Below are 138,919 nucleotides of genomic sequence, written 5' to 3' on the forward strand. Positions count from 1 at the left end.
TTATGATTTCATTATAACTTTATACGACGAAGTAATAATTTATCTAATACGACAATATTATACAAAACATATTGATTTCATAAGGAATTATTTTATCCTATTATGGAAAAAAAAATTCTCTTTGGGCCTGTTCACATTTACTGAATTGATTGGAGCTGAACTGAACTTAAATAAATATTTTATGAGAGGGGGAAATTAGAAGCTGAACTGAATTGAAATTAAGTAAATGTGAACATGTCCTTAGTAAATTATACAATTTAAATGTTTATCTCTTTTTTTTATAATTCCTACATAAAAAAAATAAAAAAAAATAAAATAAAAAAGGTCAAAGTTGGTGCTTTCTAGATATAACTATTTTTCCGATTTACTTTTAAACAAGTACCATCAATCCATTATTGCTTCTTATTTAGAAAGAAAACATTATTGCTTGAGCCCAAGTATTTTCAAGATTAGGACATTCTCCTTCTTCTTCAATAAAACAATAATTAAGAATTCCTAAGTTTAACTATGAATACCCTCCCAGGCCCAAAACCCCTAAAACATTGGGCCATTTGGTCTACGTGGAGACTTATACATTGGACAGGGCCTACATTTGAGATAGATGACCTAGTCCAATTGTCTAAAGTACTTCTACTAGTACTATATGTTTTCCTTTTCTTGTCTTATTTAGACTCTTGATATATTTCAATGCAAATAATGCTAATAACTTATGGGAAAATAAATACGAATTACTTCAAATTTCAGCCACGTAATCACGTCCGATCTTGTTTTAGACACCTTTGGTTTTAGTTTTACTTGTATCAAATATTTAATACTACCTCGGTTAATTATTATATGCAACCATACTTAGAGATATTGTTATCACTCGGTACTTTGTAATGCTACATTAGAACATATGCAAGGTTCTAAACGAGACAATTAAAAAGAAACGAAGAGAGTACCTCTATACTCTATCATTGTATATGTGTTACCAACAATTTATGATTCCATTATACTTTCAAATAATTTTCATAAATTAATTTTACTTTTAAAAAATGACTATAACAATTAATTTTATTTTTTTTAATGCAAATGTGTTATGACAATTTTTGGCACCAGCTCTTAAGAGCTACTCTAATGGTTGTAGTGAGGGATTTGCTTGCAATTTTCAAAAGTCTCTACCTAATAGCTTGACCATTGGAGCTAAAAAATGCAATTAGCTTGGCCGAGCAAATTTGCTTGAGAAAAAATTTCCAAAATTTTTGGAGATTAATGTATTAAAATATTAAATTTGTAAAGCTAATTAAGAAAGTCAAGCTTATTTAATTAGCTAATTAGTAGCTAACCATTGGGGCACAAAATAGCTACAAAGAGGATTGATTAACTTAAAATCATATGTGGCATACAAAACTAATTTAATGATTAGCTTACCATCGAAGATGCTCTAAATCTATATAGACAGAATTGATTATCAAATTTCCAAAATACACATTTCGCATTGGTGATACAAATATAAGTTGTGGATTTAAAGAGCCACAAAGAAATTATCGTGTACACAAAATTCAATCATACATCATACATTCATACACATAATCAATCTAATCGACTATCCACACAATCGAATAGAACATAAATAAAATTGTGAAACCTATTCAATTCCCTTTCCACCAAAAAGGTCACATTTTTATTTTCCACTTAGCTCTAAACCGTATATTACAACATGTAACGTGGAAGAATTACAAACGATAAACAAAACACGAACAAACTTCACAAATACGTACTACATGTTCTTCGGCCATTCTAACGATCCTATTCTTCCAAATTTTCCTCTGTCAAATCTCTGACGTTAACAAAACAAACCCAGTTTTCCCCCTTTTTTGATCTCACAAGAATCCTGGATTTCGTTTTATCAAAAGAATAATTTTTTTCAAACAAAATAGGAATCCTGGGGTTTTTTCCCAGAAATCAGAACAAATCTGAAACTTAGAAAGATGAACATTTTAGAGAAAATGAAAGGGGTTGAAGGCAGATTTTGCGAGGAATTTTCACCTGGGTATTATGGTCTTTGCACCATTGGTGGAATGCTTAGTGCTGGAACTACCCATTTGGCCATTACTCCTCTTGATGTTCTTAAAGTTAATATGCAAGTCAGTTTTCTTCCCTAAAACCCTTCTTAAACCCTTCTTTAATTTCGCATTTTATTAGATTTTTTGTTTGTTAATTTTCTCAGCTAATATCTGGTTTTAGCTTGTACTTGTAAATTTCATGCTTATTTTTATGTTTGTTTGAATTTGGTGTGTTGACCTTGTTTGGTTTGAAACATGTTTGTTATGCAATTACTGATTTTTGGATGATTAATGTGAGTGATTTTTGGATGATTAATGTGAGTGATTTTTGATGGTCTATGTAGATTTAGTGGCTAATTAGAATATATATACTGATATACCGCTCATTTTTGCTAAAATTGTTGGATTTGCCTTTGTTAAATTGGTATCATTTGAAAAAGGGATTAGCAGTTCTCCTTAATTACTGTAATTTTTACACTAATTGTAAGAGCCAGCGATTCTTGTCAATGGGTTGATCGGGTTTGGTTTCTGATCGATTTGAGGTGATACCAAAGATATGTCAAACCAAAGTAAACCTAGTAAAATATCAAATTATGATAAATGACTAAATAACTTTGGATTATTTGGGTTTGGTTTTCTGTGTAACCTTAGTTGGGTCAGAGATTGCCAGCACTAAATACTCAAGCTTTCTAAATAATAGGTGCCATTTTACTGTGGATTCTTTGTCAAAATAACCTAAATTTGGTTCAAATTGGTAATATTATTAACGCGTGTGAAGTTTATTTCTAATTATAACTTGTTTGAACTAGTAGGTGAATCCCATTAAATATAATGGCATTTCATCAGGTTTCTCAACTCTATGGAGTGAACATGGTGCTTCTGGCCTTTGGAGAGGTTGGTCAGGGAAGTTTTTCGGATATGGGATTCAAGGCGGCTGCAAGTTTGGTCTATATGAGTACTTTAAGAAGCTCTACTCTGATGTATTAGTAGGTCAAAACAGGAGCATGATATTCTTTTTGAGTGGCGCATCTGCTCAAGTATTTGCTGATGTAGCTCTCTGCCCTTTTGAATCAATTAAAGTCCGTGTGCAAACACAAACAAATTTTGCTAAGGGTTTAGTGGATGGATTTCCTAAAGTGTACAGAGCTGAAGGCTTGTCGGGGTAGTTGTCTCAAGCTTAAGCTTGTTCTTTTGTATTACATAAGAGTAAGTGTTCTTTCTAAATAACAAAATGACAAATCTTTGTTTTTCTAATGCAGATTTTACAAAGGACTTCTTCCGCTTTGGGGACGTAATCTTCCATGTAATAATGCCTAACTTGCATTTCTCAATTGATCATTTACCTGCTTTCTTGTTTGTCAGTCCTAGAAATTCTTTGTTAATCTGGTGGGTTGAATGCTGCAGTTGAGTATCTGTAATTTCCTTAAGGTTTCAGATATAGTGATGTGATTGGATTATGTCAAGCTAAAAACCAGATCTGTCGACAATGAACATACCCTAATTTTTTCAGCATTAGACACTGATTTCCAAGTTTCACTGATTTTCTATCTGTCCGACTCCAGTAATTGATAAAGTTGATTCTGTCTGCTTATTTGTTTCCTGCATTATGAAAATCATTGTCTGCATAGGGAAATGGATAGGTTCAATATGATAATAGTTGACATGATGATGATGTGTCTATGCTTGCATATTAAACGCATTATTGAGTATTTGGTGGCATATAAGGTTGAATTATATTCACTGTTCATACGAATGTGGTAAGAAACTAAGAACTAAGAAGTTAAGCTGAGTGAAGGAAAGGGAGATTGAGTTATTGCATTTCTTTTCTTGTTGGATCATAAACTCTCTTTTTACTTTATTCTGTTGTATTGGAGGATAAGCAAATGGACTCTGTGCTATATGTAAAACAAATGTTTTCTGCATAGGTAAAACCAATGGACTCTTTTTATTATAGGTAAAATATTACTATAGGGTAAAATGTACTCCTTAAGATTCTCAGTTTTAAGGTAAAGAGTCTGGTGTATTCTTAAGAATTAGGGGATCTCTTTTCTTATGGTCTCCTTATTCTGCCCCCTTCACAGTTTCCATGGTGATGTTTTCAACATTTGAGCATTCAGTTCACCATATATACCATGATATCCTTCAGCGAAGAAAGGAAGACTGCTCTAGAATCCAGCAGCTTGGTGTGACTTGCTTGGCTGGTTATGCAGCTGGAGCTGTTGGCACTTTGGTCTCAAATCCCGCTGATGTCATTGTTTCCTCTCTTTACAACAAAAAGGCTGACTCTGTGCTTCAGGTGGGGACAGTGTTTCATATGAATCCATGCTAGTAGACATCTTATAAGTAAACTGAAATATTTTTTATTTCCTTTCAGGCTGTAAAAAAAATAGGGTTCCTGAATCTATTCACTAGGAGTCTGCGTGTTCGAATTGCACTGGTGGGGCCTGTAGTGACTATGCAGTGGTTCTTCTATGACACTATTAAAATTCTAAGTGGACTGTAAGTTCAATCCTTGCTAAGTTTATTTGTAAAGTTTATTGTCATGGGTGATTCTACAACAGCATTCCTTTATATATTCTGTATATATATATATGCCAAAAATGTTTTTATTATATATCATTACATTAAGGTAATACTTGTATAATATATTGAGCTCTGATAATAACTAAGGTGACAAAGTGAGTCATTTGGTGGGAAGCTGTGACTTTTGAAAGTGAAATGATGAATGTGGGGGAGACTCTCAAGTCTCAATGCACATTATGTAATAAGCGGGAATTTATCAAGTATTCGAGTGATATCAAGAGGGGGGGGGGGGGATGCAAGATTACAAGGCCCTATCAATGCTCTACTTAAAACTGATCCAGAGTATTCTTATAAGTGTATTGCTTTAGTTCTCTGTTGTGGCTTGAATGCCTTTATCCTTCAGCAACATGATGGTAGACGGCTAGAGAAATTAATCAATAAATTTGCACTCAGAAATTGGAATGTATGCAATGCACAATTGATAGATAACTTGGCAGTTAGCAGTCTTGGCACTTTGAATTTGGAGTCTGAACAATGCCTCATTGAACTCACTTGGCCGTAGCCTAGGAGAGGAGCTGTATGTATATATGGGCTATGCCTTCTGATTGTCCGGTTAAATAACCTCACCTTTAACAATGATGGCTGGCTAGCTGCCTGCCTCTTACATATCCTACTCTCTTGCAGTGAGTAGGGACACCTTGTTTTCATCTAACATTGAATGAGATGCAGGTCTTACATTGGGTGTTTGATGATTTCAAAGCATGTCTTCTAGCAAAACTTAAACCTTAAAATGCATGGTCCAAGTGCACATCTGCCCTATGTGGATCTTATGAACACATCCTATGAACACAGTTTCCTAGATCATAACATGCAAATTTTGATTGATATATGGGGTGGTTGGTTGAAATGACGGTAAAAACTGCTGGTTGGGCTCAATCATCGTTGTCTGTAGATTGGTGGAACCTAGATGGAAACTTTATTCAAAAACAAAAAAAGGCCAGCTGAGACTAAACACTACATGGTTTCACAATTTTTCTGGGATGGGGGTGGGAGGGTTTGATGACAGACATCTCACCCTCTCAGCACGATGAATGATCTACAAGTGCTACTCAATTTACGTTTTTGTTTGGCAATCCTGATTACTACTGTATATCTGATATAGTTTTGTTTCAAATTTTCATGATTCAGTGGCTTCTCGTTTCACATTGTTCTTTTTAACCCTATTACTGACATGTTTGAACTTCTTTCTATTATTCTCTGAACTTCTGAAGGCCTGCAAGTGGTGGACTCCCAAAGCGTCTTGAAGAGTCAATTTCTGCTGGTTAATGATATGCTTCCGGCAACCTCCTTTGGCATAGTTCTTCCTGACAAGAGTAGTTATAAATTCCCTCCACACATCAGTTTGTATCAGTTTGATCACGAATGATGGAACAGAGAAGAGAATATCTGTACAGGTTTATATCAGTGTACACTGCATGTATCTGGTTTTGCCGATAATAACTCAGTGACATATTACATGAACTTGCAGTGTTACTGCTTTTTACTCATGATAGATTTTCTGCTGATAAAATATCATCACAAGGATAAATCATTAAAGCACGTTTAGGCTTGGATCTGACCTACCTATCTGGAGTACATAGCCAACCTATTCAGAATTCCCCTTGTAAACCCTTTCCTCCTCCCGGCGGTGAGATTCGATCCTGGAGTAGCTACCAAGTATGAATTTTATTTGTTGTTTTGTTTACTAGTACATCGTACATGAAGTCATAAGGCATGTAGCCAGCATTCAGATCTGAGTGCACTAAATCTGTGGTTGTGACAGGGCAAGTTGCCCTTTTAATGGGACCATGTTGTTCAAAGTCATATTTGTATAGCATGAATGGAAAAAAAAAAACATAATCATTCATGCATTCCCACCACATATGACATGTAGCTCAATGATCAACTCTGTGCCATACATTGTAAGTATTCTTTTATATTTGATAGACAGATTTCAGTTTTAATTACTTGTTTTTTTAGCTATTTTATTTTCTTATTGGTTGACATGGTTGTATTTATTGTTCTTTTCTTGCTAAAATGGACCACAAAGAGAGTAAATAATTACAAGATTGTATGATCATAGAAGAAGAGGGGTGGGGTAAGGGGTTGTGGTTGTTACTAGTACTTATTAGAAAGTCTAACCGATTATAAATCAGATTTAATACGAGTTAAAAGGAGGCCTTTTGAAAACAGTTATATTGCGAAATAATGTTATAATATGAAAAAGTCTATACAATGGAGTAATATTTTTGACAGGAAATTCTTATGATTATAATTACTCTAGAAAAAAGTTTTCATACAACGGATTTTTTGTGTGGATTTAATTCATTAATAGTTAAGTAAAAATCAATTATAATTTGTAACTTTATGCAATTATCATAAAAATTAAATCAAAGCTGTAGTTTGGAATGAAAAAAAGCACTAGTACTAAAAAGCCTTAAAGGTGAAAATGAAAGGCCAAAATGAATAGGTAACCACTTGGGCAAGTGGACTAGCAATTATGTCAATCTCTTTCAGTCTTTCATCTTTTTCATACTAGCTAGTGTTGAAGTGTTCTAAATTTGGACTGGCCAACATTATCAAAACTTCACAAGTGAAAAATATGTATTTGACTTTTGTTATTTCTTGATCAAACAAGCCTCAAAAAATTGGATTATTTCTTAGGTAAGAAAATATGACATTTTCTTCATTGAATATGAATCTATTCCTAATTTATTCATAATTAAATTGAGATGTGAAAGAAATTTTGCTTTTGCGATTAAGACATTTTGATGAATATTATTGTATGATGTATATAGCCTCTATTTCATTTTGATTGATCCAATTCTTCTTTTTCTTCTCTTTTTTTTTTTTTTTTTTTTTTGTTAATTGAGTTTTCTTTATAGTGTTAACTCAATCCAACTATAAATTTCTCCCACCAATTTTATTTCTCACCAACTCAATCCAATTAAAAAATAAAAAGTTATAAAATTACAAGAAGATAAACAAAAAAGAACAAAAAGAGTAGTAATTCAATACCCCTTGGCCTATGCCACACATTGTTATTACGGAGTATTATAAGACTTATTACATTTTAAGGTCTTTGTTTATATGCTAATATTTGCTTTTAAGAATATGAGAGCGATTTGCTAACAATAACTTTTACTTTTCAAATAACATTAATTTGGAAACTTATGAAAAATATAACACTCCATCTTTTTTATTTTTCTATAAAATTTTCATTTATGTTTAGTATTTTTTCATTGAATCGATTTTCTTTACTCCATATTACCCATAACTTATTGGTAAAATAATTTTCTTTTTCTCTTTGAAAAAATTACTAATGACAATGATGTACACCATATTAGAGACAAGACAATATGAATTGTAGGAAGATTAAGTTCTAAGCAAGACTACTTAGACTAGATTGAGTGTAAAAAGATAAGGATTAGACTTCCTAAAACTTGGATTGACCAACACATGAACATAAATAGAGAATCGTTGACTGCTAATCAGCCACCATTACTTTTTTTTTTTTTTTTCTTTTTTTTTTTTGGGAAATCCTAAAATTAGCAGCCTTCTTATTTTCTCTCTCCTAATTTCATTGGATACTGTTTTAACTGAGCCATGATAAAGAAAAGTCAAACACCACCTTTCATTCCTCCCCCCTTGTTTGGAGTTTGCCAGTATTGCCACCTTCCCCTTTCCTAGAAACCGCGTAATTCAGATTTTAGAACCCTCAAAAATAAAATTAATTAATAAATTAAAATATTCCATCTTTTAATTATCTGATTGGTTAAGATTAAGTAATTTTTGCTGGATCAGATAATGAGATCTATGGGATAGGATATTAGGATCTACTAAAGAGCTGTTAAGCACTTTCTTCTTAGATCCTACCTTAATTACTTTATTATTTACTTCGCTAACGCGATAAGTCGATAACAGTTAGCTTAGTTGGTTAAGTCTTGTCGATAAATTGAATTGAATCTTATTACCATTATCAACTTTGTTAATATTTTATACACCAAGATTAATGATATGTAATTATAAACATCCTATTAAAAGTAACACTTTTCATTTCATTTGCTTTTTTCTTGTTTACAGAAAAAAACAAAGAGACCCACCTCACAATTTTTTCAAAATTCAGGAAAAAGCAGAAATAAAAACGTAATAAAGGAACAACCTTGATTATTCCTTGATTAAAATGGAAGATCTTTGACACCCTAATAATAAAATTTTCTTTTATTTTTTCCCCCCAATTTTTTTTTTCTTTTGTTTATTCCTCAAGAACATGAGCTAGGAACTTACCTTGAAAGATCTTCCTTTTGCCCTTTTGTTGATCATCTTAATCAATAAATCTATTTCCTCTCTTTGATACTTTTATTGACTTCATCAAAAATTTTAGGTACTACCCTTTCTCCTTTCTTTCTTTCTCTCTCTTCAATTTATATTTTTGTTCATCTAGATCTAGTTTACATTTCTTGCAATTATTTGATTCATTTCTCATATGGGTTTGTGATTTTATTGTTTGTTTGTTGATTAATTTGTTTTAATTTTTGTGGGATTTCTTGGTTTTCATTTGTGGATTTATATGATGATTTTGATTGATTTTTAATGTTGTTTCTGTGTTTGTGTTTGTTTAATTTGTTGTTCAGTGCAATTAAGATTGATTGATTGAATGAGAAACTTTGATTTGGATTGTGAAAGAGTTGTTGAATTGGTTGGGTGGAATTGAGGTTGTTTCATGGGCAATACATGCCGGGGATCTTTTGGGGCAAAATTTCATCAGGGCGAGACTCAGCCCGAGGATCATTCTGTTGTAAATTCAAACTCGAACACGAATTCGAATACCACTAGCTCTAATACTACCAAGAGAAACGATTCTGATTATTCAGATTATTCACCTAATAGTTTGAGAAACCAGCAACTTGTTAATCAGGAATTTGCTCAAGATAATCCTAAGAAAGATCATAATTCTGTGGTTGTTGTTCCAATGGCTAAAGATAATAATACCGTAAGGAAGCAAAGTGATAATCAAGCTTATTATGTTTTGGGTCATAAGACCGCCAACATTCGTGATCTTTACACTCTTGGCCGTAAATTGGGGCAAGGGCAATTTGGGACCACGTATCTTTGTACCGAGATCTCCACGGGGATTGAATATGCTTGTAAATCGATATCGAAAAGGAAGTTGATATCCAAGGAGGATGTGGAAGATGTGAGAAGAGAGATTCAGATAATGCACCACCTGGCAGGTCACAAGAATATTGTGACCATAAAGGGTGCTTATGAAGATCCTTTATATGTGCACATTGTGATGGAACTTTGTTCTGGGGGCGAGTTGTTTGACCGCATCATTCAAAGGGGGCATTACAGTGAGAGAAAGGCTGCTGAATTGACTAAGATCACTGTCGGGGTTGTTGAAGCCTGCCATTCACTTGGGGTTATGCACAGAGATCTCAAGCCTGAGAATTTCTTGTTGGTGAATAAGGATGATGATTTCTCTCTCAAAGCTATCGACTTTGGGCTGTCTGTCTTCTTTAAACCAGGTATCCTATGTTTCTCTTTTGGTTTCTGTTATAAACATCAATGTTTGAGGAATTGAGTCTTCTGATGCGTATTGATTGTTTCTCTCAGTTAGCATATGCTTTATCACTGCCTGATAAGCATGAGCATATTTAATTTTTTAAAAGCATTTCATGTGAGCATAGGCATGGCTGAATGCCACTCGATTGTCATTTATTGAGATCCTGTGTTAGTAATTTCATGTAGTTGTGATGTCTGGTAATGAATTGATAGCATAACATATTTTAATATTTTTCCGATATAATTTGTATAATCATTAAAAAAGTCTGGAGTTCTTATTTATTTTTCAGGTACATTTAACACTAATTATGCCTGCATGGATGATATCATGTAATGTTAGCAAAGCTGAAATTAGTCAGCATACAGTTTTCAAGGACTAATCAAAGGTGGCTGGCTATTGCAGGTCAGGTCTTTACAGATGTGGTTGGAAGTCCTTACTATGTCGCGCCTGAGGTTCTTTTGAAGAATTATGGCTTTGAGGCAGATGTTTGGACTGCTGGAGTTATTCTGTACATATTACTCAGTGGTGTGCCACCATTTTGGGCTGGTATGTAAGGGGTTTTATTTTTTTGTTTCTTTTTCAATTATTACTTTGTAGATATTGTGTGCATCTTTTCTTTCAGATGATATCATATTAATTTTTGTTTTTGTTTTTGTTGTTTCTCAGAAACTCAGCAGGGAATATTCGATGCAGTTCTGAAGGGTCATATTGATTTTGACTCAGATCCTTGGCCCCTAATTTCCGATAGTGCAAAGGATCTTATCAGAAAGATGCTGTGCTCAAACCCAAAAGAGCGTTTAACTGCTCACCAAGTTCTATGTGAGTTAGTACTTGCTCTTTGATAATCAGTTTACTTCATTGTTTGTGAAAGCTTTTTCTCGTTTATTATTTGGACACTATTTTTATTGAAATAGCTACCTTGTTTAGGTCATCCTTGGATTTGTGAAAGTGGGGTTGCACCAGATAGAGCATTGGACCCAGCTGTAATTTCTCGTCTCAAACACTTCTCTGCAATGAACAAGCTGAAGAAAATGGCTTTGCGGGTATGTATAATCTACAAATATGACTTTCCTTGTTTGTACAATTACAAATGATTTATAGTGCTATTAGATGTCATTATGGCTTATGTGATGATGTGAGGGATTGTGATACCCCTGTGTCTTACTTTATAAGGTATAATAAGTAAAGTAACTAAAACTACACGCTTTTTTTAAAATACATAGTGGCAGTAATATATTGATTGAGTTTGCACTATGGTCTTTCCATCAAGGTTCACTTCTTCACATTTATGATGTATCACAATGGAAGCACGGGACCATTGGCAGATTTTGATTATCTCAGCTGGCTGTAATATGGGGATGATCTTCTAAAATTCTAAATGTATCTTTAGAGGGTTGGGAGGGTTGCAGGTGGCGTAAGTTAACTTGTTCAAGCTCTATTTACAAGTACATGCGTTTCTTTTTAACTCCTCTCTCTGCTTATGATTTTTGTATACTAATAGAAAGCACAATCACAACCTCACTTGATTATGAAGGGAAAACTAAAAGAATTCAATAGATTCTAGTCAAAAGAATCACTTTTTGGTGTGTTGCTTTATGTGTCACTAAGTTGTGATCATTTTACCTTTTTATGTATTTATTATTATTTGGCATGATTACTTCTTCTACTTTTCAAACTTCTCTTTTCCCTGTTATCTGCTTTTGGAAAAGGCTAAACTGCTTTTCATTTATGGTTTTCCATTTTGGACTCCCCCCGGGCTGATGTTCTGATTTCATTCACATAATCACATATTGTGAATGCTAGTTACTAGATATAACAAGGTGAAAATTCGCAAAATAATCTCTCATGTTAATTTTTGGCAGGTTATAGCTGAAAGTTTGTCAGAGGAAGAAATTGCTGGATTAAAAGAAATGTTTATGTCAATGGATACTGATAACAGTGGTGCAATTACATTTGAGGAGCTCAAAGCTGGTTTAAAAAGATATGGTTCAAACCTTAAAGACATAGAGATACGTGATCTGATGGAAGCGGTAATAATTTAGTTATTGTGAAGTTGGTATTTTTTATTCTCGCAACCACTCTCCTATACTTGTATTCGCTAAACCTTCTTATTTGTTTGATATATTACCTTCCTTTTTTTGGGTTACTGCACTTAGTTAACATTAGTATGCCATGAATCTTATTGATTTAAGCTGTTTATTTCTTTTCAAATTTGGCAATGTACTTCTTATATCATTACAAGGCATGTGCATGTTGGTAACATTGTGCTAGTCAGCTAGCATACTTGCCTGAATTCTGATGACCTCTTTTTTGCTAGTTGTTACTTGACTGAAGAGACAAGTTGAAGTAGAAATAATATAGGTAAACATTGCTACTGTTGATAAATATGCTGTGTTGAAGAGTTAAGACTAAGGTCAAAACTCTTTGGTTACTTTGTGTGAGGCTGGTGTATTTAGCTTTTCTTTGGGCTCTCTCATGGGGTATCCCTTAAAATTAATTTTTTGGCTCCCATTGCATGTGCTTCTTACGTGAGATGTATGAATGTATCTAAATGAAGGTGCACCTTGCACGTCTTCCCAGCTTATTGCCCTTGTACATATAAATTTGATAGCCTACCTGACTGTATAAGTGTATAATCTGAAAAAAACTCCTTCCGTTTGATGATTGTCCAATATTTTTGTATGTATTATCGACAAAGTTATCATGAATCATCTCTTTTGTTTAACTTGAGATACGATGAAGAGATACAGCTTCTTATTTTCTTGTTTAAGCTTCTATTTCTTGTACATGCTAGTATGCTACATTCTTCTGAATCATGTTATATTGTGCAGGCTGATATTGATAATAGTGGTACAATTGACTATGGGGAATTTATAGCTGCTACTATTCATCTCAACAAGCTCGAGCGTGAGGAACATCTTGTTGCTGCCTTTCAGTACTTTGACAAGGATGGCAGTGGATCTATTACCATTGATGAGCTCCAACAAGCATGTCAAGAACAGGGCCTTAACGATCTTTACCTTGAAGATGTTATCAGAGAAGTTGATCAAAATAACGTAAGTCTTGTCACTCCTCATTCTCAGTCACATTTCTCTGCTTCACCTTTTGTAATCTTATCCGCATACTGTATTATTTTGTGCTGATTCTTTTTTATAATTTCTGAAATTTGGAATGGCAGGTCATTGGCCTCATGTTTTTACTTTCCATTCATATCTTTCTATACATCTCAGTATTGTGTTTGACATACATTTCAGGATGGCACAATTGATTATAGTGAATTTGTTGCGATGATGAGAAAAGGTGATGGTGGGATTGGAAGGAGAACCATGCGTATGAGCATGAGAGAATGAGAGATGCACCTGGGTTTTACTAGACTTTCACTGTAGTTTTATTTAAGGTACTAGTTTTTCCTCTCCTCACAAAGTTATTTAGCTGATAAAACAGTGTAAGAGCAATTGGTGGATTCTGTGAAGTAGGAGTCTAAACGTGAAATTTGAAAGAATGGTGTATCATTGCTGCTGAAGGTTCTTATGTGTGCTAACAAAGAATGACAATCTAAAATCTTAGCCGTTGATCTTCATAATAATATTAAGTTTTCTTATATAAACTTGGAGGTTTTCCTGAGCAAAGGTGCTGTTGTTCTTTTTAAGAGCTGTTTCAACCTTATAAGCTAACATTCTTTCGACATTTTAAACAAACAATTTTGACCTTACTACGTAGCTTGCAGATTGGGTGCATGAAACTGTGGAATTTGTGTTATGCACATTTTTTTTATTTTTTTTGACGGGGATGTTCTGCACATTTAATGAAGTGAAAATAGGAAAGATCACGATATTCGTTGTATTACCTTGCAGAATGGCTTTCATGTCTTTATTAGTCTATAATCTCTACTGAACTGATTTTAGCTCTTACCAATTTTATGATTACATCTGAGTTTTGTTGATTTTTACCAATTAAAACTGATTGTTCATAATTTAAATTGATTTTTTACCAAGTAAGAAGTATAACTTGTTGTTTTCTGGTTTAAACTTACTTTATATTTGTAAAGAATGCCTTGAACTAGCTAACAGGCCCAACTAGCAGAAGTAGATGGTTTGATACTCTTTCTTTCCAGTGTGATGCTGATAACGTAGTGTGTTTTACAGGTTTGTACAGCAATGGATGATAAAACCATGAGATGTAGGTTCTTCCTCCGGCTCAACAACTTCCTTTTGTGGGGTGTTTATTGTAAAGGTTGTGTGGTTAAGCACTATAGAGCAAAAGTTATAAACTCTGCAATGACTGGTCTGAAATGGATTCCAACTTACCATGTCTATAGATGATCTCTGTATGTTTGGAAGAACAAGGTTGATCTACTGTTGCTTCCGTTGCAAGCTTGGAAGTTCGTGCTCGTTCTGTACTTTTAACTTGTTGGATTGTACTTTAGAAAAATGATATTTATTCAAGCGGCTGTCAATGTCATTTTAGAAGTGCTGTTGTATGTTGTTAAATGTTGAGATTTAAACCTTAGATCCCTTTGTATCATGAATGAAAAGAGGACCGTTGTTGAACTTCATTGAATTCTGAATTATTTTTTTGTTCTGTATCAAATTATCAATGTTGCTCCCTTTAATACAGCAGAGCTGTTATGCATTGCTATATATATATATATATGATGCTTACTCATCTTCTGGACTTATGGCCTGTGAATCGCAGATGAGTTAGTGATGGCTGCATAACTTTATACTCCACGTATTAGCCCTGAATAAACACGGCAACCCTTTTGTACTAAAGCCGGTGTTTAACAAGAGCTACATTGTTACAGCAACCTTGCCCCATTGTCTTTAAAGTGTTTTTCGCCTTAGACATAGTTTGAGCCGGCCAATATAGGGTAAAGGAGCTACTTTGATTATTATATATTCATCTTAAAACATCTTAAAATAAGTGTGTCCCTGAGATACTTCTCACTGCTTGCATGTCTTGGATTATGTTGCTCTAAACAAGTGAATGGTGTTGTGATGCAGCTCGTTACATGAATACGCAACACCATTTGTCTCACTATGTTCAAGGTTTGAAGACGACCATGTACCTAAAATCCTACTCCTTAATATTGTGGAGTAAATAGATTGAACATTGCACGAGGCTGATCGTGGACGTGAAACTCTACGAGCAAATTAATTAAACTACTAAATGTATGTAATAGCCAAAAAAATCCGTGAGAGAAATATCTTGGTTACCTGGATGTTCAATTCCAAAAAAAATCTCAAAAAACATATCCGGAAGAGGTTAAGTCCACTCTCAAAGATGGGTCGATCATCCCTTCAGAATAAAGGGACTTGTACCTTACACAACATAAAGTAAACATAAAATAGCTTCCGAAATTCAAGATTGCAAATTTGTATCGGGACTAGAAACTATTCATTCACGTATCAAACTTTAGCTTGACAAACAATAGTAAAAGAATCAAACATAGTAGCCACAAAAGAGCAAATAAAAAGTTGATCCTTACATAAACCAAACATTACATGAAACTCTGTATTAAAGGTAAATGAATAAGATCCTTACATAACAATCATGAGACAAAGATGAGTACTGAAATATAAAATCTGCTCTTATAATAAAAATTCATTGATCAAATGGAGATGAAACCTTCATGGACGATTAGAGCAAACACGAGTACGAGGAAGCCGATGGCAATACAATTGCTGGAGGAGAAGGTTGTTTGAGAGTAGGCAGAAAATGTAATTGCTACACCTACTAATCCTATTGCCAAAGCTTTAGCGCTTTGGTTCATCGTTTTATATTTTTTTCGTGGTTGAATTTGATACGAAGTATGAGAATATTGTGTTGGTTGATTAGCTGAACAAGAGTTATAAGATGGAGAATGAGAGATTTGAGTTTTTATGTTTGAGATCATGTATTTGAAGTTTGAAGTTATTAAGTCAACGATACATGAGGATTGGCGGATCTGGCCTCGTTGACTAGTTGCATTAATGCACTCTTAAGTCTTAACTCGGCAACTCGTCACTATTTTGATAAAATATTAGAGTTGCAGCTCTTTGAGCATCTAAAGTGACATAATATGAGTATGTCCCAACAACCAAGAGAGACTTAAAGACGTGAGAGATAACAAGTATCTTATTTTATAGGCAGATTGATTAAATCATTCGTATCTAGTCATATTTTAGAGGTGACAATTAAGTAGTTCATACACAACCTTAGTTTATAAATTTTCTATCCGCACATTTTGGATTGCACGTACATATGAATCTTTTGCTAAGTCAAGGGCGGTATATAGTTGTAGTCCTTGTAGACATGGGTTAAGATTCGAATCTTCCTATTAAGATTCAGAATTTTTCATATTCCCAAAATCATAATATTGTATAAAAATACAGAGAATCAAAATTGCATAATGATCAGCATGCTAAGGGTAAAATATAGTTCAAAAGCTAAGTACAGCCCCTGAGATGAGGCTATTTGTTGTTCAAAGGGGTTATAAATTGAGAATTTTGCATTATATAATACTATTAACAAAAAAAGAGTGCTCTTTGATAAGCTTAAAAGAGCAGAAGCATATACTGTATAAAATTATATGCATATTAGACACTACTAATAATGCAGTGTTGACCAATTCAATTACTAGCTAACGTCTCATGCCCTATTGATATATCCTGCAAAAAAGAGTAAAACAATGTGTCTTAGCAGATTTTCTTGGCAAAACAGCAATTTTGAAGATTGCCAAAAATCGAGTTTTTATTCAGGCATACCTTTAACTTGCCATCAGTTGAGAAAATGCATCTTGATGAAATAGCAAATCCAGGATCTAGTAACCATCCTACCTCTCCACAAGTTTCGCCGTTCTCACTTTCCTTGAGTGAGCACCATAATTGCCGCGGTAACATAATCAGTTCTTGCTCCTTTCTGACTATTTTCTGTGTACTTCTTCCTGTAAGTTCTTGCAAAGGTTTCTGCCAAATGAAAAGGAAAGTCGGCGTTAAGCTTACATGATGCTGTAAGTTGTAAAAAATATAGTGATCAGTTGATCAAACAACACAACAGGACTCACATTCTGAGAAGTTTGGTAGCTAGCCACAGCATCCTGACTCTGCCAAACGCCAGTAACATCAGAAGCATTCAAGGCAGGTGTAGAAGCGAATGCAGAATCACGTATAGAACAACCTCCTAGCTGATCTCCATTTCTGAACGGTCCATACCACAGCTCACAAAACACTTTAATTTTCTGCAGTTTCAACTTTGAGTCCTCCAAACGAAGTGTCTGAATCACCCTTACTCTAGACTCCTTATCGCGAGGGTCAATCAAACAATGCTCCAACTCCAATACTCTATACACTTCATTCTCCAAAACTGACCAAAGGGCTACATAACAGCCGGTGTTCTGAAATGCAAAGGCTAAGATGCTACTGCTTTCTTCGCCTCCTATGATTCTGTCATCGCTGTTATATACTGTTGCTGCATCAGCCTCACAGCCTACTGTAGGAAGTAATTTTACAGACCTGTAGGAAAGGAGGAGTTTCTGTGGATCCGCTAATGTAGGGCATTGAGTTTGCCAATCGAAAACCTTAACCTCCCATTCCCTGTATGCTTCAGGTACTACTGATTCAGGAAGTTCAATGGGTTCCCCAGCAGTTGTGAAATCTGCTCCAAACCCATCCCACTCCCCTGAAACTTTGTCCGCGAATTCTGCCCAACCTTGAAACAAATAAACAACCTTGTTGCATCAGTTTATTAATTCAGGTGATGTTACAATAGGAATTTTGGACACTACATATGATTCATAAGGGTTAATAAAACATCAGTCTTAAAATCGAATAATTCCTAAGAAATGAGCTTGTATACATCTATTACAGTGGATAAATGCAAATGTAAGGTCTTAGCGAATTTTAAATCTATCTCCACCACAGACTTTAACCAACTAAGCCAGCTGACATCCATAACATAATACTCCGTGTTATAGTACAAGGGTATTCTGGATTATAAGGGGACATATAGTGTGATATCTTGGAGATTTAATTAGGCCTAGCTTAGGGAATATATTTATGGAGTTATGATATGGTTCTTGTTGGAGGGAGCCCCAGTTCATCTTCATGATGAACAAAAAACGTTTATATAGTGGCAGTTCCGTAAATAAATCAATATAAAATCCCAGTCATCATCTCGTTTCTGTAAATAAATCAACATTACTAGAGTCCACATTTGACAAAAGTTTTTGATTTATTTACAAAAATGCCACTAAATAAACGTTTTTCTGTTTTTCCCCTCAACATCAGATCAAAGTTCAAAAAGATAGCTAATTTTACTTGTGAACTCTTCAGTCCACACTCTAATATAAAATTCAACATATGAAGTATATAATTCATAAATTCATAATACAGCAAAATTACAAAAAATCCAAAAGCAATTAATATCCCAACTTACTTAATTACATAAATAAATCAAATTACTTAATATCCAAGTAGTAGAACAGTAAAATAAAAGAACATACTGGAATTAGGAGAAGATGGACTAAAACTGCTACTTTGTTGTTGATCAATCTCAAATTGTGAAGGAATAATCTTAGCAACAGAACAAACAGTAAGTTTACTGCTAGAAGGCAGGGGTAATTTTGAGGAAAGAGAAAGTGAATTAGGGATAAAAGGTAAAAGAGGGTAATTCTGAAGTATTGAGGAATTACTGTAGGATGGTATGAGAGTCCTATTCTTCTGTGAGATTACAAAGTGATGAGCAGAAGAAGAGGCCATTTTTTCAAACACAAATTTATTTATTTATTATTTTGAAACAAAAAAAACACAAAATTTTAAATGGAAGGTCTTATCTTTTTAATGAAGTATATTTATTATCTTGAGCAAAGAATACAAGGCTGTAGAGTTGAGTTGAGATGTGAGGATAGTTTGCAACTGTGAGTCCTGCAACTGTAAGTCAATTTCCCCCTTGGAGTGGAATATTCTTGCATATTGGCCACTACTATATTCTGGCACTTTCCCTTTCCTTGGCCTTATTTGAAGAAGAAAATTAAAGTATTTCTCCCTTTGTTCCTTAGTAATCTTCTTATTTGTAATCTTGTCGTTATTTATAAGATAAAATAATTTTATAACATTAGTAGTTGTGTTAGTGAGTAGTTTATCTATATTAAAGTAAACCATGATTTCAAAAAAAAAATATTAAAGTAAAGCATTGACAAAAGTGTGCAGTTAAAGTAGAAAATTCATTTTTTTTGTGTATTTCTTTATTTATTTTAAAATAATACTTGTACTTCCTCCATATTTATGTCTTATTTCTTAGGATTATGCAAAATTGTTTGTTAAGTTGGAATTCATGTAAGGAATTGTACTACGTATATAAAATGAAATGTGATTGTATATTGATAATTTAAATTTAAAATAATAATAATAATAATAAAAAAGGGGGGTCAATATTGTTTCAAAAAAAAAAGGGGGGGGGGGGTCAATATTGTAAATGGCAAATTATGTAAAGTGTAAAATGTTAGTTAAGTGATTAAATAATACGGCGATGATTGATTTATTGAATGGTGAAGGCGTATACATAATTGGTTAATTACTACGTATAAAAATTGAAGTGGAGGTGTAGCCATGTAGGGCTTAGAGGGTACTGCCTTACTGGCCTGGTATAAACGCAATTGGCCCGAGTGAGTACTGACCCAGCTAAGCTACCACTGGAGGCCCAAGTCTTAATTAATGATGGACTGAAAATAGAAGTCTCACAAATAGGATGCTTGAAACGAGTAGATACATTGAACTATGTTATTGTATCTGCATGATTTACTCACTCCACCATACTCAATCATCTGTGATCCTGGGTTACACTTGTACTGTTGTACAACACTAATTCCGAAATGTTTTTGTAAATTTTTATGTGATGAATGGATCATATTTAAGGGTCTATTCTCATACGTTTATTTTCAGCTCAATTCAGTTCAGCTCCTAATTTCCTTCTCTTATAAAATTTTCATTTCAGTTCAGCTGATTTCAGTCTATTAGAAATTTAGAACAGACCCTAAATGGCAGGTCATTTGTTTTGGTCTTGAGCTGAATTTTAAGTCTATTGTTATCATACGAGCATTAATTATTAAAAAATAAAACACAAGTTTAATCACATAAAACTTTAATAAGGTCAAGCTATCAAGTTCAGTTCGATTAAACAGATAATATAAGAAATGTAACATCTTGATAAATAATTCCGAGAGATTGGAGTATGGGTTATCAATAATTTTTAGCTATCATGACCTAAACACTTGCCAATAAACAATTTTGAAAGATATCATTGTAATGGTAAAACAAAAGAGAAGGAACCACCACATTGTTTTGTACTCAAGTAATTATGGAAGGCTAATTAATGTTTGATTTGTAAGTTGCATGCATATGGTTTGGCTAAAGTCTTAATAGCCAGCAAACCCAGCATTGTTTTCGGCATATTTTCCATCTGTTTCTGTCGGTGCTGTATGGTAGGAACCATGTGATCTTAATTATTAATCAAATTGCTACTAATTATTATCACCTAAAGATTGATGTTATGTAATCATCATAATATTCCAATATAATTACTTCATGATCAATTAAAGAAATTAATATACTACGTATACTACTTTAAGGGTTTGTTAATACAGTAAATGCGTGATTTTTATCATTACCTTTTTTTGATACATATTTTGATCTTATATAATCGAGGTAAGTATGATTTACCCACTCATTAATTGTTAACCTATTCTCAATTATTGGGTAGCATAAGAGGTAAGAAAGACACATCAAAGCAAATAAGATGTCTTAATTCTTGCAGTCAATGAACAATTAATCTTTGTATAAACTTGAAAACAACGGTTAGTCTGCAGCTTTTGTACTCTACACATAATCTTCCATAGGAATATAGAATCAGACATTTTGACAACTTGGATTTTTATGTCAGACCTCCCATATAATTGCTTTAATTAGTATAATAATCATTGTTGTCTTTTGTTTATTATGGAGTAGGTAATTTAGCTTGTTCTTGATAAATCTTCTTGGCAAAATCTTAATCATTTATATTTCCGGTGTTTAGAGAGCTACAAGCCTACAAGGGCTAATAATGAAAATCGATTCCAACATCTCCTAAAACCGGGAAGAGAACTCTAACCACTTGAGCTATCCCTCACTCTCTCGTATAGAACGATCATACAATGACTTATAAAACGGATATTAATTAGATCCAAAAAATTTAGCCCATACTACATATTACGAATTGCAATTAATTACTCTTCAATATAGATATTACTGTAGTAACAGTGACTTATTGAGAATTACGCCATTTGCGGTAAGAGTTGCAACTTAACGCGTTTTAGAACAACTAAAAATAGCACGTGTATTTGATTATTTTGCGTTATTGTTAACTTTGACTTTTCACGTCTTAGTTGCTTATAACTAGTGTCTTACATGTACACCACTTTGTATTTCCTTGATTCAAAAGAATTGTCTTCTGTCAACAATATAATACTTGTGTTAAAATTGAATCTTCTTAGTATTTGACCAAATTGTCAAAAGTTGTGGAAGGTCTCTTTTCATAGGATATTTGTTTAACTTTGTAATGTACGAGTAGTAAATTACTCATCATCTAGTTAGTTGATGATCCATGCATTCATGAGGATTGAAAAAACAATACATTTATAAGAATTACAAAAATAACACGTATTTAATTGAAGCTTTTTGAATAATTATGAGTAAACACTTCGTAATGCTTCATACGAAAGAAAGGTGTGTAACGCCTTATACTCCGTAATTTTTAATGTGCATGCAATGTATGGTGCTTACTACGATTTTAATGTACATAACAGTAATGACACGCAAACTTGTAAAAGAGCGCGCATATTAAGTCGGCAACATGTTTATTGCTCCCAAGGCCATGATGTAGTTTGCAAAACACCAGTGCAATGTAGCACATAGGTATTATTCTTCTTTCTATGTGAAATGACTAAATGAGCATATTATTGCAACTTTAACAAGCACCAACTTTGGTTACTATGCTCCATTTAAAAGCAACCTTTAACTTGCTATAGAAGTGTAAAAAACTCTGTCATTTCCCCTTTTCTTCCCTAATAGAATCTTGATTTTTTTTTATTTTTTTTTTTTTAACAATTATTGTACAATAATACAGCTTCTAAAATAATGGAGAAGAATTAATATTGGCCTTTTTCGATTACCCATTCTTAAAGAAACAACAAAACATTGAAATATAATTACTTGTACATACATTTTTACAAATTACACTAAAATACCAAACAATTCTACCCAAAAAACAATACTTGTAAAAATAATGAACAAATAATAAAATTAACCAAATAATAACATGTAATATCAATCATATTAATCACTACTAATAATATTCTATATACCCTTCAAAATCCTACCTCCAAAACACCCACCATTTTCTGAATTCAATCTTCCTCTCATCCTTTTCATCTTGTTTGCAAAGATCTCCACGCATACAACATTACATGAAAAAAATTACATCAATTATTCATTATAAAGAATTAATCTTGATTAGATTAATTAATCAAGCAATAATACTCTGTTTTTCATAATAATAATTTTCAACCAAGAGTAGAACCTCTTCTCATTGAACCATTATGGTTTTGATACTTAAAAGTCTGAGGAAGAGACATATCATCGTATCTAAGAATCTTCCTAACCTCAGATTTAACCTTAAAAAACAGATGCATTAAACTTCCCCTGTTTTGAAACCCAAGAAAACGTTTTTCTTCTTCATTCATTTCCAGATCTTGAACAAAAGTGGGCTTTCGTGACAAAACCCAAGCCCAGCCCAAATCCCACCATTTCTTGATCGAACTTCCCGCGTTTTCTCCCATGGAAGACAGAGACTTGGACCGATGAATAGCCCATGAAGTTGCAGGAGAAGCAGAGATTGAAGAAGGATGAAGGTTTAAGGAAAGAGACGAAAGCCGCCTTCGTAAACTTGGTTGATCATCTGAAGAAGAAGGTGATGATGAAATTGGAAGTGATGAACTCTTTGTTGTTCTTTGTTGAATGGTTTGAACTATTGAGCTCATTGCAAAAAAAAGCGTCGGTTTTTTTGCGTTGTTGAAATGAAAGCGTTGGAGGAGGAAATGAAAGTGTCGGTTTAGAGAGAGGGAGAATATAGAGGGGAGTTTGTTTAAGGGAGGGAGTGTTGAAGAATGGGAGAAATGAGAAACAGCTAATTGGTAATAAGGGTTTTTGGAAACAGGCTGGTTGATTCCTTCTTTCCTTGAATTACTTTGTTTTAAGGCATAGAAAGAAGGGATTGGAGGGTGGGGTGATCATGGTAGGGTCGTTTTAGCTTATTATTTGTATGTATGTATGTATTGTAATGGTGACCACTTTTTTTTTATTTCTTAAAATTGATGGTGTAACGATTTGTACATTAAAAGATTGAGCTTGTTATTAAGGAGTGCTTGGATCATGTAGGAAGAGAGTTTTTATTGTCTGAAATGAAGGTTGTGGGTTTGAGTCTTGAGAATGACAATAATATTTTTTATTTTTTCAATTGAGTTCTTGAAAGAGCTTAGTTTTTTTTTTTTTTTAGAAAAATTAATTGTTAGAGCCTGTTCTCTTCGGCTTATTTTCAGTTTAAATTAGTTCCTAGTTTCTTTATCTCATAAACAGTTCATCAGAACAGGTCCTTAATTTTTTATAGTTCTTGATATTAGATGTTATAAACTTAGTTAATTAAACCATAAAATTTCATTATTCCATCCAACTTAAATATTTTACCTTATATATAATGTAATTAAAAATATTTTACCCCTAGAGTATTTTCTCAACCAATTAAATCCATTTATTTCTCCCCTCAAGTGAAAGAAAAAAAACCATTTATTTCACTACATTTGATTAAACCCACTTTTCTCGCGAACTCGAGTGTAATTAGAGTTAGAGCAAACAAAGCTTAACCGGAAACAACTTAACAAATTAATACGTGGCGGGAAGCCTGGACTATAAGAATGCGCGGGAGTCACAGAGCGGTGGCGTGTGAAAGTGGGACCATGTGAGGCTGTCGGTTGACAATACGCCGCCGACACTATTATTATTTCCATTTTCTCTTTAAACAAAAACTCTGGCTAAATTTTTTTTTGTACGTACTTATAAATTTCAATGGGTTATGGACTATAGGGCCGCCTTTCGAGTAGGCCCATTTCCTAAAGTCTACCAGCTAATTTGTACATTTTCCTATTTTCGTCCTAATAATTGGAAGAAATTTTCCCAATAGTTAGGAAACAAGACATAAATCTTGTTAACATTGTTTTTTCTTACCTCACTTTTTTTCTTTCCTTATTGTTTTTACTCCGTAATTACTTAAAACAATTTTTTTCAATTTCACCACCTTTTACTTCCTTTCATAATTATGATTGTGATATTTTGTTTGGTTAACCTAAAAAGTGTCAGATGAAGTTGAAATTTCTAATCAATTCCAAATTCCTATACACTACCTAGGTGTTAGAATCCAACTCCTTTTGATGTTTTAGTTTCCCTTTAAGTGCTTTCCTAGAGTTTAGTTTATGCTTTCTTAGCTCGAGGTCCCATTATTGTGTTACTGTCAGATCAGTGTTCACTAGGGATTCTCCTACTATGTTATTTAAAGCTCTTTAGATGGTGAATGATTAATGAAATCTTAAGCCTTCTACCAAGTGTTGCTTTGCTCTTATGCTTGTTTGTTGTTAGACCTTTATAGATATTGTGTCTTACTTGCATAATTTCTCCCCTCCAAACCAACTTGATGCACTAAGAACTCGTGGTTCGGACCCTCTTGTGCCCGCCTTGAATTATCGGCCGTCACAAGCCCCGACCACCCGCACTCCGTTGCCCAAATAGACGTGAGTGCTCTTTGATTTAATTGCCCGCTTGTGTTGTTCTGTGCTCGCAAGCCCCTCTTCCGCTCAAGGATAGCGTTATTGCCGCCAAAAGGCTAGAGCGCGCCGCACGTTTCGGGGTCATAACTCCCGGACCGTGACACTAGGTTTCTAGGACATTTGCACGGAATGGAAGGAACAAAGGAAAAAAAGAGATTGAAATGAAAACCCCTTAAATTTACGTTGTTGTTTAGTTTAAAAAAATAAAAAATAAAAAATAAAAGAGGGAAACAAGCCACCTTCTCCGAACAACCACCACTACACGACCTAGGGGTGTTCAAATATCAATCCGGGCCACAATAACTAGTCCGGTCTCCAAATTGAGAAATTCATTTTTTATGTCTTCGGTTTGGTTCGGTCCAAATCAGGTCATTTCGCAACTTGCATTGATTTCGTAAACTCAAGCCTACCACATACATTTATGACAACATATAATAGTCATATATGCTTCCAAACGACATTATATGACCCCGAGATGTATCCCCTAGAGCCTCAAGACTTTTCGCGCACCAGGGCCCAAAACCTCAAAAATTCCTCAAAAACGTGGATAATAGCCTTCAATTTTGGAATTTTTTGAATTTTTTTTGCCCGCAAATAAAAATTGTCGAGATGTTTACCATGGTCCCTATACTCTCCGGGAGTCCAATTAGGTGGACGGAATCATCCAATATGCCCTTAAACGGTCAATTTACCCGTTTATAATGCACTGATTTCGTTAACTCATGCCTACCACGGACGTTTGTGACAACATATAATGCTCATATATGGTTCCAAACGGCATTATAAGACCCCGAGATATATCCCATAGTAACTAAAGACTTTTCGACACCGAGCCTCGAAACATACAAAATTCCTCAAAAAGCGTGGATAATAGCCTTCAATTTTGGATTTTTTTGGGTTGTTTTTCGACCTAAAATAAAAATTGCCGAGATGTTTACCATGGTCCCTAATACTATCCTAGAGTCCAATTGGGTGGGCGGAATTATCCAATTTGCCTTTAAACGGTCAACTTACCCGTTTTTAACTTGCACAGATTTCGTTAACCCATGCCTACCACGGACATTTGTGACAACATAAAATGATTATATATGGTTCCAAACGACATTATTTTACCTCGATATATATCCCATAGTATCTCAAGACTTTTCGACACCGGCCCCGAAACCTCCAAAATTTCTCAAAAAGCATGGATAATAGCCTTCAATTTTGGATTTTTTTAACTTTTTTTTCGACCTGAAATAAAAATTGACGAGATGTTTACCATGGTTCCTAATACTCTCCCGGAGTCCAATTGGGTGGGCGAAATCATCCAATTTGCCTTTAATCGGTCAATTTACCCGTTTATAACTTGCACCGATTTCGTTAACTCATGGCTACCACAGACGTTTGTGGTAACTTATAATGATCATATATGGTTCCAAACGGCATTATATGACCCCGATATATATCCCATAGTATCTCAAGACTTTTCGACACCGGGACCCGAAACTTCCAAAATTCCTCAAAAAGCATGGATAATAGCCTTCAATTTTGGATTTTTTTGACTTATTTTCGACCGGAAATAAAAAATTCCGAGATGTTTACCATGGTCTCCAATATCCTATGGGAGTCCAATTGGGTGGGCGGAATCATCCAATATGCCCTTAAACGGTCAATTTACCCGTTTATAACTTGCATCGATTTCGTTAACTCATGCCTACCACGGACGTTTGTGACAGCATATAATGATCATATATGGTTCCATACGGCATTATATGACCCCGAGATATATCACATAGTATCTCAACACTTTTCGACACCAGGCCTAGAAACCTAGAAAATTTCTCAAAAACCGTGGATAATAGCCTTCAATTTTGGATTTTTTTGAGTTTTTTTCGACCTGAAATAAAAATTTCTGAGATGTTTACCATAGTCCCTAATATTATCCTAGAGTCCAATTGGGTGGGCGGAATTATCTAATTTGCCTTTAAACGGTCAACTTACCCGTTTTTAACTTGCACATATTTCGTTAACCCATGCCTACCACGGACATTTGTGACAACATAAAATGATTATATATGGTTCCAAACGACATTATTTTACCTCGATATATATCCCATAGTATCTCAAGACTTTTCAACACCGGCCCCGAAACCTCCAAAATTTCTCAAAAAGCATGGATAATAGCCTTCAATTTTGGATTTTTTTGACTTTTTTTTCGACCTGAAATAAAAATTGACGAGATGTTTACCATGGTCCCTAATACTCTCCCGGAGTCCAATTGGGTGGGCGAAATCATCCAATTTGCCTTTAATCGGTCAATTTACCCGTTTATAACTTGCACCGATTTCGTTAACTCATGGCTACCACAGACGTTTGTGGTAACTTATAATGATCATATATGGTTCCAAACGGCATTATATGACCCCGATATATATCCCATAGTATCTCAAGACTTTTCGACACCGGGACCCGAAACTTCCAAAATTCCTCAAAAAGCATAGATAATAGCCTTCAATTTTGGATTTTTTTGACTTATTTTCGACAGGAAATAAAAAATTCCGAGACGTTTACCATGGTCTCCAATATCCTATGGGAGTCCAATTGGGTGGGCGGAATCATCCAATATGCCCTTAAACGGTCAATTTACCCGTTTATAACTTGCATCGATTTCGTTAACTCATGCCTACCACGGACGTTTGTGACAACATATAATGATCATATATGGTTCCATACAGCATTATATGACACCGAAACATATCCCATAGTATCTCAAGACTTTTCGACACCGGCCCCGAAACCTCCAAAATTTCTCAAAAAGCATGGATAATAGCCTTCAATTTTGGATTTTTTGACTTTTTTTTCGACCTGAAATAAAAATTGACGAGATGTTTACCATGGTCCCTAATACTCTCCCGGAGTCCAATTGGGTGGGCGAAATCATCCAATTTTCCTTTAATCGGTCAATTTACCCGTTTATAACTTGCACCGATTTCGTTAACTCATGGCTACCACAGACGTTTGTGGTAACTTATAATGATCATATATGGTTCCAAACGGCATTATATGACCCCGATATATATCCCATAGTATCTCAAGACTTTTCGACACCGGGACCCGAAACTTCCAAAATTCCTCAAAAAGCATGGATAATAGCCTTCAATTTTGGATTTTTTTGACTTATTTTCGACCGGAAATAAAAAATTCCGAGATGTTTACCATGGTCTCCAATATCCTATGGGAGTCCAATTGGGTGGGCGGAATCATCCAATATGCCCTTAAACGGTCAATTTACCCGTTTATAACTTGCATCGATTTCGTTAACTCATGCCTACCACGGACGTTTGTGACAGCATATAATGATCATATATGGTTCCATACGGCATTATATGACCCCGAGATATATCACATAGTATCTCAACACTTTTCGACACCAGGCCTAGAAACCTAGAAAATTTCTCAAAAACCGTGGATAATAGCCTTCAATTTTGGATTTTTTTGAGTTTTTTTCGACCTGAAATAAAAATTTCTGAGATGTTTACCATAGTCCCTAATATTATCCTAGAGTCCAATTGGGTGGGCGGAATTATCTAATTTGCCTTTAAACGGTCAACTTACCCGTTTTTAACTTGCACATATTTCGTTAACCCATGCCTACCACGGACATTTGTGACAACATAAAATGATTATATATGGTTCCAAACGACATTATTTTACCTCGATATATATCCCATAGTATCTCAAGACTTTTCAACACCGGCCCCGAAACCTCCAAAATTTCTCAAAAAGCATGGATAATAGCCTTCAATTTTGGATTTTTTTGACTTTTTTTTCGACCTGAAATAAAAATTGACGAGATGTTTACCATGGTCCCTAATACTCTCCCGGAGTCCAATTGGGTGGGCGAAATCATCCAATTTGCCTTTAATTGGTCAATTTACCCGTTTATAACTTGCACCGATTTCGTTAACTCATGGCTACCACAGACGTTTGTGGTAACTTATAATGATCATATATGGTTCCAAACGGCATTATATGACCCCGATATATATCCCATAGTATCTCAAGACTTTTCGACACCGGGACCCGAAACTTCCAAAATTCCTCAAAAAGCATGGATAATAGCCTTCAATTTTGGATTTTTTTGACTTATTTTCGACCGGAAATAAAAAATTCCGAGATGTTTACCATGGTCCCTAATACTCTCCTTGAGGCCATTTGGCGGGCGGAATCATCCAACTTGTCTTTAAACGTTTAATTTACCCATTTACAATTTTCACCGATTTCGTTAACCCATTCCTACCACGAACGTTTATGACAACATATAATGATCATATATGGTTCCAAACAGCATTATATGACACCGAAATATATCCCATAGTATCTCAAGACTTTTCGACACCGGGCCTTTAAACCTACAAAATTTCTCAAAAAGCGTGGATAATAGCCTTTAATTTTGGATTTTTTTGAGTTTTTTTCGAGCTATAATAAAAATTGACGAGATGTTTGCCATGGTCCCTAATTTTATCCTAGAGTCCAATTGGGTAGGCGGAATTATCCAATTTTCCTTTAAACGGTCAACTTAACCGTTTATAACTTGCACCGATATCGTTAACTCATGCCTATCACGGACATTTGTGACAACATAAAATGATCATATATGGTTCCAAACGACATTATATCACCTCGAGAATTCGAGATATATCTCATAGTATCTCAAGACTTTTTGACACCGGCCCCGAAACCGCCAAAATTCCTCAAAAATCATAGATGCCTTCAATTTTAGAGTTTTTTTTTTTACTTTTTTCGACCTGAAATAAAAATTGATGAAATGTTTACCATGGTCCCTAATACCCTCCTGTAGTCCAATTTGGTGGGCGAAATCATCCAATTTGCCTTTAAACGGTCAATTTACCGTTTATAACTTGCACCTATTTTGTTAACTCATGCTTACCACGGACGTTTGTGATAACATATAATGATCATATATGGTTCCAAACATCATTATATGACCCCGAGATATATCCCATATTATCTCAAGACTTTTCGACACCGGGCCTAGAAACCTACAAAATTCCTCAAAAAGCGTGAAAAATAGTCTTCAATTTTGGATTTGTTTGACTTTTTTTTTTCCACCTGAAATAAAAATTGACGAGATGTTTACCATGGTCCCTAATACTCTTCTGGAGTCCAATTGAGTGGGCGGAATCACTCAATTTTCCTTTAAACGGTTAATTTACCATTTTATAACTTGCACCGATTTGTTAACTCATGCTTACCACGGACGTTTATGACAAACATATAATGATCATATATGGTTCACAACAGTATATATGACCCCGAGATATATCCCATAATATCTCAAGACTTTTCAACAACGGGTCTAGAAACTTACAAAAATTTTCAAAAAGCGTGGATAGCTTTCAATTTTTGATTTTTTTGACTTTTTTTCGACCTGAAACAAAAATTGCTGAGATGTTTACCGTGGTACCTAATACTATCCCAGAGTCTAATTGGGTTTATCCAATTTGCCTTTAAACTTTCAACTTACCCGTTTATAACTTGCACTGATTTCGTTAACTCATGCCTACCAAGGACGTTTGGGACAACATATAATGATCATATATGGTTCCAAACGGCATTATATGACCCTGAGATATATCCTATAGTATCTCAAGACGACATCGGGCCCCAAAAACCTCCAAAATTCTCAAAAAGCGTGGATAGTAGCCTTTAAATTTGGATTTTTTTGACTTTTTTCGCCTGGAAATAAATTTTTTTGAGATGTTTACCATGGTCTCTAATACCCTCCGGGAGTCCAATTGGGCGGGCGAAATCATCCAATTTGCCTTTAAATGGTCAATTTACCCGTTTACAACTTGCACCGATTTCGTTTAACTCATGTCTACCACGGACGTTTATGACAACATTTAATGATCATATATATATGGTTCCAAACGTCATTATATGACCCCAAAATGTATCCCCTATTACCTCAAGAATTTTCGATATCGGACCCCGAAACCTCCAAAATTCCTCAAAAAACGTGGATAATAGCCTTTAATTTTGGATTTTTTTAGCTTTTTTTCGCTCGCAAATAAAAATTGCTGAGATGTTTACCATGGTTTCGTACACACCTCTTATATTGGCTATAAGCTTTCATGGGGCCTTTACGTAGTCGTATAATGGTCATATATGGGTACCACAATATTATATGACCTCGGGATACATCCCGTTATGTGAAATTCCGACACGAGTCTCGACAACTTCTAAATCGCTCCGATTTCGTGTATAGGTTTTGGACCGAATCGATTTTTTTACTCAAAATTATGCATGAAACCTTTAATAATGATTAATTTTATCCTTATATGTTTAGAAAAATTTAATTGTATAAGCTTTGTTGTACTAATCATACATAAAAAGACGTTATAATATTGTTTTTCTCTTTTTTTTTGTTTTTTTTTGAGTTTTCCATAAAGTTATTAAAGATTTAATGTTTTTTTTAAAAAAAATTCTAAAATCGGTCCAAAGAGGTCTGGTCTGGTCCAGGTTTGGTCCCAACTTAATCGGTCTGATTTTTCGGTTCTTGAAATTCTAATTTTCGTTTTGGTCCAAGTCGATTCGGCCTTTGACTGATGAACAACCCTAACACCAGTGTTACACCACCCCCTATTTTCTTCACTTTTCCAACTTCTCCAACCCCCACTCGCTACCCCTCATCGGCTATCCCCTTCGTCTAGGGTTTTAAAGGTGGGGGAGGGCTGACCAAATGTTTTATAGGCAGGGGGTGGGGGAGGACCAACGAAGGGTAGGGGGAAAGGCAGTGGTGCGATGGTTGGTTTTTTTTAGTGGTGTGAGTAGGTAGGAGAGTGGTGGTTAAAGGAATGACTGAATGAGAATAGAAAGACTGAGAGAGGGTGAGGAATCAACTTGGAAGGATTATTGGGGAATGGAGAAGATAAAAGAAATGGGAAAAACGACCTAATAAACAACAAAGGAATAAAGGTAGTTAATTTCTGTTTTCTTTGATAAATACCCCAACTAAACGACTCCTTAATACTTAATATACGGAGTAATTTTTTCTAGGGTAATGCTATACATAGCCCTTAGGGCTAAGCATTAAAAACACTCTTGGAAATTATATAAAATTAGGAATTCATGACAAAATCACGCGTAGATCAGTGTAATTAGTATGAATTTGTCATGATTTTCTAAATTTAAACAGTTTTCAAAAGTATTTTTAATGCTTATATGTAGCTCTAAGGGCTATGTGCCTATGTATAACATTTTCCTTTTTTCTATACCGTTTTACTCCGAAGTCTGTAACAGTAACGAGATGTCACAAATCACGATATCGCACAGCTCGCTCGACGAGTCGACGCTCCTTCAATTTTTTTTTGTTCAGACGCGATATCAAACACAGTCCTACTAGTCTACTACACTACAGCACTGTGAGTCTGTGAGTGACGGTGTGTAAACCATCTCTTCTGAAGATCAAATTTCTCAGCAGACTTTGATTTTGCCTTCTCTAATGGAGTATCGCAAGATCAAGGATCAGGTTCATCTCTCTCCTTCGCACTATTTTATCAATTGTTGTCTTGTTCATCGCAGAAATTCTGTATTTTCATCAATGTCCGATTTTCTCCAGTTCCAGAAGACAATTTCTTCTCATTTTCAGTTATTGCAATTGAACCTTACAATTTATGAATGCGATTTCAATTTTCGTAGTTTCGTAATCATCACGTTTAATCTTATCGCGATTACTGGAAAAAAATTGAGTTTTGCAATTAATTTGATTTGAATGATCCAATTATCTATTCATTATAGAACCTGCATTTGATTGCTGTAAACTAAGTGAAAACAGAAGATTTGAGAATTGATTTTGATTTGTTTTAGGATGAAGATGAAGAATCCGCAGGTGACCTAGAACTTTCACGAGGGAAACCTAATTCAGGTTTATTATCCCCTAATTTGATTGATTTGAAATTCTTGTTACTTAATACTAGAATTTTTTTAGTATAAATTTAAGTTATCTCAATTTCGGCTAATTTTTAGCTGGTATGATGAACAATGTAGCTGCTTTGGGAGCTTTATCTGGTGTAGCACCTCAATGGAAGCGCAAGTATGATTGTGTTCTTTTAATTTAGCTGATTTTAACTCTACATTGTTATGTATAAGAAGTAGATGTGGTTAGACGGAAATCTAGTTCGTTGGATTAATTGCTATTGATGCCTTTCTTGTCTTGAAAATAGGTCGATGGTTACGCTTGCGCTGACTATACTTACTAGTTCACAAGCTATACTTATTGTCTGGTCAAAGAGAGCTGGGAAATATGATTACAGTGTTACAACCGCAAATTTTTTGGTGAGCGAAATCTTCATTTGTCTGAGATTGACGCATTACCCATTTAATTACTTGTAGCTGAGCTTGAAAACATTGTTTCTGTGACTATTCCAGCAGACCTGGACTTCTTTGATATTGATTTAAATTTTCTTCTGTTTTGACTACAAAGTTCTTGATTTCGGATCCTACCCTTTGCTTTGCTTCCAGGTTGAAACTTTGAAATGTGCATTATCACTCTTAGCCTTGGCAAAAATCTGGAGAACTGAAGGTGTTACTGATGACAATAGGTAGTATATTGTTGATTACATATTTCTGCCTATTACTTGTCAAGTATATTGTAATTGCATGATTGAGAAGTTGCCTATTCTTGAGTTATACCCAAGGAAAATTATGCTGTCTTTCCAGACATTTTCATATAACTTTCCTAGTTTCCTGTTTGGTCTTATTGTTTCAATGTTCATCTGGAATATTGATGCTGATTTGAGTTTCCCCATGGTTATTATACTAGGTTAAGCACTACAGTGGATGAAGTAATTGTATATCCTATACCAGCAGTGCTTTATTTGGTTAAGAATTTGCTCCAGGTTGTTTTCAGTTGTCTGGGTTGCTTCTTTTTCTTTCTTTTTTCTAATGAAAGATTTGCCTCTGGTTTCTCACCATTTTACACCTGACATTCCCAGTATTATATCTTTGCATACGTGGATGCTCCAGGATATCAAATATTGAAAAATCTGAATATAATTAGCACTGGTGTTCTCTATCGTATCATTCTTAAGAAGCGGTAAGCCCCTTTATGTTAAAGATACTTGACGTCATTTATACTGTCTGCTAATAAAGCATATGTTTTGTTCTGCATTATCTTACTTGAGAAAAGTTGAGAACTCTGTTATCCTTCATGATTTTTTCAGAAAAGTTTTAAGAACTCTAGGAGGATCCCAGGGAATTGAATAGCCAATATTATGAAAATCTCGAAATCTGACATATCCTTTGTATTATTGGGTAGCTAGGATTACAGATTATCAAGAAATAAAAATTTGATTTGATTTATTTTAGGATCTTTTCTGTTGAAACAGTCCTGCAGTTTGATGATATCTGTTGCCAATTAATTTAATTTTAAGATTCATTGGTAGGGTCCAATATTGAACATGGCTGCTGATACTGATTCTTATCAGAGTAAATGACCATTCTAATAATCTATTTGTGATTTTTCAGGTTAAGTGATATTGAGTGGGCTGCTTTCATTCTACTGTGTGCTGGGTGCACCACTGCACAGCTCACCTCCAAGTAAGAGTGGTCACCTGGTCATAAACTCATTATTCTTGTGACTAGATTTATAATACTCTGTTATGTGGCTTGGTTATAATCACTGTTGTCAATGGTATTTTCAGTTTCAATAACTAGAGGAATAAGCTCCTTAGTTTCAGTTGGTACTTTGGTAGTTGGGAATTTACCAATTTTCTAATATATACATAAACATAAAAAAGAAATACATAGGAAGATGGCAGGGGTAGGATAATTCTCTGGAGTATACATTAATTAGTCATAAATTTCTTATAATGGTAGAACAAATACATTATTGACAGGGGTAGGCTAATTCATTAATTATTTTCCAGAGGATCAGTTTTCTTAGATTTACATGTAGTTGTATGGATGTCCATAGTAACTTTTACCATCTATAAATTTTGATGTGAGTAAGCATCTTATAATCCATGGTAATGTGTTCCCAAAATGTACTATATCCCTAAAATGTGTCCCCAAAAGGTGATGTCCTCTATTAAAATCATGATAATGGGAACACTCTACTTTCAAACCTGGACCTTTTGATGTTCTCTAAGCTTATATGAATGACTACTTTGATAATTGATATCATGACAAAGTAATGATAGGGGTCAATTACTTTTATTGTCCTAGGTGAGGCGATTTTAAAGAGGCACAAATCTGTCTTTTATACACCAAATTCAATTAAATATTAGTAAGAGCAAATTTTTCAATGAGGCACACCAAGGGCATAAGACAACTGATATAAGTATAATTATGATATTACTTATTTCCACAAGAGCTTTTTTTATAGACTGATTATAAGTATAATTATGATATTACTTATTACAGTAATGCTAGTAATTACAGGGACAATTATAAACTTAAGACAACTGATGGCAATGCCAATGTGGGCTGCAATAGGTGAAGAAAAAAAAGGTATAATAAGTACAAACTAAAGCCATGATTGTGAAAATGCTAGTCAGGAAACCTAGGAATCTGAGGGAAAGGAAGAAGGAGTGGAAATACCTACAGCTGATATCCTGTATAAAACAAAAAATAAATCCCCGTGGATCATAGTGTCTCAAAGGTTCCAATTAAAGGTCATATCCTCGCCAAGCTTAACGCAGGCTTGTCTTATCAGCGCCTGCAACTTTTCTCGGGTCTACCTTGTTTTCCTTAGTGTCTCAAAGGTTCCAATTAAAGGTCATATCCTAACCAAGCTTAATACAGGCCAAATCTTGTCTTATCAGATCCTGCAACTTTTCTCTGGTCTACCTTATTTTCCTTTACATCCCCTTAAAACTAATTTTTCACTCCTCAAAAGAGCTTCTGAATGCTGCCTCTAATGTGCCTGATCATGCTATTTGATCTATCAAACTTGCTGTATAGCCATTGCTTTTCTGTGAATCTATCTTTTTCTATCTTTTGTGCTAGCTTACCACAGCTGTGGAATAATACTTGTACAAAATGTTAGTTTTATGTGTTCTCTGCTTAAAACGTTCCTTCCATCATGCAGTTCTGATCATGTTCTTCAGACTCCACTTTATGGTTGGGTCATGGCCATTGTAAGTTGTTTTTGTTTATTTAAAGTAATTTTCCTGTTGATTAAAGACTAACATTGGATATTGTATTTTGGAATAATGCTTTAGAATTTTTCGTAGGTCATGGCTCTTTTGAGTGGGTTTGCTGGGGTCTACACGGAGGTAACTTCAGTAGATATAATTTGTCAATTTAGCACTTATTTTGTGTTAACCTATGTTAAGTGAGCTATATTGATGCAGAGTAGTAAACAATAGCTGACTTGATCTTAGTGCTGATACATATGTTCTGTATTCCCAGGCAATTATCAAGAAACGTCCCCAAAGAAACATAAACGTGCAGAACTTCTACTTATACGTCTTTGGAATGATTTTCAATGCCATTGCAATAGTTATTCAAGATTTTGATGAAGTTGCAAATAAGTATGTACTGTTCAATGATTTATGGACATTAATGCACAAAAGTCAGCACAAAGATCAACTGATTTCGCAAACTTATGTCTTTGGAATCTTTGTCCCCATGAATATGATCTTTGTGCTGATCAACTGATTTTTCCATGTAATTAATTATGTCAGTTGCAATGTCCATTAATTATTGTTGGCCCTGAATGATTTTATCTAAGATTCTCCATGCATTTGGATGCTAATTTCATTTGTGCTTTTGCAGGGGTTTTTTCCATGGCTACTCGTTCATTACTGTACTCATGATTGTAAACCATGCACTCAGGTATATTTTACGTGACCTCTAGTTTTCCTGATTGAAATAACTTAATAGGCGATAATTGCTCTCTTCTATTGTGATGAATCATGTTGGATGGAGAGTTATCCTCCAATCTATAATATCAGTTTTAGTTGATTGAATAAGATCTCAGAAATTGTTCATCCATGGCTAAGTGCACACATTGGCTGAGATATGTATTCTATAGATGATTTAACTGCAAATCTTGGATAACTCCAGGAGGCTAAGTAGAAATTAGATTTAGACTACTTCAGAATGTTCAGATGCCTGAAAAGGTTTCTTAAAGTGTGTCTTGTACGGCCTATACCGGGGTATACATAGTGTCATAGATGGACCATTGGTAATTAGGAAAACTAGGGGCCTTGCGAACATTATTAGCTAACATACTTTTTTTTGAGCTGTGCTAGACTCTTTCTAGAGTTTCATACTTTAGCTCTCCTTGTTCATAACAGTGTCATGCTTGCTTTTGTAGTCTTTTGTGGTCCATATGACCAATATTAAAGATTGAACTTGGGCAACTTAAGATATTGCTTGGTAGTAGTGCAAGAAGCTTTTCATAGGAGGTTGTAATTCTAGTTCCTTTATAACATATTATTGATGTATTTTGATATCCTGTATTTCATATGGGTACATGTGAACTGTTTATATACCACTTTATTAATAATAATTTAAAGCATTTCCTTTCTTCCTAAATCTTACATCATGGCAAGTCATCTAGCTACTAACCTGCTCTCCTCCGTTCTCAGTATTCTCAGTTATATTACATTGGATAATAAATTTGCTACATTTCAATCTTCTTCATGCAGTGGCATTGCAGTCTCAATGGTAATGAAATATGCTGACAATATCGTGAAGGTAAGACCTCTTAACAACTTGCTTTATTATTGAGCTTGGAGATATGAATTTACCTAATTGTGAACTCTCTCTGCCCCCATTAAACTTTTCATTTCTCTCAAAATACTTGTCCCCTGATAAATTTCCCATTTCTCACTTTAAATTGATATCCACACTATTAAATAATGCTTCGATTGTTATATATTCTTTTACCTCCTGACCTTAGGTTTCCTTTCTCTCTCACCTCCCCTAAAAACAATGAGTTATACTCACTGCCTTTTATTTACTATGTTACTCGGACTCTTTCATTTACCTCACGTGTTCGTGTCGACACGACTCGTGTCGGACACCGACACCGACACTTGGACGCTTCATTTTTAACTAAAAAGACAACTTTTTTCAAGAAAATGGGCGAGTCCGATGCTTGGACACCCGTGTCTAATTTGACACTTCATCCGAGTCCAAGTAACATAGTTTATTTATTCACCTTTATCCAACAAAACCCCACTGCTGTTTATCTCTTATATACTTTGTGTACAACCCAAAGTAGAAGTTAAATGAAAGATGAAGGAAGTACATGGAGTAATATTTAATATAATATTCTGATCTTTTTCTTTCGTGCTATCTGTTTGATCTGTGCATCGTCTGCAGTTGATCACTTGCTCGGTTGACCAACCCTCATCTTTAAATTTTCGCATTGCTTAATTGAATTTACCCTATTTTAATTTGGTCTATCCCTAGTTTAGGATACTAGATGCTTGTCTTGGGTTCATTAGCCTTTTTAGGATATGAAACAGGTGAAACATTTTCTTATCCTGACTAGTGGCGGATCCAGGATTTTCGAACTTATGAGTCACCATCAATATTGATCACTTGTTTCAATCCAAAAATTATATATATATAAAAAAAATTATATTTCACCAAAATGATTTCAATCCAAAAATAGGATATAAAAATACATACTATAAAACTATTACATTAAACTAACTTTATGATTGTTTACTTAAAAACAAGAATTATTAAAAAAAAAAAGTTAAATATCTTAAGAGACCGGTTATTAAATATAACAGTCTCTTTAATAAATATGAAAGCAACGCAAAAAATTATTCTAATTCAATGGCGGACAAAAAGAGACCTGTTATCTAGATAACAGGTCTCTAATGACGTGGTGGCAATAGCAGCTACAAAGAGACCACCTATCTGATATTTTAATAGGCGGTCTCTTTGATATTTAAAAAACTGACAGTGGGCTAATCTCAAATAGAAGAAACAAAGAGCTCTCTTTTTTTATTTTTTATTTTTTTTTGGTGCTAGTGAGTCACGTGACTCACTATGCACCTTAATAGATCCGCCCCTGATCTTGACTTCTTAAATTTGAACTAGTCAAGTAATAATGCATTGACAAGCATGGCTTCTGGCTATTCTTTCAGTGTCACTTGTCTCTTGGGCATCAGAAATGCCAAACTTTATGGCTCCAGGATTACATTTGCATGCTTTGTCTCTACCTGATGCCTTTAAACTTCACTAGTTTTACCTGCATGTTTAATCTTATGGAGATTTAACTTACATTGATAACATTTTGCAGGTATATTCAACTTCGGTGGCAATGTTGCTGACAGCAATTGTTTCTGTTTTTCTGTTCGGATTTCATCTCTCCCTTGCCTTTTTTCTTGGTGCTACGTAAGTTACTGTTCATCTTACAGTATATATTTTCAACTGTTGTACTGGACAAAGTTTTCTGAATAACTTGTTTTGGCAGTGTTGTGTCTGTCTCTGTGTATCTGCAAAAGTTTGGGAAAACGCCAAGGTAGCAGAACGCAGCTATTCCTCTCTTTACAGTTGGTCCCGTTGTACTTGTAGAATTTTTGCTAACAAAATGAGATAGATGATATTGTGGAATTCATATTGACAATGTCCTGAGGCTAGTGCTGTCCTGATTGGTGCTTCCGGTTCTAACAATTTCTAAGTCGGAGGAAAGGCTATAGTTTTTCTGGAGCCAGCGTGATGATCCTGCTACTACTCCTAGTCCATGTGAAAGATAGGTCGCATATAGAACTTGACCATGTTATATTGCATTAATCTTGTATGGATCATTGTAAATGTCAATATATACATAACATTTGAGCTACTTGTGGTAATATCCTGTAAAAGCTGCTGGTACAGGGACAGTCTGCATGTCCCCTTATGTGCTGTATATGCCAAGGTTGCCTAATTAGAGTACCTTGTCCATTGTCCAAGAGAGTATCTTAATTAGCATCTCACTCACTCTCAAATATAGTTGTATGAAATGGGATAATTTTTACAATTTGACAACTTAGAAATGACTTTTTTGATATGACATGTATTTTTAACATCTGAACCAATACAAATTATTAAATAGACCTGGTTCACACTAATTTATTGTGGACCACTAACATTAGGGAAATTATGGTTGTTTTATTAGAAAAAAAAACGGTCACTATAATAGAAAAAGGGTCTCTATGTTGAAATAAAAGTCATTTTGGTAATATATATGTTATAAAAGGTTAATTTTTTTAATGAAATATTTTATATACTGGTTAATTTGAATAATAAAGGTCACTATATTAAAATTAGGGTCATAACGTTGTACTTTAAGTTCACAATAATATTAAACGTTATACTAGTTTTAATAAAGGTTATTATGTTAAAAATAAGGTTACTATGTCAAAATTAAGGGTTACTATGTTCATATAATGTCAGTTGCGTGTGTATAAACCTCGGGTCCACAATAACATTATTGTGGACCAGGTCTACGCAAGATTTTTTCTGCTGAACCAATGACTTTGGTCTTCTCTTTTCTCCCATCGGTTTATGTTGATGTCTGAAAAATCGCACTGGTAATGGCTTTGTGGCAGTATTTGGGTAAAAAAAGGAGTTGAATGCAGTAGTAAAGCTCGACTGATAAATGGGTAAGCTAGCAACTAATAGATAATGAGGTACCCTTATATCAATGTTATAATCAAACCATATAAAAATATTCCAGACTAGCCACATCAAATTTTCTTATTGTCATACTCATATATCCTCAAATTTTGTATCTGTAAAATTTATATACATGAAAAATACACCTGAAATATTTCAACTTTTGAGTATCAAAATGATAAGTAATTTCCTCAAAAAAAAATAAAAATAAAAAATAAAAAAAAATGATACCAGTAAAAACAATCCTAAATAGCATCTTCGTTTCCTTTAAAAAATAAATATGAACAGGATTTTAACACAGGCCAATCCAAAAATTGAAGTGGGCAGTGATAGTAGCTGTTGATGGCATCTGTAACTCTGTAAGCATTGATAGCCTGTACCATCCAATCTATACCCCAAGGCTTATCCTCGCTCAACCTGTACGCAGGGGTAGTAGTCTGGTTAATATTGCAAAATTAAATGGTTCAACAATATCTGATCACGAGCCAATAGAACTTGGTTCATGGTCTTTAAAGCGGAGTACCAAGTTTTTCTGGGTGAACCAGTCAGGTGATCCAGTTTTCCATAACCAGAAGAAACATCAAACTCTCGATGCAGTCCTGAAAATAACCAGTACGCTTAGATTTTGTGGAAAAAAAGAGTTGTGCAATCACTTTTCACCCAAAAATTAAATAAAAAGGTACTACTCTTGTCTATCTTAAGGTTTTTGGAGATCTGTCAAGCAGCAAAGTCAAATGGTAGCAAACATGAAAGCTTTATGCTACACCTGTAAGTTCCAAAATAAATTCAAACTGAAAAATCGATAAAGAAGAGGTGCAAATAACCTACCTAGGAAGTCAATGTCATTTAAGAGGCTTTATCCCCTGCAAAAGTTAAACCAAAATTTAAAATCCTGCTTAATCACATATGCAAAAGCCTAATAATGGTGTATTATAGGGAAATTGGAATGATTTGAAAATCTAGTAATGATGTCATTGAGTTTTCATAAACTTATGAATTAGAGCTATCGATTCAGCTATTCAAGTCGGGTTTGGGTCGGGTCAAATTAAGTCTCGGGTTAAATCAAGATCAGGTTATGTCGGGTCAATCTAGCTTCAGATCATGTTCAGGTTGGGTCAATTTCAGTTAAAGTTATAATGGGTCGTTCACCTTTTTGGATATAGGTCGGGTTCATTTCGAGTTAAAATCAGATCGGGTTTAATTTCAGGTTCGGGTTGTGTTGAGTCGGGTTTGGATGGGTTAACAAGATGGTACATTCAGGTTCGGGTTAGTGTTGAGTCGGGTTCTGGTTCAAGTTCAATTCTAATAAATATCGATGTGGCCAAGTTGGACTATATAATTACGCCTTCCATAATTTGATCAAGCATCATCAAGATTTTATTAAACCTATATACGAGTAATAGATAACAAAAGTTATATAAGCTGACAAAAGATTTTATTAAATCGGATTGAGGGTTTAAAGAATTATACCAGTATATAAGCTGAATAAAAGGTACATAAAATTTTATAACCCTCATAACTCGGGTTCATGTTTTAATTGGGTCGGGTACTAGTTCAGGTTCGGATTGTTTTCGGGTCGGATTAAATCGGTTGATAGTTATTATCAAGTCGGGGACCAAATGGGTTTTCGGTTAAGATCAGGTTCACGTCAGGTTACATGTCACTAGTTTCACCCCATTGTTCGAGTACAAGCTGGTGTTAAGGTCGGATTCTCGGGTCAGGTCAGTTTCTGACAACTCTAGCTATAATCCACACTATTTAAGGAAATTTTGAGATTTCGAAATTGGTGGCAAAAAAAGTTGAGACCCTAGGGGATATATCTCAGGGTCATATAATGCCGTTTGAAGCCATATATGATCATTATATGTTGTCATAAACGTACACGGTAGAGGCTTGAGTTTACGAAATCAATGCAAGTTCTAAACGGGTAAAATGATCGTTTAAGGGCATATTGGATGTTTCCACTAACCCAATTGGACTCCCGGAGGATATTAGGGACCATGGTAAACATCTCGATAATTTTTATTTGAAGGCGAAAAAAGGTAAAAAAAATTACAAAATTGAAGGCTTATAATTCACGCTTTTTGATGAGATTTTTTGAGGTTTCGAGGTCCGAAGGCGAAAAGACTTAAGACCCTAAGGGTACATCTAGTGGTCATAAAATATCGTTAGAAACCATATATGACCATCATATGTTGTAATGAACGTACGTGGTAGGCTTGAGTTTACGAAATCACTTGAAGTTGTGAAAGGTAAAATGACCGTTTAAGGGAATATTGGATGGTTCCATTGACCCAATTGGACTCCCGGAGGATATTAATGACCATGGTAAACATCTCGACAATTTTTATTTCCGGGCAAAAAAAGGTCAAAAAATTACAAAATTGAAGGCTACAATCCGCGCTTTTAAAGGAAATTTTGAGGTTTAGGGGCCTGTGGCGAAAAGCCTTGAGACCCTAAGGATACATCTCAGGGTAATATAATTCCGTTTGAAACCACATATGGTCATTATACGTTGTGATAAACGTCCGTGGTAGGCTTGACTTTACGAAATCAGTGCAAGTTGTAAACGGGTAAAATGATCGTTTAAGGGCATATTGGATGGTTCTAACGACCCAATTTGACTCCCAGGGGATAGTAGGAACCATGGTAAACATCTCGGCAATTTTTATTTCCGGCCGAAAAAAGGTAAAAAAAATACAAAATTGAAGGCTATAATCCACGCTTTTTAAGAAATTTTGACGTTTCTGGCCCTCTGGCGAAAAGCCTTGAAACCCAAAGGGATACCTCTGGGGGTCATATAATGTTGTTTGAAAACATATATGATCATTCCATGTTGTCATAAACGTCCGTGGTAGGCTTGAGTTTAGAAATCACTGCAAGCCGTGAACGGGTAAAATGACCGTCTAAGGGCATATTGGATGTTTCCACCGACCCAATTGGACTCCCGGAGGGTATTAGGGACCATGGTAAACATTTCGACAATTTTTATTTGAAGGCGAAAAGAGGTCAAAAAAATTACAAAATTAAAGGCTATAATTCACGTTTTTTTGATGAAATTTTGAGGCTTCGAGGCCTGATGGTGAATACCCTTGAGACCCTAAGGGTACATCTCGGGGTCATAAAATGTCGTTAGAAGCTATATATGACCATCATATGTTGTAATAAACGTATGTGGTAGGCTTGAGTTTACGAAATCACTAGAAGTTGTGAAAGGTAAAATGACCTTTTAAGGGAATATTGGACGGTTCCATCACCCTATTTGACTCCTGGAGGGGTATTAGGGACCAAGGTAAACATCCCGGAAATTTTTATTTCCGGACAAAAAAAAAGTGAAAAAATTACAAAATTGAAGGCTACAATCCGCGATTTTTAAGGAAATTTTGAGGTTTAGGAGCCTGTGGCGAAATGCCTTGAGATCCTAAGGGATACATTCATACATCTCGGGGTCATATAATTCCGTTTGAAACCACATATGATCATTATATGTTGTGATAAACGTTCGTGGTAGGCTTGAGTTTACGAAATCAGTGCAAGTTGTAAACGGGTAAAATGATCGTTTAAGGGAATATTAAATGGTTCCAACGACCCAATTTGACTCCTAGGGAATATTAGGAACCATGGTAAACACCTCGGCAATTTTTATTTCCGGGCAAAAAAAGGTAAAAAAATACAAAATTGAAGGCTTATAATCACAGCTTTTTGAGGAATTTTGAGGTTTTGAGTCCCGCTGGCGAAAAGCCTTGAAACCCAAAGGGATACATCTCGGTGTCATATAATGCCGTTTGAAACCATATATGATCATTATATGTTGTCATAAACATCCGTGGTAGGCTTGAGTTTACGAAATCACAAGAAGTTGTGATTGGGTAAATATTGGATGGTTCCATCGACCCAATTGGACTCCCGAAGGATATTAGGGACCATGGTAAAGATCTTTGTAATTTTTATTTACGGGCGAAAAAAAGGTCAAAAAAATTACAAAATTGAAGGTTATAATTTGTGTTTAAGGAAAATTTTGAAGTTTGGGTACATGTGGCGAAAAGCCTGGAGACCCTAAGGGATACATCTCGGGGACATATAATGCCGTTTGAAACCATATGATCATTTTATTGTGTGATAAACGTCCGTGATAGATTTGAGTTTACGAAATCACTACAAGTTGTGAACGGGCAAAATGACCGTTTAAGAGCATATTGGATGGTTCCACCAACCTAATTGGACTTTTGAAGGGTATTTGAGACCATGGTAAATATCTCGACAATTTTTATTTCCGGGCGAAAAAAGGTAAAAAAAATACATAATCGAAGGCTATAATCCAAGATTCCAAGCTTTTTGAGAAATTTAGAGGTTTCGGGCCGTAGTTGCGAAAAGCTTTAAAACCCTAAGGGATAAATCTCGCCGATCTCGGGGTCATATAATGCTGTTTGAAACCATATATGATCATTATATGTTGTCATAAACGTCCGTGGTAGGCTTGAGTTTACGAAATCACTACAAGTTGTGAACGAGTAAATTAACCGTTTAAGGGCATATTGGATGTTTCCACCGACCCAATTGAACTCCCGGATGGTATTAGGAACGATGGTATTAGGATCCATGGTAAACATCTCGACAATTTTTATTTGAAGGCGAAAAAAGGTCAAAATAATTTACAAAATTAAAGGCTAATTTATGTTTTTTTTGATGAAATTTTGAGGTTTCGCGGCCCGATGGCAAATAGCCTTGAGACCCTAAGGGTACATCTCGGGGTCATAAAATGTCGTTAGAAACCACATATGACCATCATATGTTGTAATAAACGTATGTGGTAGGCTTGAGTTTACGAAATCACTAAAAGTTGTGAAAGGTAAAATGACCGTTTAAGGGAATATTAGATGGTTCCATCGAGCCAATTTGACTCCCGGAGGATATTAGGGACCATGGTAAACATCTAAGCAATTTTTATTTCCGGGCGAAAAAGGGTAAAAAAAAATTACAAAATTGAAGGCTACAATCTACGCTTTTAAAGGAAATTTTGAGGTTTAGGGTCCTGTGGCGAAAAGCCTTGAAACCCTAATGGATACATCTCGGGGTCATATAATTCCGTTTGAAACCACATATGATCATTACATGTTGTGATAAACGTCCGTGGTAGGCTTGAGTTTACGAAATCAGTGCAAGTTGTAAACGGGTAAAATGATCGTTTTAGGACATATTGGGTGGTTCTAACGACCCAATTTGACTCGTAGGGAATATTAGAAACCATGGTAAATATCCCGGCAATTTTTATTTCCGACCGAAAAAAGGTCAAAAAAATACAAAATTGAAGGCTATAATCCACGGTTTTAAGGAATTTTGACGTTTCAAGGCCCTCTAGCGAAAAAGCCTTGAAACCCAAAGGGATACATCTCGGGGTCATATAATGTCGTTTGAAAACATATATGATCATTATATGTTGTCATAAACGTCCGTGGTAGGCTTGAGTTTACAAAATCACTACAAGTTGTGAACGCGTAAAATGACCGTTTAAGGGCATTTCCACCGACCCAATTGGACTCCCGGAGGGTATTAGGAACCATGGTAAACATCTCAACAATTTTTATTTGAAGGCGAAAAAAGGTAAAAAAAAATTACAAAATTAAAGGCTATTCACGCTTTTTGATGAAATTTTGAGGTTTCGAGGTCCGAAGACGAATAGCCTTGAGATCCTAAGGGCACATCTCGGGGTCATAAAATGTCGTTAGAAACCATATATGACCATCATATGTTGTAATAAACGTATGTGGTAGGCTTGAGTATACGAAATCACTAGAAGTTGTGAAAGGTAAAATGACCTTTTAAGGGAATATTGGATGGTTCCATTGACCCAATTTGACTCACGGAGGGTATTAGGGGCCATGGTAAACATCTCAGCAATTTATTTTTATTTCCGGGCGAAAAAAGGTAAAAAAAATTACAAAATTGAAGTCTACAATCCGCGCTTTTAAAGATAATTTTTAGGTTTAGGGGCCTGTGGCGAAAAGCCTTCAGACCCTAAGGGATACATCTCGAGGTCATATAATTCCGTTTGAAACCACATATGATCATTATATGTTGTGATAAACGCCCGTGTAGGCTTGAGTTTACGAAATCAGTGCAAGTTGTAAATGGGTAAAATGATCGTTTAAGGGCATATTGGATTGTTCTAACGACCCAATTTGACCCCCGGGGAATAGTAGGGACCATGGTAAACATCTCGGCAATTTTTTTTTGGCAAAAAAAGGTAAAAAAAAATACAAAATTGAAGGCTATAATCCACGCTTTTAGAGGAATTTTGAGGTTTCGGGGCCTGCTAACGAAAAGCCTTGAAACCCAAAGGGATACATCTCGGTGTCATATAATGCCGTTTGAAACCATATATGATCATTATATGTTTTCATAAACATCCATGGTAGGCTTGAGTTTACGAAATCACTACAAATTGTGAGCGCGTAAAATGACCGTTTAAGGGCATATTGGATGTTTCCACCGACCTAATTGGACTCCCGGAGGGTATTAGGGACCATGGTAAACATCTCGACAATTTTTATTTAAATGCGAAAAAAAGGTTAAAAAAAATTACAAAATTAAAGGCTAAACATCACGGTTTTTGATGAAATTTTGAGGTTTCGAGGCCTGATGGCGATTAGCCTTGAGACCTTAAGGGTACATTCGGGGTCATAAAATGTCGTTAGAAACCATATATGACCATCATATGTTGTAATAAACATATGTGGTAGGCTTGAGTTTACGAAATCACTAGATGGTGTGAAAGATTAAATGACCATTTAAAGGAATATTGGATGGTTCCATCGACCCAATTTGACTCCCGGAGAGTATTAGGGACCATGGTAAACATCTCGAAAATTTTTATTTCTCGGAGAAAAAAGGTCAAAAAATTACAAAATTGAAGTCAACAATCTGCGCTTGTTAAGGAAATTTTGAGGTTTAGGGGCCTGTGGCGAAATGATAATTCCGTTTGAAACCAAATATGATAATTATATGTTGTGATAAACGTCTGTAGTAGGCTTAAGTTTACGAAATCACTGCAAGTTGTGAACGGGTAAAATGACTGTTTAAGGGCATATTGGGTGGTTCCAACGACCCAATTTGACTCCTAGGGAATATTAGAAACCATGATAAACATCTCGGCAATTTTTATTTCCGGCCGAAAAAGGTAAAAAAAAATACATAATTGAAGGCTATAATCAACGTTTTTTAAAGAATTTCGACATTTCGGGCCCGCTGGCGAAAAGCCTTGAAACCCTAAAGGATACATCTCGCCTATTTCGGGGTCATATAATGCCGTTTGAAACCATATATGATCATTATATGTTGTCATAAACGTCCGTGGTAGGCTTGTTTTTACGAAATCACTGCATATTTGTGAACGGGTAAAATGACCGTTTAAGGGCATATTGGATGTTTCCACCGACCCAATTGGACTCCCGGAGGGTATTAGGGACCATGGTAAACATCTCGACAATTTTTATTTGAAGGCTAAAAAAGGTCAAAAAAATTACAAAATTAAAGGCTATAATACACACTTTTTGATGAAATTTTGAGGTTTCGAGGACCGATGACGAATAGCCTTGAAACCTCAAGGGTACATCTCGGTTTCATAAAATGTCGTTAGAAACCATATATGACCATCATATGTTGTAATAAACGTATGTGGTAGGCTTGAGTTTACGAAATCACTAGAAGTTGTGAAAGGTAAAATGACCGCTTAAGGGAATATTGGATGGTTCCATCGACCCAATTTGACTCTCGGAGGGTATAAGGGACCATGGTAAACATCTTGGAAATTTTTATTTCCGGGCGAAAAAAGGTAAAAAAATTACAAAATTGAAGGCTACAATCTGCGATTTTTAAGGAAATTTTGAGGTTTAGGGGCCTGTGGCGAAATGCCTTGAGATCCTAAGGGATACATTAATACATCTCAGGGTCATATAATTTTGTTTGAAACCACATATGATCATTATATGTTGTGATAAACGTCCGTGGTAGGCTTGAGTTTACGAAATCACTGCAAGTTGTGAACGGGTAAAATGATCATTTAAGGGTATATTGGGTGGTTACAAAGACCCAATTTGACTACTAGGGAATATTAGAAACCACGGTAAACATCTCGGCAATTTTTATTTCCGGCCGAAAAAAGGTCAAAAAAAAAAATACAAAATTGAAGGCTATAAATCCACGCTTTTTAAGGAATTTTGACGTTTCGGGGCCCTCTAGCGAAAAGCCTTGAAACCCAAAGGGATGCATCTCAGGGTCATATAATGCCGTTTGAAACCATATATGATTATTATATGTTGTCATAAACGTCCGTGGTAGGCTTGAGTTTACGAAATCACTACAAGTTGTGAACGGGTAAAATGACCGTTTAAGGGCATATTGGATGTTTCCACCGACCCAATTGGAATCCCGGAGGATATAAGGGACCATGGTAAAATCTCGACAATTTTTATTTGAAGGCCAATAAAAGGTAAAAAAAAATTACAAAATTGAAGGCTATAATTCACGGTTTTTGATGAAATTTTGAGGTTTCGAGGCCCGCCTTGAGACACTAAGGGTACATCTCGGGGTCATAAAATGTCGTTAGAAAGCACATATGACCATCATATGTTGTAATAAACGTATGTAGTAGGCTTGAGTATACGAAATCACTAGAAGTTGTGAACGGTAAAATGACCATTTAAGGGAATATTGAATGGTTCCATCGACCCAATTTGACTCCCGGAGAATATTAGGGACCATGGTTAACATCTCGGCAATTTTTATTTCCGGGCGAAAAAGGGTTAAAAAATAACAAAATTGAAGGCTATAATCCACGCTTTTTGAGGAATTTTGAGGTTTCGGGGCCCGGTTTCGAAAAGCTTTGAAACCCTAAGGGATACATCTCTGGATCATATCATGTCGTTCGAAACCACATATTATCAATATATGTTGTCATAATTGTCCGTGGTAGGCTTGAGTTTACGAAATCAATAGAAGTTGTGAACGTGTAATATGACCGTTTAAGGGCATTTAAGCTGGTTCCACCAACCGTTTAATGGTAAACATCTTGGTAATTTTTATTTCCGGGCGAAAAAAGGTCAAAAAATTACAATATTGAAGGCTATAATCTGCGGTTTTTAAGGAAATTTTGAGGTTTAAGGGCCTGTGGCGAAAAAACTTGAGACCCTAAGGGATATATCTCGGGGACATATAATGTTGTTTGAAATCATATATGATCATTATATGTTGTGATAAACGTCTGTGGTAGGCTTGAGTTTACGAAATCACTACAAGTTGTGAACGGGTAAAATGACCGTTTAAGGGCATATTGGATGGTTCCACTGACCCAATTGTACTTCTGGAGAGTATTAGGGATAATGGTAAACATCTTGACAATTTTTAGTTCCGGGCGAAAAAAGGTTAAAAACTTACAAAATTGAAGGCTATAATCTACGTTTTTTTTTTTGAGGAAATATTGTGGTTTCGGGGCCCGGTAGCGAAAAGCTATGACACCCTAAGGGATACATCTCGGGGTCATATTATTCCGTTTGAAACCACATATGATCATTATATGTTGCCATAAACGTCTGTGGTAGGCTTGAGTTTACGAAATGACTTCAAGTTCTGAACGGGTAAAATGATCGTTTAAGGGCATATTGGATGGTTCCACTGACCCAATTGGACTCTTTTGAGGATATTAGGGACCATGGTAAATATCTCGGCAAATTTTATTTCCGGGCAAAAAAGGTCAAAAATTAACAAAATTGAAGGCTATAATCCACGCTTTTTATGGAAATTTTGAGGTTTTGGGGCCCTGTGGCGAAAAATGGCAAAATTGAAGGCTATATCCACCCCATTGTTCGAGTAGAGGCTGGGTTCAGATCATTGTCAGTTAAGTTCAGGTACTCAGGTCGGGTCAGTTTTTGACAGCTTTAGGGCTACAACACTTTTCCCCATCGGGCCCCGAAACCTCAAAAATTCCTCAAAAACTGTGGATTATATAGCCTTTTAATTTTGTAATTTTTTTGACTTGTTTTCGCCTAGAAATAAAAAATTGCCGAGATGTTTACCATGGTCCCTAATACCCTCCGAGAGTTTAATTGGGTGGGTGGAACCATCCAATTTGCCTTTAAATGGTCACTTTACCCGTTATCGTACATGCCTTTTGTATTGGCTATTAGCTTTCACGGAGCCTTTACGTCGTCGGATAATGGTCATATATGGGTCCACACAATATTATATGATCCCGGGATTCACTCCGTAGTGTTTCGTGAAATTCCAACACCAGATCCCGACACCTCCTAAATCGCTCCGATTTCGTGTATTATAGTAGAGTTGTCGATTCGAGTATTCAAGTCGGATTTGGGTTGGATCAAATCATGTCTCGGGTTAAATTAGGATCTGATTATGTCGGGTTAATCTAGCCTTATATCAAGTTCAAGTTCGGGTCGGGTCAATTTCAGTTGAGTTTATTTTTAGATCGTTCACCTTTCCGGACATATGTCTGGTTCAATTCGAGCCAAATTCAGATCAGATTCAATTTCAGATTCGGGTTGTGTGTGAGTCAGGTTTAAGTGGGTGAGATGGTACATTTGGGTTCAAGTTAGTGTTGAGTTGGGTTTTGGTTCAGGTTCAATTACAATAAATATTGATGTACTCAAGTTGAACCTATATTATTACGCCTTCCATAATTTGACCAGCTTTATCAAGATTTTATTAAACCTATATATGAGTAATAGAGAACAAAAGGTATACAAGCTGAATCGGATTGTGGGTTTACAGATTTGCACCAGTATATAAGTTGAACAAAAGGCATATAAAATTTATTAAACCTTCCATGACTCGGGTACAAGTTCTAATTAGGTCGGGTACTAGTTCGAGTTCCGATTGTTGTTAGGTCCTATTAAATCGGTTGACAGTTACTCTCAGGTTGGGTTCAGGTAAAAAAGTATTAGACCAAATTGGTTGTCGGTTAACATATGGTCAGGTTCCGGGTTACAAGTCACTAGTTTCAACCCATTGTCCGGGTACAGGTTAGGTTCAAATCATTGCCGGTTCAGGTCGAATTCTCAAGTCGAGTCAGTTTTTGACAGCTCTATTATGAATACAATATATGCACATGGTTATAGAGCTGTCGAACTTCAGAATACGTAACTTGAACACAACCAAGTGTGACAATTAACCCATAGCCATGTAAAAGCTAAGGGTTCGTTTGGCATTGTTGTGGCTTTCTGTTTTTTGGTTTTTTGTTTTATAAAAATATATGATATATGTCACATAATGAATAAAAAATTATTTAAACTTATTAAAATCATAATAATTTTGAAAACTGACAACAAAAAAAATGGAAACACCTTTTTCTTGTTTCATGTTTTTGGTTTTTAGTTTTAAAAAAAACAGGAAACTAAAAACCAAAAATGATGCCAAACAAACCCTAAATAATTTGAGTTGTTACCTTTGAAGCTCTTAACTCATTTACTGCCCCTCGAAGGCTGTCATCAGAGAGAATAAGCCGTGACAGTGCCCCTGTGCTCATCCTACAAGTTCAACAAGTAAATAGCAATATAATCAACTTTAAATAAACAGTAGGTGTACATACAAGCTTACCTTTGTGCTAGATGAGTATTCTAACTGTATAAATTTTTTCTAGGACCTCCTTCATGCATTTAAATCCTAATGTAAGACTACAAGGTCAACAATAAGATATGGTCCTAAAGTCAAGACTTTCAATACTTAAAAACTAATCAGGAGATCAGAGGATACACAGGCAAAATAGTGATTCATCTTATAGCAATAAGAGATTCCACATTAGCTTTGCAAGTACATAGCAGTTACATAGTAACAGATGCACATTCAGATTTTAGGGAGTCATAATTGAATCTTTACACAAAGCAAATACCATGAACCTCTCTAACTCACAAAAACAAATACCATGTACCTATACACAAAGCAAGGCATATATAAAAGTTGACAGAATTTACAGAAATACATTATGACGTTACCCCAAGTACTTGGAAGCATCTGATACAGAACCTTCAACTGCATAGATTAAATCTAATAATGCTTGCATACCCTGAGCACATAAAAAAGAAATTTGGTCTTACAAACCTTTGTATTATTGTTTTAAAATATGGGGGTGAATTTAGATGTTTGATAAAAATATGAATCACCTCAACAAATTTTGGATTATTGGATTTAATTTGTGGGCCGCATTCTGATCCCCTGATAGTAGATTTTGTTGGAAGAATTTGAAGAAGCTCTGGTGGAGGAGAATAAGCATTGAGATCCACAGGTCTTCTTACTGTCATACAGAAGATTAAGAAAGGCCAAAGTCATTTCAAATTAGTGTCACAATACTAGTTGATACAGTAAAGAACCCTATAGTCATGATCAAAAGACCTTCAGAGTGTTGAGGAGATTCGTTGAAAATCTTAGATAACTATGGGATAGATGATTCTGAAAGCATCATTTCAGGATTTCCTAAGGTTTGAATTAGTCATCTTAAAAACATAAAATTTCCATCACCAAGGAAAGCGTATTCAAAGGACACAAAATCAAGCATAAGATTTTGGTTCAAGCTGGTGATGAGCTCACCAAGAACTTAAGCAGCTCAATAATTAAGCCTCATGAAGCATAGGTGACACCAGATCTAAAACTAGTAGACCCTAGAAAAGGCCTCAGGTCATGGATGAGAAACCTTTTTGACACATCATTACAATGCATAATTATAAGGAAGGGTTCCTGCATACTCTTTTAGCTATGTTAACCAAGATCATTACAATGCATAGTTAGAAGGAAGGTTTCCTGCAACTCTTTTAGCTATGTTAACCAAGGACCCATTTTTTTTCCCCTCAGAAAGTCTAATTTGAAGCCTTGAAGGCTATAGTTCATGCCTAAAATGTCATTCTGTAATCAACGACGAATCTTGACAAATGTTGAGGGAAGGCTCCTGAAGTTTGCACCATGCAAACACAGGATTGACACAAAGTCATATCTAAAGATCTCAAATGAATTCTAATTGGATACCCCCCCCCCACTCCAGAGCGACTTTAAAATGTCAAGCAACCTAAATTTTGTATGACATCAGACAGTTGCTCCTTAAGCTTAATTAGGGGGTTATAAGTTATAACAAAATTATGCCGTAAAATCCGTTTAGGATTAGAGAATAGGCTCTTAAATTTGCCATCAGGCCCAGTCCTCTTGGGCACATAATTAATATACCTAACATACCACTAGCTGACAGTTTGACACCAACAAAGACAGTCATATAATTTTATTGAGAACTAAATTGGCCACCTACACGGGCTACACCGTACATGTAGCTAGATCTAAAATTGCCTCTCGGAAAACCAATATGAAAACTATTATGCCCAAGCATTTCTTTGGGGCAATCAACCAACACTGAACTTAAGGAGCATCACAAAGAAGACAAATCAAGTTACCTAATGACTTCCCCAAATTACCCATATTTTACAGGACAACACTACTCCTTTGAGAAGCCTCCTTTGATACAAAGCATTACTACGTGAAGATGCACTGAAGCCTATATTTCATGGCTTTGAGAAACCATAGTTCCAGGCACAACTAGTTTTTCACTAAATGTTCTACATTCGAGGTGCAATAAATGGTCATTTGCTTACATTATTCATACAGAAAACATTCTACTCACAAAGACTAACTATAAGTTTATAATCATGTAGTTACAAGAAGTAAGCCTGAAACAACTAGGAGTACAAGTCTACTTGATTCACAAGTCTTTTGAAAAATTTTAAGCTTATGCATCATACTTAAATATTCAACTATAAAAAGGGCTTCAAACTACTCCCTCCGTTTGTAAATACTAGCTCCAATTTCCATTTGCGGCCGTTTTTAAATACTTGCTCCATTTCCTTATTTGGAAAGCTTTTACAATATTTAATTAATTTCTCTCACCTATTGGACCCAATATATATTCTCTTTCCTCCAATTCTTTCCACTACTTTTGCTTTCTACAACTTTTTATTCTTCCACCAACCCCACTAACTCCATATTTTATTACTTTCTCCTAAAACTCCGCGCATGGAGAAATGAAGCAAGTATTTAAAAATGGAGGGAGTAACATACAATCAAAGGAAGAGATTGTGAGAGTATGGCAGCAGTTGGAGCATCGCTGCGCCTCAAAACCATTGACACGTATGATACAGAACAATTTCGTAATCACTACATGAGGATTTTGGGAAATTTTCGCAAAAGCACCTATCAACTTGATTCACAAATTTCTCCACATCACCTTACAAATGCCATTGATATAATGCAAAACCCTCATAATCTAACTCAAAGTTCCAAACTTAAAATTCAGAACAACCAAACTAAAACAATCAAATAAAGGGCAATACAGGTACATAAAATCAACATCTCACCTTTAAGAGCTAAAAGAGCGCGAAGCCGGGCCAATGCCGAGGCACGATTCATATGCTGTGATCGATCCTCAGCTGCCTAAACATTGAACACAAAACAATCATAAACCAAATAACCAATAACAAAATACACAAACAACACATAAAATACACAAACAGAAAAACATTTCACAAAACCTGAGCAATAACCCCAGTTGGAAGATGTTTAAGACGAACAGCACTCTCTCTCTTATTTCGATGCTGCCCACCTGGCCCAGAAGACTTGAATGTCTCCATTTCGCATTGACCCATCAATTGTTCATCTGATAGTTTCAAAAACCCAGTTTCATTTTCACCAAGATTATCACACACACTTCCAATTTTCTCACCTGCAGCAGAAGAAAACCCCAGAATTCTTTGATGATAAACCCTTAAATTTGGCAAATTCCTTGTAAATGATACAATTGGGTTTTGGTGGGGTTTAATTGCAAATGAAATTGCTCTTTTTGGGCAGAGATTGGATGATAAATAGGGCATAAATTCTATAACTTTAATTCCTCCCAATTTTAAACAGAATGGAAAACGACCCATCAAGTATAATAAACAAATTAGAACTAGGGTAAGAAATTCAATCAGTATGAATATGAAATACTTTGTAATAAGATGAATTTAAGCAGAATAGGATATGAAGAAGAGTGTATAAAATGTGGGTAAAGATTGTAAATTTATTTGGAAAATTGCTCCAATTGTGTGATTTTTGTTATAAATAAGGTTAAAGTCGGAAAATTTTGGATTTTTCTTCAACGAAATTTGATGATGAAGTTGATTTGAAAATGTGAGAAGAAATTGAGAGGAAGAGGATACAGAGAGAGACAGTGAATTATGAGGAATTGTTGATGGGTGAAATTGGGCAAGTAATTGTTTTCGGGTCTACTGGGTTATTGGGCTGAGCTCTACCCCGACAGAATATACTGTCCAAAAAAAACCAAAAACCAATACGGTTCAAAATAAAAGTTTATTTGTTTTTTTTTTTTTTTTTGAAGGCATTCAAAATTAAAGGTTATACAGTAATTAATTGATGTAAAAAATTACAATAAAAAAAAAGTTCACACAAAAAAAAATGTGATTAAAGATCAAGAAACATTAAAAAAAAAAAGTATGTTCTTTTAATTTTAATTGTGTATTCCTTTATTTAATTCTTTTGAAAACATGATGTGCATCATGTTATAGGATTGGAATTGTGATGATCACTAGTTCAATACCAAAGAATTGATAAAATATATACAAAAATAATACCAACTAGTTTAGTTTTAAGTTTTTAGGGAAATACTCAAAACCTGAGATTGAATTCCGTCTACATCATTGTCTTTACAGTTCTTTCAAACCATTTTTTTTCTACCATTAATCTTAATTTGCCTATGGGGTGAGAAAGTTGTTGCAAGAAGTCAAGAATATGATGCACAAAGAGTAGTATAATAAGCAAATGGTACCCATTGATCATATTTAATTAACTATGCTGCCAACAAACAATGGAATACCTTGCAACTAAAGTATATCAGAAAAGATCCATCCTTAAAGTTTTGGTTATCTTAGATATTAATCTCATCTTTACTTCTAAGCAATAAGCTACATAAACCATAGCATATAAATATCCTATCAAGCTCTGCACATATCAAACCAATCCAACCTCACACATTACTACTACTACTTCCAAATCAACAATGTCATATCCACTTAAAACAATCTTTTATTTCACCTTCATTGTGTTTCTAGTTGCGTATCCAGCTTTCGCTCATGACTTCTCAATCGTTGGTTACTCCCCCGATGACTTGGGTTCAGAAGAGAGACTCCACAATCTATTTGTAACATGGATGTCAAAGCACCTGAAAAATTATGATAGCCTCGAAGAGAAGCTGCTTAGGTTCGAGGCATTCAAAGATAACTTGAAACATATTGATGAGAGTAATAAGCGTATTAGCAGCTATTGGCTTGGCTTGAATGAGTTTGCAGATTTGACCCATCAAGAGTTCAAGAATAAGTACTTAGGCTTGAAAATTGCACAAGAAAAACAGGTGGATTCTTCAGAAGACTTCACTTACAGAGATGTAAAGAGTATACCAAAGTCTGTAGATTGGAGAACGAAAGGAGCTGTTACACCAGTCAAGAACCAGGGTGCATGTGGTAAGCTGAAAATGTTCCTCATTAACTCAAAATCGCTACAGTATATAGCTCGAAGTTTCTCATGAACTTTGATTTTATTTCAATACTGCAGGAAGTTGTTGGGCATTTTCAACTGTTGCTGCAGTCGAGGGCATAAATCAGATTGTCACAGGAAACCTAACCTCACTGTCTGAGCAACAACTGATAGACTGTGATATTAGCAATAATGGCTGCAATGGTGGGCTAATGGATAACGCGTTTAAGTTTATAGTCTCTAATGGTGGACTTCACAAGGAGGAGGACTATCCTTATCTTATGGAGGAAGGAACTTGTGAAACAAAAAAGGTATATGCTACACAGAAGCCTAAACCACATCTGCTAGGAGATAATGCTAGAAAACATGCTCATCTATCGATTTTGTCTATATTATGTGACATTTTCACAGGAAAAGATGGAAGTAGTGACCATTAATGGTCACAGAGATGTTCCAAGGAATGATGAAGCAAGTCTATTGAAGGCACTCGCTCACCAACCTATTAGTGTCGGAATTGGTGCTTCTGGGAGAGACTTCCAATTTTACAGCGGGTAAGCTCTCCTGCACAAATTTCTACATCATTCATCAGATACTGTTCATAACCAAAAAAGACAGCAAAACAGACTGCAGGAAAGGGGGGTTTCACCCTTCCTTGATTCATCTTTGAAAATGGACCTCAGATATTTACTGCGTACCAGCTTAATTTTTTTTTTTTTCCTTTTGTGCAGGGAGTTTTTGACGGGCCTTGTGAAACGATGTTAGACCACGGAGTAACAGCTGTAGGGTACGGTTCAACAAAGGGATCAGATTACATCATTGTGAAGAACTCATGGGGACCAAAATGGGGAGAACAAGGATACATAAGAATGAAGAGAAATACTGGACACCGCGAGGGACTGTGTGGTATTAACAAAATGGCATCTTATCCAACCAAGAAGAAATGATAATTTTGTCAGATGTTTCTTTCCTCAATCACCCTTCTTCCTGCCTTTGCAGCAATCCAAGCAACAAACAATAATAAGTGTAAATGTTTATACAAAGTTTATCATTGGAATATGATAGACATCATTCTGTGTATTTCTCATTAGAAATATGGAAATTCAATAACATTTTATTCAGAAATCTTCCTGGTTCTCACATTAGTATTACTGTTCTTGAGTACAATAAAAGAATGGAAAGTATTTTTGTTCCCACAGCTAGAGCATTAGCATACCGATAAATGTGTAAATAAGACCCTAAAATGGCCTGTCAAAATGGCATTCGACATGAGCGAATCAGCCTCGGGTTTAATGCAAAATACTCTAGGAAATACTAATAATATGCTGTACAGGAAAACCAGCACGTCACCAGGACCTGATATTGTACATCTGTGATATTTGAATGAGAGTAAAAGATGATTCTTTTGGGGGGGCATCAAAGATTTACATCAATCAGAGACCTCATTGTATTTGAAGACACAATCATAAAGCCTTCCTCCTAGAAACTGGGCAACTTCTGGATGCTTTACCTGTGACCAGCACAAGGGATGAGTAAGTTTCTCTACGCATGTGAAATTTTCCTGAACTAAAGACAGATGATAGGGGCATAAACCATATATATACCATTCCAATCTTGATGGAGTCACACTTGAATTGAGCATACAGATTTGTCTCTATTCCACGCCCCTGCAAAAGTGACAAGGAATCCAAATCAGAATTATATGAAAGTTAGATACACAGTCCAATACCAAAGCTCTTATAGCAATTTTGGGGATTTATCAGCAAAACTGGTAATATAAGTTGCTACAATAAAAATAAACATAACACACACACACACACACACACACACACACACACACACACACATAAAGAAAGAAAGAAAAGGCATCAACTCTACAAACTCTAGATTTCAGCTTTTGTTCTAAGGTATCCATTGTGGTTGATATGCGTTGTACCAAGAACTTAAAATTAGTCATATTCACACTTATCACATTAATAAAACGAAAGCTGAGAACAAATAACTATTCTAGTTTTCTGGCTTAAATAAAGAAAAACCTAAAATTGCAACAGGAAGTTTTGATGACTAAGAAATCCTGAGGGAACGATGAAAATAGATTAAGAGAGGTATGTTAGTCTTGGCAAATTGTGAAGTCCAAAATATACTCTAACCATTTTCAAATTTTTCTTAAATAACTCGTTTCCATTAACCAACTACAACATAAAAAGAACTGACAGCAGTTTTTTGGGGTTATAGTTACTGGATGGGTTTACTTTATTAATGTTTTTTATTAGGAAAGTGGAATAGATGTTGGTCCAAAAAGGAAGGAGAGAAACATTAAAATAATTTGTAATATTGAATCCATGAAATAAATGGAAGTATTGCAAGTAATATGGGATGGGCCAATAAGGAAGGGTGCTGCTAAAAATATGGGAAGAAGGGAATAATACAGAGTAGTTTATAGTCTTCTTAAGCAAAAGATAATATGAAAAAGAGGTGTGGAAGTAGTAAATCTTAATCATGATACAGAAGTAAAGGTTAAAAGCCCAGTTGAAGGGACCTCTGTTGGAAAATTCAAATCCTAGTTGTTATGACTTTAAAACATGGCCTTGCAAATACACACACTATGACACTACTATACCCTAATTATGCTAACTCTGAAAATTGAATTCTCTGCATGACTGCAAAGCACTCTAACAGAATCCAATCACCTATAACAACTACAAAAGAAGCAAAGAGAACAACGCTGAAAGGCCCAGACAGCAATCAGAAATCTGCTGAGATTGCCAGATCATATGTTGTGCCCTTGTCTATTGACCCCTCAATTGGATTTAAGACTGAGTGCTGGGCTTAGTTTGTCCTGCAGCTTCACTAGCGCCTGTGTGCTCTTAAGTTCAGAAATTCTAAAGCCTGGTGTTACCAAAAATGAAAAAACATATACTTTTCATATATAAAGGGGATCAACACTGGTAACTAGTAAGACAAATAGTTTGAGAATTCATGATGAACCAATCAGTCCAGCTTAGAGTACTTAAGGAGACAACATCGAACCCCTACAGAAATGTGTGAGCTAGAGTTCTGTGATTCAGTCAGGCAGTATTCTTGTGTTAGCTAAAAGTAGACCATCTGGCCCATACTGCACATTTGTTGATGGGTAGATGCATGTTTTATGGTATACACATACATCAAAAATCATCAGAAGCATGGCAAATTAACATACCATTTCTTCCAGAATAACTAGGTCAGCATCACTAGCTACATATGCAAGTTCTTGCGACACGCTTGTAAGATCAATGACCTGTCAGAAAGTTAATACGAAGGACATCATACAACAGTTTCTAGAAGAAAATGCATTCGAATTCTGAAGGCTAAATTTAAAACTTTTAACTGACCGGCAAATCATTGCCAGAATTGGCAATCAAGAGTTTAGAAGTATCGACACCCATGAGTTGTCCATTTTCATCCTTCAACTGATAAAGAAAACAGGAATACCAGCAAACCCATAAATTGAGAGGCCCTACAAATGGACAGATTTTAAGAAAGACAGTGTGAGATGCAAAATTACCTGTGATAAAATATCAAACAATTCTGTATATGTAACATCATTGATAGAAGGCAATTCATTGGCTGCCAAAATAACCTGCAGCAAATTAATTGAAAAGCAGCATTACAATATGTTGAAATCAAGGTAGTTGAATCATCTGGCAGACAATATATATAAAATATTAACATAATCTCAAAGCTAATCATTAGAAAGATACAGCTAACCAAAAATTAAAGCTTCTAGTCTTCTAGACAATAAATGCATGCTCGAGTCTTATTTTATAAATTTCAAAGTATATTTTCCATAAATAACCATATCTCTTCTTCCTCTTTACCCCCTTTTCTCGTCATCCTTTAAATCAGTTTTCAAAGGTTATTAGTCTTTAAGTGTATTGCTCACCTTTCTTAGCTTTCTGGTTTCCATATATTTTTGTTATGTGTATAGAAATTAAAGGAGTTACCTAAAGCTGAAAGAGATTGTTCCCCTATCCAATCATAAGTCAGTGCAATCCAAGGTCGAGGGAGTAGTTCATTGCACAATCTTCTATATTAAAGGGCCACAAACACATCACCAATTGCAGCAGTTGAGGTTTTATCTTTTTTTTTTTTTTTTTTTCTCAAATCCTACTCTTCAGAAGGTCAAAAAAGGTGTCCCCTGATACTTCCTTTCCTTTTTCTAATTACATTTGGTATTAAGTTCTTATACTCTTCCAATCCTCATCGTTTTTAAAATGAACCACTATTTTCTTTGAGACAGCTCCATATTAAACCTCACTTTGTTGATTGACAAGAAATATTGTCCTATCAAACACAAACAAGATTGATTTACAAGAACAAGCCACATTAAAAAAGATAATTCTCTAGCTGTGAAACAAGCCATATCATAGTCTGTCAAGCACCATTCTCAGCCTGCAACAGGCCCAACTTTCCATACATACAGTTCATTGACAAAGACAAACCACACAGATTTGCAAGACAACTGTAACAGGAAAGAATTCATTGGCATTCAATAAATACAGTATGTCACAGTGTGAGCCAACCATATGGTTGAGGACCAATTTTATATGATTTTGTATTGATAAGTGATGTGGAAGACTTCAGATTCTGGAGGACTGCAATCCTTCAAGTAGATGTGTTAGTGCAGACGTGTGTGCACCAGTGTTAAGAGGCATTGTGTGCAAATCTTGCAAAAACAAACCTGTGTACCGCGGCGTAGTAATTCCCTGGCAAATGGTAAAATTCCCAAGATTATATCTGCACCAGAATTATCAACAAAAAACACAGCCTGTCATATCGAAGTAAACAGACTGATTGTCAGCGCGAGATTTAGGAGCGTAAGATAGAACAAATTTGAATGCAGCACTATTAATCCAATTAAGAACTCACCTTTGTCCAAGACTTTTTACTCCAGTTCAGTTTGAAAGTGTCAAGATCATCAACTACCCAAGGTCGAGGAAGCAGGTTCTGACAACTGGCCAGAAAGGACATCCCATCCTTTGAAAATACCTCTGCAAGCTACAAAGTATACAGTGCATAAGAAATCAGCAAGTCAACACTTTACATTGACAACAGAAAGAAGAGCAGATTGCAGATGAACCTTTTGTGCTTATATTGATAAAATAAAATTTAAAAAAAAAATATTCCAATCCAATACTTCTGGCTAATTGTATTTTTAAGAGGAGCAAAATAATTTATCATATCAAGTTCTAAGAAGACTGATCAACGTATACAACACAAAGTAGGAGTACCTCTGCAGAGCCAAGGTCGAATATGTTTCCAGCAAATATTCCTTTGACCAGATTCTCCAAGCGTTTAACTGGATCCTCAATAGCATCATTAAGACTCACCACATTGCGAAATAAAGATATAGCCTTTGCATTCTCGTCATCCTACATATTATAGAAACGATATTATCAGTAGACATATTGACCAACTGTACAACAGCACAAGTATCAAACTCATCTCATAATTTTTTTTTTAATGCAGACTTTATGTGATGATCTAAACACTGGAAGAGCTAGAAAATTATCAATAACCAAATATATTACCTTAACTTTTTTAAATATATCTCTAAAACCTAATTCCCGAAGCACTTGCTCCCGAAGCCTGCAAAGTAGCTACATTGCAGAAGAAAGGGAAAGCTACAGTGAGAACATTGCCAGGATCAAATATACAAGTCACAAAACTATTTCAGCTGAACTTCTATAAGGCTACAACTATCACTTACAATGCAGTCAGGAGGGCCACCATGACTCTCTGGGTCTTTCTTCAAATCTTCAAGTATTTCACCATATCTTCATAAATACAGATGGTGTCAAAAAGTTTTATTTGGATTACAAGTTTACGAATAAACAATGCACTTCCATTATTACACAAACACTCAAAATCTGAACTCCAAAGTACTGATTCTAGCACAAATTTAACACTCTTCACCAGCCATAGATACAGGAATACCAGTTTTCCCACAAAACTTTAAGCTACTAATCTACTATGTCTTTAGGCCAAATAGGCAAATACTAAGATAGAAGAATAATTACATGATGCACATAAGTGCACTAAAAAATTGCTTCTGGACAGATTAGTGCAAGGTGTCAATCATGTAAGACATTATGAATCAGAAGAAGATTCACGGGAATGTCAAATAAAGAACATGCAACGTAAGAAGCAACAAAACTATTATGTAATCTCACAAGCAACTTGAATAAACTAATCTTCTTGAGATATTTGCATCAACTTTAGGAGATCAACAATGCAGAGAAGAGCTTCAGAACACATAGAAACTCGAGTGTAAAATCTACCTTTCTGCAAACTTTTCAGCTCTAACTTTAGCATCTGGCACTGTGTTATCGCTCTCTGCCCGTTGTCTGAAACAGAACCAAGCAAAAGCCTTTCTTTATAAGCTTCATTGTATGGCAAATAAATTATCCAAATAGACAATAAAATAAAGTTAGGCATTCAACAACTTCACAACTGCATCATACAGCAACATGATTTTATAAGAGACGACATTATCAATTATGATTCTTTCCCACTGATGGATGAGCATAAGTTGATACGTTCATTTTACAACTAAAATAAGTTCTAATACATTCAAGTAAGTTCATATTAATAAGTTCGGATTGTAGCTAATTAGTAGAGAAGAATGAAACTTAAATGCCTAAACTTTTTACTAATTTTTAATTCCATTAAACTTTCAGGATCATGTGTTGAATGACTTTTATCAGTCATCACTTCTACATAGACATAAATGCTTCAAACCCCCGTAAATGAAAGAGCCAATACATTTAATTTAAGCTGTATAGAATTATAATGCTTCTCTACAAAATGAATTAGACTATATTTTTCCAGATTTCACTCAAAGATAAAAATTTAAGGTATAATTAATTCACAATAATGCTAGTGAGTTCGATAAGCACTTGAAATAAATCGAGATAAGTTCAGATACGGGTTAATAAGTTCGAGAAGAAAAGAACCAGTCCACCTGGTAATGGTCAAATTGACCCCAATCCCCACCTCCTCCACAAAAAACATTAAATATATAAAAAAGAAAAACGACAAATTTTAATGATCATAATGCTTGAATTCTACTAAAATTGATGAAACAATACCATTTAATCAGTGAAGACAACAAGAATTGAATCTGATTAATAATACACCAGCTAAAAATTTGAAAATAAAAAAATCCCACTACAACAGTACGCTAACATCCAATTCGCAAATCTCAAAAAGTCAAATTTTGAAACAAAATCAAACATCAAGAAATGAGATTAAAAAAGAAATTACTTGAAAGAAGGAATGGAATTAGCGAAGAGATTGATCCAAGAAATTTCAGTAGGAGTCGGCTTTTTAGGGTTATCATTCGGAAATCTGTAAGGAATAGTACAAGCTCTGTAATTGGATTCAATTAACAGAGGAAATGGCACCATTTCCGATGAACTCTCCATTGATATTCTCTCTGTAAAAAGCTGTATTGTTGAATTTGGGAGTATGAGAGAGAAATTGAGTGAAGAAGAAGAAGAAGGAAGATGGAGGAGATTCGAAGAAGAGGAGAGAGAAAATTGGTCAGAAAAATTTTTGGAGAAGCAACCGTGGGTAGTGGTAATGAATGATCCAGGAGAGTGGGATTTACAGATGCCACTTTTCTTTATTGTTTTATTCTCTGTTTTTTGTTACATATTTCAACGCATCATGGTATCGTATAATCGAATATGGGTTTTTTAGGTGCACTTGGGGTCATGATGATTTTGGACATGTATGATAGTCGACATATATTTGACGACGAGAAATTATTGATGATTAAACATGCATTGAAAAATGAAAATGAAACCTAAAAAAAGGAGTAGAACCCAATTTAATCCTTCCATAACCCTTATACAAATAACGGGAAAACAAACATTTTTCTTTTCTACAAAAATTTATGTTCGGTTGGTTTTCTAATTGGTTGTATGACATGAGTTATAGTAGACCTAAAAATTCAAACCTTGCTGATGCACTAGAAAAATGTTGATATGTGATTTTGAGCTCTTTTCAAAAACCATTTGCTTGCAATGCCTTGAGTGGATAGGTTCGCCTTTAATAGGTGTGCTTGGATATTTATATACACTTACTAAAATTACATACTTTATTTATTTTCCTATTGGATTAAAGAGGTTGAATAATTAAAAAAATCGAGAGAGAACATGAAAGTGCTAGATCCACAAGGAAAGAAATATAAGTTTTTCCACTTTAAAGATTGCATGAAACTTCATTCAAAATTGTATAACTTAACTTCAAATTCTATAGTTGGAAATAGGAGAAAAAATGGTCAAAAAGAAAAGGAAGGAAAAACCATACAGGAAAACCACGAGTGGCACATTTTCTTGCTACTTGCCACCTCACCCCAACTAGAGGTGAAGCCAACCTTAAATGATATAGGGACACACATTAAAATATAATAGTTCGTACTAACCTAATTCTTAAGGTCCGATTGGACCTTTAAGAAAAGTCATGTTATACTCAAACCTTAGACTCGTCATTAAGGACTATTATATAGAGTAGAACAATTTAGGTTTTAGGATGTCATGCTCCTACAACAAAAAATTAAATTACTCATTCACTCCATTAGAAAACATTAATATTAGCACAAAAATGTTCCACCTAAACCCCTCAACTAACTAATACAACAAATCAATCTCAGCCAACTTGTTAGATGTTACTACAAAATCTACAACCCTTATTAAGGGCATGGAGGAGGCATCTGGATACCAATGTATCTTGCTTTTACATTCTCACATGTCAAAACAGGAAGTCGTTCCCCTGATGTCAAATTCAGGTGAACATTCTGCAGGAAAATGTTCTTGCATGGAATTCCCTTACTACATGAAAGTGTCACAGCCACTTCAGACAGTGAAGTACCCCTGATGTTCTTAAAGTATATGTTACTCAATCTCACCCTTGATGGTGCCTGCAAGAAAAAATTGCATAGTAGTTGCATAATGTCTGTTAAATTATCTCATTAACCTTAATTTTGATGGACAAAGATTATATTGATGTGGGACTTAATTACCTCAGATGAACATGAATCGAAGGGACAGTATGCTTGATCAATGATAATTGGATTCCTTACATGCTTCATCACAATGTTCTCGAATTTTATGTTAGTAGCCGCGCTTCTACCAGGAGAATTAGCCCATGTTTTGATCCTAATCCCATTCGTAGTCCCACTAATCGTACAATTTCTTACAAAAAGTCCATTTATATCTTGTTCATGCAGGTATTTTCCCAAGCTTCCAACACTTAAAACAATCAACAAACTAGATTAGCCTAAATCAGGAATATAAAAAATGATGTCCTACACATGAATGATTGAATGTAGGTTATACCTTATACCATGACCTGGTCCACAAGTGATATTTGTGATGGAAATTTGGGAATTTCCTTGTCTAACAGAGATGCAATCATCCCCGGTGCCAATGTTCAACCAAGAAAAACGAACATTAGAGCTACGTTCAAGGTGAATGCCATCTGTGTTAGGACTATCCTCAGGGGCCAAAATCTCAAGTTTACTCCCTTCAAAGTCTCTGCATTCTACAAGAGCTAAATGAAAAAACTTGCTGTTCAGTGAAGTTATATCATGAACCGTCGTTCTGTTCATACCCACAAACTTCAAATTCTGCCATAAAAATGTACAAAACAAACAGTTATTAGTCTTGTTCAAAATCAACATTTTCATTGATTTCTGTTCTGTACTACTGCAACATTGAAACTGAATTTAAGTACATAAAGTTCTGTACTTATATCAAAATTTGTAAGAGAATATTGTGAATTTGTGACATACAGTAGGGAGGAGGTCACAATTAGAACTAGTAGGGCAAGTGTTGTAAGGCCAAGCTTTGGCACCTTGACCATCAAAAACTCCACCTCCTGTCAAGGTAAGCCCATTGATCCAGGCAAACTCGATCCACCCGGATCCAAATTCGTACTCAGATAAGTCTGTTTTCGCTTTCAAAGTACCCTGAACAAAAAGATCAATAAATTTTCCTCAATCTAGCAAACATTTCTACAATTATAGATCAAATCAAAAGCTATCATTAAAAAAACTACCACATTTTGTTCATCTATTTTACCTTGAGTAATACTGTGAGAGATGTTACTTGCTCACAAGGACCTCTTAACTTAAGAGGTCCTACAAGATAAGTTCCTTTAGGTATCAAAAGAGTAACATTGCCTTTAGAGTTACATGCTTTCTCCCAAGCTGCATTAAAGGCCTAATCCAAAATCATGTAAACCAACATCAATCATTAATCCCATTTTAATACCAAAGATCAGTTTTTTTAACAGAGATGAATAACCCTTACCCAACTATCATCGCTTCTACCATCAGCTCGAACCCGAAAACTTCTGACATTGATGATAATGCCATTGCCGTGTTGTAAAGTTGTTGAGTTTCCTAGATAAAATGTGTTAGCAAAGATTGCATAGATCAAGAAGTAGTAGATGATTGTGGAAATTCTGCTCATTGTTTTTGGTTCTCCTAGTAGTAACTGAAGAACCGTTTTTGTTAGAGAGTGCTATGCAGTTGCATGGTTTAATTCTACTGAATTTATGCTAGTGGACGGTTATTTCTATAATAGCCCTTTAAAGGTTTGAAGTCAAGAACTGTGTTACAACTTCCAACCACGTGCTACTATTAAAAAATTTTAAATAATTTTCTTTTGCAAAATCATTTAGCTAAATCTTTTTTCTTTTAATCGAGTAGTTTTGCGCCCTGCCAAAAAAAAAAAAAAAAAAAAAAAAATTACCTGGGAATTTTCGTTATTGGAGGAGATGGAGAAAAAAGAAAGGAAGAAGTAGAAAGGGAAGTTGCATGATGGTACTCCATTTGACAAATGAGTGACATTTTTTATTTTTATGTTGTATGTTTACAGATGATATTTTTTGGCTGAAATAGTATTCTCTGCTTAACTCCAGCTATAGTCTTGGCGCTGTGAATGGTGGTGTTTGACAGCGAGGGAAGAAGCAGTAATGCTGTTGAAACATGAAAAGACGAAAGGTCCATACTTGTAACCTTACTGTTAGGTTCAATAAGAGTTAAGTATACTAGTATGTATCAAATGTGAGTGTACAAATGAATACTAGTATGTGTGATTATGTAAAATCAATAGCGTGTCCCAGCACTCCATAACCGCAATGGCAAATAAACCATGGAGTCTACAACAGGTAACCACACAAAAATGACCCGGGAGAAAGAAAAAGAATTCAAAATATTTTGCTTCTGGTAACTGCAGGTCATCTTTCAATTGCTGAAAAACAATATGCCACAGAGACGTATATGTAGTTCCTATTGAAATTATAAGCTACCATGCACAAAAACAATTCATTGAAATGAATTTAAACTTGCTCTGCACATAGATGCATACACAGTTACTCAGAAAGCAGCATACAGAGCCAAATTTCGGCGAAATTGCAGCTACTGAGGCAAGTAAGCTGAAACCAATAGCAATCATTTCTTAGCCTTTGAGAACCTCAAGCATCGATATTTCTCCCCACTGACAGTGATCTCAAGTGCTCCATCCTGGTTATCTTGATTTGATGCAGTTCCCATGAGAACACTTTTCTCTTTCTCTAGATTCTCTCTTTCCATCTTTAGTCTTGCTTCTTGGCGAGCAATCTCAGCCTGCACAAAGAGAACAAGATCAATTCCTCTGAATAAATAAAGATAACAATCAATGAGAAAGAGAAAAATTAGCTGATATGGCAGAAAAAAGAATCAGCAACACACGTACTGCACAATTGTCACCAACTTATAATGATGGTGCAAGAGACACAAGACATTAACTTAAATAGATTTGCGCAACAGAAACTACACCATTTTTTATTAAAAAAAAATCTCATAAGCTTTCTTATTATCAACTCTGATTTCTGAACTATCCTAAAGTTCACCTACTTAGATATCAAATTTCACCTGATTCCAAAAAGGCATCAGTTCACAGTCTTCACACTAGAAACAGCATTTCTATACAACATGATTGTATTCCATACAAGGCATGAATATTCAAGGAAACTATTCGGCAAACATGGATGCGTTTTCAATTGAACCTGTGACACTAAACTAAGACTTCCTAACTTATTATGAGAGCAAAAGCAAAGAACTTCGGAAATTGGTTTAACCTGCCTTAGCGAATGAGAGATGATCTTCTCATTGTCATATATTATTACAAAGTCATAGTAACCTTACTAACATTAAGCAACTTTACCAATAACTATCATTATTTGAAAATGCGCAATGGCGGCTTAGCTAATGACACCACTTATTAACACCCCAAGGGACACCCATCCATTACACATTAGCCAATGGTTTCGTCTTTCCAAACCCATCAAGTTATGCAAACCTCAGACTAGCGGGGTCAGCAATTGTATGAAATTTAACAAAATCAACATGAAATTTCCTCAAAACAATAACTAGCTTTAATCCAACCCAATTGAGAATATACCAATTCAAAATTGGGTCAGCAAAACTACCCTAATAATCAACAAATGGCAAAAATTTAACAAAATCAGCACTACAATTTCTTGAAACAGTAATTAGCAATACCCCTAATTAACCAATCAATAGGTCAGCAACACCATACATAAATACCACATTAATTCCCCAATTTCGCAACCAAATTACCAATTTAACCAAAACCCAATTAAATTCAGAAATCTAAAAACAATTTCATCAAACAACAAGAATTTGAAGAAAAATGAGCTGAAATATACCTCTCGACGAGATAATTCGGCTTTCCAAGCAGCTTCACGTTCAGCGACTTCACGTTCACGTTCTTCGATGTAACTCTGCATTTCTCTCTCCTTCATAATTCGATCTTGAATATCAGCTTCCAATGCTTCCTTTAATTCTTGAACAAACTTATCAACCACTGATTTAATCCTCAACGACATTGTCACTCCTTAAAAACAAATTTAACCCAGAAATTGCAGGTAAAAATTAGGGATTTGAATGAAATCCCATTGATGATTGAAATTTGATAACAGAAAATTAGTGGGTTTTCTGGAAACTGTTGGTGTTAAATTTGGGGAAATTGGGTTGTGGACTAGGTTTAATTTAGAAAGTTGGGGAAGAAAGAAGGAAGAGTGTACGAGTGATTGAATGGAAGCAAAAAAGTGGACGAAATGAATATTGGCCTGTTTATTGTAAGGTTTGTGTGGAAGGGTATTTTCTCGGCCCATTTTTTGGTGCTTTTTTCAATGAGAGTGATAGATAAGGAATCAATCGAATCATCCATTTCATAATCATGGGAATATTATGAAATTTTAGACAAGTTAACTCAATATTAATAGTGATTTTAAATTAAATAAGCTAATGGATCTTTCCAAACATTTATTACATAAGAATGCATGATAGAATTATGCATTAGGTGTTACTCGCTTTTTTTATTATTATTATTTGCATCAGTTTGACCGATACATTTGTCAAGACACAAGTTTGACAATTAATTTCTTTAACTGTTAATTAGTAAATATTATAACAAAATTATATTATGAAACTACACATTATGACGAATATAATGATATATTATACAATAATATTTATTTATTTTATCATAGAGGTGAAAAAATTAAGTCAACTATGGTATATAAATAGTGCAAAAATGTCAACCATCAATCTTACATAAAACAATGCTTAAAGCACAATTACAATTCCAAAACACATGTTACTATAAAAGTTTCATCTTATTGCAACAAAACTAATGCCCATCCAAAGATGAAGGCATCAACATTGCATAATTGTGCATACAGAATACCCACTTAGCTTTCATGGAAATACTGAAGTGCTCAAAAACTCAAATTGTTATTGAATTAATCACTATGTATAAAAAAAAAAAAAAAAATATTAAGTAAAGAAAGATGAATTTACAAAAAAGTCTCAAAATAGTTTTTAAGTCGAGTTGATCCTCTAGGAGTATTTTGGGTCTGTTCTCATTAACTGAACTCAGCTGAATTGAACTGAACTGTACTGAATGAATATTTTATAAGAGAAGGAAATTAGGAGCTGAACTGAACTGAACTGAGTTGAACTGAATTTCAACGTATAAGAACAGACCCTTCATCTACTACAATTAGAGGTAATAATGTTATATGCTAACATACCCTTTTTCTATACCCGATAACAAATGGCCAAAATTATTAAAATTTCACCATACCTCCTTTATTTTTGGTGTAAATAAGATTATACTCTATATAAAACCATTATGTAATCAAATTTTAAATATTACTTGTAGTACAACATTATGTTATAATTTATATATATAGTACAAATATACGTACATATATACTCCACATCACCACATGGACCACAAGTATTAAGGTAGCCACCCGGCACAGCCATATGCACCACACTCTTTAAAAACAGGCCCCAAAGCCTACACTCACCGCTATCTGGCCACAAGTTACTCAAAGTACTTCCAAGCTTAAAATTTTGGACAACATAATGTAATAATCTCGAAAAAAGTAGTACTCACAAGATTAAGGACAAAAGTCAAAAAGTAAAAAGGCAGTGAAAGAGGAAGAGTTGGTTATTATTACCGCCAATTACCAAAGATTTCACCGTCATCATCGGAGAATAAATATGACAAATAACCCAGCGGCGTTCTTATATCTTTTTCTCTCCTCTCACTCCTTCATGGCTCCACTCCCTTCCTTTATTAACTGTTTTTATTTCATTTGGCCCCGCCCTTAACATGTTTTTTACCGACATATAATCACGCGATACTCCAACCTTAAGTCTAAATATATACTCCCTTCGTGTTTTTTAAGTGCTTTAATTTAATTGTCATGTATAATTATATACTAATGCAAATTTAATCAGACATATATATTGATGTAAAAATATGATTTACACTCTGTAATAAGTCTAATAAATTAATTTTTTTACACGTTAAAAATCACTAATAAAGTGAAATATGAGAATAGAATACAATTTTAATACCAAATTACGAGTATATAATTTTGACATTTAGGGGTTGTTCACATTTACTTTATTTCAGTTTAGTTTAGCTCCTAATTTCCATCTCTCATAAAATATTCAGTTCAGTTCAATTTAACTTTAATTAGTTCAGTTCAGTTCAGATGTAAACAGACTCTTAATATTGTTATTCGCTATGGGGTATTGTATAATAAGTAAATTTTATATAAAAAAAAGGAAATTTTGTGAAAAACTACCTATTATAGTCCAAAATTTGCGAGAAACTACCTATTAAAAAAAATGTTGTAATTGACTACCTAATTTTCGAAAAAGTTGTAATTTACTACCTTACGCCGGATTATGAAGGAGTTTGACCAAAGTTCTCCGGTGTTGACTTGGTCACGTGACCATCACGTGACACTTAATGACCATTTTCTTTCACCAAGTGTCACGTGACCAAGTCAACGCCGGAGAATTTTGGTCAAAGTCCTTCATAATCTGGCGTAAAGGTAGTAAATTACAACATTTTAAAAAAAAATTAGATAGTCAATTACAATATTTTTTTTAATAAGTAGTTTCTCGCAAATTCTGAATTATAATAGGTAGTTTTTCACAAAATTTCCTAAAAAAAATGATGAAGTAACACGTTAACAACCCAACAACATATCTTCCAATTCCATTTTTTGTCTCTCTCTCATTCCACATTCTTTCACTACTTCTACTCGCTCACTTTCTTCTCAAACTATCTATACTATCTTCAAGCCTTAATCCAAACACTAGAAAATTATTATATGATCACAAGAAATCCACAAAACGCCGTCGTATCGACTCCAATGGCGAAATTACTAGTAACATCAATAGCATTATTACTTGCAATTGTTATCGGAGAATCACGGGAGCTTCGGCCATCAGAGCATGGATTACCGTACCAGAATCTGCCTGTAAAGTCACCGGACATGATGATGTTCTTCGGCGAACAAGCTACTCCACCGGAGAAAAAGCCGCCTTCACCGGAGATTCTAGATAATTCTAACAAAACGGCGTCCGTGGATACGTGGTGGAGAGAGACGTCACCGGATAAGAAAAAGGAGAATAAAGTAAGAAAGGCCTTGTTAATAGCAACTGTAGTATGCGGAGGTACAGGTGTCGTGTTATTATTGGCTGCTGCGTTTCTGTTTGCGGTTCATTTTTATAGGCAAAGATTGGAAACATCGTCGGGTTTAGCTATTGTTGTTGCTAATAATAATGTCAATCAATCTGCCTCTGTTTCTGGTAATGATACTGGTGCAACTGTTTCCAATAATAAGTGAGCTACAGAGCTCAAATTGTGGAAATTTTATTTATTTATTTATTTATTTTATTTCCATGTTTTAATTTTTTTTGTGAGATATGAATTACCATTGTGTTGTGAGAATTGTGGTTGATTTTGTCATGGAATGAGATGCACAAAGTTGTTAATTTGAGTGGAATTGACTCCTGTATTAGATTTGCTAGTGTGGTACATGTACATCTTTTAGTACTATATCGTCGGTTTGTAGATAGTGATTCGCATAATGGAAAAGAATAGTTGTAATTATCGTAATCAACCTAATCAATTGACTTGAGTCCACTTGATTAGAATGTAAACATTTAGAGTAAGAGAAAGATTGGTGATTTTTGGTCTAATTAGAGTGGATTTGTCAACTTAAATCTTGAATAATGCATTAATGCATAATATTTGGTGTTACAATCATAAAAGTGAGAACTTAATTTGAAATTGAAAACAAACTCCAAATATTTAGCTAATGGGATATTGGGTCAGTTGGGATGTCATTGAATTTCTACATTTAATTTCAGTTTACATTTTAATATAATTATATTCCATATACTATTTTCAATTTCCAAATCAAAAATACAAAATTGATGGGAAATTGCACTTGCTCATAGATGTTTTACCGCTAGCATCATATCATTACTTTTGGGATCATAATTTACAAATTTGAGAATAAAATAAAATTAGTGTACACCTTTATGCATGGGAGAAAGAAAATTAAAGGCCAAATCAGAATCTCTCAAATGATTGCCAATCTCTTTATTCAAGGATGATTCTACAAAATAGAAAAGAAAAAAAAAAAAAAAAAAAAAAAAAGATGAATAAAATTGCCTTATAATGGAAGGAAGAATACTAGAATAGGTCTTCTACTTGAATTGTATGAAGGTTTTGATTGAAGGAGTAGCCAATTTTATGCTTTAGATATTTTAATTTTTTTTATTATTTTTTTTTTTGAGAGAGAAATATAATGCTTTAGGTAAGAATTTGCTTTCTCTACAGTATTATTTTTTTACTCTTTGTGGATAAAACATAAAATTAAAATTAATATGGCCCATCCTCACATGCTAATTAACTTATATTATCCTCTTTCCATGCACTACACTAACAACCTCATATGATCTTATTTGCATATGCTTATCCAGTTATAGTTATTACATCATCTATATAGCTCTATGTAACTTTGGTAAACCTTTCTAACACTACTAGCCATATTACTATATATGTTTCTTTCTCAAAATGTTAAATCTATTTAATATGATAAGAAGTGATGGATAAAACCTGACACGATTATACGAGTTAACTTGATCCAACTTAGCAAGTTAACTTCACTGAGAGTTTAATATAAAGAGAGTCTCCCTCCTCAAAAAGCCAAAAGTTGGGCTTGATTCACCAACCTTAAGTTTTGTAATATAAACCTTACCAAATAAGATGATCAATACTTAATATCAAAATATCTAATAAGAAATAGATCAATTACAATATTTAAAGGCTCACCTTAAATGGGAATCTAAATTTCGTACTTAATTATATTTAGTATTAAGGTTTGATTGCTACCAAAGCAATACCAACAAAATGCTTAACATAGATAAAAAAAAAAAAAAATCCAAGTAATAGTCATTTCTTAACTCGTTTAACAAGCTAATTAGGTTCGATTCTCATTAGATACTTGCAAGGATTTCTTACTGTCAAAACCGACTTCTCATTGATACGTATAGGTAATATCATAGGCCTCATAGGTGATTAAATTGAATTAGTAAATGATTCACTTTACCTTAGTAGGGGGTGGGTGGAAGCTTATACAAATCAACCCATTCTTACAACTTACAAGAATAGACATCTTACCATCCAAAACATAATCAATGAAACCTAATAAATGCACCATATATCATCAATTTTGGTAGGCCATCACACGAATGTCAAAGAAGAACAAAGGCCCAATGAACAAAGGCCCACATTATAGTCAACTGTGGTCCAACAAAATAGTGTTTTTATTAAAAATAAATTAACAAAAATTGCAAAAACATTTACGTAGTACTATAGTTTCATCTCATTTTTTTGCAATTGCATCAAATTCTCAAAATGTTGATAGATTTTATACTTTAATCTAAATCCCAGAAACAATGTAATTCTAATATCTAACCCCAGTTAACTATGAATTTAGTATTCTCAAAGTTAAAATCAATCGAAAAATGCTCTCTGTTCTTCTTACGTTCATACTTAGTACCAGCAAATTTAACACAAAATGCAGCAAATTTTCCAAATTTAATCGAAGAATTTACCAAATTCTGCTATCAACGAGATTTATCCAGATCAATAAATGCTTTGAAAAGCTTAGAAAATCATTGTTTGATGGCGGATTGTGTTGCTTACTCTGAGCTTATCAAATGTTGCATTTCTAAAAGGGCAATTGAGGAAGGAAAACTTGTTCATAAGCATTTGGTTTCAAATGGGAACAAACCCAAATCTTTTTTACTTAGTATGTTGGTGAATATGTACGTTAAATTCAACCTTTTAGGTGAAGCAGAGAAGCTGTTTGATAAAATGCCTGAGAGAAATGTTGTGGCTTGGACTACTATGATATCAGCTTATTCTAATGCTAAGATTAGTCATAAGGCTTTGGAGTTCTTGATTTTGATGCTCCGAGAGGGTGTTAGCCCGAATATGTATACGTTTTCCTCGGTTTTGAGAGCTTGTGATGGGATGTTGAGCCTTAGACAGGTGCATTGTGGTTTGTTTAAGTATGGTTTGGAGTCTGATGTTTTTGTGAGGAGTGCTTTGATTGATGTTTATGCTAAGTGGGGTGAATTGGATAATGCACTGGCTGTTTTCGAGGAGTTTGTGACCGGGGATTTGGTTGTTTGGAATTCGATAATTGGAGCATTTGCACAGAATAGTGACAGTGATGAGGCTTTGAATCTCTTCAAGAGAATGAAGAGGGCTGGTTTTGCAGCTGAGCAAGCAACATTGACAAGCACTCTGAGAGCAGTTACTGGGTTATCATTGTTAGAATTAGGGAGGCAGGTACATGTTCATGTGCTGAAGTATGATCAAGATTTGATCCTCAACAATGCCCTTCTAGATATGTATTGCAAGTGTGGTGGGTTAGATGATGCGCGTTTGTTTTTTAGCCAGATGAAGGAGAGAGATGTAATCTCCTGGAGCACTATGATTATTGGATTAGCTCAAAACGGATTCAGCAGAGAAGCCCTTGATTTGTTTGAGATGATGAAACAAACTGGGACAAAACCAAATTATATTACAATGGTTGGTGTCTTATTTGCTTGTAGCCATGCTGGTCTATTAGAGGAAGGGCAATATTATTTTGAGTCCATGAAGAAGCTTTTCGGTGTTGATCCTGGTAGAGAGCATTATGGATGCATGATTGATCTTTTAGGAAGGGCAGGTAAGATTGATGATGCTGTAAGATTACTCCATGAAATGAACTGTGAACCCGATGCGGTGACTTGGAGAACCCTCCTTGGCGCTTGTAAGATTCACAAAAATGCAGATATAGCTATTTATGCTGCCAAGCAAATCTTGAAGCTAGAACCAGATGATGTGGGGACGTATATACTACTGTCAAATATCTATGAGAACTCTCAGAGATGGGAAGATGCCACGAGTTTGAGGAAGACAATGAGAGAAAGAGGACTTAAGAAGGAACCAGGATGCAGCTGGATTGAAGTAGATAAGAGAATTCATGCTTTCATCTTCCGAGATATGTCACATCCTCAAATAGATGACATTATCAGAGAGCTAAATCAGTTAGTTCTGAAATTGAGAGGGGTTGGTTATGTTCCTGATACAAACTTCATCTTGCAAGATCTCGAGGGTGAGCAAAAGGAAGATTCGCTTCAGTACCACAGTGAGAAACTCACGATTGTATATGGATTAATGAGCTTGCCTAGAGCAAGTATTATTAGGATTAAGAAGAATCTTAGAATTTGTGGGGATTGCCATCTCTTTGCAAAGCTTGTTGCTAAAACAGAGAAGAGAATTATTGTGATTAGAGACCAAGTAAGATACCATCATTTTCAAGATGGTACTTGTTCATGTGGAGATTATTGGTAGTAAAACAGGGTAGCAAGTGAAGTACTATAAAAAAGATGAAAACAACAGTGTAGTCAGTCAATGGGAGATTTCTCTCTCTGTCTCTCAATTTTGGGGAAGAATGTGAAGAACTGTTCAAAAATACAGCAAAAAGAAAAATTATTTACTTCAACTGTCTCCTTGAGCAGGACAGATTCACCGTTATTGTGAATTATTTGTTGTGATAACAAACCAATCGGAATAATTTGAGGAATGGAAAGCTTCATTGATCGCCACTTCTTTCCTCCCTCATTTTTTTTCCTGTAGGTGTGTGCGAGAGGCGGGGATGAGCAGCCAAATTATAATGATTTTGTTACTGAAATAATAAGTCACGAAATATTTGTTTATTTATTTATATTTTTGATTGTATATAACAAAGCTACTGTTGAAAGACAAAGTACAAAGATGAATTCAGAAGCTTTCTCTATAAATAGAAACTAAAGTTAACCAACTTAAAACTGATGCATTTGCAGACCCCTATAACTTTTGTTCAATTGACATTCTTGAAGGATTCGAGTTGCTGCAGGATGATTACGTTACAACCTGTGAGAGCAGTATCCCAAATCCACCTTTCTGAAAGTGCTGCTAATTTTCTTACTACTAGTATTGAGAAGCTTTTGATTCTGTCTGTTCATCATAAGACGCAAAAGCTTTGATAATAGCAGCATATATGTCTATACCTTTGAAATATTCCTGCTGATTTAGGAACTGCCAAAAGTAAATTCATGACTGTTAGAAACAGAAGATTAGATTAACTTGAATTTAGAATTTACACTGCAGAAGTGAAACAGACAATCTGAATCAAAAGTACAATGCATTTGAAAACAGAAAGAACAGTAAATAAAAGTTTGCAGCAGGTAAATCGAACACATACTATGAATACAAGTTTTTTTGAGAAAACCATTTCATGACAGCATGGAATAGAATGGTTTTCAAGATATGCAATGCAATTGCCTGGCTACTTTCAGCCTTAAATTTTTTGATTGACGTAATCATGAATAGATAAATTTATTATTTACCTCATTATGGTCATGTGCAAGTCTTGGAGTATTTGCAATGGGAGAGAAGCCTATTGCTGGCAATCGTCGTTGTCTATAGAAACAAGCATCTGTTGCACCAAGGAATATATCTGGCTTTTCAAGTTTCCCGCCAGCATTCTGAACAGCTTCTTGTAAGAGAGCCCACCATGGATTTGAACTATCAGCAATTGTGATAGCTGGTTTACCAAATATGTCAAGTGTAGAAAACTTCTCTGTAAACTATCCATATGATACTTATCAGCCAAATGGAAGAAGAAAGAACAGAAAAACTCAATTTGCAAGGATATAGGAGTGAACTTGAAGTGGAAAGTAAATGGAAAAAGAAACTAGTATATCAACCACCGGAAAACTTAAATGAAAGCAAGTATGTTATTGTCAAATAATGACTTGGTTGTTTATCTGAAGATCAAATCAAAATACAACCATAATGGAAGGATTGAGCATCACTTCAGTTAGACAATAACAAGTAGGAATTTAATTTGATTATCACATAAACCTATAACAATTCCTATAGGCAGCACCTTCTACCTCAAATGTCATGTTACGCGAAGCAGGGGCCCATTCCTCAGCAATTCGTCTTTCCAGTGCTGCTTGATCAGCTGTTGGTGGAACCCGAATATCAATACCTGCTTCAGCTTCAGAAGGTTGCATATTCATGACAAAACCCTGATAAACAAGATTACCTCTTCATTTTAGAATAAGAACTAAGGTAGGTCTACCCTCACTATAAAATTAAGGCCTCTTACTAAGTTGTTACACCTAATGTGAGTAATCAGTAATGTATTACTTATGCATATATGTGAGTTATTGAAACAAAATCTGAACAAATGCAGACTTACAGTATGAGATTGAGTGCCAGCTTTCAGAAACACCAAATTTACTGAAATCAACTCTCCTGCTGTTTTCAAACCAGCCTTTACCATGTCAAATTCTGATTCTCGAAATCTCCTTATACTTTCAATACTCTTCAACAAGTTCTCCATTGCAGTGTTATCATACAACTTTGCCCCATGCCCAGGTGCTCCTGCAGCCTTAATCACCAGCCACATCAGTGCCCTGTCTGCATAATATGCCCGATACTTCTCATCTGCTGAAGGTCCTCCTTCATCTAGTACAAAAGCCACATTCATTTTTTCAAACACATCAGACTCCGCCAACTTCTCAGTCCCATTACGTCCTCCAATCTCCTCATCAGGGACGTAAGATGGTACGAGTGGGCTCAAAACCAGAATCCTTTAGCTTCCGAATAGCTTCTAAGTACTGCATACCTACACATTTCATGTCCTGCACATACATAGACAAAACAATGCATTAATTCGTCGTATACCCTTACTAGTGCCATAATTAGTTTCATTCAAGGTTTAAAACAGCTTCATAGGAGCTTATATAGAAATGACTGAAAATTTTGACAAAAAATACGTTCTGTTTTAGCTAGCATTAGCTGCAGTTGGTTCTTCACAGGCCATAAACATGATACCAATCTTTCTATGCACCCTATTTATCAATTTTCAAAAGAAAATCATATTTTAGACCCATAATTTAATTTTAATCTAATACTTCATACAATACACTAGTTCAAGTTACTACTACCTCCGATTTTTATTATTTGCGACTTTGGGTATTATTCGTGAGATATAAAATATTCCAAAGTTGTAAAATCGGAGGTAGTATGCATATATGTCACTCCCACATTATTTATGACATCCTAAAGTATTGGTTTTTTACTTGGGGTGTTAATATTCATCAACTTTGTCAATTAAAAAAACAAATTAACATCACTACAGCAAAATTAACCATTAAAAAAAATATAAAAAATTATGAATTTGATAGAAGTGCTTGCCTGAGAACCTCTGGCATAAATATTACCATCAGAATCAATGTGAGCTCCAAAAGGGTCATGAGTCCACTTCTGGGATTCCACCGGAACGACGTCGGTGTGAGAGTTGAGGAGAACTGAGGGCAATTTGGGGTTTTTGCCAGGCCATTTGAGCAAGATTAAGGGTTTGTTTTTGACAAATTCAATAGTCTGAGATACAAGAGACAAAGATTCAGCTTGAGATATGATGAAATCAGCAGCTTCATAGTATTTGGGGTTTGGATGAGCTGTGTTAATTTGCAGATATTCTTGGAATCTGGAGATAATTGAAGATGATGATGATGGGTTTGGGTCATTTGGGGTTGATTTGCAAGTGATAAATAGTAGAGAGAGAAAGTAGAGATGGAAAAAATTGTTGCAGTTGACTGTTTTCATTGGTATCACCTGTGATTCTTAGAATCAGAGATGGGTTTTACTTGAAGTTCTCAGTATAAAGGCACAACTGAAAGGAGAACGAAAGCTATAAAAGTTCTATTCTCCGGGTTCGAATGCCGGGTGCTAAGTTCAATGTTCACAAGCAGCATGGTAATTCCAACCTTTTTCAGGTACACGCGTCCGGGTGCACGTAGCTGTATAATTTGTTTGCATTTATCGGCGCATAAGGTGCACGCAACTCCTTGGTACATCTATTATAAAGTGGAGTAGTTGGTGAACTGATGCAATAGTTTTATTTATTTATTTACATGCATCACAAAATTATTGTTAAATGAGTATTGAAGTACTTGTAACACAGGCTTTTTACACACTTCGAGTTCATAACATGTGCCAAAGTTAGAAAGCATTGACTGAATTGTTCTTCTGAAAACTAGTTTCTGAAAATTTGATTAAATGGAGGTGCTATAGGATGACTACAATGCGACAGAAGAGTGGCGAAATCCAGATATCTCCGTTAGGCTGGCTTACTGTTCTTTTACAGCTCATATTTAAAAGCTTTAGCTTCAGCAGGCCCAGCATATGATGCATAAGCTTTGATGATTGATGCGTATATGTCAACTCCTTTCAGATATTCCTCTTGGTTTAAAAACTGCAGAAAGAAACATGTTTTTGTTAGAAGAAATGCCAAATTCTAAGCTAAGAGTATTCTTGGACTTAAGACTGTAACATTAGATTTTCTCCAAGCATACAGGATAACTGTATGGTTTCCCATGTAAATGCCAGTTTGCGTTGCCATTAGCAAACACTAGAAACTGTTGATTAAATTACATTGCTTAAAGGTTCAGCTATGGAAAACAGATAATTACCAATCTGAATCAAAAGAAACAGACAATCTGAATCAAAAAAACAATGCATTTGAAAAAAGAAAGAACAGTAGAGGATAATCCTAAACTTGCAGCAGATAGATCAAACACCAACTATGAATACATGTTTTTTTTGAGAAATCTGTTTCATGACACATGAAAGAGAATGGTTTTCAACAAATGCAAGGCGATTGCCTCGCTAAATTCAGACTCAAAGTATCTGATTGACATTCACAAATACATAAAAAAAAAACTACTATCTACCTCATTATGGTCATGTGCTAGGCTTGGAGTATTTGCAATGGGAGAGAAGCCTATTGCTGGTAATCCTTGTTGTCTAAAATACCTAGCATCTGTTGCACCGCGGAAAATATCCGGCTTTTTAAGTTTCCCACCAGCATTCTGAACAGCTTCTTCTAAGAGGATTCACCATGGATTCGAACTATCAACAGATGTGACAGCTGGCTTACCAAATATGTCAAGTGTAGAAAACTTCTTCAACTGTCCAAATGATACTTAGCCGTCAAATGAAAGAAAAAAGAGCAGAAAAAATCTATTTGCAGGGATATTGGATTTAAGTGGAAAGAAAATGGAGAAAGAAACAAACATGTCAATCAACTAAAGCTTAAATGAAAACATGAAAGCAATTATGTCATTTTCAAATAATGACTTAGTTTTTCATCTGAAGATCATATCAGAATACAACATGAAGGAAGGATTGAGTGTCATCACAGTAGGAATTTTATTTAATGATCACATTAGCCAATAAAAGTATTCCTATAGACAGCAACTCTTAAGGTTCTACCTCAAATGTAATGTTGCGCGAAGCAGGGGCCCATTCCTCAGCTATTCGTTTTTCTAGTGCAGCTTCATCAGCTATTGGAGGAACCCGAAGGTCAATACCTGCTTCAGCTTCAGAAGGTTGCATATTCATGACAAAACCCTGATTGACAAGAATAAATCTCCATCTAAGAAGAACTAAGAAAAGTCTAGATTGTCGATCTTCACTACAAAAATCAAGCCCCCTACTAATTTCATATAAGTAATAGTGTATTATTTATGTGCATATGTGAATTAATGATATGAATTCTGAACAAATGCAGACTTACAGTTGGAGATTGGGTGCCAGCTTTCAGAAACACCAAATTTGCTGAAATCACCTCTCCTGTGGTTTTCAAGCCAGCCTTTAACATGTCAAATTCTGATGCTCGAAATCTCCTAATACTTTCAATACTCTTCATCAAGTTCTCCATTGCAGTATTGTCATACAACTTTGCCCCATGCCCAGGTGCTCCTGTAGCCTTAATCACCAGCCACATCGGTGATTTGTCTGCATAATATGCCTGATACTTCTCATCTGGTGAAGGCACTCCTTCATCGAGTACAAAAGCCACATTCATTTTTTTGAACACATCAGACTCTGCTAACTTCCCAGACCCATCCCGTCCCCCAATCTCCTCATCAGGGACATAAGACAAATAAATGGTACGAGTGGGCTCAAAACCAGAATCCTTTAGTTTCCGAATAGCTTCTAAGTACTGCATACCTAGACATTTCACGTCCTGCATATACATAGGTAAACAACACACAAAAAATTATAGTCAAGACCCAAAAGTTTCCCTTAATCAACTACACAACACACTACTCAAAGCTACTATATACTACAAGCCTCTGATGATTTACTGTATGAGAACACAATTTGCTACCTAATTTTATCAAAGCTACTATATACTATAAGTTTCATGGAAAGCCATTATTATAAAGTATTGAGATTTTACATACAATTATAATATACATCGAATTTGTCAGTTAAAACAAACACAATTAACATCATTACAGAAAAATTAACCATTAAAAAAATGTTAATTTGATGAAAGTGCTTGCCTGAGAGCCTCTGGCATAAATATTACCATCAGAATCAATGTGAGCTCCAAAAGGGTGATGAGTCCACTTCTGGAGTTCCACCGGAATGACGTCAGTGTGAGAGTTGAGCATGATTGAGGGCAATTTGCTGTTTTTGCCAGGCCATTTGAGCAAGATTACGGGTTTGTTATTGACAAATTCGATAGTCTGGGATTCAAGAGACAAAGATTCAGCTTGAGATAGGATGAAATCAGCAGCTTCATAGTATTTGGGATTTGGATGAGCTGTGTTGATTTGAAGATATTCTTGGAATCTGGAGATGATTGGAGATGATAATGATGGGTTTTGGGCTGCTTGGCAAGAGATGAATAGGAGAGAAAGAAAGTACAAATGGAAAAAGTTGTTGCAGTTGACTATTTTCATGGGAGTGACCTGTGAATTCAGAGAAGGGTTTTACTTCACTTGAAATTCTCCTGATGGTGGTAAAGGATATGAAGGCTCAACTGAAAGAAGAGAACAAAGGCTACAAAATTCTATGTTTTGGGTTTGAATACCGGGTCCCGTGTTTCAACCTTCACAAGCAGCATCACATCCTGAACATAGATCAAACTTATGTACTTGTATTATTCTTCAGGGAAGGTTATAATATTTTAGGCACCCGGGTGCACATAGCTGTATGTTTATGTATGCATCTATTGGTGCATGAGGTACATGCTTCTTGGTACATCAATATAGGATTTTTTTTTTTTTTTTTTTTGTGGGGGGGTGGGAAGAGGGTGGTTAGATTATGTATCACAAGTGGAGCAGCTGCTGAAATATTTTATTGTTAAAAAATGACTAATGAAGACTTGAAGTACTATACAGAATTTTTACACACCCATAACATTTGCCAACATTGACCAAACCGCTGAATAGTTCTTCTGAAAACTAGTTTCTGATCCATAATTTGATAGAACGGAGGTGCTGTAGGATGACTACAGCACGACAAAAGAGTGGCAAAATCCAGATATCTCAGTTAGGCTTGCCTGCTGTTCTTTTACAGCTCATATTTAGAAGCTTTAGCTTCAGCATGCCCAGCATATGATGCATAAGCTTTGATAATTGACACGTATATGTCTACTCCTTTCAGATATTCCTCTTGATTTAGGAACTGCAGCAAGCAAACATGTGGCTGTTAGAAGAAATTACAAATTTAAGTTAAAGTATGCTAGGACTTAAGCTTTTAGAGAGGAAGACCATATAAACTGCCGTTTCATGTCTTTCAACTTAAAATTGCAAGTAACGCAATAGCAAAGAGGCGAGAGGGTTAAGTTTCAGCCACTTTCAGGCATTCTTATCTGTATTCCTAAAAGTTTGTCTGTTATATAATAAACAGATAACATTAGAGTATATTGTATATCTAAGATTGCACCTTGGTAAAACATCCACAATATATGAAAATACAGAGGATACTTAAGAGGATAAACACCAAGAAAATGCTAAGGTTGAAAGAAGTACTAATATTAGATTTTATCCTAAACATACAGGATCTAGGTATGTATCATTTCCAATTATAACATGAAGATGTTGATTCAAGGATACTGCAACTACCACTACAACCCATACCCACTTCGCTAAATTTTTAAATATACTGCAGCAATGGAAGATAAATGTTTACTAATGGACATGTATTAGTTCAGAGTGGGAAATTAACAATTAAAAAGAAAATTATCATGTACCTCATTGTGATCATGTACTCGGTCTGGAGTATTTGCTATGGCAGAGAATCCTATAGCTGGCAGACCCCTTTGCCTAAAAAAACTAGCATCTGTTGCGCCAAGGAGAATCTCCGGCTTCTCAAGTTTTCCACCTGCTTTCTGAATGGCTTCTTTAAAGAGGAACCACCATGGATTTGAACTGTCTGCAACTGTGAGAATTGGCCTACCAAACTTGTCAAGCAAAGGATCCTTCTGAATAAACTGGCAAGCAACAATCACCCAGTCAAACCAATACATATTAGGAATAGAAAACCTCAATGACACACACAAGGGCAGAACAAAGTTATACATGCATAATTACATATAAAAGTTATCAAGCACCCATGTATGTGAGAGTATCAAATACATAGCATTAGAAAGACAAACAGCAAGTTTACATGCATTAAGTGCACTGCACACAAGTAGGCTGCATTAGGAACCAACAATTTTCACTCCAGATCTTCCTGCCAGATTTATACTGAGCCCTTCCCCTCCCTCTATTCTGGCTGCATCACATTTTCTTTCAGGCCAATACAAGAAAAGCCCAAACAGTTTACTTCACCAGCTGAGAATTTACAAATTGAGCAAATTAATTATATGGACCAAGTAACTTTTTGGTTCTTTTGACAGTTTATACATGTATTTAAGATACACTGAAAAATATATATCCTAGGACTCTGGAGAGTACATCATATACCTGACCCAGTCTTTTTATCAAGTTCAAAATCTTAAACACAACAGAGTAGGAAAAGATTGCTACTGAAGCATATGGCTAGTCATAAAAATAAAGGCGGGACATTTAGGAGGTCAATTGATTACATGAAATTAACAAAAATGATCCTTGAGACTAACAACTCCTACCTCAAATGTCATATTGCGTGAAGCAGGGGCCCACTCCTCAGCAATACGCTTTTCAAGGGATTTTAGGTCAGCTGTTGGTGGAACCCGAATGTCAAAACCTGCTTCAGCTTCAGAAGGTTGCAGATTCATGACAAAACCCTGACAAACATTAAGAAGTCCCATATTAATGGAGCTGAGACAATAACTGATTGATATATTATACAGCTAGATTAAGCAATCAAAAAGATTAGGCCAGGTGTATTTTCAATCCGGGTACCAGGGGCCAGACGTGTATCAGTTTCAGAACGAGAGATGATGAATCAAACTGGATAAAAAAGCTCACTTTTATGCCTGCTAAAGCTTTGCCTGAGTTTTCAAGAGCTTAAAAAATCCTTGCACTTCATCAAAGAAAAGAGGTAAGCAACCAGTTCCAAGAACACAACATTAACTTCTTAGAATCTAGAGACCTTTTTAAAGCTCTGCGTAAAGTTAAGACCTTTATGCTCATAGAAAATTGTTTGTAAACTAAATCCACCACATAACCAATGACTCACAGTTTTAACTTTACATAGTCAATTTTATAGATTAATGAAATTTAAGTCACAAACTTACTGTAGGAGTTTGTGTGCCAGCTTTCAAAAACACCATATTTACTGAAATCACCTCTCCCTCATCTTTTAAGCCAGCCTTTACCATATCAAATTGTGATGCTCGAAATCTCCGTATACTCTCAATACTCTTTAACAAGTTCTCCATTGCAGTATTGTCATACAACTTTGCCCCATGCCCTGGTGCCCCAGTAGCTTTAATAACCAGCCACATTAGTGACCTCTCCGCATAATAAGCCAGATACTTTTCATTTGGTGAAGGCATTCCCTCATCAAGCAAAAAGGCCACATTCATTTTCTCAAACAATTCTGACTCAGCCAACTTCTCAGCTCCATCAAGTCCTCCACTCTCTTCGTCTGGCACATATGACAAATAAATAGTACGAGTAGGCTCAAAACCAGAAATCTTTAGCTTCCGAATAGCTTCTAAGTACTGAGTACCCACACATTTCATATCCTGCATGGATAGTGTACATGGTTATTAAAATCAACTATCATATCCACATACAGTCATAAACACAGACAAATCAATGCATTAATAATTGAACGCGAAAGATACCCATATAGATGATAGTGTGCTAGCATCGGTATAAGAATTTCTTCAGACCCGGGGATGATACAGGGTATACAGTTATCTTATAAGAAAACATTACTATCCTCAAGTTCAGAACATCATAGTAACTTACAGATTAATGGATAACAGCCATTAGTTCAATGAAATACAGAACTCTTTACATATTACAATTTCATTTTTCACCCTTATTATTAGAGTCCAAAACCCACTATCTCAATTCTCAAAATTCAACATACAACTCTAATCTATAATCGCTGAAAAACCATTGCCCTTTAGACACAGAATTCAATACTCACCGGTCCTGAGAATGAAGTAGCAAACTAACAACCCCACTATCTAGAAAAAGGATACTATTTTATATTAATTTTTCCTGTAATAACCATTTAAATCGAATGTTAACAAGTATTTAATATCTCAACGTACCCTTAATTGCTTTAGGTGTCTTCTAATGAATGCATATAATAATTGTAATTACAAATGTGACAATTAATGGACTTATCAATAGAACTTGATCAAAAAGATACAAAAAGAATATAAATTTAAATCAAAAAAATTAAATTATTGATTGGAGTGTTTACCTGAGAACCTCTAGCATAAATATTGCCATCAGAATCAATGTGAGCACTGAAAGGGTGGTGCGCCCATTTGTGGGGTTCAGCCGGAACGACGTCGGTGTGAGAGTTGAGAAGAACTGAGGACAATTTGGGGTTTTTTCCAGGCCATTTGAGCAAGACTAAAGGCTTACCTTTGACAAATTCAATAGTCTGAGATTCAAGGGATAAAGATTTAGCTTGAGAAAGGATGAAATCTACAGCTTCATAGTAATTGGGATTTGGGTAAGCTGTGTTAATTTGAAGATATTCTTGAAATCTAGAGATAATTGATGAGTTTTGGGTTGCTTTGCAAGAGAAGAATAGAAGAGAGAGAAAGCAGAGATTGAAGAAGGTTTTGATCGTTTGCATAGTTTTACTTGTAGAAGATGGGTTTTGGCTTAAGCCTTTACTTAATATGCTTCAGTCTAGTTTAATTAGACACGATTAAGCCTATTGAACTCCGACTAATTTGGATTCGAATCGGTTGTATTCCAGTTAGGAGAAAAGCGCTTTGCAACAAATGTTGGATTACCGAGTCTCAAAACCAATGGTTAAATTGAAAATTTGTTATACCCGTTATTCTAAACGCTTTGCAACAAATGTTGGATTACCGAGTCTCAAAACCAATGGTTAAATTGAAAATTTGTTATACCCGTTATTCTAAACACTTATTAGTTCAAGCATTGAAATCGGCATGCTCTTTTAAGTTACAATACTGTGAATTAGAAGCACATAAATTCGTATGAATGTCAATTAACTTTGTTGGTAAGATATTTGGTACATACAGGCTTACAGCTTAGCGTCACTTTGGTTTCAAAGTGTGTTTGGTCATGTTCAATCGTTCAGATAAGGAATCAAGTTCCCTCTTTCCTTTAGCTGTTGTTTGGTACAAAGTGCAGAAAAAACAATACTTCCTTTCTCAAATCTCAATAGAAGATCAAAGATTCAAAGATAAACATTGAACAAGCGTAACTCCCAGAATTATTCTAAGTACAAACATATTTAAAAAAAAATCCTAAGTGATAAATTTTTTGAGCCTTTAACAATAGATACATGAGAAGTTCCAAGAAGTTTAACTGTTCTTTATTTTTGTAGCTGCAATAGTGACCGAAATCACTTGAAATCTTCACCTAGAGACGACAAATGATTCCGTCCCAATTCAATCAGCTCCTGGCAAAATAGTCAAGTGCAAGATGGGGCCAATCACTTACAACAATTCATCCTAGAAAGTCTCGGCTTATTCCCATAAATCGGTCAGCAATCTCAGCATACAATACATAAGCCGTGATGATAGAACATAGAAGCTTTTTTATCTACTCCTTTGAGATCTTCTGTCACTACCCGTCAGGTTGCACCAAGTTATAAACAATGGTGTTAGAAAAAAGTTCAATTTGGTTGCATGGGTGATGAGGATGAAAAATCCAGTTTTTCTAACAATGGGCAAAGATACTAACCATTCTTTTACAACTCAGCTTTGGAAGCGTTTACAACTCAGCTTTGGAAGCGTTAGCTTCTGTCTCCTCAGCAAAAGAAGCATAAGCTTTGATTATAGACGCATATGTGTCAACTCCTTTAAGATATTCCCGTTGATTTAGGTGCTGCAGCAATTAAAAATGCAATTGTTACAAAGTAAGTATATAAACCTAATGTAAATGGTACAAGTAGTTTGTAAGAATGCAGAGTAGAAGAGCAACAACTGCTGGCTCCCATAGCATAACATTCTAACAACATTCAGAGGGTTGTATTTCAGTTGTGAGCCTAAATTTAAATCTGATACAACTGGATAAAAGTTCTAGTACATCCTATATAGTGCACAAGAATCAAAGTTAATTTCAAAATTTAATCAACAAAGTATATAGAATACTTCAAAATTTACAAGTTCCTAAAACACTCCTAACATGTGAGCAAGAATTACTAGTTACAAGTAGCAAGAAAATTTAACCAAAACCAGCAGTTATGAAGTTAACAGCTCCACACTAGTAACAGGCTGGATACATAATCTATCTCATAAAAAGGCAACCTTGGTGACATGCAATGTAAATATGTGATTGATTCCACAAATGAATTTCTATATCAATACTTACAATAAAAAAGAGAGCACATCAAAATTCGAAATTGTTTCCACCTGAAATATAAACAAATAAGGACAGAAGCAATTATGTACCTCATTGTGGTCATGTAGAAGGAGAGGAGTATTTGCAATAGGAGAGAATCCAATAGCTGGTACACCTTGCTGCCTAAAGTAACGAGCATCCGTTGTTCCAAAGCTTACCTCTGGCTTTCGAACTATAACACCAGAATCGCGGACAGCTTTTTCTAAAAGAACCCACCAGGGATTTGAATCATCAGCAGCTGTGAGAGCAGGCTTGCCAAATTTGTCAACCACAGGAACCTTCTGCTTGAACTGCACATGCCAAAACCATATCTCAGTCAAACAGCAAAGGGGATATCAACAAAGTACATGATGTGTAGGGTTTTAATTATTACATGTCCACTCATGCATCATCCCAAAAATTCATGATAAAGTCTGCACAGCTGCACTATAAAAAATACACTTGTTACTTTGTAATGTGAGCCAAAACTTGGGGTCTGATGTCTAAAGGTTGGATTCATTTAGTTTCAGTTCAAGTTCAAATTCCCTGCAAATTAGAGGTCATGCTTAAACTGTCCATGAAAACCTCAGTGATTAATTTGATTGCAATGAAAATTATATATGTAGTATTACAAAAAAAAAATAAAAAAAAATAAAAACAATTTAATTGAAGCCCATATAAAGCACATTCTTACAAGCTTTCAAGCTTTATAGTACGCGTAAGAGTCTTACAAGGCTTCAACCAGAGAAGAAAACATTCAACATGTGGTCATATGAGCAGGAATTTACATAACAGGTTCAGATGATAAGAAAGAAGATTAATGCTCTTGCTGGCATTTCTTGCTCATTGATTCTTATCGATTTGTGATTAAGCTTTTAACATTCCTGATGCAGTCTACACACCTTTTTTCCTTCCCGAGGCAAGTTGTAAATGAGTAAAGAGCCATAGACAGCCATAACAATTAAATCAGCTACAGCAGTACCGCATATACCATCAGATCAAACAACAGCATAAGCATGCATAGAGATAACTAGATAAGTAGATAGCAGGTTTCACTGAAATTAAATATGTTGATGCAGGCTTTCACAATGCAAGGCAACAATGGTTATTATTTCATTGAGTGAAATTGTGAATCAGCAACAAAAAAAATATAAATTTGTTAATCAAGCAACTGCTACCTCAAATGTCATGTTGCGTGAAGCAGGAGCCCACTCCTCAGCAATACGCCTTTCAAGTGATTTCTGATCAGCTGTAGGTGGAACCCGAATGTCAATACCAGCTTCAGCTTCAGAAGGTTGTAAATTCATGACAAATCCCTGAGGCAAACAATAACAAAATCACTCAAGAACAATTGTATCATAGGCAACTGTTATCTAATGATTCTCATCATTGAGCCTCAGACCCTATGCCACAGTAAAGACACGGACTTACATTAGGTGTTTGTGTGCCAGCTCTCAAATATACCAAGTTTACCGAAATCACCTCTCCATCAGTTTTCAAGCCAGCTTTAAGCATATCAAACTGTGACGCACGAAAACCCCTGATACTCTCAACACTCTTCATCAAGTTCTCCATTGCAGTATTGTCATACAGCTTTGCCCCATGCCCAGGTGCCCCAGTGGCCTTGATAACCAGCCACATTGGCGACCTCTCCCCATTATATGCCAAATACTTCTCATCTGGTGAAGGTAAGCCCTCATCTAGCACAAAGGCCACATTCATTTCCTCAAACAAATCAGACTCCGCCAGCTTCTCAGCCCCATCGCGTCCCCCAATCTCTTCATCCGGCACATATGATAGATAAATAGTACGAATTGGCTCAAAACCAGAATCCTTCAGCTTCCTAATAGCTTCTAAGTACTGCATTCCCACACTTTTCATATCCTGCTTGCACAGCATAAATGCTGATCAATATCTATCATAATTTCATAATCAAATATATTTATAAGTAGAAATGATGTACATAAACAACAGGATGCTTCTTATAAATCACTCTCAAATTGGAACATTTCCACAATATCATAACTCCTTAACATAGATATTTTTTTTTTAGAAAAAGATTTTTCAACAATATTATAAATCAGACTTTATAATTCAAACATATAAACCCTTATATAACCCAGTTCTTCAAACTACCACAAAACAGAAAGGTATAAACTTTCAATTTGCTACTTTGATAATCATAAACGGCAATCATACCCTTTAGTCAATTTGCATGAATCATTCAACACAACTTGCCAAAAATAAATAAATTAAATATAATAAATATTGATTAAAATACTTACCTGAGTACCTCTGGCATAAATATCTCCATCAGAATCAATGTGAGCACCAAAAGGGTCATGAACCCACTTCTGAAATTCCACCGGAACGACGTCGGTGTGAGAATTGAGAAGAACTGAGGGTAAATTGGGGTTTTTGCCAGGCCATTTGAGCAAAATTAAGGGTTTATTCTTGACAAATTCAATAGTCTGAGATTCAAGGGATAAAGTATTAGCTTGAGAAAGGATGAAATCAGCAGCTTCATAGTAATTGGGGTTTGGTTGAGCAGTGTTAATTCGAAGGTATTCTTGGAATCTGGAGATAATTGCAGATGATGGGTCTTGGGTAGTTTTGATAGTGATGAATTGAAGGGAGAGAAAATAAAGAATGAAGATGAATTTGAAGCTTATTACTTTTGGCAATTTCATTCGCATGGAGTTTGTTTCCAGTGCCAACATAATTAGTAAATTTCTCATTTGAGGAACACTGTTGATTGTTAAAACAATAATAACGAGAAAAAATTGAAACTATCCAATAATTCCACTTTTGGCTGTATTCTGAAAATAATCCCATCTGAGTTTTTACTTGTTTAAAAGGTTTTTTGTCACCTGTCATCTTGGATCTTTTATCAAAACGGCTAGTTTGACAAAAGTAATTACCAAAACGGCTAATTATAAAATTTAATTCCCAAATTAGCTAATTTAATAACTTGGAAGGAATTTATCTATTTCTTATTTCCTCTAAACCAATTTGGTTCACTTTTTTTTTTTGGGTCTATTTTTATTTCCTTAAAGATTTTTTTAAGTTGGAAAATTTAAGCAGTATACAAAACTACAAATAACGTAAACCGTCGCAAATCCCTAATTTCGAAAAAGAAAAATCAAAATAAAATAAAAGCCCTAAATTTTCATCTTGATCATATCAGTCACAAAAATTTGGAACTCCAATATTATTGTTCTATCAAGATTACCGCAAATTTATACGACGATAAGGGATTTTAAGGTATTGTTTATCTTTTTCATGTTTATTAAATTAATTGTATACTCTTTGTTTATGTCGGCTAGTATGAATTTTTTTTTTTTTTTAATGTGTATGATAAATCAAACTTACATATATTTATTTCTATCTTTATGTGTATTAAAAAAAATAGTTCTATTTTTTTTTTCTTATATTGATTGGAAGTTTGGATCATTTTTTTTTAGTGATTGTTTATGTTGTGTAACTTTTTAAAAAATTGAGAATTGTTGCATATATATTATGTTGATTGTTATTGTTCAAATTAATGGGATATTTTAAACTATGGCATTAGAATTTTAATAAAACCAAAATTAAAAAAAAAAAAAAACTAATTCTTTTTGAATAAATCCAAATAAAAAAAAATATAAAGTGAACCGAACAGGTTCAAAGGAGTATAAAAAATAAATAATATCCTTTTAAATCATTAAATTTAGCTATTTTGGGAATTAAATTTTATAATTAGCCATTTTGGTAAATACTTTTGTTAAAATAGCCATTTTGGTAAAAGATCATGTCATCTTCTAATTGGTTTATTTTTTTTTACACAAAGTCTTATATGTGGCTACCCACATGGTGTGGCCACTTCACATAATCACATATAAGACAATTAATTAAGTAATAGGGGGTTATAGTGATGACCAAATGGGATTACCTTAACATATGTAAGTTACTTAAATGAGAATAGGGGGTTACTCTCTTAAATTAGTTGAATTATTCTTTCATGTTTTAAAACAAAAGAATAAGGGTTACTCAAATGAACAAATGGGGTTACTTATTTATAAATTACTTGATTTCACTCTTATAATGAATTTGGGTTACTTTTATGTGCAACATGGTGTTACTTTTATGAAAAAATGAGGTTACTCATACATATAAACAAAGATTACCCTTATAAATCAATGTGGCCACACCCCCCTCCCTCACCGAACCTAGCCGCCCGCCGGAACAGCCAGACCCAGCCGGCCAACGACGTCCTTAATTCCCTCCCTTCTAAGCACTTCTTCCCCTTCCCCGATTTCCTCCCCTTCCCCATACCCCCTTTCCACTTCCCCTTCCTCGATTCCCTCATGTTGGGAATTTCATCCCAAGTCCCACATGGATAAAATAGCAAGGGGATGAGCTATTTATAAAGTGATGCTCAATACACTAGTACAAGGCCTTTTGGGAAGGAGCCCAAAAGCAAAACTGTGCGGGGTTGGCCTAAAGTGGAAAATATTGTACTAGTGTGTGTATGGCAGTATGAGCATGGTTCGGTAGCCTTACAAATGGTATCAGAGCTGGGCAGGTTCAGTCCGGGGCAGATGGCTACCGTGGAGTATGTGGGGTGTTCCTCGTGTGTCTTCGAAGTTTGGTGATTTGTGCCCTTTGTTTCGAAAGTCCTCTTGATGGTGTGTTCAAGCTGGGGAACCAGGGATAAACTGAAAAGGGGGCGAGTAACAAATCGGGTTTATCATTCGAGGGAAGGCCATATGTGGTGATGTGGTCCTTGGTCTGAAGGAAGAATTTGTTGGGAATTTCATCCCAAGTCCCACACATAAAGTGATGCTCAATACACTAGTACAAGGCGTTTTGGGAAGGAGCCCAAAAACAAAACTGCGCGGGCTTGGCCTAAAGCAGACAATATTGTACTTGTGTGTATGAGCATGGTTCGGTAGCCTTACACCTCCCCTGCCGAGCCGCCGAACTTAAAAGCTTCCCCGTTTATCGTTGGTGTGTGAAGTTGAACTTCTCGTTGTTGCCTGAACGTCGAGAAACTCCGATTCGTCCGCCGCCGTAGATTGAGTTCTAGGCCGGACAAAGGTCTGAACCCCTTCCCTGTAGAACCCAGACGCCACACCTGAACGAGATTTTTAATTCAGGTGGGTTTCGATTTGGTGGTTAAGAGGGGATTTGGGGTGGGGATTGGACATGGCAGACCCTTCCCTTTCCCTCTTCCTTGATTCAAGTGGTGTTTTGGAGTTGGGTCAGTTCGGTGGTGATGGGTGCGGTGATGGTGGTAGTGATGGTGGTTGACACGGAGGAATGGGGTAAAGTGGAAGAATAGGGATTAAAGAAAAAAAATTAACCTGTGTAGAAGGTTGAAAGTAAAAAAAGCTTGTTTTAAGAATATGGGGTTTAAAGGTGGGATTATTTCCAAAATACGCAAAGGTAGGATTATTTTAAGAAGATGAGCCAAAGGTAGGATTATTTCCAGAATACGCAAAAGTATGATTATCAATTTCAATTTTTTCTAATAACAAAGAACGGATAATTGGAGGAAAACTAAGGTGGAGATGAAGGCAAATTGGACTAGTCATGTGCTACCCACGTGTCCTTGAGTTGTTTCATCTCAGTTCCTCCAACCTCCCAAACCCAACAAAACGTGAAATTTTTTCCCTAGAGGCATATGCTTTTTAGAGAGAAGAGAGAAAGAGATGCTTGAACCCAGAACTAGCTAGACTTAAGAGGTTTCATTCTCTTACCACTAGTTCACAAGGGAAGCTGGTGCTGGAGGCGGATGCATCATGTTTCGTGCATTCGGTTTTCTTAAAAAAAATAAGGTGGAATGAACATCTATTTGTTCAGTAAAGAATATACAGTTGTATTGTAAAGAACATATAGCTATTTTATAAAGAACGTCACATCTAGTTGTTTTGTAGATAATATATAACTATTTTGTAAAGAAAATTATCTAGCTTCCTAAAGAACATTCGTAATATAAATAACGAACATAATTTTTAGAGAGCCATGTATGATCTAATTTTCTCAGCACGCCATGTAGGATTATAAATCTTAGTAATAGCCAATTAAATAAGAGATTATTAATTTCTTTTAGAATTAAATAATTCAAATGCCACGTAAGCAAAATTGGCAAATGAAATTTTTAAGTTTAAACAAATTTAATATTAAATATTATCTTTTAATATTAGGAATTTTATCTAAATATATAACAAATTTTAGCTCATAAATACAAAAAATAAAATAAAAAATAAAATATAAAAAAAAATCAAACAAACCGTGCATCGCACGGGCTTCATCTAGTTCTTCTAATAGAAGACGATGGTTGTGCATTTAGATCGAGTTTCGTGGTGCTTTTGATCATTGTTTTGGTAATGGAGTGATTGTTAATGAAGGTGAATAAGAATATTTTGAATGAAATTCTGTATTTATTTTTCATCAATTGTGTTATCTTAGATTTGAATTAGAATATTTTGTAATCATAAAATTCATTGTTTATTTTCGTTTTTGAAATTTGATGAATCTGGATGTTGAACTTGAGAATAATGTGACAAAAGTTGAAGATGATGTTCTTTATAAGATAGTGTTATGTACGGCTTTGTAAGATAACTACATAACTAGTGAATTGCTAAACCACGTTCAATATTTATCGGGTAACGCTCGTATTTTATTATTATACTTTAATTTACAAACATGCCCCCATATAAAATGTATCATATTCCACTTTCACTTTCTTTAACCACTCTCTAACTTGTTACCCTACCAACCACCAAACAACTATCGCCTACGAACAACCACCACGTCAGAGTAGAGGTGTCAAAAGCACACCTGACCCGACCCGACCCGAAACCGACCCGGAAAATATCCGATTCAGATTTGGACTCGCGTGGATATAATAACTTAGTATAACTCAACTTTGAAAATTTATCCGACCCGACCCGACCATATCAGACCCGATCCGATTATCCGAACTGACACCCCTACGTCAGAGCATGCAAAGTCGGTGAGTGCTTCTTAACGTGAAGAGAGAGATCATTATTACCAAAAACTATTATACTTCGTATATAAAAAGAATTAAAAAAAGAAAAAAACAAAACTATTATTGGATTGGCTATACAACTTCTTAAATCGAATTTGGGTCCAACTTGTTTGATTACCTTATGTACCAAGACTCCCAACATAAACTAGTGACACTAGTTTCAGAACTTTAAAACGAATTTTGTTTTTATACTACCTCCATCTTTTTAACTTTTTGGAGAACGGACAGAGTAAGGGCCTGTTCACATTTATTTAATTTCAGTTTAGTTCAGTTCAGTTCAGCTCTAATCAGTTTAGTTCAGTTCAGTTCAGTTTAGCTCCAATCAGTTCAGTTCAGTTCAGCTCTTAATTTCCCTCTCTCATAAAATATTCATTTCAGCTTAATTCAGTTCAGTTCAGTTCAGTTCAGCTCCAATCAGTTCAGTTCAGTTCAGCTCCAATCACTTCAGTTCAGTTCAGTTCAGTTCAGCTCAGTTCAGTAAATGTGAACAGACCCTAAAAGTAATAAAGTTGTGTATACTAAGGGCCTGTTCACATTTACTTAATTTCAGTTCAGTTCAGCTCTAATCAGTTTAGTTCAGTTCAGTTCAGCTCCAATCAGTTCAGTTCAGTTCAGTTCAGTTCTTAATTTCCCTCTCTCATAAAATATTCATTTCAGCTTAATTCAGTTCAGTTAAGCTCTAATCAGTTCATTTCAGTTCAGCTCCAATCAGTTCAGTTCAGTTCAGCTCTAATCAGTTCATTTTAGTTCAGCTCCAATCAGTTCAGTTCAGTTAAGTAAATGTGAACAGTCCCTAAGTATTCCGTATAAAAGTAGACAAAGGGAATAAACATAAATGAAAGGTATAAAAGTTTGCAAGAAGTTGTAGTTTAGGTACACCAAAGTTTGAGAAGTTGCAAACAAGATACCGAAACAGGTAACCTCTTCTAATGACTTAGTGCAACCGGAAAATTACAGGAAAAAGTTAGTAAAAAAAAAAAAAGAAAAAAGAAAATGCAATTGACTGACACCAATTAATAGGTACTGAATTACGAGTAATATTTAGTATTTACAGGTCCTTCAGAAAAAAAAAAAAAAAATATTTACAGGTAATTTCATCCAAAACCCAACCAAAAAAAAAAAAAAAAAGAAAACCTCAAACCAAAAAAATATCAGCAGCAATTCTTAAAATCTTTTGCGGGAAATTGTTCAATAAAATTTGCTTTATCCAATCGAAAGGTACTAATCTTGCAATTACATAGAGATAAAAGAAGGAGGCAAAAGAATTCCCAAGCAAACTGATGTCTTCAAAAATCAGGGCCCTTCCTTGCTCCACTTTCACTACATCAGGCTTAATTTTAAAAGCAATCTTAGTCTTTGGGAGAAGAAATTCGGAAAGGGTATGAGCAAATTGATGGTGGGTCAATTAATTTTATGATGATGAGATGATGTAATCTGGAAATTTGTTGTTCTTCGCTTCATCGTCTAATTTGTTCCGAGTTTCCAGATCTGTAATCTCCAACAAGTTCAGTTCATCAATTTTCACCCAAGTGGTTTAATGGTGAGGATCAGTTGATCCCCTTTCAATTTTATTTATTTTAGTTTTCAATTTTGTTGCTCCTGTTAATTCTAGGGTCTGCATTTTTATAAAATTAATTAATTAACTATTGGCATACAATCTTTGATTAATCAGTTGATAATACTAAACTTTATATACTTCGTATTTGTTATTAATTCATTTGCATGATCTTTATATATTTGTATAATTGACTTAGATTTATGCTCTGATTTTAAACTGAAGAAATAATGTGGGAAAGCTTGTTAGATTTTTTTTAATTCAATGTTTTTCTTTTTTTCTTTTTTTTTCAAGTTAAAATGGGAGTTAACCGGTTGATGTAGGTCATTACCAGATTTTTTTACCTTTGACCAAGGTTTCAGTACCTTCTTTGCAACTAGGAAAACTTTTGTATACACCCGGTTTTCAGTAATTTACTGTACATCGGGTACACTTTTGTCAGATTTAGTGTCACTTTTGTCAAATTTAGTGTCACTTTTGTCAAATTTATCAATAAAGCATAAATAACTCTTATATATGTCACGGTAACTTTTGTGCGTTTTAGTGTAACTTTTGCACATTTTATTGTCACTTTATAACGGATGTTCAGTAATTTAATGAACATCCGTTTTATTAAAAAGTTTGTGTTGCGACTATTGTCACTTCAGTACCTTGTTTACAACTATTCCCAAACTTCATTACCTTTCTTTTGTATTTACTTGAAAAAGTAGGTTGAATTTTCAAACAGATTATGTGCCAAAAATCTTACAATGTACCGTATTATACGAGTATGATTGAATAATTACATAAGTTGATGTGGTTCCAGTTCATTTCATGGAAACCAACAGGAAGCTGCTGATGATTTCTACTCACAAGTCACCTTCAGTAAACAAGTGGAGCTCATTATATTTGTTTGGTAGTTGTGAAGTACATACTTGTTCATTTAACACTACTCATTTACTCCTTAAACAAATTACAGCATCCTTCTAAATCCTCCCATCTCTTCATTCTCATCTCTTTTAATTCCCCAATGGCCGAAATCGGAATCATCCTTGCTGAAAAGCTCATTGAAGTTATTGGATCTGAGATCATCAAAGAGATTTGTGACATGTGGGGCTACAAATCTCAACTCGACGAGCTCAACAACACCGTCTCCACCATCAAAAACGTGCTCCTTGATGCCGACTCCAAGCGTGAGCTTTCCCAAGAAGCACGCGGCTACATTGCTAAACTCAAGGATGTTGTTTACGATGCTGATGATCTGTTCGATGAGTTCTTCACCCTTGCTGAGCTCAAGCTGCTTGATGGCAACAAGGATCATAAATTCCTTAAAAAGGTAAACCACTTTTTTTCTGGTAAGAAAAAGGAGGTGAGTCAAGCTTATAGAATGTCTCGTCAGGTTAAGGACATTAAGGAGCAGTTGAATAATATTGTTAGTAATCATCACAAATTTGGGCTTAGTGTTGACTATAAACCCATTTGTAGGAGGAGGAAGGAAACTTGTTCCTACGTGGATGCTGGGGATATTATTGGGAGGGAGGATGATAAAAAGGTTGTCATTGATATGTTGTTAAGTCCGAGCAATGTTCATGAAAGTTTTCGCTTTGTGACTATTGTGGGAGTTGGAGGTTTGGGTAAAACTACTCTTGCTCAGCTTGTGTATAACGATGAAAGGGTTGTAGCAGAGTTTCCAGATTCAAAGTTAAGGTTGTGGGTTTGTGTGTCTGATCAAAATGGGGAGCAATTTGATGTCAAGGTCATTCTCTGTAAAATCCTAGAATTAGTTTCTGGTAAAAGGCCTGATGATACCTCCTCAATGGAATTGGTGCAAAAGCAATTTCAAGAGCAGCTAAGAGGAAAGAAGTACTTGCTTGTTCTTGATGACGTATGGAATGAAGATTGTGAGAAATGGCGTAGCCTCCGAACGTTCTTAATGTTGGGTCAAGAGGGTAGTCGGATTGTGGTAACAACACGCTCAGAGATCACTGCAAAAATTATCGGGGAAAAGCATGGGCACAAATTGCAAGGTTTGTCTCTAAAGAATTCATGGCTCTTGTTCGAGTCTGTAGCATTTGACAAAGGGGAACAAGACCAAATAAATGATCCTGATTTAGTTGATATTGGGAAGAAGATTGTTGGAAAATGCTATGGCATACCGCTTGCCATAAAGGTGGTAGGTAGTCTTTTATTTGGCCAACCTGTAAATAAGTGGCAGACATATGAGCACAGCGGATTTGCTGGAATTGAAAAAGGTGACAATGAAATTATGTCTATACTAAAGCTTAGTTACCACAACCTTAGACCCTCTTTAAAGAGTTGTTTTAGCTATTGTGCACTCTTTCCCAAAGATTATAGACTCGAAAGGAAGGAGTTGATTGGCCTTTGGATGGCACAAGGATACATTGTGTCGCTAGACAAAGATCAAAGCATAGAAGATGCGGCGGAGGAGCATTTCTTGATACTGGTACGCAGATGTTTCTTTCAGGATGTAGAAAAGGATAAATATGGTGATATTGGGTCCGTGAAAATCCATGACTTGATGCACGATGTTGCTATGGATGTGGGGAGGGAGGAAACTGGTGTATTGAGTTCTAATACAACCAAATTGGGAGATAAAGTTCGTCATGTATATTATGCTGGTGATTGTCCAAATAAATTTTACTTTAAGAGTAAGATTCGTTCTTTTGTTTCAAGATACGATCATTCATACAATCATTCAATAACTCTTGCGGATACACAGATTGATAGTTTGATGTGTTTAAGGGTGTTGTGCTTGCAGAGAGTATCAGATATAAAAAGGTTGTGTGATTCAATTGGTAAGCTACTGCATTTAAGGTATCTTGATCTGTCTTGGAATTATCGTTTAGAGTCACTCTCTGATTCTATTATTGGACTACAGAATCTGCAAACATTAAATTTACATAGTTGCAAACAGTTGAGGGAATTGCCAAAAGATTTTAGCAAATTGGTAAAACTTAGGCATTTAAATTTAAGTAGTTGTGAGAAATTAACTGATATGCCTTGCATGGATAGATTGACTAATCTCTGGCACTTGAATTTAAGTAAGTGTTTTGAGTTGAGTAGTATGCCTTCGGGCTTGGATAAATTGACAAGTCTTAGGCACTTAGATTTAAGTAATTGTCGTAGGTTAAGTAGTATGCCTACAAGCATAGGTCAATTGACAAGTCTTAGGCACTTTGATTTGAGGAATTGTCGTAGGTTAAGTAGTATGCCTACAAGCACAGGTCAGTTGACAAGTCTTAGGCACTTTGATTTAAGTAATTGTCATAGGTTAAGTAGTATACCTACAAGCATAGGTCAGTTGACAAGTCTCAGGCACTTTGATTTAAGTGGGTGTTTAAAGTTAACTAGTATGCCATCAGGCATGGGTAAGTTGACTAATCTTAGGGTGCTACCACTCTTTGTGGTGGGTATGGAAAAGAGAGTTTCTACAGATGAACTAAGTATGGGAGAACTGAAAGACCTTAAACCCCTGACCAACCTAAAAGGTGACTTTAAGATTAAAATCGGTAAATTTAACATGAATGATGGTGGAGGAGAGTATTTGAAGGGTCTGAAATATATCACTGAAGTTGAAATCTTATTTGTTGACAATGGTGATGAAAATGATGGATGTATAGAGAGGGAAGGTGTGATGGAAAAGCTAGAGCCACCTTCAAATCTCAAGGAATTGAACTTGTTGGGTTACAAGGGTACGATAATTCCAAGGTGGGGTAGAGCACAGGATAACTGGGCACTCTCCCTCCCACATCTTGTCAAGATCAGCCTTTATCGCTGTAGCAACTTGGAGCAGATACCATCTTTGAGTAAGCTGCGTAATCTGAAATCACTGTATCTTGATTCTCTATATAAGCTGAAATATATGGAGGATACAAGAAGCAACAATGGAGAAGATATGACGGCATTCTTCCCCTCCCTTGAATCACTCGACATTCGCTGTCTCGATAGTTTTAAAGGATGGTGGAGGGAGGAGGAGTTGATTGAGGATGACCATATCTTGATGTTCCCTCATCTCTCCAACTTGGTTATCATGGCATGCCCTAAGTTAACATCATTTCGAAGCCTCGAAGATTTGAGATTGGATGAGGTTGGAAATTCACAAGGTGACGTCAGATTAAGGGAGGTGGAGATAGATGATGTGGGTCTTCTCAAGGCGATACCCTCCCGTTGTTTAACTTCCCTCCACGTAACTTGCGATGAGAAGGTGCAGAGTTTATCAGAAATTGGGGATGTATTCCGGAAATACAAATACACTTGTTCCCTACGAAGCCTTCGAATTTCTTATTGCAGTAATTTGAGGAGAGTAGGAACAGGGGGGTTGGAGCATCTCACTGCCTCCCTTCAGAACCTTGAAATAATTGGATGTCCAGAACTAGAAAGCAGATGCAGATATGGAGAGGACAGGCCCAAGATTCAACGCATTCCCAATATATCATTAAGGTAAGCAATTACACTGAGGTACCCTAAATTGATTAGATATAGCTTCATATTATATAGGCTCTATCCCAATATGATTTAAGCAGCTACTAATTATAATTTTGTCTGAAACTACACAGGGAGTACTAGCTCTGCTTGGGAGCTTGCTGTGATGGTTATTTGGCAATTATCTACCAAGATTGACAGTTTCAATTGTGTACCTAGCTTGATCATGGGGTCCTCAACGTTCAGGTTAGAGTTTTGAGTTACATTTCTATTTAGTTTTGAAGCACTATGTGTTGTTTTCCATTGAACCATCTACGCTTGTATGCTTGTGCAGAATATACTACTTACTGTATATAGTGTACTGGTAATTAATTGCAGGTGGAAGCGTAAATAAAATTTTTCTTGAAGCATGAAGTTGATATCAAACTTACATTATCATAATTAAAAGGTATTTTGACTATTTATATTCTTGATTTGTAGAAAATTGAAGATTTTATTTTCTGAGTGGATGGTGTACAATCTTTTACATTTTGGCTTGATTGTACTTTGCCTGATGATTGACTGCCTATGAATCCTCTTATAATTCTAAAATGTCCAGGTACTTGTTAATGTGCTTAGGATGGTACTCATATGGAAGCTGCTAAGAGTGTCGCTTGAACATTGGATGAACATGATGTTGAGGAGTTAACCAATTCTCAAGTCCCTCTGACTAATTGGAACCAACAGCTAGGGCCCATTTTATCTGTGGAATGTTGATTCAGATTTACGATGTAGCTATGGATGGTCTGCAGGAAGCTGCATAAAAGGTTGCTGCTGTGTTATTCAACGTGGAAGACTGCAAGACTTGGCTTGACAGAGTGAATTGCAAAAATATCTTTCATGAACGTTTTTGACTTGGGATCATGTAAATACTTCATAGTCTGCGCCTCAGCAGTGCATGTTGATTTCAAATAATGTATTGTGAAAGAAAAATATGCAGATGACTTTTCTAGACATGTAAGCACTAAGAGCACTCACACGTGAGCATTTTTTTGCTCATGAGCAAAAATGGTGAGCAAATTTGTTAGAAATGGTTCCCCATCAATGAGCATATTGAAAAATGCTAATGAGCATTTCTCATTTTGCTCATCCTATGAGCAAATTTGAGGATGAACAGTAATTACGTGGGGTCCAGCAACTCTCCAATGAGCAACTCTCCCTGTCAGCCTCTTCACCCAATCAGCAAATGTTACCGTTTTCAAACGATAATTAAATTAAAACAGCTATTTTTTGGCCAATTTTGAATATATAAAAAAAAAAAATCAGCAACGATTATAATTTTTTTTTCTCTATAAATAGAGATCCATTTTGACATATTTTTGTATAATTTCATAAATCATAAAAACACTATATTATTCTTACTCCCAAATTTTCTTAAAAATAAAAATTAGGAGAGAGAATGATGATCATTTTTTTTTTGCTCACTAATGGGATATAATTTACTCACCAAAAATGCTCATGGGTTTGAAGAGAGATAAAGTGGCTAGAGAGAGAATGAGCATTTTTTTTTGCTCACTAGTGTGAGTGCTCTAAAGCATGGCAGTGCAACATTTAGTATTGTTTGTATCTCAATTTTCTCCATAACAGAGTAGAGTATCACTGAATGAAAAACTCCCGAGTTTATATAACAGTGAGATTATTTCGTAAAATACTTGTTGTTTCGGATGAAAACAATGGGCCTTGCCGAAGGCCCGCTGAAGTGGCTGAAGACTGGTTCGGTCCAATTGATGTTGGGCCGAAGGTTTCCTGCACAACTAAAACACGTAAACTGGCCTCGGGGGTGGATCCGAGGAAGACCCCTCCGATGCCGAAGTCAAACAGTGTTTAGAGAGAGAAAGCTATGCAAGAAATTTAGTGCTTGAGGCTTTTGTATGTTCATGTACAAATGAATGAATTGAAGGCTTTTATACCTTTGCACCTGATGAGAGGAGAGTAATTGGGCCTTTAAATAGTTATGGGCTGACCATGGCAATTCGGACCAAAGGACTCTTGGTTGACTTGGCTTGATTGGAGGCTCGGGCCTTGACCTTGGAATATTGAGTCATTTAATGACCAGACCCAATAAGATAATTGGACCCAAATACATGACTAGGCCCAATAAGATAAATTGGACCCAAACAACTTTCCCCCAGACCCGATTTGGAAGGATGACGGGTCGGATTTGAATCCAATAAGAAATGGAGGGAAGTAAATGATTTAATTAAATCAAAAGATTTAAATTTTTAAACAATTATTAATTAAATAACTGTAATTTGGATAATTAATAGGAAGTGGAGTGGATAGTGGGCGGTTTATCAAGAGAGAGAGAGTTTAACGGTTAATTAAGGAGGCATTTAAGAGAAATTTGAACTTTTCGACCTTTGGGATTCTCCTTCCTGGAATTATAAGGTCTGATTCGCATTTCAACCTCATTTCTTCACCAACTTACACTAAAATTCTCGCACAAACCCATCTTCGCTTTGAATTTCTAGCGTACCATTCTCGAATCCGAGTTCGAGACTCAAATCCATCGCTTCCACTGATTTGACCGGCGTATTCCGGCCAATTTGAAGGTAATTTTCCTCGAGTTTTTTCCGATTTTCTTGCCTTTTCTAGGGAAATTCTTCTTCTCCATCCTTTCCTTCTTTGAATTTGATTATGGCTCGAGAAAGGAGGCGTCAGCCGGGTCGACGGGGTCAGGTTAGGGATCCCCGTGACCGCGCCGACGTTTGGAACGGGGAACGAGCCGGTGAAGACCCGGAAAGGGGGATTCCGGCAGTTCCTTTAAACGGCGCGCCGTCTCAGCAGAGAGAATAGGCTGGGCAGGCTGAAGATTTGCCCCCTGTGCTCTAGGACCTGCTTCCTGGGCATGCTGAATGGCAGGACGCCGAGGCCCAGGACGCCATGGTGAGAAATACCCCATACTCATGGTGGGTTCGGCATGCCGAAACCTACCGATTCGCCGAGCAAATTGAGTTGCACTACGACATTTTTGAAGAGGATGGACACTGGTGCCGAATGCCCTCGCCGACTGATAGGATTCACCGTCCCCCTCCTGGGTATATAGGGGTGTACACTCGGTAATTACAGTACGGGCTTCGGTTTCCTTTGGATCCCTTCGTCAGGGACATTTTAATAAAGTACATGATCTCCCTGTGCCAATTAACACCCGTTAGCATTCGGCGGGTGATGACTTATCTATGGGTGTGTCGGTTTTTTGCTGTTGAGCCGAACTTGCACTGCTTCCGAAAGATGCATCAGCTGGTGCAAAACCTTCAGAACACATACGGCCAACATGGGTCTTCAGGCTGGTGGCGAATAGAGAGCCGCCCCCACTATCTGACTATGTGGCCGAACGATTCCTCGGACAAAGATTGGAGGGGTCAATGGGTCTGGGTGAGAGTCCCCGTTGATCCCGAGCATCCCTATTTTTTCGGGGCTCCCCGATACCTCTCCCGGCCTGATCCGAACATGCAGGATTTGGGTCCTGAGGACCCTGATGCCGCTCGTCATCCCAGCTATGAGCAAATGAGCTTCTTCGGGAAGCAGAATAACCCTGGGGGAATTGGCCGAATGAGATTTATCCCGGCCAGATGGCTTCCAGACAACCATTACGTCTTCCAAGAGAAGATGTTGGAAGTTGTCGGCCTCAGCCGAAAGTACAGGGATGGTAAGTATGTTCGGCTGGGGCCGAGGACTCTGACTTGTTTAATTTTTGTTTATCTTTGATGCTTATTCCCTTAGTCTAACCTTCGTCTGTTCTTTTCAGAGCTGAGCGAAGCTACTTCGGGGGTTGACTATAATCGGCTTGGGGTGAACGCTGAACGAGTCATTTTAGACCGGGCTCCAGCGATCACAGCTCCGAAGGACCGTCCGCTGCATCTACACGAAACGGGCCTTCAGATCGAAGCTGCCGCCGAATACACCAAGCAGAAGCCTTGGTGGGAGAAGCGAGATCCCCTTCGGCCTTTATTACCTGAGGAAGCACAGGCTGCTCACACAGCAGCTGACGTGTCCCGAGTAATCAACTCCTTGGAAGGAGGTGTTGGGACGTCTGGTGCTGCTGAGAGGGATATCCCTGCACCTGGAGTTCAGCCGAGGGTTCCAGTAAGTTCCTGACTTGCTTGGTGTTTTTCTTTTTTCTTTTTTTTTTTTTTTTTTTTTTTTTTTTTTTTTTTTTTTACTCACACTTTGCTGCCCCCCCTTTCTACAGTCTGAGGAAGAGAGCGGAAGAAGAGAAGGAAAGGCGCCTGCTCGTTCTGAAGATCCATCTTCGTCAGAATCTGAAGAAATGGACGAGCAGCCCTTAGCAAAGAGAAGGAGGAGGTTAACCGTGCTGGGGCCTCGGCAGTTTCAGATGGGGATGAGGCCTACTGGGGGCATCCTCATACGGGAGCCTAATGAAGGTAGACGCTCGCCGAGGGCTCCCCCTCCGCCGGAAGCTCCGCGTCCTCAAACCCCCCCTCCACCTCCCGAAACTCAAGAGATGGAGGTGGACCAAATAACTCCTGATCCGAAGGGGGGGGGGGTTCAGGGACACCCTGCTGAAGAATCTGAGAAGCCGATTGCTGAAGGCTTCTCAGATGATATTGATAGGGAGGTTGACGCTTTTCTTCGTCAACCTGATCTGGGGGATGAAGCAGAGAAGGTCGTTGTTGCTGACCCTGGTGGAGACCAACTGGGCTCCGCCGAAGGAGAAGGTCATGCTGAGCCTGAGAAGATTCAGGAGGTTCCCTCTTCTTCCTTCCCCTCATTCCAGACGCTGAACTCTGGAGATTTGGGTTTCTCGGCCCCCCGTATCACAGTCCCAGAACCTGTTTGGGAACGAATTTGGGGCCAGAACCGTGAAGGGGCTGCAGGCTACTTCGGCGACTTAACTAGCATGTCCGAAGTGGACCGAGCGAGGGTGTGGTCGCTGAAGGCCACGGCTGGGATGGTAGAGTCCAGCCAAAGGGTCCCTGACCCTGCAAGAGACAACCAGCGTTTGCTGATGCAGGTACTTAACCATTTAGTTTTGCTTTCATTCAGCTCTTTTTCTCCTTTCTGGCTTTCCTTTTTTATTATTTTATCTATTTTAACTGATGTGCCCTTGCAAAAAGGTTGTGCACAATCAGACTCTTACTGTAGAGTTGATTGACACCCTTCAAGATAAGCTGGAGCATGCCTGGGAGGATGCAAAGATTGCCCGGGAGGAGGCGAAGCTTGCTGAGCTGAAGCAGCAGGCTGCTGAAGAGAAGCAGCAGCAGAGCGAAGAGTATGAAAAGAGGGCTGTTGAAGCCATTCAAACCTTCTGCTCGGCTATGGAGAAGGAAGTTTTTCCCCCGCTGATGGAAGGGGAGAAATTCCTTCAGGGGCAAATGGGAGTGGACATCTCCAAATTTAAAGCTGCCATCGAGAGCCGAATTCAAGAAGGAGCTGCTGCACAAGCTGAAGTGCAGCAGAAGCTGGAAGCTCTTGAAGCCAGCAGGATGGCTGCTGAAGAGGCTCTACAGGTTAGGGATGTTCACCTTTCTGCTGCCCAAGCTGCTGCTGAGAGCCAGGACCAGAAGCTGAAGGAGTTGGAAGATCAGCTGAGAGTCAAGGGAGATGAGCTGACCCAGGCCAAAATCGAAGCTTCCAACGTCTAGCTGGAGCTTAATGAGCAGAAGACTTCTTCCTCCAAACTCTCAGAAGAGTTAGAAAAATCTAAAAAGGATTTGGAGGAGAGTCAAAAGAATCTGGCTGATGCTGAAGCCCTACTCCAAGTCCGCCTTTACACCCAAGAAGAATATGAGATGGGCTACATTAATGGGTTTAAGGTGGCTCGGAGATTGGCTCTCCATGCTGAGCCCTCGCTGGATTGGTCTAAGTGTGCTCTTTGGGCTCAGGACCCCGAAGATCCGCACATGCTGTATGCCACTCTTGCTGAGCATGAGATCTTTCAGGCTGAACAAGCTGAGGAGGAAGCTGAGCGGCAGGAGTTGGAGGCTGAACAGCGAGCCGCTGAAGCTGAGGTAAAGGCCCAACCTGCCTCCTCTGCTGCTGGAATCGAGACTGCCCCGGGGCTTGGCCCGGCTGATTAGCCTGATCCTCCAACTGAAGCATAGGAAATCGGGCAGTCGTCTTCAGAATCTTACGGATCAACATGTGCTTGACTTCAGACTCGCCACTGTCTGAATCTCTTTTTGCCTTATCTTTTTGCTTCAGCTTGCCTTGATGTACAAACAGTTTATTTTTGTTTCTGTACGTATTTCGGCAGCTGTTATTTTCCGCTTGTGGGCGGCTGCCGATATAGTCTTTAATTTATTTGAACTTGTAGCTCAATTTCTGAGCATTGATCATTAATCTGATGTTCCTTTCTTCAACTGTTTTGCCTTATTTTGAGTGCTTTACTGTTTCTAAGCTTGAGAAATTCTCGCAAAAATTTGCTAAGTACAAAGCTTTCGGCTTGAAGAATTCTGCTGAACATAAACTTGCACTGGTAGTGCCTCTTGCCCCCCCAGAAATCTGAAGATTCAAGTCTTTGGATTACTGAGCTGGGTTTTGTTTCTCTATCTTTAAAAAATGGATATCCGAAACACAGGGCCAACTAAAGGCAATTCTTCGGATAATGGCTTCTGGGATACAAGGCTCAGTTAAGGCAATATCCCAGACTTGTCCATGGACTCATGTCTTTGGAGAACAAGTCTTACTGAAGTTTGACTTCAGCTGAAAGACCAGAGTTCTTTAAAAAGACGAGTTTGTCAGCAATCTGAAACCCAGTTACCCGGAGGCGAAGGTTTCAGACGAGGCTGAATAAAAAATTTCCAACAGTTGCTGTTATCCTTGATTTTCTGTCTATCTTTTAAAAATGGATATCCGAAACACAGGGCCAACTGAAGGCAATGTTTCGGATAATGGCTTTCTGGGATACAAGGCTCAGTTAAGGCAATATCCCAGACTTGTCCATGGACTCATGTCTTTGGAGAACAAGTCTTACTGAAGTTAAACTTCAGCTGAAAGACCAGAGTTCTTTAAAAAGACGAGTTTGTCAGCAATCTGAAACCCAGTTACCCGGAGGCAAAGGTTTCAGACGAGGCTGAATAAAAACCCTTAGAGAGTAGATAGAATAAAGAAAACTTGAAAGAATAAAAAGTTGCAAATACTTATATAAATGGTGGCTCCAAGGCCTTTCATTAATTCAAAATGTACTTACAAAGATTGTTCTGCCCCGAAGGGTTTACACATGATATTTCTTCAGTACATCAGCATTCCAGTGATTTTTCAACTCAGTTCCATCCAACTGCTGAAGTCGGTATGTCCCTGGCTGAAGCTCATCACAGATTTCGTAGGGTCCCTCCCATGCGGCTGAGACTTTCCCATGGATTCGGCCTTTCTGAACCGCAGCAGCATTCCGAAAGACAAGGTCTCCAATTTTGAGAGGCCTTGCATGGACCCTTCAGTTGTAAAATTTGCTGATTCTCTGCTTATAAGCAGTCATTCTGTCTCGGGCTGAGTCTATTACTTCGTCGAGGAAATCGAGAGATTCCTTCATGAGTTGCTCATTCTCAGCCGAGAAGTAGTGCACTCGTAAACTCTCAGAGCCGATTTCCACTAGAAGAACGGCTTCGGCACCATACACCAGTTCAAAAGGTGAATGGCCCGTTGCCTCTTTTTCAGTTGTCCGAAGGAACCAGAGGGTTCCTGGGAGCTCCTCTAGCCACTTGGACTTTTGATATTCCACCCTCTTTTTGAGGGCGTTCAGGATCTGTTTATTTGCAGCTTCGGCTTGTCCGTTACTTTGCGGGTGGCATACCGCTGAATATGCCAGTTTGATACCGAACTGATCGGTATATACCGCTTCAGCGGCAAGTTATCAAACTGCCTCCCATGATCGAAGACAAATACCTTCGGGATGTCGAAACGAGTGATGATATTCTGCCAAATAAACTTTCTGACAGTTTGCTCTGTAATTTTCGAGGCTGCTTCGGCCTCGATCCATTTACTGAAATAGTCGACACCGACTATCAGCCATTTTTCTGGTACGCAGCATCTGGAAATGGTCCCAGTATATCCAGTCCCCATTGGACAAACGGGAGTGGATTAAGGATCGGCTGAAGGTCTCTAGCTGGCTGATGGATGACTGGTGCGAATTTTTGACATTTTTCGCATTTCCGAACCAACTCCTTAGCATCTGAGATCATGGTGGGCCAGTAGTATCCGGCTCTCAATGCCTTGTGGGCTAAGGTCCTTCCCCCGATGTGGTTCCCGCAGATGCCGAGGTGAATCTCCCGAAGGATATAATCTGCATCTGTTGGTCCCACGCATTTCAGCAATGGGGCTGAGAAGGACTTTTTCAGAAGCTCCCCCCTGAAGACAATGAACCTTGAGATGGTTCTCTTCAGCTTGGAGGCCAAAATTCTGTCTTCGGGAATTTCTCCCCGAAGCTTGAAAGCTAGGATGGGGTCCATCCAGCTAGGCTCTGGGTCAGCGCAGCAGACTTCAGGTGCTTCGTCGACACTTCTTTCTCGACGCACTTCCACATATACAGATCTGTTCAGCTCAGTGAGAGTTGAACTGGCAAGTTTGGAGAGTGCATCGGCTTGAGTATTCTGACCCCTTGGGATCAGCTGAACCTCAAAAGTTCTCAGCTTTGCAATGACTGATTTGATCTTGGCAAGATAGGCTATCATGGAGGGCTCTTTGGCCTCGTAGCTGCCACTGATCTGATATGCAACTAGCTGAGAGTCTGCTTTCAGGCAGACATGCTCGGCTTCCAGAGAGATGCACAATTCTAGTCCAGCGATTGCTGCCTCATATTCAGCTTCGTTGTTCGAAGCCTTAAAAGAAAATTTTAGTGCATACTCAAAGGATTTGCCTTCGGGAGAGGTTATCACTACCCCTGCCCCCGAACCATTTACGGTGGAGGATCCATCCGTAAACACGGTCCAGACTTTCCTTTCATTGTCTAGCGTCTCTTGGTACAAGCATTCGGCCAAGAAATCCGCTAGAGCTTGAGCCTTGATGGCAGCCCTCGGCTGGTAGCTGATGCTGAATTCGGTGAGCTCAAAAGCCCACTTAGCCAGCCTACCAGATTTCAACTTTGCCGAGAACTTTTTCCAGCGGCTGATCAGTTAAGACCACTATCTGATGGCAATCAAAATAGGGCCTCAGCTTCCGAGCAGCTACCACTACCGCAAAAGCGACTTTCTCGAGTAGAGGGTAGCGAGTCTCGGCATCCGTCAGAGTGTGACTGACGAAGTATATCGGTTGCTGAATTTTGCTTTCTTCCTTCAGCAGCACTGCACTGATGGTGGCTGGGCTAACAACCACGTACAGATACAAAGTTTCTCCCTCTGCTGGGCTAGCCAGCGTTGGGAGTTGAGCCAGATGCTCCCGAAGCTGCTTGAAGGCCTCTTTTTGCTCTTCCTCCCAAACGAGCTCTTTTGTTTTTGGGAGTTTCAGGGCTTTGAAGAAAGGTAACCCCTTATCCGAAGCTCTGGAAATGAACCTCGAGAGGGCTGCCATTCTTCCGGTGAGCCGCTGAACATCCCGCTTTGTTTTCGGCTCCGGAAGGTCGAGCGCTGCTTTGACTTTGGAGGGATTGGCATCAATCCCCCTTTTGCAGACCATGAACCCAAGGAATTTCCCTGACTTCACGCCGAAGACACACTTCTTCGTATTCAGCTTCATTTGGTGCTTTCTTAAGGTGGCGAAGGTTTCAGCTAGGTCCTTAACATGGTCCTCAGATTTTTTGCTTTTGACGATCGAATCGTCAACATAGACTTCCATGTTTCGGCCCTTTTGATCGGCGAAAACTTGATCCACCAGCCTTTGATAGGTTGCCCCCGCATTTTTCAATCCGAAGGGCATCCTTTTATAATTGTACACCCCGGCATTCGTGACGAATACCGTCTTTGCTCGATCGTCGGGGTGCATGAAGATCTGATGATACCCCGAGAATGCGTCCATGAAACTAAGCAAGGCATGGCCACTTGTCGAATCGACTAGCTGATCGATCCTCGGCAAGGGATAGAAATCCTTCGGACAAGCCTTATTTAGGTCCGTGAAGTCAACGCACATTCTCCAGGTACCATTGGCCTTCTGAACCATCACCACATTTGCCAGCCATTCTGGATATTGACAAGGCTCAATGAAGCCTGCCTCTAACAACTTTTTGACCTCGGCTGCGATGTCTCGGTTCTTATTTGCGGAGTAATTCCGCTTCTTTTGCTTAATTGGTCGACACGTTGGGTCAACGTTAAGCTTATGGGAGATGAGGTTTGGACTTATCCCGGGCATATCAGCTGCCGAGAAAGCAAACACATCTCTGTTGTCCCGAAGGAGTTGAATAAGTTCACAACGGGTGTTCGGATCAAGATCCATCCCAATTGTTACACATTTCTCAGCGTCTCCTTCGGTCAACTCGACCGTTTCAGTCTGCTGTTCCATGTCCATTGCTGATGGACCGGACTCTTCACAATCTGGCCTGATGTCTATGTCAGCAGGCGTCCCAGACTTTTTGTTCTTCGGCTGGCTCTGTGAGTCTTTCGACTCAGATGAAGAGCTAGCATTTTCCCCTTCTGGCCCTTTTTCTCTGGCCACAGAACCTTGGGCCGAAGCACTTAGGGCTTTCGGCTTTTTTGTGCTGGGCTCTCTTTCTTTTTCTTTCCCCTCCTCATCCTTGTCATCGTCATCTGGGCGACTAGTGGATGGCTTGAGGTAGTTGCACCTTCGGGCATCCTTTTGGCTGCCCTGGATCCTTTCGGGGAAGCCGGCGTCTGAGACGTAAATCATCAGCTGATGATAAGTTGAGACGACCCCTTGGATCTCGTGAATTATGGGTCTCCCCAAAATCACGTTGTACACTGATGGAGCGTCAATGACCAAAAATTCGGTCATGACATTCCTGGTTGCCTCATCGCAGCCGATGGTGACAGGAAGTGTCACCTTCCCATCTGGGTAAGTTGAAGCCCCGTTAAATCCGGATACTGGATATGGTACCGGCGTAAGGTGCTTGGGCTTCAGCTTGATTTGATTGTAGGCCTTTCGGAACAGAATGTTTGCTCCGCTGCCGACGTCAACAAGAACTTTGCTGACGTTGTGGTTGGCTACAGTGGCGATGATCACCAACGGGTCCTCGTGAGGGAACGTTACCCCCCGGCAGTCGGCGGCTGTGAACGTCATGTTCGGCACCGTCGACTGGGGAGGTTGAATGTCAGCGTTGTTCACCTGGTGGGTCAGAGCCCTAAGGTGTCGCTTGTGTTCCCTCCGAGAGCATATTCCTCCCGAGATAACATTGATCGGAGAGAATTTTCCCTCCGCATTTTTATTGTTCTTCCGGGGGAAGTCGAGGTCTTGCCGAGAGTCCTTTGCTGACTTCTCGGCCTCTTTGTTCTCGCGGTAATCCGTGATGTATTTTTTCAAGTATCCCTTCCGGACCATGTCCTTGATCTGGTCCTTCAGCTGGATACATTCCTCGGTGTTATGTCCCGGTGATTCATGGAACTAGCACCACTGATTTTTATTTTTTCGCTGATACCACTCTAGGAGTGGTCTCGGCTTTCTGTAACTCTGCTCCTCCTTTTTCACGCTGTAAATTTTGGCACGTGGAAGAGAGAGGGGAGTGTAGGATTCATATCTGCCTGTGAATGGGACAGATTTTTCCTTCATCGGCTCGTTGGCCGAAGATTGCTTCGAGGCTTTCGCCTTTCCCTTTGTCTTCTGGCCTTGGCCTTCAGACGAGGGTGTTTGTTTTTGCTTCCCTCCCCCAGACCGAGGTTGGGTTTTTGTTTTGTTCCACTCTTCAGCTCGGATGAACTTATCCGAAGCATTCAGCGCCTCCTCCAAGGTCTTGGGTGAATTCATGACCATGAAGTCGGAGAACTGCCCTGCTCTGAGGCCGTGCTGAAGGGCGAAAACTGCTAGCCCTTGGTCCAGCTGAGAAATGTTGGACGACTCGTTGCTGAAACGGGTAAGATAGTCTCGGAGGCTTTCAGCCTCTCCTTTTTGCAGACCTATGAGTTCTGCAGTAGTCTTCTCTCGGCGGTTTGCCGTGGAAAACTTGCTCTTAAACTTGATGGACATGTCTTCCCACCCTGTTATAGAGCCTTGTTTCACTCCCTTTGAGATCCACGCTTGAGCGACCCCCTTGAGAGTGGTTGGAAAATATTTGCACCAAGTCGCTTCGGACCTGGGGCAAAGATGCATATGAGCCTCGTACGAGGCAATGTGGTCCTTCGGATCCGAAGTCCCATCATATGTGATGTGCGACGGTATTTTAACCGTGGGCACGTGCTCTTCCAGTATCCATTGCTCGAATGGGGAACTGGTGGGTAGCATAACGGCCTTGCCTTTGTTCCTGGTCAAAGGGACCGCGCTCCGCCCTCTTAGAGAGGTAGGAGTGGTTTTCGTCCCTGACTGGGAAGTTTGGGCCTCGGCTACAGGGAACGAGAGACGACTGTGCACGCTCGGCTCCCTGCCGCCGAGTCGGTCGAGGACGCTTCGGAAAACAGTCTCAGGTTGCTCTCGGCGAGTAGATTCTGGCCGAGAAGCTGAGCTGCTGCTCTTATGCGTTTCTGGTCGAGAGGTTGAGGATCCTCTGAAAAATTGAGGGTTCTTTTTCCTCTCTCTTTCAGTTCTCCAGGTATCTTCTTCCCACTTTTCCAGCTCCCGGAAGGAGAGAGGTTTCCCACCATCATGGTCTAGCTTCCTCCGCTGATGCCGGGTATGCGGAGGAGTTCGATCGCGAGGTGGAGGCATATTTTGTGCCCTCATTTCCTCCATGAGCACTGCCAGCGCTCTCGCCACCTCCTCCGAGCTAGGTCCCGTCAAAGGGGTCCTCGGCTGAGTGTGGGAATGAGAGCGGATGGTCGATGGTTGGCTTTGGGGCATTGAATGAGTCTTATGATCGGACTGACCTCTGTTAGACCGAGAGGGACTCGGCCTATGATGAGAGTTGTGAATTACGGGAGAAAGGGAATCCTCCCTGTGTGATCCTCCCCCCGAACTGGCACCCTTGGGAGAGTTTTGGTCCGGTGAGGGTGATGGTGTAGGAGTTTTAGGCCTTTCGCCCGCTCCTTGACGGAGGCTTTTGCTCTTGCGGTTCTTAGCCATTGCTACTAAGATGATTGCAAGATGATTTTGATTAAAGATTTGGCTTAAAGATTTTTGAAAGTCTTCCCCACAGACGGCGCCAAATTGTTTCGGATGAAAACAATGGGGCGTTGCCGAAGGCCCGTTGAAGTGGCTGAAGACTGGTTCGGTCCAATTGATGCTGGGCCGAAGGTTTCCTGCACAACTAAAACACGTAAACTGGCCTCGGGGGTGGATCCGAGGAAGACCCCTCCGATGCCGAAGTCAAACAGTGTTTAGAGAGAGAAAGCTATGCAAGAGATCGAATTCAACTTCCACTCCGTTGTCATTAAAGCAATTGATGTCACTGCTGCTCTCCTCGACACCGACAATCTTCATTCTTCAAAATAAATACAGTTTCATTGGAGATAAGTGTAGCAAGAGAAGTGTAGCAATCACCATTACTGACACATCGTCGCGGAAGAGAGAGAAAACTCCAATAATTTTAGGGTTCGCAAAACCGTTCGAAAGTAACATTAACGACGTTAACATCCAACATTTGCCAAAACGGTATAACACGTGAATTCATTTCTATTCCAAATTTGTCCTTACTTTAACACGTGAATAGACGAAAATGGCCCTATAACAACGCGCTTCATTGATATCGGATATCAATTTGGATTTGCTCATATATTATGAGTGTTTTTTAAAGGTATAATTTGTATAGAAAATAGTAACTTCTATGATATGAAAGGTTAATTTTTAATACTTTTAGGATAATTAAGTTTAACCTATCTTATACTTCCTCTCTTTTATTATTTGCAGCACATATATAATTGCGGACTCTTATGCGATTATAAGAATTGAAAGAGATAGATAGGGAAAATTTATCAAATAATAAAATAAAACTTTCATTTTAAAAAAAAATTCAACCTTGTAATTGAGATAAGGAGATTACACAAGTGGTAGTGTATTCTATAGTGTGGGTGAATGAGTGTCATTAAGCTGAGATGCCTTATCTAATCGGAGCCCCACCCTCCAATCAAGAATCCTACCTACTATACCTCTTTTAGTCTTTTCGCATTTCACTCGTCGTTGTCCTTATCTTCATCCTTTTCTTTTCCTTATTCATCATTTGATTTTTTCGATCAATATTCAATTTAGCTTAAGTCCCATGCAATTTACAATTTACTGTATTTTAAAAAAGAGTTATAATGTTTTTTTTTTTGAAACCAAGATTTACAACATTTAATAATTCAACAACAGTTTATAAATTATTCTCTTATTTATTAAAAAAATGTGATAAAGGTCCATATTTTGTAAAATTTTCCAAATAGTAGAGTAAATTTTAGGATGTACCCGTAGGATATAAGAAGTATAATTTGAATATCTTAAAATCAACGGATATTTCATCAAATGCCACTGAGTAATTTAAAAATTCACCAAATGCCATCGGACTTTTCAGAATTCACCAAATGCCACTGAGTTTTTAAAAAATTCACTGAATGCCATTAATGACTAACGGCAGTTAACTCCGTTAGTCATTAAGGCTAATTATGCCACGTGGTGTATTCTAATTGGTTCACTTTATTATTATTATTTTATTTATCAAAAAAAATTAAAATCAGAAGTTTTCAAAAAAAAAAAACAAAAAAAAATTAAATCAGAAACAAAAAAAAAAATAAACCCTCGCCACTCTTCCCACCGCACCACGGCACCACCGCCCCTACGCCAGCCCAACCCCTTGCCCCCACCCCCACCGACGACCAACATCCTCTTTGGTGTCGGCGGCCACCCTTCCCCCTACCCCTACCATCTTCATCCACTTCCCCCCCTTAAACCACCATCCTCGACACCCTAAAACCCCAAAATTAAAATCTCCAAAATCGAAACCCTAAATTTCGATTTTAAGGTTTTCGATTTTGGGTTTTAAGTGAGGTGGTTCAGGGGGGTGGAGATGGGAGGGGAAGGGCTGGTTTGGGTTCGCTGGAGCGGGGAAGGGGCTTCGAATTATGGGAAATCGATATTGGGGGTTTAAGGTGTCGAAACCCTAGATTTCGATTTTGGGGTTTTTAATTAAGGGATCCGGCGGTGGGGGGGAGTTTGGTCATCGGCGGTAGGGAGGGGAGGGATTGTCGAGGGAGAAAGAGAGTTTGTGAATCGCGGCTGGGTTGCGTCGTCGGCGTGGGTTGGCTAGGCTGGGTTGCGTCGTCGGCGTGGGTTGGCTAGGCTGGGTTGCGTCGTTGGCGCGGGTTAGCTAGGCTGGGTTGCGTCGTCGCCGGTGCGGTCGTCGGCGTGGGTTAGCTAGGTTGGCGCGGGTTAGCTAGGCTGGGTTGCGCCGCGGTGGGGACTGGCTGGAGGCGGAGATATGGTGGTGGCAGTGACAGACGGTGGTTGGGGCTGGGTCATGGTGGCTGTTTTTTTTTAAAAAAAGTTTTTTATTAAGTAATTAATTTACTAATTTAATAAGCAACCACTCATAAACCACCACGTGGCATAATTAGCCTTAATGACTAACGGAGTTAACTGCCGTTAGTCATTAATGGCACTCGGTGAATTTTTTAAAAACTCAGTGGCATTTGGTGAATTCTGAAAAGTCCGATGGCATTTGGTGAATTTTTAAATTACTCGGTGGCATTTGATGAAATATCCGTAAAATCAATTTTAGTACCTAAATACTACTGGCTTGGCTACATAGCTTTTAAAATCAATTTTTGGTCCAACTTATTTGGATTCATTATTCTATCATTCTATGTCCCAAGAGGCCAACACTTCCAACATGTACCTAGTCCTAGTGACATACCAGTTTTAGAACTGCAATTTTTAAAATGAATTTTATTTTCATACTACCTTCATTTTTTTAATAAAAAAATTATTTTTGTTTAACTCAGTTAATTTAGATACTATGGTTTTTGTTTTTTTAGTGTTCTACCCGGTCCACCTGTTGGGCTAATTCGGAATTCCTACCAATTGTTGGGCTAACCCTAAACGCTAAATCCTTCTATTTGGCCATCCTATGAATAAATGGCACACATTTGAGCATAGTGGATTTGCTGGAATCGGAAATGGTGATAATGATATTTTGACTATACTAAAGCTTAGTTACCATAACCTTACACCCTCTTTAAAGAATTGTTTTAGCTATTGTGCATTGTTTCCCAAAGATTATAGACTCAAGAGGAAGGAGTTGATTAGCCTTTGGATAGCACAAGGCTATATTGTGTCGCTAGACAGAGATCAAAGCATAGAAGATGCAGCAGAGGAGCATTTCCTGATTTTGGTACGCAGATGTTTCTTTCATGATGTAGAGAAGGATAAATACGGTGACATTGAGTGCGTGAAAATGCATGACTTGATGCACGATGTTGCTCGAGAAGTGGGGAAGGAGGAAATTGGTGTAGTGAGTTCTAATACAACCGAATTGGGAGATAAGATTCGTCATGTGTATTTTGCTCGTGGTGCTTTTTCACAAAGTTACTCATTTAAGAGTAAAATACGTTCGTTAATTTCAGAGGGTAGTATGTCGTACGATAGAATGGTGTCGGTTGATCAGGTGGATGCACAGATTGATAGTTGGATTGGTCTAAGGGTGTTGTGCTTGCAGTCAACAGGTATAAAAAGGTTTGATTCAATTTGTAAGCTAATGCATTTAAGGCATCTTGACCTGTCTGTGAATCATGAGTTAAAGGCACTCCCTGATTCTATTACTAGACTACATAATCTGCAGACTTTAGATTTACATCGTTGCACAAAATTGAGGGAGTTGCCAAAAGATTTTAGCAAATTGGTAAATCTTAGGTACTTGGATTTAAGTCAATGTGATGAGTTGAGTGGTTTGCCTTCGGGCATGGGTCAGTTAACTAGTCTAAGGCACTTTGATTTTAGTGACTGTTATAAGTTAACTAGTATGCCATCAGGCATTGGTAAGTTGACTTATCTTAGGGTTCTACCATTGTTTGTGGTGGGTATGGAAAAGAGAGTTTCTACAGAGGAACAATGTATGGGAGAGCTCAAAGACCTTAAAGCCCTGACCAACTTAAAAGGTGGCATAGAGATCAAAATCGGCATATTTTACAAGAATGATGGAGGAGGAGGAGGGTATTTGAAGGGTCTGAAATATCTCACTCAAGTTGAAATTAGATTTGTTTACAGTGCTGAAGATGAAATTGATGGATGTTTAGAGTGGAAAGATGTGCTGGAAAAGCTAGAGCCGCCTTCAAATCTCAAGGGATTCATCTTGTCGGGTTACAAGGGTATGACAATTCCAAGGTGGGGTAGAGTAGAGGATAACTGGGCACTCTCCCTCCCACATCTTGTCAAAATCGATCTTTTGGGTTGTGTCAACTTGGAGCAGATACCATCGTTGAGTAAACTGCGTAATCTGAAATCACTGATACTTGAATATCTACACAAGTTGGAATATATGGAGAATACAAGCAGCAACAATGCCAAAGACGGAGAAGATTTGACGGTATTCTTCCCCTCCCTTGAAACACTCACACTTTGGAATCTTTCAAGTTTGAAAGGATGGTGGAGGGAGGAGGAGTTGGTTGAGGATGATGATGATGATGGTCGTATCTTGAGGAGTAGCTTCAGATTTCCTCGTCTCTCCAAATTGATGATCTATAATTGCCCTAAGTTAACTTCGTTTCCTTCTTGTGGAAGCATCGAAGATTTGGGCTTAGATGAGGTTGGCTCAAATTAAGGGAGGTGATGACAGATGATATGGGTCTTCTCAGCATAATAAACTCTCCACTATATAACCTCCAAATATTCTCGAATAAGAAGGTAGAGAGCTTATCAGAATAAGTAGATGTATTCCAGAATTACAAATACACTTCTTCCATACGGCGCCTTGATATTTTTTGTTGCTCAAATTTGAGAAGACTTGGAAGAGGGTGTTTGGAGCATCTCGCTGCCTTGGAGGAATTAAGTTTGAGTGACAATGGTCAACTCAGCTTATCTGAAGACAAGGACGATGATGACGGCATGCCTTGGAAATCCCTCCAACACTGTCTCCGTTCCCTGTCTATTGAATATTGCAAGGCCATTAATTCACTTCCTAAGTCAATGCAGAGCCTCACCTCACCTCACTTCGGAACCTTGAGATAGTTGGATGTCTAGAACTACAAGAAACCAAATGGGGAGGACTGGCCCAAGATTAAACACATCCCCAATATATCATTCCGGTAAGGAATTATGTTCTTCCGAATTCTGATACAGTTTCCATAAATTGATTTGTTATTGCTTCATATTATGAAGGCTCTCTATCGTTTTCTATAAACATATTAACTCTATCCCAATTTGATTTAAGCAAAAATAGCAGCTACTAATTATAATTTTGTCTGAAGCTACATAGGGATTACTAGTTTACGAGCTGTATTTGGGCACTTGCGGTGATGGTCATTTGCCAATTTTCTACCAAGATTGACAGTTTCAATTTTGTATATAGCTTCATCATGGGGTCTTCAACCTTGAGGTTAGAATTTTGAGTCACTTTTCTGTTTAGTTTTGAACCACTGTGCGTTGTTCTCCATTGAACCATCTACGCTTGTATGCTTGTGCAGAATATACTGCTTAATTGCTGGTTAAAGCTCAATAAAATTGTTCTTTTAGGATGAAGTTGAGATCAAACTTTCATTATCATAATTAAAAGGTAGGTTGATTAATATATTCTTGATTTGTAGAAAATTAAAGATTTTATTTTCTGAGTGGATGGCGTACAATTTTTTATTTTGAACCAGTATGCGTTGTTTTCCGATTAACCATCTACATAAGCTTTAAAAATTCTAATAGTGTACTGGTAATTAATTGCAGGTGAAAGCGTTAAGTAAAATTTTTCTAGAAGCATGAAGTTGATATCAAACTTTCATTATCATAATTAAAAGGTAATTTGATCATTTATATTTTTGATTTGTAGAAAATTGAAGATTTTATTTTCTGAGTGGATGGCGTACAATCTTTTATTTTTGCTTGTTTGTACTTTGCCTGATGATTGACTTCCTATGAACCCCCTTATAATTCTATAATGTCCAGGTACTTGATAATGTGCTTCGGATGGTACTCATATGGAAGCTGCTAAGAGCATCGCTTGAACATTGGATGAACATGATGATGAGTTAACCAATTCTCAAGTCCCTCTGACTAATTGCAACTAACAGCAAGCGCCCATTTTACCTGTGGAATGTTGATTTAAGTTTACAATGTAGCTATGGACGGTCTGCAGGAAGCTGCATTGAAGGTTGCTGCTGTGAGATTCAACGTGGAAAACTGCAAGACTTGGTTTGACAGAGTGAATTGCAAAAATATCTTTCAAGAACGTCTTTGACTTAGTATCATGTAAATACTTCATAGTCTGCGCCTCTGCGGTGCTTGTTGATTTCAAATAATGTATTGTGAAAGAAAAATATACAGGTGACTCTTTTAGACATGGTAAGCACGGCAATGCAACATTTAGTATCATTTGTATCTCAATTTTCACCTTAGAGTATCACTGAATGAATAATTCCGAGTTTATATAAAAGTGAAATTATTTCCTAAAATACTTGTGTTACAATGTTACATACATTTTGTCACGAAAGGTTTGGTCATTAGTTCAACACAAAACTTGTGAGAGTACTGTTTTGAGTTAACAATGTTCTCACTTTCAAGAGTAGAGATCGAAGTCATCGAATAGCCATATTAACAAAAAGTATTACAGGGGGGCTGATGATGTTGCTTGTTCAGAACAAAGTATCATCAGAATTTAAACCTCTTACACATAAAACTAAATCCACCAGCCATTTTTCAAGCAGCAGCCTAGGAGGATAAGAAGTCAAGAAGGAAAGAGCTATTATTGGAAACTACCATCCAAAGTCCCAGTATAATAGTGGAATGCAGTAAGAAACGATACAGAACGGCTAAAGGGAGCAATCATCATTTCGAAATGGCTAAAGGGAGAGTATTTGTTATTTCAAAATGGATATCAGTCATATGGAAAGGAGAAAACTTTATACACAGCTGTCAGTGAGTTCATTTCTGCACATTGGCCGTGCTAATAACATCAATAAACCGGTAAGTTTGTGAAACCTAAAAAATGAAGTATGGAAGTTCCAAATTTACACAGACGAAGCAGAATCAATTGAAGTTGTCACCAGGCAAACAAAACACCTGACTGTTTCTGCAACAGATCAATTCTGACATGCTATGTAATAGGAAGTACTTGAAATTGGAAGAGTGCAATCCTCCAAAGAATTGTGATGCAGAGTCTTGGGTCTACTTAAAGAAAATACCTCTCATAATTCATCTTTGGAGTTGGAACCTTTAGCTTCAGCATGCTCAGCATAAGATGCATAAGCTTTGATGATAGACACATATATGTCAACTCCTTTTAGATACTCTGCTTGATTTAAAAACTGCAACAAGGAAAATGTGTCAGAAATATCGAGTAATCCTTTTGCTTGTTAAGGAGACCATAAGACATACTCTGTAGAAGTTAGTAGGATTAATGACTGCTAAAAGCAACTGATAAGCCAGATTTGGTTTCCAAAACAGAACCCAACAGATTGAAAGAAAGGCAAGAATTGGTGAGTTTTTATGCTAGCAGCCTAGCACATTGAGAACGTTCGAAATGTTAAAACTTAACTGTTTTTCTAGTGTCTGATATCTACTGGGTGCACCAGAAATATGTCATCTTACATTTTACTATAAGGTGTAATTCATTATTCCTAAACTAGTGGATACGCTAGAACCCATGTCTGTATACTCCTCTTGTAGGATATGATTTCCCATATTTGTGTGTGTGTGAGGGAGTAAAAATCAATTTTGGAGTGTAAAAATCAACTCCCTCTTGTATTTGTATTGTAATCAGCACAAGTGAATCCTATAAACCCACCCACTGGTTTACTGCTCACATGACCTTCAACAAAAAGAGATAATGAAGTATATTCCATCAATGAGAATACTATAAGTTGGTAAGATTAATACCATCCCGGCCACAGCCGGGTTCAAAACTTCAAATACAGTGACCATTTTCCTTCCCGATTGAGTTATGTAGAGAGTGTGTGGTGGCAGTTGGATCTAATTCTTTTGAGTATAGAAGCCCCTCCAGCACTAACCCCCTACATACCACTTACCAGAGTACCAGATTATGAGAAGGAGACAGTTTGTCACCCTTCCCGCTCAAATACATACAGATGTCAAACAGACCGCGCCCATAATAAGATTATAAGAGAATTTAAAGAGGGGAAGCCAGATCTTTAATGTTTCAGGATTTAAGACCAAGGATGATTAGTTCATAACAACAATAAAATTGGGTTCTCAATATGATTATATGATCATGGGAATTGAGCCCAGGCATGGATTTCTTATCAACAGTCTCAGAAACTGAATTTACGTACAACTAGACAAAAGTAGATTAGGTCCATGCAGTATAAAAAAGAGAATAAGAATCAAGGCAAGAATATTCTGTACCTCGTTGTGGTCATGCAGTAGAATTGGAGTATTTGCCATAGGAGAGAAACCTATAGCAGGTAGACCTTGTCGCCTAAAGTAACGACAATCTGTAGAAGCAGGGAAAATTTCTGGCTTTTCAAGTTCTCCACCAGCACTGCGAACAGCCTCTTCTAAAAGGGCCCACCAGGGGTTCGAATTGTCAGAAGCAGTGACAGCTGGGTTACCGAAGTTGTCAAGCACAGATTGCTTCTGCTTAAACTGCCCATACTACACATATATTAGTCAACTGGCATGATGAAGATAAAAACAGAGAATTACACTATTTCACCTTCCATATCCTTGGCCTTGTTTGGTAAAGAGAAAATGATAATAGACATCATCAGTAATATAAACACAGATTGCAGCACATGGCATTACTTTATTCAGCTAGCAGATAACAGCAGTAGATTCTGTAGAAAATGTTCTGCAAGTAGCCATATACTTCGTAATTAACAAGTACTACAACATAAAATTTTAAGCATGTAAAATACCATAAAGCGAAATAAAAGTACATAATTGTAGGCTGAGCATGATATAATTGTTTGAGGAAGAAGCAAGTCAAACTTTTGAGTACCTTTTCCATCAGAAAATATATTGTAACTTAACAAACATTAAGCAAATTTGTCTCTGCACCTTGAAATCACAGTCTAAGCCATAGAAATGCTGATAGGAACAGCATTTTGGAAATTATTATTAAGTTTGGTACAGTCAATTAATAACAGCATATTCATTAGTCAGATTCACAGTAGTGATTCAAATCTACTTCAATTGTCGAATCTACGCTTAGCCAGACAACCCTAATACAACTGTAGCATCTACACTTTCTACTGTATAAGTTTGGCAACTTAGGAAATCTAATTCAGTCATTTGATTTACTCTCATGGTCTGTTTGGATTTAAGGATTTCATTTGAAATCTTAGAATTGGGCTAAATAGGTTGTTTGGATAACTCAAGAATTTGGAATTGTATTTAGCCCAAATCCAAGCCCTTACAAACATAAGGGTAGCTTTAAGAATTTGAAATTCTAATACAATTGACATAATTTCAAATTCTTGTTTTTCTCACCACCACTACCCTCAAGGGTTCAACTATCACAGTACTCTTCTACCACGATTCTCTCTTCTCCACCATGGCACCGTTGCTTAAATACTTCAACCATCGTCGTTTAAACGCCATTGCAACACCGTCTAAGCCACCTCCGCCGTCACAACCATTGTAGCAGAGCCGCCATCGCCGCTGTTGTCCGCCCAAAATACATCATTATTTGAACAATCTTGACACAAATTTTGTTGTTTACAAGATTGTTTTGTTTGATTAAAGCAAGATTCAAGTTTATAAAGGTTTAATTTCATCTAAATTAAGTTGCTACTTCATTAATTTGGAAGGTAAATTCATGATTTTCATTCTAAGAATAAAATTGGGGGGAAAAAATTAGGGTTTATAATCTATAGTAGAAGCTTTGATTTTGGATTCACATAAATCAATCAAACTGCAATTTAAATAATAAAACAGAGAACACCAAATAAAATAGCATAGAATTTTTCGTTAAAAAAAATAGCATGAAATTGATTTTTGTTTTGGAAGAAATTGACGCTAAAAAAAATATTCCTAAACTTTAAATTGATAGTTAGTACAATTATAAATTAGTCAATTTTGTTTGTTATTTTTTTTTTTAAAAAAAAAAAAAATTGTTTGTCCTTTCAATAAAAAATTAAATTATGCACTAATCATAAATTTACTTTTTTCAACGTCTAATTACTCTGCATATCTGTAGAAAATCCGTTCTTCATACATCAGATGGAATTTGAAATCCAGGAATTAAAATTCTACTATTTCCCAAACAAATATTTTGGAATTGAATTCTAAGAATTCAAATTCTGAAATTGAAATCTTTCATTTGAAATGAATTGAGTATATCCAAACACAACCTCAATGGAGTCTAAATCTGGAATTGTTGAGAAGTGGGACTTTTTCCATTTGTATGTCCTTAATACACTACATTCAGGGGAGTTTGAAATCTAGGAAGAATAATCTAGAGGACAAATATTGAATTTTGATCTCTTCCCATGCTATGATTGTTGAGTGTAAGCAGTCTAAGAACCAAAAGGATGGATAAACTAGAACAAGCATTGGCAATCATAAAAAAAAAAAAAAAAAAAAAAAAAAAAAAACCATTTTCCCTCCAACTTCCTTAGATAAAGACTGCGTAGAGAAAGAATCTAGAGTCGCCATCCCCGCAGGCATTTATTAATCATAGCTCATGACTCATGGCTATCTATGTGACTAGCTATCAAAATGTTAGGAAGATTAATGAGATTTTGTCAAACTATTAAACATGAAATACAAACATCACATATAATTCTTCAATAAATTGGGAGGGGAAGGGGCACTAGGTTGGAAATTAAATGATTATCACGTAAACTGATAGAAAAGTCCTTCAGACAAGAAACTTTAACCTCAAATGTCATGTTCCGTGAAGCAGGAGCCCACTCCTCAGCGATACGCCTTAAAAGGGCTTCTTGATCAGCTGTTGGAGGAACCCGAATATCAAAACCAGCTTCAGCTTCAGAAGGTTGCAAGTTCATGACAAAACCCTGAAAGAAAGAAAATCTCCATGTTAGAACTTAAACTAAGGCATAAGACATCTCATCACTCATCCTACTATCAAGTACTTTATTGATAATTAACCATTATCAGTCCCATCTCCCTGACCTTCACCAGAAACCAGGCCCTGGAACAGGGATGCTTCATCGAGCAAATTGATAATTGGGATGAAAAGGCAACCTTTGCTGTGTACAATTGGTACATAACTGAAAGTCTCCCTACGAGCTAACAGGCATGATTCCAGCAATGGTGGAGAAAGCAATCTATTTGTTTTCAAGCAGATTATGTAACTTTATGTCAACTTTTAAGATTTTCCTAGATTGGCACGAATAGTTTCTACCACACGTTCCTTTGCTCAATTCAAAGCTTTAAGAAATGAAGAAAAAAAAAAAAGAAGATAAGAAGAGGACAACAGGACTCAAGAGCAGAACTAAATATGCAACATGGAAGCTGCTTCTACTACTGACTACAGTACATAAAGCCTGGTTAAAATCAGGGCAGAGACTTACAGTTGGAGTTTGAGTGCCAGCTTTCAGAAACGCCATATTCACCGAAACCACTTCTCCTTCAGCTTTCATGCCAGACTTTACCATATCAAATTGTGACGCTCGATATCTTCTTATGATCTCAATACTCTTTAACAAATTCTCCATTGCTGTATTATCATACAACTTGGCGCCATGTCCAGGAGCTCCTGTAGCCTTGATCACTGTCCACATCGGTGATCTCTCTGCATAAAATGCCCGGTACTTCTCTCCTGGTGATGCAAGTCCCTCATCCAGAACAAAGGCCACATTCATTTTTTTATATAAATCAGACTCAGCCAACTTTTCCACCCCATCATGCCCTCCAATCTCTTCATCCGGCACAAAGGTCAAATAAATGGTACGAGTGGGCTCAAACCCAGAATCCTTCAGCTTCCGAATAGCTTCCAAGTACTGTAAACCCACACATTTCATATCCTACACAACCAACAAAAGTCCCACACAAGATAATCAGCCATCTACAGAGTATACAACAAGCATACCTATACACCTTTATAAGCTCCCATCCTTAACAAGTTTAAGGAGTGACATGTACACAGCTTTACCCTATGATTATAAAGACTTAAAGAGGCGGTATTCAACTGACCAATACAGTTATACAGATATGCAGCAGGTTATTGTTACCTTACAACAAATTCTACATGCAGTTTAACCATTAATCAATAGACAAAAAATGTTGACCTCACAAAATTTAACTATTAGGCTTCCAAGTATTTCATCACAGTCAAATTCCCATTAAAGAATGACTAAAAAACAAGATACATTCATCTTGGACTTGGCAAAGTTCAATTCTATTACAATAAAACAGGTTTTCATTGCAAAATACAGTATTTTCTCTACTACCCACCTCTTCCTTTTTCAAATACACAATCCCTTCTTTATGATCAACTCCACCGCCCTCAATTTCAAGCCATTATACTTCTTCCAACAAGAATCAATAATCATGTCGATAGTATAATTTGAACTAGTAATGTGACAACTAAACACGGACAAAGGTAGTATTAAAATCATGCCAGCAAGGAAAGCATACAGTCCAAAATTGAAAAAAACATAATCACTGCGGAGTATAAAGTATGAATATTCAAAGTTCACCTCCACAAAATACCCAATAATATTACTACTTTGTATTTAGTTTTTCTTCATTTGAAAAAAAATAATAATTTTCTAAAAATTAGATTGAAATAATTACCTGAGAACCTCTGGCATAAATATTGCCCTGAGAATCGATATGAGCACCAAAAGGGTCATAAGTCCATTTCTGGGATTCAACCGGAACAACATCAGTGTGAGAATTAAGGATAACTGAAGGCAAATTGGGGTTTTTGCCAGGCCATTTGAGCAAAATTAAGGGTTTATTTTTGACAAATTCAATAGTCTGAGATTCAAGGGATAATGATTTAGCTTGAGAAAGAATAAAATCAGCAGCTTCATAGTAATTGGGGTTTGGTTGGGCAGTGTTAATTCGAAGGTATTCTTGGAATCTGGAAATGATTGATGAAGATGGGTTTTGGGTTGCTGTGATTGAGATGAAGAGAAGAGAGAGAAAATAGAGAATTGGTAAGAGGATGAAGATGGGTTTTGTTCTTGATTCCATTTTTATGGAGTTTTGAGTGAACTTGCTTAACTCTTCAGATAGCAGGGCAGGGTATACCACTCGTATCAGTACAGTGAACAATAACTATGGATCTATGGCCACGGTAGTATTACCAACGCTGTGTTTGGTAACTAGCTTGTTTGAACAAAATTAGATTGGTTGTGTTTGGTAAACAGTAAACGGCTTGTTTGGGTAAAATTAGTTTATTTGACCAATATTAGCTTATTAACTAATAAATAAGCTAATTTAAGGTGTCTATTGGGAAGCTTATTTGAAGAGCTTATTCCACTAAATAAGCTCTTTTTGAAAAAGCTCATACAATTAGCTTATTCATTAATTTATGATGAAATGACATTTATACCCTCATTTAATTCTAAATCATAACTAAACTACCTACACCACAATTAGCTTATTGGTCATTTCACATACTCAATCAACTTTAAGTTATTAGCTATTTACCAAACAATTTTATACAATCAGCTAATAAAATAAGTTAGTCAAATCAGTTAATACAATCAACTAGTCAAAATCAGCTAACATAATCAGCTCCGGCTTTCAATTTTAAGCTATTCACCAAACACCGCCCTTATGTGATTAATATTAGCTTATTTAATACGGACGCATTAAATAAGCTCTTTTTCAATTAGCTTATTCAATTTTTACGGTGAAATGACAGTTATACCCCCATTTAATTAAAAATCTTATTTGAACTACTTACCCCACAATTAGCTTATTGGTCATTTCACATAATCAATCAATTTTAAACAATTAGTTATTTACCAAACACTTTTCTACAATGAGCTAATAAAATAAGTTAGTCAAATCAGTTAATACAATCAATTAACACAATCAGATTCAGAGTTCAGCTTTTCCGCAAGTATGGCCCAAAACTATAGTTGCACTTGCACACTTGCAGTCTTGCGCTGCACAACCTTTATGTTTTGATATCCCTTTTCGAATATTAAAAAGAAAAAAAAAAACAAAAAAGAAAAAAATGCGAGTAGCTCGGGTACTTTATTAGGCTAAATCAATTTTCACCAAAGTTCCCGTCAAAAAAAAAAAAAAAAACCAAAGTTAAATTACGTTGAGGGACAATACCAAATACAAACATACAGCGAGTTACTACTTACTACCTCACACTTTGTCACGGAGTGAGCTATGGTGATACAAGCCCATTTAACATGATTAATAAAGAGATTAATAAAAAAAAATAAGTTATTTAACTTCACATCATCATAGACAATAAAAATGGGTGATACAAGCCCATTTAACATGATTAATAGAGAGAATAACAAAAGATAAGCTATTTAACTTCACATCATCATAGACAATAAAACTGGGAGAAAAACTGTTGTTGTATCATTGTATGTTGCTCTTGGTTGCAGTCACCACAGTCGATGCATCACTATTTACTGCCACATTCTAGTACCCAACCTCTTTGCAACCTGTAATACATGCCTCACTGCAAGAGCCTTCGCATGCTCATGGGAAACTGCCTGTGTCCTCTTTGCTGCACACGCAAAAATATGCCCATCCAAGTCTCTTAGCACAACAACCCCAAGACCCGTTGTCCTTTCTTTTCCTTTGATTTGAGTTGGTTATGCTTTTACGTATTGGCTACCCGTGCAAGGTTACAATTACTCATTTTATACTCTTCTATTGGTATGTCCTCTTATATTCATCTGTTAAAACACTTCATATTTTCAAGTGTTAGTACGGTGTATATATGTAGGGTTTGTTCTCATTTAGGCCCTGCTCTATTCACCTTAAAAAAAAAAATATTAAGTAAAAATAATTTTAGTTCAGTATAAATAAGTTCAGTTCAGTAAAAATAAGTTTAATTCAGTAAAATTCAGTTTTCTTAAAGAAGAATTATAATAGGAAATTAGTAAAAATAATTTAAGTTCAGCAAAAATAATTCCAGTTCAGTAAAATTAATTTAAGTTCAGTAAAAAATAATTTAAGTTCAGCAAAAATAATTTCAGTACAGTAAAAATAATTTCAATTCAACAAAATTAAGGTGAAGATGGGGAACAGGGCTTGACTGAATTGAACTGAACTGAGCTGAACTGAACTGATTATTTTATAAGAGAAGGAAATTAGGAGCTGAACTGAACTGAACTGAAATGAATATTATATAAGAGAAGGAAATTAGGAACTGAGTTGAACATAACTGAACTGAACTGAGCTGAACAGAACAGAACTAAGCTGAATTGAATTGAACTGAACTGAACTGAATTTCAACGTAAGAGAACAGACCCGTAAGTTGGAAAATATTAGTATGTTTTTTTGACATGAAATAATAGGGAGATTAGTGGGGACAAAATATCAAAAGTAACTAATATGAATAGAACAAATAAAAGGAATTGCGGTAGGAGTATTTCATGTGTACCCTTAATAAATTATAATCCTTCTTTGACATGTATGCAAACAACAAATATAACTAGCTTTAAGAAACATGATGAGGTTTTGACCATTGGATATTTAGTAGTGTGTTTTTTTTTTTGCTCATAAATAACCCTTGTAAAATAAATTCAACTAAACTTGACTTGTGCTATATATTTAGAAGTACTTATAAGTTATAACGCATGCAAATACAAACTTGTGTGCGTATGTGATTCAAATACTTATGGTGTGTTCTATAACGTGTTCATCGGCTTATATCATACAGAGTATTATTTGGTAATAATTGAGATGAAATATGCCTTTCATAGGAGATGATTGCTATTAAACTTTAATTGATGATGAAGCGAAAAACCATCTCTATAATGTGAACTTGGAGATTCAGATTTTATTGACATCTCATGTGATATCAGGAAGTTTTAAATGATTTGATCTCCCTAATTGCTTTCCATAATTAGTGAATACAATAATATCCTAAAATAATTCTTAAAACACTTGCTCATACAACAAATCATCACCAATACGAGAAGTATAAATTCCACAAAGTTCTTCATAGACTTATAAAAATCACCCACATTTTCATTTTTTTTTTTTTTGATAGGCAAACAATTTTTATCCCCTGATATATTTCGCAAAAATAAAAAAATAAAACACTTGGTGAGCAAGTAATTTTTTTTTTTTTTTTAATGAAAAATTCATGATCATAATCCTTCCTTAAACCTCTCTCACCTCCAAAAACCCCCAAACTTTTAAAATTCTCAATTTCTCAACATACTAACACCCCCTAAAAAAAAACCCAATTTAAAAATTCCAACTTTCAATCATAAATTGATAAATACACCAAAAACAACACAAACCCATAAAATTAACCAATCTTTTTTTGAAAAAAAAAATTGTCAATTTTCTCAAATTTTTTGAAACTTCCATATACACCACCGCCATAAAACAACTTAGAGAGAAAAAAAAAAACAAAAAGTAGAGAGAGAACCAAAATGGAGGCATGTATGATTGAGTGTACAAGGAAGTTAGCAATTTGGTACACCAGAACATTCAAGCCAATTATGACCCACGAAGAATTAGAGCCCATAATGGCGACATTGGGCTTTACGGCCCAACCGGAAACACCAGCCGTGAACGGCGTCGCTTGGAAGGAGTATCTGTACGTTGCTAGTGGTTATCGGAGTTTATCGCCGGATTCTCCGTTACCGAAGCCGAAACTTCCGTGTCAATTAATTAACGGTCGTCGTAGAATTGACGGTTTACATATTTACACGTATCGTGCTTTCATTGACGCCGTCAATTTTTACCTTGAGATGGAATTTATCTCCGATGTTTTTCATGTCAGGTTGTTTTTCTCTCTCTTTTCCTCTGTTTTTGGTACACGTTTCTTAATTTTTGTCGTTAATTAAAGTTGATTAGTTTGCTTAATTGTGGGAGAAAATTAAGGGGGTTTAAAAATGGATTCGAAAATTTGATTATTCGAAGGAATAACAATTTGGAAAACATGACTGTGGATTGTTCTGGGGCTAAGAATTTTGACTTGGTTGCGAAGAAACATGGAAGTTATAGTCTTTTCGACATTGTTATTTTATGGGTCCACACATAGTTAAATACTCCCTCTTTCCTTATTTAATTGTCTTATTTGACCTTTTATGGAGTATAGTCTTTAAAAAATTGTTACTCGTATAGTAAACTCAAATTATACGAGTAAAGTATACTCCGTAATATTAAATGAGGACGAGGTAGCCATGAGTTGGATTTTACTATCTGTAGTTATTTATGGAGTATTAGAAAAGATAATTTACTTGTTTGTTTTTTTTTTAAGAAAAATATATGAGTAATTTACCTTCAATCAATTTAGTTCTGCTCCAATCAGTTCAGTAAATAAGAATAGTCCTTAAGTTTTCACCCAAATTATAATTGGTAAATAAATAAATAAATAAAAAACACTTATATTCACCCAAATTATACTTGGTCAACACAAATTATACTTGGTCAACACAAATTATACTATAGAGCTTTTTTTTAACAAACAACCAAACACTTATATTCGAGTGATCATATCATAAATGTTGGTGATATCTCATATGATAAGGTCAAATAACAGCCAATTAATCATGAAATCCATGAATTTATCATGTTAGCAAGGTTTTAGTCATATCCTTTGTGTTGCTTAGGTGTTATTTACTGGATTACTAATAAGGTACTTTTTTGTATTTTAAAGATTGTCTCATTGCAATTTTATGATCACTTGAAAATCTTTTAATTTATCTTGAGTTTTCTTTAAATTCATAAGAAATTATGAAGTCGTCACTTGGAATTTGATTGAATTTGTGTGAATGAATTTTTGTTATAATATTCCATAAGCCTTATATAAATTTATCACGTATGAAAAATGAAAATATTTATGTTTTTAAATGCAACTTATAGGTTGCAAAAAGTCAAATTGAGCAAAATCTTTATTGAATAAATAAAATATTAGTCTAGTACGTAGTAGAATAAAATGAAGTTACGCTTATGAAAGGTCATGGGTTTAAATAGTGCCTCTTCCATTTGTAATTACTCTGTAATATGATGCTCTTTCCCGGTCGTTTGAAAAACTTGGATCTTGGATGAATGTACAATATGATAGCACTTTGATAGAGCCATGGTCCATATCTAAATAAAGAAGTGGGTCTCACTAGATTTGATAAATGTGAAGGTCAATTTTCCTGACTTGTCCATATAAAAAGCGACATCGTGCTCTTAATGTCTTTGTTGCTCATTTTGTACAAGTATCTTAGAAAACATGTGTATCTTGCTATGATACATGTTGAGGGCTTGAAACTACGTACATTTTTGTAACTTTGTTAGTCTAGGATGTTAACTCGAATTTGTTTTGCGTAGGGGAATGCCGCTTCAAGCAATGTTTGATCGGAACAAGAAATTTCGTAGAATGGATGAAAACGGAAGTGTGTTTGTTTACAAAGGAGGAACCCTGGATCAAGCTTCATTCAACCAATACCACAAGAACAATAATGTTGATAGTAGCAACGACGAGCATAGCTCGATCATCATTCGAAACAAGGGCAACGACATCTCTATTGGCAAACTCGTTCCCCTGAAGGATATTATCGTTTTCATGGGTTTTGTTCCATAAAGAAATTGTAACTGAAATATATTTTGCAAAGGAAATTGTCATCCTTTCTGGTACATTTTGTGATGTATAGATTAGTAGATGTAGGAGTTCGTTAGTTCAGGAAATTCTTTGGATAGTTATTTGTAGCTTACTATACATGAATTGATGTATGTTTATTCTATTGAAGGTAAATAGAATATGGAAAATGAAGTTTTGTTGATGCCTTGGGCGGGCCAATACAAATTACTTCCATGTTTTTTTATTCTTCTTGAAAATTTGAGTGTCTTGAATAACTCTAAAACCTTGACAAAGGTATGTAATTTGATCCTAAGTCAACATATATTAATAAAATCAACAAATAAGAACACATATATTACATGGTTCACTATTGATGAGTAAGAGAGGAATTTAATTGTTAGGATAGTCTACTTACACAATAGTGGTTAGGTTAAATTTTAGTCAAATCTATCGCGACGGTTGGCTTAACTGATTCAAGGCATATTCTAACAACAATTGGCAAAGATAGGAACCATAAAAAAAATGTCTATGAGCTTACAATGTAGTCTTCAATCTAATGCAAAAATTCTAAAATTTCAAACTTATTAGGGTGCCATGTTTCGAATTTCAATAACATGTCCCTATATAATTTAGTTGATATTAAAATTATCCGATACATTCTAGTGCCGAACAATTAAAATTGAGTATGTAAATTTTAAACGAAAGACAATTAAATTGATTGTTTATCAATAATAATAATATAAAATGAAATCCCTTAGTGTATCAATTTTAACTATTTTACTGGATCACCAGTGAACCAACCTATTTGTATATTTTTGTGAACCAAAAATTTTACAATTCATGTTTTTTTTTCCACACCATTAGTCACTACTTCATTAGAGAAATTCAAACAATGTTTTTATACTCCCATTTTTTTTTTTTTTTTTTTTTTTTTTTTAAAGATTAGTCAGAGCATCATTGTACACCATATGGGTGAAACACCTCCTTCTCCCCTTGACCATTGCACTATATGATTAAAATGCAAAAAAAGATACACCCATTCTTACGCAACAATGAGACAGAACAATAGTTTATATACTTGTCTCTGCCCGAAATTTACCAAGTACCAAGGAAGAATGCAACAAAACTTACCACAACTCCACAAGGCCACTAGTAACATCATTGTGAAAAAACCAACCACCTTATAGGAAGGGTTTGGGAAACAAAGCCCCACGCAAACTCCAAACAATAATACAATTTGAGCTACTCAATGCTAAAGTGAATACTAAGGAGTAAATCGAAAGGATTACAATTAACAACCTTACAAATACAAAATCAAAAAGGTTACGACCTTATAAATCACACTAATTATGTACCAATACAGAGTATAATTTTTCTTAAATTCGCATACTAGAAGCTAGTGTACATTGTATAAGTGTAATCCACTAATCATATCATCTCAAAATAGTGAAATACACAAGGTGTAACAAAGTGGAGTAGTTTCCGCAAAAATAATCACACACTCAAAAGTCCACATTTTTCTCCAACATATTGGTCCTACAAATTCCCTCTCCTAAAAAGAAGATTTGAAGTTTCTTCCTTTTTATTTTTTTTTTTGTTTGTGTATAAAACCCCTCAAAAAACCCCAAATTGTTTCTCCGGATTCCTACTTAATTTAAAGACTTTTAGCTTACCTTGTGTCTGCCACCTCCAGAAAAGCTGCTACTTCTGAAATGTACACTACATGAAGTAGTAATTAATCAAGCTTTAAACCCAGAAAAATCCCCCTTTTTTGACTCATTTTCCTCAAATTTGAGAAACCCTCTTTCCCTCTCAAAGATCTCTCATTAATCCCTAAGAAAGAAAGGAAAAGAAACTAACTTTTTGTTTTTTCTCTTCAAAAATGAGCACAACCCTTCAATCTGCATTTTTCTGCTTAATTTTACTGCAATCCACCATTTTTACTGCTTTAAGTTATGATGATTTTGAGCCCCCAGATGATGAATGGGAATCTGCTACTGCTACTTACATCAAAGAAGCAAATGGGTCTATTATTGTTGGTAACTTTTTTTTACTCCTATTTCCACAATTTATTTCTTTGTTATTGTTATTTTGTAGATTATACTTTGCACTGTGGAAATTTGAAAAAAATTAAAGATGAAAACTTTGGTTTGTATCTGTACTACATTTCCTTTGCATTGGTAGTGTAATTTGAACTAGTAATGTGACAACTAAATCCCGGTGAAGTAAGGACCTAACAATAGTTAACATTAAACAACCATGTTCACATTTTTACATTTCTGACATTTTACATATTGTTACATTTTCATGAATTTCTCATTAAATGGTACTCAAATTTAGTGGAAATGTAGTAATTTTGAGCCAAATTTGTCCCTAAACAGAAGGGGCATGTGGGTATGGTGACCTTCACAAGGCAACATATGGAAGATATGGGACAGGACTAAGCACAATATTGTTCAACAGAGGGAGTAGTTGTGGAGCTTGTTTTGAGGTCAGATGTATTGATCATATTAAATGGTGTCTGCCTGGGAGTCCTGCAGTTGTCGTAACCGTCACCGATTTCTGTGCTCCAAACTATGGTCTAGCTTCTGATTATGGTGGCTGGTGTAATTTTCCTCGCCAGCATTTTGAAATGTCTGAAGATGCATTTACTGAAATTGCTGTCAAGTCTGCTGATTTAATTCCAATTCAGTACAGGAGGTAACAGATTTCCCTAAAACTTATCCTTTGATTTTGCAATATGAATGTGGATTGTTAGCTAGATGTTCTTTTTAGTCATTGTGTTGCATAGCACTAGTCTTGAGTTTTTGGGATTGTGTTGTAGAGCTGGCAAAAATTGAACGGAGCCAAGGATTGGCTAACATAGAGTTTTAATGACTCAAAATTGTTAAGCTGAACTCAATAAGCCAGAATTGGCTAAATAACTGGCAAAATTAGCCAGACTGAAAATATTGGCTTTTTACGCGATTTTATGACCCAAGCTTGAACAAAAATTGTTAGAGACTAGCTTAACCGATCTAGTGTGATGGGTTTCAAGCTGTCTATAGACTCTAACCAGCCACAGGCTACAGTTAAACACTCCAAAATTAGGCAGCAATGTAGACAAGGAGGTGCCATATTGATTAGTCTTGGTTTATACTTTATAACATAAAGTAGCTCACAATGCCACTTCATTCTTAGTTTACAAATGAAACATCTTCTCTTTATTGTTGCAAGAACTATGATTTTGCTGAAAGAGTCAAGGAAACGGTGAAATTTGATGCAGGGTGGAGTGTGAAAGAGACGGTGGGATGAAATTTACAGTGACTGGAAACGCCAACCTTTACCAAGTTCTTATCACGAATGTGGGACTAGATGGTGAAGTAACAGGAGTGAAAATCAAAGGCTCGAGAACAGGATGGATACCGATGGCAAGAAACTGGGGACAACTTTGGCAATGTAATATCGATCTTAAAGGGCAATCACTCTCATTTGAGGTAACTACCAGCAGTGGGAAATCAGTGACTTCCTATAATGTGGCTCCTAGAAACTGGCAGTTTGATCAGACATTTGAAGGCAAACAAATTTACAATTATTAGCAAAAAAAAATGAAGGAATTTGAAACTATTGGTGGCATTTTTAGTTTACTGGCTTCAAAGAGGCCTAGAATTTGTAAACTACTAGTATTAAGGAACATATAGTAATTAAATGAAAAGCTATGAACTTCTGCTACACAACTTTTTTTTTTTTTTTTTTGTGATTGCTGCTTTATATTGCTTTATTTACGATATTCAAAGCTCTTTATGAATTAAACCTCATGATGAGATCTCCACTGAGAGCCTGAGAAGTTGGCTGCTTTTGGCTACTTTGGTCCATCACAAATGAAGTGATGCGTGGATGTGAAAAGAAAAGGTTTAATTTGTTAGGCAACTAATAAAAGCCGAAATGCCTAAAATATGTTATTAAATGAGCAAACTGCCTTTGGACTCAAGGTAGGTACTCAAGGTAGGGTACTATTGACATGTTGCTTTCTG

At 36.3% G+C, this 138,919-nt stretch overlaps 19 protein-coding genes and 2 pseudogenes across 28 annotated transcripts; 10 read left to right on the forward strand and 11 right to left on the reverse strand.

Annotated features, from left to right (window-relative positions):
* The first annotated feature begins 1,633 nt into the window (after positions 1 to 1,633).
* Positions 1,634 to 6,571, forward strand: LOC110681907 (mitochondrial phosphate carrier protein 1, mitochondrial-like). The gene is made up of 6 exons (XM_021858068.1): positions 1,634 to 2,126; positions 2,858 to 3,207; positions 3,305 to 3,348; positions 4,127 to 4,341; positions 4,420 to 4,544; positions 5,840 to 6,571. The coding sequence occupies exons 1-6, from the start codon at positions 1,971 to 1,973 to the stop codon at positions 5,892 to 5,894; spliced, it is 945 nt and encodes a 314-aa protein (XP_021713760.1). The 5' UTR covers positions 1,634 to 1,970; the 3' UTR covers positions 5,895 to 6,571.
* Positions 6,572 to 9,330: 2,759 nt separating this feature from the next.
* On the forward strand, positions 9,331 to 14,763 carry LOC110681916 (calcium-dependent protein kinase 26-like). Its single transcript, XM_021858080.1, has 8 exons — positions 9,331 to 10,135; positions 10,576 to 10,719; positions 10,840 to 10,992; positions 11,101 to 11,216; positions 12,036 to 12,203; positions 13,005 to 13,229; positions 13,428 to 13,570; positions 14,319 to 14,763. Exons 1-7 carry the CDS (start codon positions 9,331 to 9,333, stop codon positions 13,521 to 13,523), a joined length of 1,707 nt encoding a protein of 568 aa, XP_021713772.1. The 3' UTR covers positions 13,524 to 13,570; positions 14,319 to 14,763.
* A 1,779-nt stretch (positions 14,764 to 16,542) lies between these two features.
* Positions 16,543 to 19,141, reverse strand: LOC110681919. Its single transcript, XM_021858093.1, has 4 exons — positions 18,656 to 19,141; positions 17,219 to 17,862; positions 16,920 to 17,120; positions 16,543 to 16,823 (listed from the first exon to the last, which is right to left on the reverse strand). The coding sequence occupies exons 1-4, from the start codon at positions 18,909 to 18,911 to the stop codon at positions 16,785 to 16,787; spliced, it is 1,140 nt and encodes a 379-aa protein (XP_021713785.1). The 5' UTR covers positions 18,912 to 19,141; the 3' UTR covers positions 16,543 to 16,784.
* A 3,186-nt stretch (positions 19,142 to 22,327) lies between these two features.
* LOC110681927 lies at positions 22,328 to 23,846 on the reverse strand. Its single transcript, XM_021858105.1, has one exon. The coding sequence runs from the start codon at positions 23,222 to 23,224 to the stop codon at positions 22,748 to 22,750; it is 477 nt and encodes a 158-aa protein (XP_021713797.1). The 5' UTR covers positions 23,225 to 23,846; the 3' UTR covers positions 22,328 to 22,747.
* Positions 23,847 to 32,367: 8,521 nt separating this feature from the next.
* On the forward strand, positions 32,368 to 40,086 carry LOC110681935 (CMP-sialic acid transporter 4-like). 2 transcript variants are annotated; one of them, XM_021858117.1, is made up of 15 exons: positions 32,368 to 32,597; positions 32,936 to 32,993; positions 33,095 to 33,161; positions 33,292 to 33,403; positions 33,590 to 33,669; positions 33,891 to 33,966; positions 34,063 to 34,163; positions 34,595 to 34,666; positions 36,159 to 36,207; positions 36,304 to 36,345; positions 36,482 to 36,603; positions 36,848 to 36,907; positions 37,726 to 37,774; positions 39,339 to 39,433; positions 39,513 to 40,086. In XM_021858117.1, the coding sequence occupies exons 1-15, from the start codon at positions 32,571 to 32,573 to the stop codon at positions 39,562 to 39,564; spliced, it is 1,062 nt and encodes a 353-aa protein (XP_021713809.1). In that variant the 5' UTR covers positions 32,368 to 32,570; the 3' UTR covers positions 39,565 to 40,086. The 2 variants fall into 2 exon arrangements, with proteins under 2 accessions (XP_021713809.1, XP_021713817.1); XM_021858125.1 differs by having other exon boundaries at positions 32,370 to 32,597; positions 33,116 to 33,161.
* Positions 40,087 to 40,761: 675 nt separating this feature from the next.
* On the reverse strand, positions 40,762 to 56,086 carry LOC110681948. 3 transcript variants are annotated; one of them, XR_002503361.1, is made up of 8 exons: positions 55,270 to 56,080; positions 55,096 to 55,171; positions 52,867 to 52,997; positions 52,699 to 52,769; positions 52,152 to 52,233; positions 41,525 to 41,559; positions 41,220 to 41,295; positions 40,762 to 41,113 (listed from the first exon to the last, which is right to left on the reverse strand). XR_002503361.1 is itself a non-coding variant. In XM_021858136.1 (7 exons), exons 1-6 carry the CDS (start codon positions 55,660 to 55,662, stop codon positions 41,242 to 41,244), a joined length of 807 nt encoding a protein of 268 aa, XP_021713828.1. In that variant the 5' UTR covers positions 55,663 to 56,086; the 3' UTR covers positions 40,762 to 41,113; positions 41,220 to 41,241. The 3 variants fall into 3 exon arrangements, 2 of the variants coding, with proteins under 2 accessions (XP_021713828.1, XP_021713836.1); XM_021858136.1 differs by lacking the exon at positions 41,525 to 41,559 and having other exon boundaries at positions 55,270 to 56,086; XM_021858144.1 differs by having other exon boundaries at positions 40,762 to 41,295.
* A 637-nt stretch (positions 56,087 to 56,723) lies between these two features.
* Positions 56,724 to 58,387, forward strand: LOC110681983 (cysteine protease XCP2-like). Its single transcript, XM_021858183.1, has 4 exons — positions 56,724 to 57,252; positions 57,344 to 57,576; positions 57,677 to 57,816; positions 57,993 to 58,387. The coding sequence occupies exons 1-4, from the start codon at positions 56,793 to 56,795 to the stop codon at positions 58,207 to 58,209; spliced, it is 1,050 nt and encodes a 349-aa protein (XP_021713875.1). The 5' UTR covers positions 56,724 to 56,792; the 3' UTR covers positions 58,210 to 58,387.
* A 17-nt stretch (positions 58,388 to 58,404) lies between these two features.
* LOC110681973 (uncharacterized protein At2g17340-like) lies at positions 58,405 to 64,998 on the reverse strand. The gene is made up of 12 exons (XM_021858171.1): positions 64,568 to 64,998; positions 63,583 to 63,648; positions 63,012 to 63,078; positions 62,833 to 62,901; positions 62,533 to 62,673; positions 62,171 to 62,299; positions 61,983 to 62,069; positions 60,807 to 60,881; positions 60,634 to 60,711; positions 60,462 to 60,539; positions 58,867 to 58,929; positions 58,405 to 58,772 (listed from the first exon to the last, which is right to left on the reverse strand). The coding sequence occupies exons 1-12, from the start codon at positions 64,726 to 64,728 to the stop codon at positions 58,692 to 58,694; spliced, it is 1,095 nt and encodes a 364-aa protein (XP_021713863.1). The 5' UTR covers positions 64,729 to 64,998; the 3' UTR covers positions 58,405 to 58,691.
* Positions 64,999 to 65,810: 812 nt separating this feature from the next.
* On the reverse strand, positions 65,811 to 68,379 carry LOC110681966 (exopolygalacturonase-like). Its single transcript, XM_021858159.1, has 6 exons — positions 67,621 to 68,379; positions 67,390 to 67,530; positions 67,101 to 67,277; positions 66,646 to 66,935; positions 66,330 to 66,558; positions 65,811 to 66,227 (listed from the first exon to the last, which is right to left on the reverse strand). Exons 1-6 carry the CDS (start codon positions 67,780 to 67,782, stop codon positions 66,000 to 66,002), a joined length of 1,227 nt encoding a protein of 408 aa, XP_021713851.1. The 5' UTR covers positions 67,783 to 68,379; the 3' UTR covers positions 65,811 to 65,999.
* A 150-nt stretch (positions 68,380 to 68,529) lies between these two features.
* LOC110681991 lies at positions 68,530 to 70,472 on the reverse strand. The gene is made up of 2 exons (XM_021858192.1): positions 70,025 to 70,472; positions 68,530 to 68,939 (listed from the first exon to the last, which is right to left on the reverse strand). Exons 1-2 carry the CDS (start codon positions 70,202 to 70,204, stop codon positions 68,766 to 68,768), a joined length of 354 nt encoding a protein of 117 aa, XP_021713884.1. The 5' UTR covers positions 70,205 to 70,472; the 3' UTR covers positions 68,530 to 68,765.
* Positions 70,473 to 72,874: 2,402 nt separating this feature from the next.
* LOC110737885 lies at positions 72,875 to 73,696 on the forward strand. The gene has a single exon (XM_021918239.1). It carries the CDS (start codon positions 73,019 to 73,021, stop codon positions 73,535 to 73,537), a length of 519 nt encoding a protein of 172 aa, XP_021773931.1. The 5' UTR covers positions 72,875 to 73,018; the 3' UTR covers positions 73,538 to 73,696.
* A 1,863-nt stretch (positions 73,697 to 75,559) lies between these two features.
* Positions 75,560 to 77,867, forward strand: LOC110682002 (pentatricopeptide repeat-containing protein At2g03880, mitochondrial-like). Its single transcript, XM_021858204.1, has one exon. It carries the CDS (start codon positions 75,691 to 75,693, stop codon positions 77,608 to 77,610), a length of 1,920 nt encoding a protein of 639 aa, XP_021713896.1. The 5' UTR covers positions 75,560 to 75,690; the 3' UTR covers positions 77,611 to 77,867.
* A 90-nt stretch (positions 77,868 to 77,957) lies between these two features.
* On the reverse strand, positions 77,958 to 81,083 carry LOC110682026 (annotated as a pseudogene).
* Positions 81,084 to 81,161: 78 nt separating this feature from the next.
* Positions 81,162 to 84,261, reverse strand: LOC110682036 (annotated as a pseudogene).
* Positions 84,262 to 84,453: 192 nt separating this feature from the next.
* On the reverse strand, positions 84,454 to 88,394 carry LOC110682044 (aminoacylase-1-like). Its single transcript, XM_021858258.1, has 5 exons — positions 87,982 to 88,394; positions 86,834 to 87,286; positions 86,243 to 86,380; positions 85,364 to 85,603; positions 84,454 to 84,795 (listed from the first exon to the last, which is right to left on the reverse strand). Exons 1-5 carry the CDS (start codon positions 88,363 to 88,365, stop codon positions 84,682 to 84,684), a joined length of 1,329 nt encoding a protein of 442 aa, XP_021713950.1. The 5' UTR covers positions 88,366 to 88,394; the 3' UTR covers positions 84,454 to 84,681.
* Positions 88,395 to 88,894: 500 nt separating this feature from the next.
* LOC110682012 (aminoacylase-1-like) lies at positions 88,895 to 92,853 on the reverse strand. Of its 2 annotated transcripts, none has more exons than XM_021858223.1 (6): positions 92,375 to 92,853; positions 91,521 to 91,973; positions 91,268 to 91,405; positions 90,161 to 90,400; positions 89,451 to 89,594; positions 88,895 to 89,327 (listed from the first exon to the last, which is right to left on the reverse strand). In XM_021858223.1, exons 1-5 carry the CDS (start codon positions 92,825 to 92,827, stop codon positions 89,481 to 89,483), a joined length of 1,398 nt encoding a protein of 465 aa, XP_021713915.1. In that variant the 5' UTR covers positions 92,828 to 92,853; the 3' UTR covers positions 88,895 to 89,327; positions 89,451 to 89,480. The 2 variants fall into 2 exon arrangements, with proteins under 2 accessions (XP_021713915.1, XP_021713909.1); XM_021858217.1 differs by having other exon boundaries at positions 88,895 to 89,333.
* Positions 92,854 to 97,924: 5,071 nt separating this feature from the next.
* LOC110682051 (putative disease resistance protein RGA1) lies at positions 97,925 to 122,697 on the forward strand. Of its 5 annotated transcripts, none has more exons than XM_021858292.1 (5): positions 97,925 to 98,665; positions 99,508 to 103,120; positions 103,237 to 103,348; positions 103,481 to 103,550; positions 122,189 to 122,697. In XM_021858292.1, exons 2-3 carry the CDS (start codon positions 99,690 to 99,692, stop codon positions 103,244 to 103,246), a joined length of 3,441 nt encoding a protein of 1,146 aa, XP_021713984.1. In that variant the 5' UTR covers positions 97,925 to 98,665; positions 99,508 to 99,689; the 3' UTR covers positions 103,247 to 103,348; positions 103,481 to 103,550; positions 122,189 to 122,697. The 5 variants fall into 5 exon arrangements, with proteins under 5 accessions (XP_021713984.1, XP_021713970.1, XP_021713962.1 ...); XM_021858278.1 differs by lacking the exon at positions 122,189 to 122,697 and adding an exon at positions 103,701 to 104,102 and having other exon boundaries at positions 99,486 to 103,120; XM_021858270.1 differs by lacking the exon at positions 122,189 to 122,697 and adding an exon at positions 103,701 to 104,102.
* On the forward strand, positions 119,169 to 120,857 carry LOC110737340 (putative disease resistance protein RGA3). Its single transcript, XM_021917699.1, has one exon. The coding sequence runs from the start codon at positions 119,169 to 119,171 to the stop codon at positions 120,855 to 120,857; it is 1,689 nt and encodes a 562-aa protein (XP_021773391.1).
* A 373-nt stretch (positions 122,698 to 123,070) lies between the features above and the next one.
* On the reverse strand, positions 123,071 to 129,483 carry LOC110682076 (aminoacylase-1-like). 2 transcript variants are annotated; one of them, XM_021858313.1, is made up of 5 exons: positions 128,963 to 129,483; positions 127,738 to 128,190; positions 127,081 to 127,218; positions 124,604 to 124,852; positions 123,071 to 123,546 (listed from the first exon to the last, which is right to left on the reverse strand). In XM_021858313.1, exons 1-5 carry the CDS (start codon positions 129,365 to 129,367, stop codon positions 123,427 to 123,429), a joined length of 1,365 nt encoding a protein of 454 aa, XP_021714005.1. In that variant the 5' UTR covers positions 129,368 to 129,483; the 3' UTR covers positions 123,071 to 123,426. The 2 variants fall into 2 exon arrangements, with proteins under 2 accessions (XP_021714005.1, XP_021714012.1); XM_021858320.1 differs by having other exon boundaries at positions 124,604 to 124,843; positions 128,963 to 129,481.
* Positions 129,484 to 132,204: 2,721 nt separating this feature from the next.
* LOC110737896 lies at positions 132,205 to 135,127 on the forward strand. The gene is made up of 2 exons (XM_021918247.1): positions 132,205 to 133,115; positions 134,657 to 135,127. The coding sequence occupies exons 1-2, from the start codon at positions 132,763 to 132,765 to the stop codon at positions 134,907 to 134,909; spliced, it is 606 nt and encodes a 201-aa protein (XP_021773939.1). The 5' UTR covers positions 132,205 to 132,762; the 3' UTR covers positions 134,910 to 135,127.
* Positions 135,128 to 136,480: 1,353 nt separating this feature from the next.
* On the forward strand, positions 136,481 to 138,622 carry LOC110682089 (expansin-A20-like). Its single transcript, XM_021858331.1, has 3 exons — positions 136,481 to 136,945; positions 137,288 to 137,606; positions 138,172 to 138,622. The coding sequence occupies exons 1-3, from the start codon at positions 136,789 to 136,791 to the stop codon at positions 138,482 to 138,484; spliced, it is 789 nt and encodes a 262-aa protein (XP_021714023.1). The 5' UTR covers positions 136,481 to 136,788; the 3' UTR covers positions 138,485 to 138,622.
* The last annotated feature ends 297 nt before the right edge of the window (positions 138,623 to 138,919 follow it).

This window comes from Chenopodium quinoa, unplaced genomic scaffold (assembly GCF_001683475.1).
Source record: "Chenopodium quinoa cultivar QQ74 unplaced genomic scaffold, ASM168347v1, whole genome shotgun sequence".
In the NCBI taxonomy this organism is placed as follows: Eukaryota; Viridiplantae; Streptophyta; class Magnoliopsida; order Caryophyllales; family Amaranthaceae; genus Chenopodium; species Chenopodium quinoa.

Excerpts from the sequence above, each read along its gene's own strand:
- LOC110681907 (XM_021858068.1), top strand. The coding sequence starts at position 1,971 with ATGAACATTTTAGAGAAAATGAAAGGGGTTGAAGGCAGATTTTGCGAG. Across the intron at positions 2,127-2,857 it reads TTCTTAAAGTTAATATGCAA|GTGAATCCCATTAAATATAA; the intron begins GTCAGTTTTCTT and ends TTGAACTAGTAG. Across the intron at positions 3,349-4,126 it reads TTGGGGACGTAATCTTCCAT|TTTCCATGGTGATGTTTTCA; the intron begins GTAATAATGCCT and ends CCCCCTTCACAG.
- LOC110681916 (XM_021858080.1), top strand. The coding sequence starts at position 9,331 with ATGGGCAATACATGCCGGGGATCTTTTGGGGCAAAATTTCATCAGGGC. Across the intron at positions 12,204-13,004 it reads TACGTGATCTGATGGAAGCG|GCTGATATTGATAATAGTGG; the intron begins GTAATAATTTAG and ends TATATTGTGCAG. Across the intron at positions 13,230-13,427 it reads GAGAAGTTGATCAAAATAAC|GATGGCACAATTGATTATAG; the intron begins GTAAGTCTTGTC and ends CATACATTTCAG.
- LOC110681919 (XM_021858093.1), bottom strand. The coding sequence starts at position 18,911 with ATGGCCTCTTCTTCTGCTCATCACTTTGTAATCTCACAGAAGAATAGG. Across the intron at positions 17,121-17,218 it reads GCTACCAAACTTCTCAGAAT|AAACCTTTGCAAGAACTTAC; the intron begins GTGAGTCCTGTT and ends TTCATTTGGCAG. Across the intron at positions 16,824-16,919 it reads CAACTGATGGCAAGTTAAAG|GATATATCAATAGGGCATGA; the intron begins GTATGCCTGAAT and ends TCTTTTTTGCAG.
- LOC110681927 (XM_021858105.1), bottom strand. The coding sequence starts at position 23,224 with ATGAGCTCAATAGTTCAAACCATTCAACAAAGAACAACAAAGAGTTCA.
- LOC110681935 (XM_021858117.1), top strand. The coding sequence starts at position 32,571 with ATGGAGTATCGCAAGATCAAGGATCAG. Across the intron at positions 33,967-34,062 it reads TGGTTAAGAATTTGCTCCAG|TATTATATCTTTGCATACGT; the intron begins GTTGTTTTCAGT and ends TGACATTCCCAG. Across the intron at positions 36,346-36,481 it reads TTGCTGGGGTCTACACGGAG|GCAATTATCAAGAAACGTCC; the intron begins GTAACTTCAGTA and ends CTGTATTCCCAG.
- LOC110681948 (XM_021858136.1), bottom strand. The coding sequence starts at position 55,662 with ATGGGTCGTTTTCCATTCTGTTTAAAATTGGGAGGAATTAAAGTTATA. Across the intron at positions 55,172-55,269 it reads CAACTGGGGTTATTGCTCAG|GCAGCTGAGGATCGATCACA; the intron begins GTTTTGTGAAAT and ends TTCAATGTTTAG. Across the intron at positions 52,998-55,095 it reads CGCTCTTTTAGCTCTTAAAG|TAAGAAGACCTGTGGATCTC; the intron begins GTGAGATGTTGA and ends TCTGTATGACAG.
- LOC110681983 (XM_021858183.1), top strand. The coding sequence starts at position 56,793 with ATGTCATATCCACTTAAAACAATCTTTTATTTCACCTTCATTGTGTTT. Across the intron at positions 57,253-57,343 it reads CAAGAACCAGGGTGCATGTG|GAAGTTGTTGGGCATTTTCA; the intron begins GTAAGCTGAAAA and ends TCAATACTGCAG. Across the intron at positions 57,577-57,676 it reads GAACTTGTGAAACAAAAAAG|GAAAAGATGGAAGTAGTGAC; the intron begins GTATATGCTACA and ends ACATTTTCACAG.
- LOC110681973 (XM_021858171.1), bottom strand. The coding sequence starts at position 64,728 with ATGGAGAGTTCATCGGAAATGGTGCCATTTCCTCTGTTAATTGAATCC. Across the intron at positions 63,079-63,582 it reads GCTGAAAAGTTTGCAGAAAG|ATATGGTGAAATACTTGAAG; the intron begins GTAGATTTTACA and ends GTATTTATGAAG. Across the intron at positions 62,902-63,011 it reads GTGGCCCTCCTGACTGCATT|CTACTTTGCAGGCTTCGGGA; the intron begins GTAAGTGATAGT and ends TCTGCAATGTAG.
- LOC110681966 (XM_021858159.1), bottom strand. The coding sequence starts at position 67,782 with ATGAGCAGAATTTCCACAATCATCTACTACTTCTTGATCTATGCAATC. Across the intron at positions 67,531-67,620 it reads GTAGAAGCGATGATAGTTGG|GCCTTTAATGCAGCTTGGGA; the intron begins GTAAGGGTTATT and ends ATTTTGGATTAG. Across the intron at positions 66,228-66,329 it reads TCGATTCATGTTCATCTGAG|GCACCATCAAGGGTGAGATT; the intron begins GTAATTAAGTCC and ends TTTTTCTTGCAG.
- LOC110681991 (XM_021858192.1), bottom strand. The coding sequence starts at position 70,204 with ATGTCGTTGAGGATTAAATCAGTGGTTGATAAGTTTGTTCAAGAATTA. Across the intron at positions 68,940-70,024 it reads CCGAATTATCTCGTCGAGAG|GCTGAGATTGCTCGCCAAGA; the intron begins GTATATTTCAGC and ends CTCTTTGTGCAG.
- LOC110737885 (XM_021918239.1), top strand. The coding sequence starts at position 73,019 with ATGATCACAAGAAATCCACAAAACGCCGTCGTATCGACTCCAATGGCG.
- LOC110682002 (XM_021858204.1), top strand. The coding sequence starts at position 75,691 with ATGAATTTAGTATTCTCAAAGTTAAAATCAATCGAAAAATGCTCTCTG.
- LOC110682044 (XM_021858258.1), bottom strand. The coding sequence starts at position 88,365 with ATGCAAACGATCAAAACCTTCTTCAATCTCTGCTTTCTCTCTCTTCTA. Across the intron at positions 86,381-86,833 it reads CTGGCACACAAACTCCTACA|GGTTTTGTCATGAATCTGCA; the intron begins GTAAGTTTGTGA and ends AATGTTTGTCAG. Across the intron at positions 85,604-86,242 it reads CACGCAATATGACATTTGAG|TTTATTCAGAAGGATCCTTT; the intron begins GTAGGAGTTGTT and ends GTTGCTTGCCAG.
- LOC110682012 (XM_021858223.1), bottom strand. The coding sequence starts at position 92,827 with ATGAGAAATTTACTAATTATGTTGGCACTGGAAACAAACTCCATGCGA. Across the intron at positions 91,974-92,374 it reads TTTATGCCAGAGGTACTCAG|GATATGAAAAGTGTGGGAAT; the intron begins GTAAGTATTTTA and ends CTGTGCAAGCAG. Across the intron at positions 91,406-91,520 it reads CTGGCACACAAACACCTAAT|GGATTTGTCATGAATTTACA; the intron begins GTAAGTCCGTGT and ends TGTTTGCCTCAG.
- LOC110682051 (XM_021858292.1), top strand. The coding sequence starts at position 99,690 with ATGGCCGAAATCGGAATCATCCTTGCTGAAAAGCTCATTGAAGTTATT.
- LOC110737340 (XM_021917699.1), top strand. The coding sequence starts at position 119,169 with ATGAATAAATGGCACACATTTGAGCATAGTGGATTTGCTGGAATCGGA.
- LOC110682076 (XM_021858313.1), bottom strand. The coding sequence starts at position 129,367 with ATGGAATCAAGAACAAAACCCATCTTCATCCTCTTACCAATTCTCTAT. Across the intron at positions 128,191-128,962 it reads TTTATGCCAGAGGTTCTCAG|GATATGAAATGTGTGGGTTT; the intron begins GTAATTATTTCA and ends TTGGTTGTGTAG. Across the intron at positions 123,547-124,603 it reads TACTGCATGACCACAACGAG|TTTTTAAATCAAGCAGAGTA; the intron begins GTACAGAATATT and ends TCCTTGTTGCAG.
- LOC110737896 (XM_021918247.1), top strand. The coding sequence starts at position 132,763 with ATGGAGGCATGTATGATTGAGTGTACAAGGAAGTTAGCAATTTGGTAC. Across the intron at positions 133,116-134,656 it reads TCCGATGTTTTTCATGTCAG|GGGAATGCCGCTTCAAGCAA; the intron begins GTTGTTTTTCTC and ends TGTTTTGCGTAG.
- LOC110682089 (XM_021858331.1), top strand. The coding sequence starts at position 136,789 with ATGAGCACAACCCTTCAATCTGCATTTTTCTGCTTAATTTTACTGCAA. Across the intron at positions 136,946-137,287 it reads AAATGGGTCTATTATTGTTG|AAGGGGCATGTGGGTATGGT; the intron begins GTAACTTTTTTT and ends GTCCCTAAACAG. Across the intron at positions 137,607-138,171 it reads ATTCCAATTCAGTACAGGAG|GGTGGAGTGTGAAAGAGACG; the intron begins GTAACAGATTTC and ends AATTTGATGCAG.